Source organism: Medicago sativa, chromosome 8 (genome assembly GCF_051527215.1).
Source record: "Medicago sativa cultivar Bolivia chromosome 8, Bolivia_mono, whole genome shotgun sequence".
NCBI lineage: Eukaryota > Viridiplantae > Streptophyta > Magnoliopsida > Fabales > Fabaceae > Medicago > Medicago sativa.
In genome coordinates this window covers 91,767,543-91,877,634 of record NC_140756.1, presented here as the reverse complement: position 1 = coordinate 91,877,634, position 110,092 = coordinate 91,767,543, and the positions used below count along the sequence as shown (strand labels likewise).

General features: G+C 34.6%; 13 protein-coding genes, 3 long non-coding RNA genes and 2 pseudogenes across 19 annotated transcripts in view; 6 read left to right on the top strand and 12 right to left on the bottom strand.

Annotated features, from left to right (window-relative positions):
• The first annotated feature begins 9,719 nt into the window (after positions 1-9,719).
• On the top strand, positions 9,720-16,525 carry LOC146903285 (autophagy-like protein). 2 transcript variants are annotated; one of them, XM_085733826.1, is made up of 6 exons: positions 9,720-9,991; positions 10,211-11,555; positions 12,310-14,002; positions 14,250-14,470; positions 15,165-15,378; positions 15,921-16,525. In XM_085733826.1, the coding sequence occupies exons 2-6, from the start codon at positions 10,612-10,614 to the stop codon at positions 16,311-16,313; spliced, it is 3,465 nt and encodes a 1,154-aa protein (XP_085589952.1). In that variant the 5' UTR covers positions 9,720-9,991; positions 10,211-10,611; the 3' UTR covers positions 16,314-16,525. The 2 variants fall into 2 exon arrangements, with proteins under 2 accessions (XP_085589952.1, XP_085589951.1); XM_085733825.1 differs by having other exon boundaries at positions 9,720-11,555.
• Positions 16,526-18,789: 2,264 nt separating this feature from the next.
• On the bottom strand, positions 18,790-21,585 carry LOC146903284 (uncharacterized). The gene is made up of 4 exons (XR_015022003.1): positions 21,451-21,585; positions 20,256-20,321; positions 19,069-19,919; positions 18,790-18,973 (listed from the first exon to the last, which is right to left on the bottom strand). It is a non-coding gene; the product is annotated as an uncharacterized LOC146903284 (long non-coding RNA).
• A 2,582-nt stretch (positions 21,586-24,167) lies between these two features.
• LOC146903283 (serine protease SPPA, chloroplastic pseudogene) lies at positions 24,168-25,944 on the bottom strand (annotated as a pseudogene). The gene has a single exon (XR_015022002.1). The product of XR_015022002.1 is annotated as a serine protease SPPA, chloroplastic pseudogene (transcript).
• A 514-nt stretch (positions 25,945-26,458) lies between these two features.
• LOC146903282 (uncharacterized) lies at positions 26,459-26,794 on the bottom strand. The gene has a single exon (XM_085737227.1). The coding sequence runs from the start codon at positions 26,792-26,794 to the stop codon at positions 26,459-26,461; it is 336 nt and encodes a 111-aa protein (XP_085593353.1).
• A 1,135-nt stretch (positions 26,795-27,929) lies between these two features.
• LOC146903281 (uncharacterized) lies at positions 27,930-30,899 on the bottom strand (annotated as a pseudogene). The gene is made up of 5 exons (XR_015023253.1): positions 30,882-30,899; positions 30,492-30,737; positions 30,228-30,401; positions 29,995-30,092; positions 27,930-28,881 (listed from the first exon to the last, which is right to left on the bottom strand). The product of XR_015023253.1 is annotated as an uncharacterized LOC146903281 (transcript).
• Positions 30,900-33,973: 3,074 nt separating this feature from the next.
• Positions 33,974-35,339, top strand: LOC146903280 (F-box/kelch-repeat protein At3g06240-like). Its single transcript, XM_085735604.1, has one exon. The coding sequence runs from the start codon at positions 34,031-34,033 to the stop codon at positions 35,207-35,209; it is 1,179 nt and encodes a 392-aa protein (XP_085591730.1). The 5' UTR covers positions 33,974-34,030; the 3' UTR covers positions 35,210-35,339.
• A 5,297-nt stretch (positions 35,340-40,636) lies between these two features.
• On the bottom strand, positions 40,637-46,267 carry LOC146903279 (uncharacterized). The gene is made up of 2 exons (XR_015022649.1): positions 45,573-46,267; positions 40,637-41,285 (listed from the first exon to the last, which is right to left on the bottom strand). It is a non-coding gene; the product is annotated as an uncharacterized LOC146903279 (long non-coding RNA).
• A 3,501-nt stretch (positions 46,268-49,768) lies between these two features.
• On the bottom strand, positions 49,769-54,851 carry LOC146903278 (uncharacterized). Its single transcript, XM_085733820.1, has 6 exons — positions 54,605-54,851; positions 54,069-54,296; positions 53,804-53,977; positions 53,610-53,716; positions 51,270-51,601; positions 49,769-50,639 (listed from the first exon to the last, which is right to left on the bottom strand). The coding sequence occupies exons 1-6, from the start codon at positions 54,737-54,739 to the stop codon at positions 50,119-50,121; spliced, it is 1,497 nt and encodes a 498-aa protein (XP_085589946.1). The 5' UTR covers positions 54,740-54,851; the 3' UTR covers positions 49,769-50,118.
• A 1,642-nt stretch (positions 54,852-56,493) lies between these two features.
• PRPL35 (Ribosomal protein L35) lies at positions 56,494-59,112 on the bottom strand. The gene is made up of 3 exons (XM_085733823.1): positions 58,785-59,112; positions 58,588-58,704; positions 56,494-56,782 (listed from the first exon to the last, which is right to left on the bottom strand). The coding sequence occupies exons 1-3, from the start codon at positions 59,040-59,042 to the stop codon at positions 56,705-56,707; spliced, it is 453 nt and encodes a 150-aa protein (XP_085589949.1). The 5' UTR covers positions 59,043-59,112; the 3' UTR covers positions 56,494-56,704.
• A 1,147-nt stretch (positions 59,113-60,259) lies between these two features.
• On the bottom strand, positions 60,260-62,107 carry LOC146903276 (ribonuclease H2 subunit C-like protein). The gene is made up of 3 exons (XM_085733824.1): positions 61,809-62,107; positions 61,554-61,708; positions 60,260-60,527 (listed from the first exon to the last, which is right to left on the bottom strand). Exons 1-3 carry the CDS (start codon positions 62,044-62,046, stop codon positions 60,474-60,476), a joined length of 447 nt encoding a protein of 148 aa, XP_085589950.1. The 5' UTR covers positions 62,047-62,107; the 3' UTR covers positions 60,260-60,473.
• Positions 62,108-63,624: 1,517 nt separating this feature from the next.
• On the bottom strand, positions 63,625-80,014 carry LOC146903274 (Transducin/WD40 repeat-like superfamily protein). The gene is made up of 5 exons (XM_085733822.1): positions 79,340-80,014; positions 78,834-78,903; positions 64,433-64,670; positions 64,264-64,337; positions 63,625-64,018 (listed from the first exon to the last, which is right to left on the bottom strand). The coding sequence occupies exons 1-5, from the start codon at positions 79,957-79,959 to the stop codon at positions 63,965-63,967; spliced, it is 1,056 nt and encodes a 351-aa protein (XP_085589948.1). The 5' UTR covers positions 79,960-80,014; the 3' UTR covers positions 63,625-63,964.
• On the top strand, positions 65,268-70,636 carry LOC146903275 (uncharacterized). The gene has a single exon (XM_085733821.1). It carries the CDS (start codon positions 69,253-69,255, stop codon positions 70,330-70,332), a length of 1,080 nt encoding a protein of 359 aa, XP_085589947.1. The 5' UTR covers positions 65,268-69,252; the 3' UTR covers positions 70,333-70,636.
• Positions 80,015-80,766: 752 nt separating the features above from the next.
• LOC146903273 (uncharacterized) lies at positions 80,767-81,906 on the bottom strand. Its single transcript, XM_085737226.1, has one exon. The coding sequence runs from the start codon at positions 81,904-81,906 to the stop codon at positions 80,767-80,769; it is 1,140 nt and encodes a 379-aa protein (XP_085593352.1).
• A 13,466-nt stretch (positions 81,907-95,372) lies between these two features.
• LOC146903272 (uncharacterized) lies at positions 95,373-95,849 on the bottom strand. Its single transcript, XM_085737225.1, has one exon. The coding sequence runs from the start codon at positions 95,847-95,849 to the stop codon at positions 95,373-95,375; it is 477 nt and encodes a 158-aa protein (XP_085593351.1).
• Positions 95,850-96,250: 401 nt separating this feature from the next.
• On the bottom strand, positions 96,251-97,498 carry LOC146903271 (uncharacterized). Its single transcript, XM_085737224.1, has one exon. The coding sequence runs from the start codon at positions 97,496-97,498 to the stop codon at positions 96,251-96,253; it is 1,248 nt and encodes a 415-aa protein (XP_085593350.1).
• A 1,857-nt stretch (positions 97,499-99,355) lies between these two features.
• LOC146903270 (DNA-directed RNA polymerase subunit beta) lies at positions 99,356-100,080 on the top strand. The gene is made up of 2 exons (XM_085733819.1): positions 99,356-99,586; positions 99,669-100,080. Exons 1-2 carry the CDS (start codon positions 99,390-99,392, stop codon positions 99,796-99,798), a joined length of 327 nt encoding a protein of 108 aa, XP_085589945.1. The 5' UTR covers positions 99,356-99,389; the 3' UTR covers positions 99,799-100,080.
• Positions 100,081-100,958: 878 nt separating this feature from the next.
• LOC146903269 (uncharacterized) lies at positions 100,959-102,655 on the top strand. Its single transcript, XR_015022001.1, has 4 exons — positions 100,959-101,093; positions 101,199-101,304; positions 101,544-102,227; positions 102,311-102,655. It is a non-coding gene; the product is annotated as an uncharacterized LOC146903269 (long non-coding RNA).
• A 2,664-nt stretch (positions 102,656-105,319) lies between these two features.
• Positions 105,320-110,092, top strand: part of LOC146903268 (AP2-like ethylene-responsive transcription factor At1g16060) — a 5,286-nt gene continuing 513 nt past the window's right edge. The window contains exons 1-8 of the mRNA XM_085733818.1: positions 105,320-105,777; positions 105,913-105,995; positions 106,128-106,136; positions 106,238-106,326; positions 106,415-106,488; positions 106,585-106,635; positions 107,303-107,379; positions 109,863-110,092. The exon at positions 109,863-110,092 is cut by the window's right edge and continues 513 nt beyond it. Coding sequence (XP_085589944.1) covers positions 105,614-105,777; positions 105,913-105,995; positions 106,128-106,136; positions 106,238-106,326; positions 106,415-106,488; positions 106,585-106,635; positions 107,303-107,379; positions 109,863-110,092 — 777 coding nt within the window. The 5' untranslated portion in view covers positions 105,320-105,613. The remainder of the gene's footprint in view (positions 105,778-105,912; positions 105,996-106,127; positions 106,137-106,237; positions 106,327-106,414; positions 106,489-106,584; positions 106,636-107,302; positions 107,380-109,862) is intronic.

Sequence of the window (110,092 nt, the reverse complement as noted above, 5' to 3'; positions counted from 1 at the left end):
GTTTATACAATTCACTTCCTTCATTCTGATAAAAATAAATAGTGCTCACTATAGAAGCCATAATAATGATCTTCTTCTCTATCAATATTTTATTCCTGGGTTGCATCTTCTGTGTTTATCAGATTCAAGTTGTTCTGTCACCTCTGATATGATTCATATCAGGGAAGAACATGTTGTATCCTGGGAGGATATGCGCTTATGAGGCGTATAAATCCTTAAGGACAGTGACTTTGTCACGCCTCATGTTATTTAACGGTTTACAATTCTACTGCTCATTGTTGTCATCGCCGTTCATGGCACCGTTACCGAGTTCAAATCACCGCAATTTCAAGAACAGATAAGTTTACTTCATATCTCTATTTACCTATATTTTATTGATACTTATACGTATATGTTGATTATTATTTATAGAGATATATTCTTATCCCTAATTTTACAACAAGGAGGAATCTGATTCAGATTCGTATGCACAGATGAACATAGAGACCTTTTTACCTTTGAATCTAAAGCTAGCATGCTTTGTGCGCAGCGAAGTTTCAAGGAGCTCTCCCTCAAGTTCCATCATGAGACTAATGCATGAGTGTTTCCGTGAGTTTAGCTCAGTTGGTAAGGACGATGCATAATATATACAAGGTACGGGGTTCGAACTCCGACCACCACAAAAAAAAATAGACTAATGCATGAGTCACAATATTACAAACAACTTCGATGTACATTGCACCAGTGGCGGCGAAAGAGAAAGGCTTGTATGATCATAAGTATTTAGACTCACCATTTAAACATATTCCCTAAAATGCGTATTATTTATGTAATAGTTTTCTTTCTATAAGTTCTCGTATATGTATGTGTGTTTAAATCAATTGTCCAAATATTTGTGACTGCGATCAATCAAATTTCTCTTTATAGAAAACTAGCAACAGACCCGTGCTAAGCACGGGGCCCGTGCTCCGCACGGGCTGGTCCTTAAATTGTGATTTATGCGTCAAAACGCATTTACAATATTATTTATATTGAAAAATAAGAAAAAAATTAATTATAAAAATTAAGATACAGTAGAAACTCTTTAAATTAATACTCGGTAAATTAATAAACTCTCTAAAATAATAAATTTGTCCGGTCCCGACTTGGGCCAATGTAAAAAATTGAAAAACTCGATAAAATAATAAGATAATAATTTTTTGGGAGATCCCTTTATAATTTTCGGTCCCAAGAAAATCATAAATTAATAATTCATAGAAACTTAAAAAAATATATTACACTCTATTAAAATATGATTCAATAGTTGTCTGTTTTTCTTTAAATTTCAAAAGTCATTATTGATTTCCAATGCATATGAACACAGTAGTTACTAATTTACGTTGAGTCCCAAGGTTCGCTGCAACGTAATTCTAAGAGGCATAGACTAATTTGCCTTTTTGTTTGGTATGTACAATATAATTACTTAAAAACTCTTGAAATTAATAATTATTAATTTATCGATAAATTAATAACTCTCTAAATTAATAAATTTCTCCGGTCCTGACATTATTAATTTATAGAGTTTCTACTGTAATAATAAAAATATTGAAATAGTTGTTATTAAATATTATAAAGTGGTGGGCCAAAAATATGTGAAAATATTATAAATAATAAAATCACAATAATGATAACGGGACCGTTAATAAGCCCCGTGATTTTTATATATCATTGAAAAATATTTATAATTTTTTTAGCATTTTTTTATTTTTATATGAATTTATAAACAATAAATATGTGTATCGTGCAAGATTCTTATATCAAATTATAATTAGTATATTATAATTACTCCCACTATTATTTAGAAGATACAATTAGGCATGGTAATGGGGCGGATGGGGACATGTTTTATCTTCCCCGTCCTCATACCCTACTACCATATACATATCACACGGAGATAAGAAATCAAATCTCATCCACGTCTCTGACGCGTTCGGGTATCCTTGTCCCATCCCTGCAATGGATAATTTTTTTTTATAAAATAGAAATATTTTTCTTTCTCATGCGCAATGTTGCAATGCATTATCCTGCAAAGAAATGATGCCAATAGATCATGGCTATTGCGATGGAGAATAGAGAGAACTCTGAGAAGCGGGGAAAACTCAAACCGAGTCAAAGTGGGGAAAAACCCGTCAAATTGAGTTTGGTTCGGATGGATACTCGCGGGTATGGGTTTTGTTGTCATGCTAATTTAACTAATTAATATTTGACTGATTGTTGTCTCATGTATGATTTGTACAACAATATTAGTTAGTGTCTAATTAATTAGAGAGTAATGTTTGTCTTGTTATTTTTTATAGTCATTCTTTAAAAGGATATAATGATTAATAATGAATAACGATTAAAAATAATAATTTTATAATATGACATTAAGATAATTTATGGATATATGAAAAATTTAAGATAATTTTATAATATGACATTAAGTAAATGTAAATTAAATATATGAAAAATTTATTACGAATTAAAAAAAACGACATTCAATAATTTATGGATTTTTTTATCATGATAAAAACCACCTCTTTGTAAAAAACAATTCAGGACCCGTTTTGTTTTTTTTATCAAGGGCAAAATAAAAAAAAAACTAAGCAAATCGTTGTCTAAATATCCCAGAGGCATCCGCAAGCAAAGAGATATTTAGCTGGGTGGAGGAGACATCCATATCTTCAAGGAATAAACATTTTTAGCACCAAACTTGGCCAACCAGTCAGCACATTCATTGCCTTCTCTCAAAGTATGATTAAAGGAGACCGACTAAGGAAAAGAAGAAAGCTTCCTAGTGAGGGAAAGCAAGTTTGCATGAGGATGAAAGTCATTCTGATCAGTATTCGCAATAAGATCCAAAACTGTCCGAGAGTCAGATTCTATGATGATAAATCGATACCCAAGATCCCATGAGAGTCAGGACCCGTTTTGTTACTAATAAATAAAAGTGATTTTGATATCTATTAATTAAGAGAATTTATAAAAACAAATCACGATTTATTTTGTTTGGTTATCAATAGTATATATATAAAGTAAGGTTTTTCATGCCACGTGTCACTTCCACGTTTATTCTCAATATTTTTATTATTTTTTCTATATTTTATTTGACATAAATATCTCAACAAACTTTTGATTTTATCCACTGAATAATTTATTTAATTTTATATTTAATTTCTAATATTTTATGTAGCCAAAATATCACAACAAACTATATATAATACTTTCAATATTATCCATCAATCAATCAATAGTATATATATAAAGTAAGGTTTTTTATGCCACGTGTCGCTTTCACGTTTATTCTCAATATTTTTATATTTTTTTCTATATTTTATTTGACATCTTATTTGACATAAAAATCTCAGCAAACTTTTGATCTTATCCACTAAATATTTTATTTAATTTTATATTTAATTCCTAATGTTTTGTGTAGCCAAAATATCTCAACAAACTATATATAATACTTTCAATACTATCCATTAAATCTTCCTTTATTTTTTTTCTTTCTTTTTTTTAGGAAAAGAAGTTTCTATTAGTTTTTTTCATTGAGGAAAAAAAACGTTTCGATTTGTTTTTTTAACTATAAATAAAGGAGAATTTTTTAATCGCGTAAACACATATTTTGAGCAGAAACTGAAACTCAAACCTTCTTTTGATCTAAGCTTTTTCTTTCTTCAGGTTCGACAAACACCTATACTATTGTTTCTTTTACTTATGCTTAGATTTTTATTTTTATATACAATATGAGAGGGAACTAACACCTATGAGTGAGTTTACCGATTGTTTTTTTTTCTTTCAGGTCCTTGAACTATTGTTGCTGGCATCCATTACAAACACCTACGAGTTTCAGGTCCTTGAACTAACACCTATACTGTTGTTTCTGTTTAAAGTCCTTGAACTAACACCTATACTATTTTTTTCCTTTTCGTTTCAACAGTAGCGTTTTAATATTATTAATCACCTATACTATTATAACCTATACTATTTTTTCAGGTCCTTTTCGTTTTAATATTATTAATGAGTAGCGTTTTGATTTTAATAATAATATTTCAAGACCTAAAATATTTTTATTTAATTTTATATTTAATTCCTAATATTTTATGTAGCCAAAATGTCTCAACAAACTATATGTAATACTTTCAATACTATCCATTAAATATTTCTTTTTTTTTAGGAAAAGAAGTTTCAGTTAGTTACTATCTCTTTTAGCACCATATTATTCAATTAGTTTTTTTCATTGAGGAAAAAAAGGCTTCGGTTTTTTTTAACTATAAATAAAGGAGAATTTTTTAATCGCGTAATCACATATTTTGAGCAGAAACTGAACCCAAACCTTCTTTTGATCTAAGTTTTTTCTTTCTTCAGGTTTGACAAACACCTATACTATTGTTTCTTTTACTTTTTTTTATGCTTAGATTTTTATTTTTATATATAATATAAGAGTGAACTAACACCTACGAGTGAGTTTACTGATTGTTTTTTTTCAGGTCCTTGAACTATTGTTGTTGGCATCCATTACAAACACCTACGAGTTTTAGGTGCTTGAACTAACGCCTATACTATTGTTTCTGTTTCACGTCCTTGAACTAACACCTATACTATTTTTTTTCTCTTTTCGATTCAACAGTAGCGTTTTAATATTATTAATCACCTATACTATTATCACATATACTATTTTTTTTCAGGTCCTTTTCGTTTCAATATTATTAATCAGTAGCGTTTTGATTTTAATATTAATATTTCAGGTCCTAAAATATTATTATTTCACCAGTAGCGTTTTAATATTATTAATCACCTATACTATCATTTTATGATAACACCTATACTATTATTTCAGGTCCTTATTTCTAAATCAATCAATAGTGTATATATAAAGTAAGTTTTGTTATTCCACGTGTCACTTCCACATTCATTCTCAATATTTTTATTATTTTTTCTATTTTTAAAAACCAATATTGTATTTAACATAAATATCTCAACACACTTTTGATCTTATGCACTCAGTATTTTTATTTTTTTATTTTTTCTATTTTTAAAAACCAATATTGTATTTAACATAAATATCTCAACAAACTTTTGATCTTATGCACTCAGTATTTTTTTTAAATTTTTTTTATTGAATTTCTAATATTTTATGTAGCAGAAATATCTCAACAAACTACACATCAATCAATCAATCAATCAATCAATCAATAGTATCAATCAATCAATCAATCAATAGTATATATATAAAGTAAGATTTTCTTATGCCACATGTCACTTCCATATTCATTCTCAATATTTCTATTATTTTTTCTATTTTGAAAAACCAATATTTTATTTAACATAAATACCTCAACAACATTTTGATCTTATCCACTCAATATTTTCTTTAAATTTTTTTTAAATTTCTAATATTTTATGTAGCAGAAATATCTCAACAAAGTTTACATGTATGATCTTATTTTATGATTAAAAGACTTCAATTTGTTTATGATCTTATTTTATGATTAAAAGACTTCAATTTGTTTATTTGTTTTTAGGAAAAGAAACTTCAATTAGTTATTGCTAATCTTTTAGCACTGTATCATTCAATTAGTTTTTATGTTTGAGGAAAAAAGGGTTCGATTAGTTTTTATTTTTGATAAAAAAAAGGTTCGATTAGTTATTATGTTATCTTTTAGCAGCATATTCTAATGCAACTGTTAATTATAAATAAATAAATTTTTGTTAATCACATATTTACATACTTTGAGCACAAGCAGAAACCCCAAACCTTCTTTTCATCTAACATTTTTCCTTTTTCAGGTTTGCCAAACACCAATTTTATTCCCTTTCAATCGATTTTTTTCTCTCATACGCATGAGCCACGAAACAAACTCATGACCACATGTTTAAAGGGACCCAAAACTCTTACCACTTGGACTAATTCATTATTGATTTTGTTACACTTTTTATTCTTGCATTGGACATTCATCTCATCATTTATATATATTTTTAAGATATTATTATAACTGTAAATTTAAATAAATTCAATCTAATATACTTACATGTGTATTCGTGCACACAAACTTATAAAACTTACTATTTAATATCTAACCCGGGCAACGCCGGGTCTCTAAACTAGTTGTAATTAAAATCACATGTTTTAAATAATTTAATTTGTTTGGATACAACTATAAAAAATAGTTTTTTTGTTACAAAATTACATCTTTAATAATTAGAGAAAGATTAACTTTAATAATTAGAGAAAGATAATAGATTGTAAATTGTTTTTAACTTTTAGATATTTAGAAGTTGAATTATAGAAAAATTTATTTTGATTGGGATTAAAATTAAGTTTGTTTGTTCTTTTAAAAAAGATTAAGTTAGAGTGTTTTATCAAGTGTGTTTGTTTTGATTTGTTTTTAAGAGAGAAAATATAGGAGGAGGTTGAAGCAAAAGACACAAAAGGATATAATTTTGATGACGACTCAAAAAATTAAGAAGGGGTAAGATTGTATTTTTGGTACACATTAAGTTTCATAATTAGAGAATAGATAATTAGAAAATAAAAGATTAAGTTTGTTTGTTATTTAAAAAAAGATTAAGTTAGTGTTTTTTATCGAATGAGTTTGTTTTAATTTATTTTTAAAAGAGAAAAAATAGAGGGAGGTTGAAGCAAAAGACACAAAAGAATATAATTTTGATGACGTGTCAAAAAATAAAAAAGGGGTAAGATTATATTTTTTTGTAGACATTAAGTTTTATAACTAGAGAATTGATGAACTGATGAGTTTGAGAAAAAGGTGACCAAGCCCCCTCTTATAATATTTCTTGTCTCACCCCTTTCTCACCCGGTTAAATGACAACATTCACACATGTATGTCTCTCCTCTCCCTTTTCTCTAACATCAACACAACTTTAGGTCATTATATTCGAACTGATTGAAATTAAAATCACATATTAATTGAAAAATCAAAACATTCAATAAAACATAATGAAACTAAGAACTAGAGGTATTCGTAGTACAATTTAGATTAGTAAAGAACTATTCGATTCAAATATTAAAATAATCCGTGGTTCAATTTAGATGGCTTCTTTACAAAAATTTGATCTGATTTAATCTAATGTATAATTGTCAAAAAAATTATTACTGCCAGTATTATAAAGTTACGGTAAAGTAGCAAATTTGATGCAAAATAAAACATATAATATACTAAAAATTTATATCGCATAATAAAAACCATTGATTATCTTTAAAATATATGAAACAGTAAAAATAAATTAAATTAAACTAATAAGTAGGAGTATTATTAAGAAAAGGTTGCAATACAATACCCAAAGTTTTGTTGGATATTTTTTTTTTAGGAGCCCAAAGTTTTGTTGGATATATACTCATTGACTAATTATTTAATGTCATATCATTTTTTATATTTACTTATTTTAAAGAAAATTTCAATTTTGAACTAATTTTACTTTCATGGTATCGATATCCAACGAAAACTCTAGGATATCAAAGAATTTTTCTTAAAAATATTCAAAACAAACAAATAATAGATTAATACAATATTTCATACTAATAAAAAAATAACCTTTAAATTTTATACACACAATTTGGTTTAGTTTTGAAAAGGAAATTTAAATTATGATATGATCTAAAATATTTTTACTAAAAGTTATAAAAATATATTTAATAATATTCAGTTTTATATTGTTTTTAATAATCTTAGATCAGTTTGCCATTTGATTCTACCAGCATCGTTAATTATTAGCTTAGTTTTTTTACATACATCGAGGGCTAGACAAATACTCCATGTTGAGGGGGCCATATGTGGAAAAGAAAAATTAGAACTCGTCACGCAAAATAAATATTCTTTTCGCTATAAATAATAATACAAATTCAAAGTCGTTAAAAAACAAAAATGATAATACGCGAATAAACTTATAACATCAAGGTTAATAACATAAAACGGCAGAGTACATGTGCCTACAAATATAACTATATGCAAGTATCTGAAATATTCATGTTTCTGAATCTCTAACATCAACGACACCAAAGTCATTGATTGAATTTGAATTTAATCAATATTCATTTTTCAACCTGAATCAAATAAATTTCATACTAAGACCGGAAATAAAAAAACACCCCGCACAAAAACGGAAATGTGATTTATTTTTGTAAAATAAAAAAAAATAAGGTTGAAGGGTCCGCCTCTCCCATGTCCCTGCAACTAAAGCCAGCATGGGAAGATATTATTATCTTCGAGAGTAAAAAGCCACAATGAACCTTCACAAATTTTTAGGGATTCAATTTAGTTTTTGACATTTTGATACGAATATAAATTAGTCTTTTTGTTATTGTTAACTTATACAATAGAGAGTCCTTAAAAAAACTTATACAATAGAGAGTCCTTAAAAAAACTTATACAATAGAGAGTCTTCATATAAAAATTACATGGAATAATTAGGGTTTTAGTTTTTGTGAGTGACTAAATTGTGCCGCTATAAAATTGTGCCGCTATACAAAAAATATTTTTAAATGTGTTAGGTATTGAAAAAAAAAAGCAAAAAGTAAAAGAATACATTCATAACGCAAGAACATAATTTGAAAACTATAAAGTCGGAGAAATAATCACACTCATTGTGTAATGATCGACAACTAGTTACTAAAAAATAACACTATATGAAAATTGTAACAACATATAAGCTATTCTAAAAATTCACCCCATGGCCTTTTCGGGACACCCACATTCTTCAAAGAAAATATATAACTACATCTTAACACCACTCTAACACAAGACACAAGAGTATAGGACAGAGAAAAAGTCATATATAAACCTAAAGTGTTTCTTGTCCTTGTGTTCACGTCGTTATCGTGCCGCAAAGCTCCTCATTGTCGCTAGGCATGACAATGGGGAATGACAAGGACATGTTTTTGTTTTCCATGTCCTTGAATATGTTGGAGTTTAAGTATCTATATCCCTGATTCTAACGAGGTTAAAAAAATAGAGTCCATCTTCGTATCGAGTGAGGTTTGGGAATCCTCACCCCACTCCATCCTTGCATGAACTTGAGCTGCAATTCATTACTTGTTTGTATTAAAGAAAGTATAAACCTCAAAGCCGCATCGTTTCTAACAATTTGATTTTTTATTAAAACAAAATAAAAAGAGGAAACGTCTTGTTTAATGTTCACCTTAAAATTAAAAATAAACTCATGAATGTAATTTAAGAGTTTGTTTAAGGGTTTCTAATTAAAGAAAAGTAAGAAAAAAAAATTGATACAAGTGGGACGGGTTAATGGATGGATTCGTTAGGTGCTTAAATTCAAACTGATCCAAATTAAAATAGTGAACCGATCCAAATATCGAATATCGCACAAACCGAACCGCATACATATATTTTAATACATATTTACATTTTTTTTAATAAATATGACATATTATATTAGGCTATTGTTTTAACTTTTAATTCTTCTAATACTACATACTCCATCCGGTCACATTTATAAGCAAAAAACAAATATATTAGTTATTCAATAAACCTAAAAAATTATTTTTTGCTTGTAAATGTGACAAGAGGGAGTATATCATTTTCTTTAATTTTCTCAAAACAAAAAATCATTTTCTTTAATAAATTAAGTGATTATATCATCACCGTGAAAAATTAAATAGAAATCTAATTAAAAAAATTGATTAAATTATTTAATAAATAGTTATTGATGAGGAATAAATGCATAATAGACTTTGGATTTAAGGTATTGTTGCAATTAGAGAGGAGAGAGAGAGAGGAAGCGGAAGGGTTGCTTCTACTTATTTGCTTTCCATAGAAGCTTCTCTGTGTGCAATTTTCAACAAAAAAAATTTGGGGATAGAAGAAGAAAAAAGAATAATAAAATTTTTTTTTTAAAAAATTGGGTAGGGTATATAGAGAGTGATTCGTAAGAAAGAAAAGATCATCGTTTGGTCTGGTTTCGTTTCGTGACAACGTTATTGTTCTGTTCCGAAATTCATCATCATCGTCGTTCACACGTAATCTTCTCTAACTATCTTCTCCAAGATTTTCGCCTTATCTTTTTCCCCTTAATCTATTTTTAATCATAACTGTTCTATTCTGTTCCTCAATTTCATTGTAAATTATTCGAATCTCACTTTCCGGGTCGGGTTTTCATATTTTCCTCTCTTTTTTTTGGGCATTTTTGGTTTCTTCATTATTTGTTTTTTTTCTGACTTGGGTTTGCTTTTTACTAGGGTTTTTCAGAAGATCTTAGGTTAAAGTTCGTGTTTTTCCACGAATTTCTCTTCTGGGTTTTCTGAAATTTTGAGCTTCAATTCAGAATATTTATTGATCACAAATTTCGTTGCACAAGTTTTTTCTTTCTGGGTTCTGGTTTCACTAATCTGAGAATTTGTTAGGTTCTTAAATAGAAGAAAAAAAAATTATATTGTTTTAGGGTTAAAAAAAAAAAGATCAGGCCTGATTTGGTTTGGTGGGGTTGTGTTTCACTTTCAACTATAGCTGATAGTTTGATTTGTGAAACCCTTTGTTTGGTCTTATTTGATTGATTTCCTTTTCTGGTGGAAGAAAGTTTTATTGTGATTGAGGTGTTGTTGTGTTGATAAGGAATTACGGATTTGGTGGTGTTGATAAGATGAGTTCCAGCATCACCGGAAGTTTGGTCAATGGGAGCCAGCTACTTGTTCATATTGCTGAGAATGGACATTCCTTTGAGTTGGAATGTGATGAGAATGCGCTCGTTGAGGATGTTATGCGGTCTATTGAATCTGTTACCGGGATCAATTTTAATGATCAGCTTGTTCTTTGTTCGGATTTGAAACTTGAGCCGCAGAGGCCGTTGTCTGCATACAAGCTTCCATCTGATGAGAAAGAAGTGTTCATTTTCAATAAAGCCAGGCTTCAAAATAATGCGTCTCCTCCACCACCTGAGCAAGTTGATGTTCCTGAAAATTTAGAGCCTCCATCGCCTTCGTCCTCCCATGATCCACACCCTCTTGATGATGCTTTGGATCCTGCTTTAAAGGCTTTACCTTCTTATGAGAGACAATTTAGGCACCATTATCATCGGGGGCATGCAATTTATACTGGCACATCGATGAAATATGAGCATTGTGAGAGGCTTTTGAGAGAACAGATGGTTCAAGAAAGAGCAGTGGAAGTTGCAAGGTGTAATTTGGATCAGTATTATCGAATTATTAACCAAAACTATGGGGATTTCATGAAACGTTATATGCAACAACACAGAATGCACTCTGATCTTCTGGTAAATTTTGGAAAGGATGTTGAGAAACTAAGATCCATCAAACTTCACCCTGCTTTGCAAACTGTGAATCGTAAATGCTTACTGGATTTGGTGAAGGAAGAAAACTTGAGAAAGTCGGTGGAGAATTGCACCAGCTCCCACAAGCAGTTTGAGAATAAAATGTCACAATTTAAGCAGAGTTTTGGGGAAGTGAAGCATCGTGTCGAAGACTTGTTGACCATTGGGCCTTTCTTGGCCACCAAGAATTTGGAGCAAGCAATTAAAGAACATCACAGATATATAAATGAACAAAAAAGTATCATGCAATCTCTGAGGTTAGTTTTCTCTTATTTTCAGTGTTTATTATGTGCTCTTTAATGCTTGGTTAGGAAGCATCTAATGTTAATGTATCAACTTGACCTTGACGTGTTATCCGGTTTTGTAACTTCGTTACTTGTTTCGTGAATTTAATATTCAAATTTTGGTTTGTGGCTTATATGTGGTTTGTAGCTTTAGCTTATATGTTGTGTTAGTGGGTCCTATCCCTACAAATTTTGAACAATTTCTGCAAAGTTTTTGATCAGTTCCATGACAAATATGAAGCTTTTACAGTTGAGACTTTCATTTTCTAGTTTTTAGGACTGATAGTTATCAATACAGCAGAGAAGTAATAAAATATGAATGTCATTTGATTCCGGATGTCACTTTCTGTAATCTGTACCCATATTGTTTACATAATTCAATTCACACTTATACTTCTCTGTTTTTATTCTTCTTTTGAACCATTTCTGCAAAGTTTTTGATCCATTCCATTACGAATACGAAGCTTTTACAGCTGAGACTTTCACTTTCTAGTTTTTAGGACTGAGTCTGATAGTTTCACAATACAGCAGAGAAGTAATAAAATATGAATTTCATTTGAATTTGATTCTGGATGTCACTTTCTGTAATCTGTACTCATATTGATTACATAATTCAATTCGCTCTTGCAATTCTCTGTTTATATTCTTTTTGTTTTTTGGATACTGTCACTATATTAAATGTTATCGGCACAACTTATAAATTACATTTCTTTGGGGACTTTTGCAGCAAAGATGTTAACACTGTAAAGAAACTGGTGGATGATTGTCTGTCTTCCCAATTGTCATCCTCGCTTCGTCCTCATGATGCAGTTTCAGCCTTGGGTCCTATGTATGATGTTCACGACAAAAATCACTTGCCTAAAATGCAGGCTTGTGATCGTGCTATTTCGAAACTACTTGAGTTTTGCAAAGAAAAGAAGAACGAAATGAACTTTTTTGTGCATGATTACATGCAAAGAATAACCTACGTTTCTTACCTCATCAAAGATCAGAAACTACAGTTCCCTGTATTTAAAGAGGCGATGGTTCGACAGGATGGTTTATTTGGGGATTTAAAATTGTTCCACAGTATTGGTCCTTCGTACCGAGCTTGCCTTGCAGAAATAGTGAGAAGAAAGGCTTCTATGAAGCTGTACATGGGCATGGCTGGCCAATTGGCTGAAAGGCTTGCTACAAAACGGGAGCTTGAGGTCTCGAGACGGGACGACTTTATGAGAGTGCATGGTTCGTGCATTCCCAGGGATGTGTTATCATCTATGGGGTTGTTTGATTCTCCTAACCAATGTGATGTCAACATAGCTCCATTTGATGATGGTTTGCTTAATATTGACATATCTGATGTGGATCGTTATGCTCCTGAGTATATAGCAGGGGCTACTTACAGGCTGGAGAAGCATGGTAGCTTTAAAAGTGCATCTGGTTCGATTAGTGATAGCTCTCACTTGGCTGAGGCTGTAGATATTTCAGGTAACTCATTTGAGAAATATGATTCTGAGGACCTCCTTGATGACAGCGTGTTGGTAGAAATTGCTGGAACCTGCAAGATGGAGGTTGAGAATGCAAAACTGAAAGCTGAGCTTGCTGCTAGAATAGCTTTAATATGCTCTCTATGCCCTCAGATAGAGTACGAGTCATTGGACGATGAAAAGGTGGGGAATATACTGAAGAATGCCACAGATAAGACAGCGGAAGCCTTGCATTTGAAAGATGAATATATCAAACATGTTCAGTCCATGCTCAAGATGAAGCAGATGCAATGTGAGTCATACGAGAAACGTATTCAAGAATTGGAGCAGAAATTGTCTGATCAGTATGTGCAGGGGCAGAAGATGTCCAGTGTAAATGATGCTGCCGACTTTCCTCTTCTTGCTGGTAGCGGGAAGACAGATAATTGCAAGTCAGAATACGTGAGTGGTGAAGCAAATATGCCTTCGATATCTACTACCGAGCCCATGGATGAAGTTTCATGTATTTCAAGTTCCTTTGATGCAAAACTTGGTTTGTTCACAGAACGTGCTGGTAAATCTTTAGATGGTGTGGATGAAAACATGTTGGATTCATCTGGAATGCAGAACCCGCATCTCGATTCATCTATGATGGAGCCTCACCGTGAAGAAATGCAAAGCAGTGATAAAGATAAAAAAGATAAGATAACCGGACAATTGGGTTTGTCACTAACAAACAGTTCCACTGCTGAGAGCATGCCTGTGTCACATGATCTTGTACCTTGTGGCTCAGTGGTTTGTCCAGACTTGGGTTCCAAAGTAAATGATGACAAGTTGTTGGAACTACAAAGTGCACTTGCAGATAAGTCAAATCAATTGAATGAAACTGATATAAAGCTTAAAGCTGTTATGGAGGAGGTTGCTGTGCTCAAAAGGGAGTTGGAAGCAAGTCGGAAGCTACTTGATGAATCTCAGGTAACAATATGTGAAATTGAACAAGATACATATCATTTTAGAGTTGCAAAATTTGATTTTATACAAAATGTTCTCAGAAAGGGCTCATTTTTTTCTATGTTTACTATTTTAATGTTATTTTCCAATCTGTCACTGTTTTCCATCTTTTTTATTACACAAACTAGCATTCTACTGGCAATTCATCTGAAAAACTGTTCATTCTGCGCTTGCTATTTATATCTTAATGTACTTTTCCTCTTTTATATAGATGAACTGCGCTCACTTGGAGAATTGTTTGCACGAGGCGAGAGAGGAAGCTCAAACACAAAAAAGTTCTGCCGACAGGAGGGCCTCAGAGTATAGTTTATTGCGTGCATCTGTTATTAAGATGCGGAGCTTTTTTGAAAGACTCAAGACTTGTGTTTATGCTCCCGGTGGTGTTCCTGATTTTGCAGATTCATTGCGCAATTTGGCACAATCTTTGGCAAAGTAATTTTCTAACATTATTATCACTTACATCATGAGAGAATCTGAAGGCAATTTTTTTTTTAAAAATTACATCTTCCGTCCCCCGGTCGCATCCTTTCTCCATTAGAAAAGAAAACTGTTTTGTCGTGGTAGTCTGGTAGCAATGAAAGTATACCTTCCTCACTCATACAGTTGAATTAAAAACACACATTTTAGTAGTTGAGATATTCATTCTACTTTATTTTATTTTTTTTGGTTTCCATGGGTCCCCTTCACTAGAGGTATTCCTATTCGAGGTCCGTGGATACCTCTCCCAGCTATGATTTGAACTTTGGTTAGCCAAGTTGTGGGAGTCTTGCCCCTTCCGCTAGATCCAACCCCCCTCAGTCATTCTAGTTCTTTTAATACTCTAATTATATCACATGAATTGTGATAATTATGAGGTCATCAATAAGTGCATTGGCTTTCAGATACTTGATCAGTCTGAGAAAGTTCGAATTTTACTTTAAAGGGATGGTTGTTTTCTAAGTGATGCCTAAAAAGTTCCTTGCTTGTTCGTTATCAATCATTTATGATTGTGGCAAGAGGTTCTCTATTTTCAGTTAAAAAAAAGCTCCTTGTTGTTTGTTAAAAATAAAACAGTATTAGACAGCTGTGCTTTCCAGTGATATCATTAATTTATTTATTAATTTTAACAATATTTTTGTTTTTTCAGTTCTGCTAATGACAGAGATGATGATGATATTGTCGAATTCCGAAAATGTATTCGAGTGTTGGCCGATAAAGTTGGCTTCTTATCTACGCACCGCGAAGAATTGCATGATAAATACACCAGAATGGATGCGGCCAACAAACAGCTCCGCAAAGAATTGGAGGAGAAAAGAGATCAGGTCAAAACTTACTACAATAAGCTTCAACTTGAGAAACAGGTAATTTACTGTCCTTATGTCGGTGATGGTTCTGTGCTTGTTTCTAAACAACATATGGCAATAAATTACATATCTGATTGGGACTTGGGTATTATGGGGTGCCTAAGTCCCACATCAAATCTTATGCAATGCTCAGTGGAGTACTTCAGTGACTTGGTTCTTCTCCCTTTAACAGCTAGATTTTAAGGGAGGGTTTCCCAAGCAATGTTGTTATATAGCAGCTATAGTGGCGCTAAAACTTAGCAGAATTTAACTAACTGCTATTGTTTTGCAATAATGCAAAGTATTGTCTAATAGCGGCCATAGTGGACAACATTGCTATAGCACTGTAGCGTAACGACATTTGAACAAATCATTGTTTTCTGTGATTTGCAATTGACAACTCTGTTTGCAAGTGCTGGGGTGCTTATCAATCCTCTCCCTTTAGATATCTTTTCTTGATAGCAGGAATAGGTTTGGTTACAACTGCATGATACGAGTTCCACCTGTTACATATTCTGGACTGAGATACTTACTCCGCTTATGATTTTGTTGCATTACAGGCGAATAAAGAGAAAATTTCTTTTGGTTGTCTGGAAGTTCATGAGATTGCCGCCTTTGTGCTGACTCCATCTGGACATTATGAGGCAATTACAAAGAACAGCTCTAACTACTACTATTTATCTGCTGAATCTGTGGCACTATTTACAGACCATCTTCCAAGCAGACCTAACTTCATTGTTGGACAAATTGTGCATATTGAACACCAAATTGTGAAGTCACTGCCGGAGCACGGTAGGGCAACAACCCCTGACAGAGGGACTACTGACTGGTTGACCTTGAATTCAGGATCAACTCCAAATCCATATGGTCTACCTGTTGGATGTGAATATTTTGTAGTGACAGTAGCCATGTTACCTGATACCGCCATTCGTTCATCCTCTCCTACTTCCTGATCCTGCTTCTTCATCATGGCAGCAGCAGATTAGACGTGATGGAAGAATTTAATTGTACATAAACAACAAAATTCAAAGTCCAAATGCTCATTATGAGTTCTGAACTAGTTAATCATTTGTACAGCTCTCTTTCAGTCCCTTTTGTATATATTTCTTCCTTTTTATGGTATTGTATAAATTGTGAATATTATTTACAACTTTTTTCATTTGGACTTCTGCTTTTCATCTCTTTCAAAGTTATCTTGGTTTAGTGAAATTAGAATCTGCTGTCTCAGTTTAGAGGTTTGAGTGGGAAGATCTGTATTCTATAGTGTTGGTAAATACAGGATTTAGTGGCACAATAATTCTATTATGCAACGGATCAGAAGGTATCAATCTCCACCCATCTAGTCTGCAAATATCCTAGAACTAGTATTTCCACCCGTGCAACGCACGGGCTAGAAAAGATTTATTGTAGTTTAAATCAAATACTTATAGCCTCCCATGCTTTTTGAGGAATATGAAATTGTAGACTTAATTAAATAGAAACTTAAATGAAACACGTGTAACTCGATGTTTTAAAGGAATATGAAACTTTGGACATTTAATAGAAATTTAAATCAAATACTTTATAGCCTCCCATGATGCATAAATTGATAAGTAAAAAGTGGCAAAATATTTACTTAGTTAACGTTATACAATAACATAAGATATGACGGTAGACTCATGTTAGTAGAGAAATTAGAAAGTTGTAGAAGTAAATAATTAATTAACTAATAGAGACCATCTATTATTCATATATTATTTAGCACTGATGAAAGAAATACATATAGTTTCCCTAACTTCCAATTTCCTCCCTCAGTCATCTAAAACCAAATTGCATGATTTTAAAGGAGTACTCGGCCTATGCTGTATATAATGATGGATAAAAACAAATAGAATTTCTCATGCTACTAAAGACTTGTGGCTAAAGATGGTAGCCTTGATGTCTCCTTTGAGTGTTATAGAGAATTCCTCTAAAGGAGCAAGAGTTGGTTGAGCAGGGATTTGAGTAAGTGCATATGGTGATGGAGTTTCAATGTTGTCAACCATCCTAAAAGAAATATATGACAATATTCAAATAACGAATTTAATCCGGCCACAGGCATTAATCTAAATTGGTGAAAAAATACTATATTTGCGGCCAAATCAGCGTAAATTAACATAATAGATCTGACCAAAGGCGTGATAGGTGGTGTATGAAGTACCTGCATGAAGAGGTGTTCAAATCCAAACCGATCCAAAATAAAACCGCAAACCGATCCAAAAAAACCGAAAACCGCAAAAAACCGAATATATTTGGATGCGTTTGGATGTTGTTTTGTAAAAACTGCTAAGATCGGATCGGATTTCGGATCACTTTTTCAAAACCGAACCAAACCGAACCGAACCGCAAAAATAAATATTAATGCTTATTTATTCTTTTATTAGTATTATATATTGCATTATTATAATCATTGTTAAATTGTAATCTTATATATTCCACTAATTTAATCTATATTATTATTACTTCATATGTTTCAAAAATAATTGATAATTTTCATACTCAAATTTTAATTTTTTAATTTATTTTGCATCAAACCTATTATTTTTACCATGTTTGTGTAATATTAATATTAATAAAAAAATAATATATTTAAAAAAAGAGTAAATAAAAAAATATATTTTGCATTTTGGATATCCAAAAACCGATCCAAATTAAACCGCATATATTTGGATCGGTTCGGTTCGGATTTTTTTAGAAAACTCATCCAAACCGAACCGAACCGCATGTGATTTTTATTTTGGATCGGTTGACATTTTGCCTCAAAACCGATCCAAACCGCACCGCGAACACCCCTACCTGCATGCGTCGCCTTCCATGATGAAGTGGTCCCGAAAACTTCGATTGCGCTGAGAACGTGATGTTGTGTGAGGACAGATCGATCGCACGTATGAGAAGGAATAGAGTGAAAGAGATAGTTTGTTTCACTTCTAATGGAAAGTGAAAAAAATCTGGAAGGTTAATAGTTTTAAGTAAATAAGTTTTACTTTGAATTTTCCTTTAGGGAATTAATAATATAAATGGGCTGAACATCCACAACACTTGCTTTTGGCCCAGTAGTAACTTATTTACTTTTACACATGAGAAATTACTGATTTCTTTTATTTGAGTATTAGGATAAACAAAACAATAAGTAATCTGAGTCTTGTATATTCATTTATTCTAACTTATAACCAATTTAAAATTGAATTCATCTAGGATGGTTGAGTCCAAACAATGAATGAAGTTTAGATTGTTATATTAAAATAAAGTACTCCTTGGTAGGCAACAAAGCGTGAAATTTAATTTATGTGAGGACATATTGTAGGAGATTAAATATTACACAATTCTTTTTTTTTTTTTTTGAAGGAATTACACAATTCTTATGTTGTTAACATTAAAAATACTTAAGGTAGTGGGATGGATTATATAAAATAGTACCAAGAAATTAACATTTATTTATTATATAATAAATGAAAATTACAAAGAGATTGGTCACATTACATCAAGATATAAAACCTACTTGACTACAAAACTATAGCCATTAAGGTTGAATAAGTAGACATTAATTAGCCAATGGTCTTTCTTTCTTGTCATAGTCAACACCAACTATAGAAGCCTGTCAGAAAGCAAAATATCTTGTGGTCAGTATGGATTTAAGATAATAACTTTAAACTTATGAACAATCACAAATTTAGTCCAAATCATACATACCATCTGGAGATTCTATGCTTTCCCTATGAAGTTCCAGAAATAATTCATTTAGAATCCTGTAAAAAAAATAATCTATGTTAGTATATGTGTAAAAGTCAAATATCGAAATAAATATGTATGTATTATATATAATTATAATCAATACCTTAGTCAACTGAGATGTAAAAACAACATACCAATAATAAAATGGAACATATAAATCTAATTCAAATAGAAAGGGAAACAATGCAGTTTCCAAATTAAATTAAAATAATGTTTCAAAGCACAAAATAAAATGATAATATATATTCCAATCTCATATAACAACCTAAAATCATTAGCCATGTCAAGAGTATTGCTAACAATAATGGTGGAGTATGCTAATTTCCTACTGTCAACAAAATTAATAGCTAACAACACTTTTAACATGGTAAGCAATGACATATATGTAGCCAGAATTCATGTGCAAAATGGCATATAGAGTAGGATGCTAATCAAAGCAAATTAAAGTAGAGATACACAGATCAACCTTAGATCTACACATATATCATTGCACTAACCAATAGAACAGTAAAATCATGTTATTGCAAAAAAATTCAGTTTACCTATATTAAAGAGTAGGGCAAGTATATCATTGCACTAATTTTCAGTTTACACTAAACAAAGGGATTAACAATCCACATATATTAAAGAGTAGGGGAATAAACCACAATGTTATGTGAATTCAATATCAAGATTAAAGGAGGTTAATCAATCTTTTAATCAACAAAATAAACAAAAATCTATTCATGTGTTACTTATCTTGTCTTGGGTAACATCCATCAAAACATCTTTGTCCATTCCAACTGATTTCAGAGAAGGAACTTGATCACCTACAAACAACCCATGAATCATTTCAATGTAAAATAAATCACGAAAAAAATGCAACTATAATTTAAAAAGTGATACCATAACATTTAAGAGTGATTAAAAGCAGTTAGATATGCATTATAAATCAGATGAATAAGGCTAATTAGATTAAAAACTAATGATATCGGAATTTTTATTGTTAGCGACATTTTGTCAAACACCTAGTGGGTGCTAAATTTGAAAATGCAAAATTAAAATCAAACCCACTAACATAATCATATAAATTCTATCATGAGTTTATCCTACCTTAAATATTAAGGAAACAATACCAAGAATAAGAGTCAAACTTCATATTGTACCTAGATAGTAGAAGAAAGAAATCTATGAGATATTGAATCCATTCCATCCTCCTTTGTCACAATACCCTGCACCCAAAAAAAAAAAAAATCAAAATGTTGCAAGCTCTTGAGCATGTTAGGCTATTAAAGATAGAGCAATGCTTCATATAAACTAAGAAGACCAAACAGATAAAGAGAATTCAGTTTATTACTAATCCCTAAATAGCAAATCAATGAGAAATTAGACAGAAAATATAATATTTGTAGGTAGCCAAACATTTACACCTCATGAATGCAAATAGCATAATCAAGTGAATTAGGCAGTAACCTTGATATTGCTTACAAAACGAAGTCATCTGTAAAGATACAAAACTATCACAGTAAGTTAGAATGAAAACTAATGACCTTGCTTCTAGTCAAAACTTATTTTAAACAACATGGAGATAAAGATATCAAGTCCATGCATTTGATGTTTGCATTTTAGTTATCTTCTTGCTGCATTTTAGGCGCATATTTTTTTTTTTAATCATTTTACACAGCTAATTACCTTGTCCATTAGCTTAGATTTTCTTAGTAGTCATTGTCTCATTGAGCTTCAAGAGCAAGAAAAATAGACATTGTCTACCAAAATACCATTATTAGCAAAGAATGGCATAAAGCCAACACAGCAGCGTTTTGAAACCAACCAACCATATAAATAAAAGCAAGCAGTTCGCATGTTATATATCATGCGGCTCATATATAAAAGCAGTATAAAATACAATGTCAACTTGAATCAGTCAAGAAATTATTATGTGCTACATAAATTATAAATTATTTTAACCAAAAAAAGATATTCATGGGCTTATGAAATACCCACTGATCATTTACACTCAAGAATATTTGGTTAATACTATTGGTTATAAACTTAAACAAATACTATTTCTTTTCAAAAAAGATCAACAATCTGAAGTAACTTGTGAAAAGTCAATAAATTTAGAACATGATATGATATAGGTTAATATTCTAAAAGAGGTGGGAAATCAGTCTCAATACTGCTACAACCATTATGCATAACAAAATACATTTTAAGGTTGTTGAATAACTCATTTTTCAAAAATAATCCACCTTGGTTCAAACAATTATACAGACACCTTATGGATTAAACAACTCATCAGCCTTGCATATACAAAATTAAAAAGGTCAAAACATAGAGCATTTGAATTAAAAATTATACCATAAAGTTGTAGTATTGATAAGAAATCCCTGGTAGCTTAGCAAATGCTTCAATCGCCTTAAAGCCCACCTGATTTGGAGAGAGAGAGAGAGAGAGAGAGAGAGAGAGAGAGAGAGAGAGAGAGAGAGAGAGAGAGTTAACCTCTAGTTCTAAATTAACAAAACACTCAGAATTGTTTGTTTAAATAATTCAAGACTTCAACAAAATCAAATAAACACTTAAAAAGGATGTTGGCTTCTGACATACTCTTACAAATTGCGTTTATCTTTAAATTTATGTGTGTGTGCCTAAGTCATTTTTATTTGTGTTTGTGACCATATTAGACTTTCTCCAATACTAAAACTAACAATATCATTCATTTTCTTATTGAGACATTCTCAAACACTTTGAGTGCTCAATTTCACAACAAAAAAAATCAAATTCAAAACCATGTAAAAATAAAACAAATTCAATAAAATTTAAAATTTTGACTTCTAAGATGGATGAACAAAAGAATAGACCACACCAATTTGAATAACATGAAGAAAAGAAACAGGAACATGTGGCCAAATTCATGAAGAAGTTGGACATATTTAACTTACATTTTCTCTACAAATTCATACAAACAAAAAGATAAAATCTAATAATGTAAATCTGAGTTCTGAATTCTCTTAGCCTTATAGATAGAAGAACTACCAAACTAATGACAACTAAAGCTCTCCTAAAACAAACCTTGAAATTAGAGTAACATCTGGTTTTATTACTCCAAAAAAATCATAAAAGTTACCTTAATAGCATGAAATCATGAAATCCTCATGCAGATTATTGTTGTCCTGGGAAATGGTTCGTAGAAAAAGAACCATAAGAAAAACAGATTAGATATAGAAAGGGTTAAACTCAATCAAACTTGAGAAAAACGAAATCACTCATTCAGAATCAGTAAAACGAAATCAAATCATATAAGAGATGGAGAAGCAAGTTCATACCTTTCAATGTTTGCTTCTGATTCGTGGTGCCTGGTGTTAGAGATGGGAGAAGGAACAGAGAAAGGGGTTGAAGAAACTGAAAGGCGATGGAATTGGAGAGAAAGGCGATGGAAACTGAAAGGCGATGGAAACTGAAAGGCGACGAGGGGTAATCAATATCATTACCTGATGAAGAAGAAGAAGATGATGAGGAGTAAGAAGAAGGCAGAGTGAAGCTATATATCCAAACAGGTAGTGACATTGGGAGTTGATGGTACAAGGCTTCTTCACCATGGCCATGCAATGCAGTTGACAAGCTTCCATTTTGAGGGTAATTGAAAATCAGATAAAATAAAACCCATTTTCAATGTGGTAGCCCAGTAAAGAAAGTGCAAGTTTATGGATAAAAAAAATCTAAAATAATCAACACTCAAGCAAAAATTTGAATCTACAGTGGAAATTATTTTAGCACTTTGTTAAGATCATTGATTATAGATAAGCTTTCATAATAGTAATGGCACAGACAGAGTATGCATCACCACCACCTTGAGAAAATGGTAATAATAACATGTTAACTTACAAGTACAAAAAAAAAACAAGATATTAAGAAGCAGTTACACCGTTGCTTTTTTGGTGTTTGTATTCTTTGGCAACCATTAGTAGACAGTTAAGGTGAAAACCAAAAGAAAAATGACAAGTGCTGGGGGGAGAGAGAGATGAGATTGTGAATATACTCATCAAAATACACATTTGCACCATTAAATTACAATAACATCAATTGCATAAAACTTAAATAAAAATAAAACCCTCCTCTCCCTAATAAATTACAATAACACAACTAATAAAAACATTATATTAGTGTAATATTTCCTCCTAGTTATTTATTATACCAACAAGAAAAAAATATCCCCCCTCTCCCTTTACGAATAATGAACACCAAAATCAACATGCAACCACCTATTAACAAGATATGCCTTAAAATTCAACTTTTCCCCAATTAATACTGCCTTAATCAACATCAACAATTCTTCTATCAAAATCAAATATCACAACTTATATACTTCTTCTCTAACTCTCCACTTGATCAAAATAAGCAGGGAATCAATAAATCCGTATTTAGCAGCCAATCAGGGAATAGGCTTTGCCAACAGTGGTTCCCGATCCAGTTCGTAGATGACAGTGGTGAAATGCCATTTGTTTGGCGGAAACGTCACTTATTGTTGTAGCAGTGCGCAGAGGACGAGAATGTGAGGTGTTCAGCAGAATAGATGTGGTGGATGGCCAATAGCAGACCAAGTGACGGCAAGAGAGGAAATCACGGAAGCATTGACCAGCGCCAGAAATAATAAAAAGTGGAATTATAGAGATGAAAAATGGAATAAGAGGCTGACCTTGCTGGAGATTCGGATTTAAAGTCAGGACCGTTTTGATAAACACTGCCCAACGGTTCCAAATTGTATGCTGTGATGTTTTTTCAATGAGGTGATGACATCGTGTGGATGGTTTTCTTTTTCTTTCTTTGTATCGGTTGTAGTGATGCTTTTTAATGAGAAAGGTAAAATACTCCTGCAATTCCACATTTTAACGCTTTTTTCCGACAAAGTTGGCAGTGCAAGTTGGCACTATCCCAAATTTCAAGGTTTTATTTATTTCCACATTTATTCTCATGAGACTGTAACGTGAACTGATTAGATAAGTAGACAGTTAAGGTGAAAACCAAAAGAAAAATGATAAGTGCTGGGGGAGAGAGAGAGAGAGATGAGAATGTGAATATACTCGTCAAAATAGACATTGCACCATTAAATTACAATAACATCAATTGCATAAAACTTAAATAAAAATTATATATTAGTATAATATTTCCTCCTAGTTATTATACCAACAAGAAAATATCCCCCCTCTCCCTTTACGAATAATGCAGTAACGAGTTGTGACCAAGAAGATTAGGATGCACTAACGGGTACTTCCAAAGAAGATTAAATTCCTCCTCCTCCCAGGGTAAAGTTGGACAGGGTATTGAGAGTTCAACAAGAGTAACCTCACCATTTTGAGGTATATTGGCCTTCAATTTTGCTATAGCAATAGCACGAGACAGCCCACCAATAGCATCAACCAAACCGAGAGATGTTGCGTCCTTACCAGTCCAAACCTTCCCCTTTCCCTGTGGAACCTCTTCCATTGATTTGGAAAAGGATCTATTATTTGGACTAAAAGAACCAACTAAGGTAAGATTTTCTGCAACAATAGCTCCTGCTCCCGTTGCTAAGTAGTATCCTGCACTTGTTGCCACATCAGATATTGAAGCAATGACGGGTATTTCGGCAGCAAGACGTTTCATTTCTCTCCACATATAATTAGATGCCCGAAATTTACCTCCTGAACTGTCAATTCGGACAATAACAGCCTTGAATTCTGTTGATGCTCTGACCCTATATATATTCTCAATAAACTCTGTTGCACTACTGATAGACCCTGAGACTCGAATGATGGCTATTAGTTCTTCTTCAGCCCTTGATATTCCAACAGTCGATTTACTAACGCGAGAGTATTCTTTGAAAGAAACAAAAGGAAGTGATCTCACCCCAAGCCTTTCCTTCAAGTAGGTGATAATATCATCCATATACAGTAAATCCGTTATGAAACCCTCTTCTTTGAGGTCTTCTACTTGATAGACACCTTCAGTTACGAAGTTAACCAAGTTTTCGACATTTTCTCTTTTCTTTCCGGTGGAAGAAGATACTACATCTAGCCAATTTGAGTAAATATTATCCATTAATGCAGTTGTTGTCTCGTGGCTAGAGTCAAAGTTGTGATAAACACCCTTAATAAAACTAAATTTGTCAACAGTGGGTCCATACAAATGAACCTCAACAAAAGGATGGGCATATATTTCTTTACATGCAGTAGCGACGTAATACTCTTTTACTCCAATTTCAGGGACATAAGCAAAGATAAGTTTTCCTGATTTTCTGAAATTTAAGATTTGCCTTCGAATTTCATCTAGTTTACCCCAACCAGTGTTCAAATTTTGGATATTGAGATATACAGCATAAATACGAGGATCATACATGGCTTTCAACAAATTATCGCAAATTTGAGGTAGAGATAATACCTCTGAATCGGTGTGTAGGGTGTCGGATATTATGCCGGACAAATTGATTTGAAGAACACTGCCGTTTTTAACACCCTCTGAGGGGAGTGCTAGTAGAGTCTTAAGTTTAACCAGATACTTCTTCAAGCCAGAGTGTGGAATGAAATCAAAATCTCCGGTTGGATAATCAACATCCTTGCCGGAAGAAGACGAAAATAAGTGGATCGGAGCAGAAGATATCAAGCGATCAATAATAGAAGATGATGGTGGCGGTGATATTGCGCTCGTGCGGTAGAATTTGAGGGGTTTATGAATGGTAGCAGGTGATATACAGCGATCGGCCATGAGAGATGAACGCTGTGACATTTTTCTGTAAATGTTACGGAAGCAGGAAGTGATGATTGTCATTTTTCTGTAACAATTAGGGTTTGTTCGTGAAGGAAAAGATAAAGTGGCGAAAGCTGCTCCATATATACAGGTTTATCTTTTTTTTTTTTTTCCTTTCAAAATTACCCTTTACTTTCTTCAAAATTATATCAAGCTCTAAAGTTGTCGTCGTGTTCAAATAATTAGGGTTTGAAAATTGGAAATAATTTATTTTCTTTGATGATACCTATGACAGATGGATCAATTGATGAATTTTTGGCCATAAGAATTGTGTACACTCTACCTTATATATATGGATTAGTGGTTTGAAAAATTAGGAAGCATAATGTTTTATCATATATTTATATAATTTTGCTAAATTCATATCCTACTCCATTGTATATAGTTCACTGTCCAAAAATTTTGGCACTTTTTATAGTTAAATGCATGTGAATGTGACATGTATATTGAATCAAGAATGTATGTGACACTTCCATAAATATTCTCTTCTGACACTTCCATAAAGAATACTATTGTTTTTTTGGTTACATGAGAAGGGAAAAAAAAAAAAAAGACAAAAAAGAAGAAAGAAAGCTAAAAATAAAGACTAAGCACGAGAGTATGAAACTCGCATGACATCTGCAAGAAGGACTAACTGAAGCTCAATCGGAGGATTGTTGAGAATCACCAAGTTACTAGTAGTTCTAGTACCAAGTTTAGTGAGAACCTCTGCACTCATATTACCTTCTCGAAAAGCATGATAAAGTCGCACTGTCCAATCCTTGGCCAAGAATTGCCGAATTATCTCAATCTCATTCCCATAATGATGATATCTGACATCTTCCGTTTGGACCAAGCGAATGGTTTGGAGGGAATCTGAATAACATATAATGTCTCTAAACCATGCTTCCCTACAAAGCAGAATGCCGTGAAACAAAGCCATGATCTCTGCATGAAGAATGTTAGAGTAACTGATGCTACCATAATAACCCTTGATGAATTTGCAATTATGATCTCTTATTAACTCTCCAAATCCAACTGCACCCGGGTTTGATAAGGCTCTTCCATCCTATTATTTATTATTTACCATAATCTTATTGGTGTATCCTTTGATGCTACCATAATAACCCTTGATGAATTTGCAATTATGATCTCTTATTAACTCTCCAAATCCAACTGCACCCGGGTTTGATAAGGCTCTTCCATCCTATTATTTATTATTTACCATAATCTTATTGGTGTATCCTTTTGACTGTCAAGAAATATGGCTTGATAGTCATTGCCGGCTTACTTTATCTCTATCAAATTTACAAAGAATATTTTTAATACTTAACATTGATTCGCAGATTGGTATTAATCAATATAATTAAGCAAGATAGCGTTGTCCCGCGAGTTTGATTACAGCTGCATGATGCGAGTTGCACCTGTTACATATTCTGGACTGAGATACTTGATCTGCTTATGATTTTGTTGCATTACAGGCAAATAAAAGAGAAAGTTTCTTTTGGTTGTCTAGAAGTTCACGAGATTGCCGCTTTTGTGCTGACTCCATTTGGACATTATGAAGCGATTACAAAGAACAGCTCTAACTACTACTATTTATCTGTTGAATCTGTGGCACTATTTACGGACCATCTCCCAAGCAGACCTAACTACATTGTTAGACAAATTATGCATATTGAACACCAAATTAGGTTGAACAAGTAATCAACTCATGTGGTTAAATGAGCTCTCCTAGAACGAATCGTTCTAAAGAACCATAGTTTGATTTTTGGATAAAACAATTCTTTATTATACTTTACCTATGAAGCAGATACGATACGACACCGATACAAAAAAGAAACGATACAGCGCCGATGTAAAAAAGATACGATACAGCACCGATACAAAAAAAAAAATATTCAAGGACTATTTCGTATATTTTTTTAGTTTATGAAATAAATTGAAGAGAAAATAATACTTTAGAAACTAAATTGATGATTTATTAAAAAAAATCTGAGTTAAATCGAGACATCGTTTAAGAAATAAACCATTAAAGACAAGAAAAGTACCATCCTTAACAAAGCAATATGAGTATTTACATCCAAGTATCCAATGTTCTACTAAGTAAACCATAATTTACATAGATAGCAAAAAACCAATAAAAAAAAGAAGCAAGAATAGAGAGCTAAAGTACCTACAATTTTTTTACAGGGGCTGCACCAACATTCTTAATTAAATCCTAGTGCTTCCCATGACAAAAATCGAACTATACGTACTTTGGATATTCTGAAATGTCAAACATTAGATTAATCTTGTGACATGTTAAACAAGAACTTTGGAAGAGATGCAATTCGAGGAAGATTAAAAAGCAAATCTCCAAATGAGTCCTTCCTGAACATGCCTGATTCCAGATTGCCATGCCCATCATACACATCTCTCCACTCCTCTTCAGCAGCCTGCATATCTATCTGGATTCCATTGCCTTGCATTGACTAAAGATCATGACTAAGTTGAATATGTTTTCCATCATTAGGTCCTTCGACAGAGCTCGTGTTGTCGTGTGAATTTGGTGCTGCTGCATTATCCATTTGTAGAAGACATTCAAGAGAATTGACCGTTGGCATAAGTGATATTTCGCCAAAAGCAACTTGATTGTCATCAAGCAACATATCTTCCAGCATTTTTTCACACTCCAATCCTCCCACAAATAAGGATGGACTCCCTGAGCTCATTTCTTTGCAGGGCACGCTATGTAAGGTAATGGCAGAAGGATCACCTTGCTCAATCCTAAACGATGGTGACATGGATGAATGAGCAGATCCCATGTTTTGAAAACGAGACGTTGTTGATCCTTTGCCATAGACTTTATGCAAATCACAATCTTTTAGATTGTCCGGGTTCTCAGAAGCAGCGGATCGTGTATCAAAATGAGGAGAATCCAACATTATATCTGGCTGTTCACTTAAGAACTTAAGATGTTTGCTACACTGGACGAGCTGTTCAAAATGCTTGATTAAATATCCTTGTTCACATTGCAAAAAATGCCGCCTACAAAATACAAGATCAGAAGATGGAATAGGACATAAATATTCGATACAAATATTGAAAGTGTGTATGCATTCATTCACCTAGAAACTTGATAATCAAAATAAGCAAGCTAATTAATGATACAACCAGCAGTAGGGAAGAATATTTGGTACAACAATTAGATTGATTTGAACAAATATAGCCCAATGAAACTATAAATTAAAAGATCAAAGCTCTTCTATGAATCCAATTTGATATAGCTATTCCACTTTCATGTTATTGTTGACTCTGAAATTAAACATGCGATTATGAACCTTAAAAAGACTAAACTCAACTATTTAGCAACAAATGGTTTGTTTGCTTTTGGGCTAGGGATATCTCCAAACCACTGTATTGCAAAAAGTATTTTGAAGATCTCTAACTCAACCGAATAGGCGAATATGCGAATAATCACATAACACAACCAATTAAGCATAAATTTGAGTAAAATTTTCCTAGTATCTTTCAATTTTATTAGGAACCGTTAGATAATCAAACTTGTCACCACATTCAAACTATTGTCAATTAAATCCACCATCTTGTTGACTTGAAATCAGGGCAGAGTCGACAAATTTATGGAAATAAATGTCATTACTAAAATCAAATCATGCTAATTTCTTTGAAAACAAATTTTCACACGGTTTTTCCTATGAAGGGAAAGCATATAGAAACCAGTATCACTTTCGAAATACGTTTCTCTCTGCTAAACATGAGCCAAACAAGATTGATTCGGACATAAACATACAATACCATGACAATGCAAAGTAAATAAATAACAAGTTTAAGCAAATATATTTTAATACAATAATTAAGAAACACTTATGGACAAAAAGGAGTAATCTAAAGCCCACAAATACTACAAACAACAAGGTATATTGCTCTTATATCAGAGCATTCTCTGAATGTCCCATTTGGAAATCAAGTTTTAATATTTTATAAAGGTGTTAAATGTCGGTTCTCCTACTTAGTTTATGACAAACCAACAAAACCATTGTACTTTTAAATCTATATGAATGAATAAAAGTTGAGCACACATCCACATATCAGTAGACAACAGTAAAAAGAATACAGTAGACAACAGTAAAAAGAATATACATGTGTATGTTGGCCTGTCCACCGGTAAAATCTGTCGTTGATGTGTGCTTTCTAGGTTGAGGATTAGTCTCCCTAAAGAAAAGAGGTTGTCTTGCAACCTGCAATACACAAAATATCATCGATAAATCATTGTACACCGGACAATTGCCCATGCATAATTGCACATGTGTTTTACATGTCCAAGAACCACGGAAGTAGCTAAAAGAGAGGCAAAAAATAGAGGAATAAATTACCACTAAAGACAGTGAGCTAGGTCCATCATTAGGACAATTTGCTTTTAGTTCAATGATATCCGACCATTGAATTTCTATTTTACTTTTCAGCTCACCCACAAGAACTTCCCAAACAATCTTCTTTTGGGCAAAGCAAAACTTTGCCACCAAGTCACCTTCATATTTTGATTCGTACTGCAGAAAGGACAACATTGACATAAGTTAAATTCATTGAAAATTATAAATTTCCAAAACACAAAATCGCATGCAGAATCTTGAATGAACCTTCCATGAACCGATTTTCAAAAGTGTAGCTGGGAAATTTGAAGCCTGCAGCTTTTCGACAGAAACCTGACTCTTCTTTTTCACTTCAGATTCAGAGTTTAAATTACCGGTATTTGCATTAACCGGATTCCTTTGAAAAAGCTCTGTTTCTATCAAATCTAAAAACGAAGGGCTCTTCGTGAGAGTTAAATCGAGAGGGCTAGGTTCATCAAGTATATTACTTAGTAAAGATACATCGTCACTCCGCTGCTAAACGATTCGCAAAAAAACATGAACAATAAGAAAAGATGTCACATAAACAAAAGTGAAGATTAAGCAAAATAAATTCTACGCAAACATATCAAAACCAAATTTTACTACTTTAGAATCAATTGTGACTCCTCAACGAACCAAATATGCAGTAAACATATTCAAGAAAAATTAAAATAGTAAAGCAAGAGTTAACAATAATTATAGAAACGATATTTGTTTTGAGAGATGACATTTGCTACGCTTGTTGGGAGGACCATGTTCCGCTACAGAATTGACGTCCATATTTTCAGTGGTGATAGTGAAAAGAACTCAAAGGAGATATAAAAAATAATAGATGTAAACCCTAGCAGAAAAGAAAATAGATGTTATGAGGAGAGGTAGCTTGTGTGCATGAGAAGGGATTATATAGTGAACAGGTACGCGTAAGAAATTAATTCAATGGATATTTAAGAAAGGAAAGACATTAATGGTGTTTCCATAATAATTTGTATTGATGTGTTGGATGTGTGTTGGCATAGAATTAATATCCAAATTTCTGGAATATGCTTATGTGAAATTCTTGATTTGTTCTATGATGATTATACAGCTTTTCCTATTTAGACTTTCCTTTTTTAGCTCTGCTGAATTCATTAGAATTTTTTTTTCAATTATTCCATATAAACAAAAAATAACCTTCTTCGTGATCGACTACCAACTCGAGATAACATTCTTTGTAGGGGAATTATTCATCAGGATGACACTTCTTGCATTGGGGGGTGCGGATCTTCAGAGACTGCGGCGCATCTCATTCTCCAATGTGACGTCTTCGGTTCAGTGTGGCACTATGTGTATCGGTGGGTAGGCATTTCTTTTATTACTCCAGCTACAGTTGGTGATCACTTTCAGCAAGTTGGTCAGTTGGCAGGTTTATCAAGGTCTACTCATTCTTTTCTGATAGTAATCTGGCATGATGGTGTCTGGGTTATATGGAAGGAAAGAAATAACAGGATTTTTCAACATAAGTTATTGACTTCGGATCGCTTAGCAGAAAGGGTCAAAATTATGTCTTTTAATCAGCTTAAAGCAAATATGCCCAGCTTCACCTTCAGTTATAACGACTGGGGACAACATCCTTTATTGTGCATGGGTGTGCTGGTGTAGCTTTTTGTCTATTTTCTTCTGTTATCCGTTTTAGATTTTGAATTCAGAGTGTACTAAACTTTGTTTGAGTTGGGTGTTCTCTTTTGCACATCTTGTGCGAGATGATTCACCTTTGGTAATTTAATATATTCCATTTTGGCTTGTTAAAAAAAAAACATAAAATAAACTATTCCATTCAAGTATTTCACTTGGAGACTTGCTATTCACGCAACAGTGTCTTGCTCTTCCTTTCCCTTATAATCTTGTTGACTTGCTGTTTTGTTCATAAACAGAGCATTTTGTGAAGATGAAGAAAATACAAAAATGAAAGACATGCAAGATGAGAAATAGGAAAGAGAGAAATGAGAGAAGTTTAATAGAAATTTTGTATTGTTTGGATGAATAGAAATATAGAAGAAGGAAATATTACAAAAATTCTCACTAGTTTGGATAAATAAATAAATAAATAAAAGGGTGCAAAGAAATTAATAAAAATGTCAAAAGATGGTGGAATGAGTTTTTTTTTTTTTTGTGAATGATAAAAATGACAAAAAAAGTCTATGATTTTCTACTTTCATAATCATTAATTCGTGTTTATTTTTATCGTATTTTGTTATAATTTTTTTTGGAATATATCACAACCAAATAAAAATTTGACTTATATTATTTCTATTGTAGTGGAATTGTTTATATTATAACGAAATTTAAATAATATTATTTAAATGATAAAATTGCAATTTGAATAGTTTAAATAAAGGGTATAATTGAAATGTCCTCGTGAGCTTACCTCAGCTGGTTGGGACAATGCATAAGATATGCAAGGCCTGTGGTTCAAACCCCGGCCACTACCAAAAAAAGGGTATAATTGAAATATAAAAACTAACCTAAAATCATGCATCCCCTTTATACATAGTTATAAATTTATATATCCAATAAATGCATGTTAGTTGGTAGCACCATGGACATTGTAAACATGAACCTCATATTTCCCACACATCATAGTGTAGAAGTCTATACACTAGATTACTTGACAAAAAAAAAAAGATAAAATAAAACTCAATGACACAATGTCACAATAAATGACGATTAGATATCAAGGTTCAAAGAGCACTTACAAATATACCTACAGATCATTCAGCAAAGAGTTTCTCACGTCGACGATGAAATTTGAATCCACGATCTTACTATTGAGTCAACTTCTTACCAACTAAGACAACTTTCATTGACAATACAATACATTTCATAAAAGTGGCAAGCAGGAGTTAAAAAAGGGTAACCCCAAGTGTGATAAATAAAAAAGTAAACTCTCATCTTCATTTTCGAAAATAACATTCACAATCTCACACATTCAAATTAGTCTCAAACGTTAAATAAGTGTTAACTCTAAAGATGTGTTATTTATTTTTTTTCCACCTCAGATTAGGTGAGACTTCTATATTGGCTAGAGAACCAAAATGTACGCAATATTATCCTTGTATTTTATGGGAAAAGATGAACAGACTCAAACTTCATCTTCTTCCACTCACAACATCTTATATTATTTAATTATTATTAATCATTTTTCGGAGAAATTAGGATGAATAATACACTATTAAGGTGTAAGTAGTGCATGATGTCCATAATAAACAAAAAAAAATCAAATAAAAATTTATTAAATCAAATTATGTCAAAAGCCAAATTGACGGTAATTAATTCTAGCAAAAAACACATTTAACAGTGTTTAAAATAATAAATGAAATATTTAATAGATAGATCAAAGAAATAGTATAGTTTATTGACATATTTATGCCCAATAATAAAATAGTTTTAAAAACATGAAAAGAAAAACATTGAGAATTTGTTCCTAAAAAAAACAACATTGAGAATTTGAAACATTAATTATTATTTAAAAAAAATGGTTATGATTAAACTATATATGTGTAGTTTGTTGAAACATTTATGCTAACATTAAAAAATCTAATTGAAATATGAGTCATGTCAACTAATGTCCCGAGGCATTAGCATTTGCCCTAAATTACTAATAATGTGTTGGTATACGGGCATAATAAACAAAAACACAATTACGGACACTCTCAAAATTTCCACAAATGATTAGTTGTTAGGGCTTGCATGTTTGTTTGCGCAACAATCTCATTCACTCGCGTCTGCCGAACTTGGGTCTCGTCTCAATGGAGTCAAGTACCTATATACCTGATGATATTTCCTTCTCCATTTTATCAAAATTGCCTCTTAAATCTTTTAAACGATTTGAATGCATTCGTAAATCTTGGTCTCTCTTGCTTCAAAACCAACAGTTTATCGGTATGTTCTTATCTAATTCTCACCGCTTTTCTTATTACAACGGATCTTCTTTACTTCTAAGGGATTTTGAATTCGGTAAAAACGATTTCTATTCCATTTCTGGTGAAAGGTTTCAAAATAAAGTTAAATTAGATTTCCCAAATCCATTTGCAAACCATTGTGATTTTGTTATTCTTGGTTTTGGTAGTGTTAATGGCATAATTTGTCTCCATGAGGATGATTATTATGGCAAAACTGTATTGTGGAATCCATCTACCAACACAATCAAGCTCATTCCTTCCACTCCAAATGAGTTTGTTGAGTCGTCTATCTCAAATGTTGATGATTTTGTTAGAATAATTGATACATATTATAATCATGGATTTGGTTACGACGATTTTATAAATGACTATAAGCTCATTTGTTATGTATGTATTGAGGGTGATTACGCTGAGTCTGACTACGGAGTTATGTCTTTAGATTCCTTTTGGGAGATATATAGCCTGAGAACTAACTCGTGGAGGATACTTGATGTTGACATGCCTTATTCTTTGTCAATCCCATATAGTGAGGGCACCAAAGTCTACATGGATGGTGTGTGTCATTGGTTGTGTGACGAACATGAAGATAATCTGCATGGACAATGTTTGGTATCATTTTACTTGAGCAATGAGATGTTTTTCATAACACCCATACCCTCAAACTTACATGATTGTTTTGATTTTCAAGCATTGTGGATAAACTTGGCGGTGCTAAATGGGTGCATTGCATTGATCTCATATCATGAAGAGTCCGCTAATTTTCACATATCAATTTTGGGCAAATTCGGTGTGATGGAATCGTGGACCAAACTTTTCATTGTTGGACCGTTGTCTTGCGTTGAGCATCCTATCGGAGTGGGGGTGAAGGGGGAAATATTCTTCATAAGAAAAGATAAAGAAGTAGCTTTGTTTGATTTGTGTAGCCAAAAGATTGAGGAGCTTGGTCATAAAGTGATGTTTCCTCAATGTCATCGGATCATAATTTACAAGGAAAGTATCAGTCCTATTGGAGGAATAAGTTGTTAATTGTTTTTCTTGTTTACACAAAGAATTATATGATTGTGGTTATTTGGGGTATTACCTTGTAGACAAAGTGACTCGTCAACTGTGTTTATCACAATTAATTTCAATTGAACTAAGAAACTACTTGATCTTGCTTTTGCATTTTTATTTTGAATTGTTACTCTCATTTTATTTGCAAACTTACGTGGTTTCTATATCAAAAGAATTTAACTTTTGCCTTGTGAGCAACAAATTTCTACGTCAACTTTCTTTACATTCTGCCAGTGATATCTTTATTACTGCTAAATGGAATGTATTTTCAGCAACTTCTATTATGGTCGATATAATATAACCTTGTAGCCGAATTTCTGTTACTAACAAATGGTTTGTTATTGTATAGGTTAAAGAGAACTATTTGTGCTTGGCTGAAATCACAAAAACTTGAACTTAATTAATACAAGCCTTTGATGAAATATGATAATGCATGCATCTCCAAAATGCACATCCAATTACACAGTTATTACGGAATGAAATATAAGCAAAAGTGGTATGTGAAAAGTTGATGTATGTGATTTAAAATTAAGACCAGATACTTTTTAGGTACCATGTTTGCTTGTATTTCATTTCGGAGGGAGGAGAGTATTTTCCTACTTAATAATACAAATTTCCATGTGTCAATTGGAGCTTTTTTTTCCCCAAATTATATTATGCCTCAAACGTGGTTTAGGTTTTGAGAATGACTGGTTTTATACATTGAGAGGATAGTTTTGACTTTTGATTGATGAACTGGAAGGAATGACACAATCTTGTTCATTGAGAGGATAGTTTGAGTGATGAATTGGGATCAATGATTGCCTTGTAGTTTGACTAGTTTCTGATTCATAGGAGCAATATGTTCTGATCTTTGATTTAATTTGCTTAAGGTATAAGTTGTTAGATTTGAAATGTGTGTTTAGATTCTCTGCAGTTACTATAGAATTCAAACTGTTTTTCATTTAAATCCAATGGCTCTGCAGTGGTTGCTTCAAATAATTTTCATTGGGTGATATTACAAATACAAAGCATGGAATGAACATTATTCTGTTTTAGTGTAGTACAGATAAATATTTATCTCCACTCAACCTTGTCATATGAAAATCTAACTTGATTCATTCTTGGTGTGTGACTTACCAGTTGTGAGATGTAAGAAACAACTCATGAGCTTGATTTCTACATATGCATTCAGTAATCAGTGGTAAATGATACACTACTCGCATGATATTTTACTTTCGTTCTGGATAAAAGAATGATAGAAACATTTAAAGTTTGTTGGTTACTTTGAATGAAGTTATTATAGATAAATTGATATTGCTTTTTTTTTTAAGGAAGATAAATTGATATTGCTTGTTTTGTTTTGTTTCCTATTAGAATATGCCTGTATCATGGAAGTCGTATGATATTGTTTGTTTGAATCAAAGTTTGTTGGTTTCTTTGAAACTCGTTGCGTCTGCCCTTCAATTTCTGCTGTATGAGAGTTTACGTGCAGGATTTTTTCTCTTTTTTGGTGTGGTTGGAGCTGCTGAGTCGGTTCAGCGCTGTGGCTGTGTTTTCAGTCGGCAGCGGCAGTTTCTTGTGTCTTGTTCTTTGTGTTTTGGGGCTGTTTGTAGCTGTGTTTTAGCAGATTTTGCTCTTGGTCTGTTACCTTTTTATTGGGGCTGTCTGTTTGCCCAAATCTTCCAATACACCCTACAACACCGCAACATAAGCACTTAACATCCCCAACGGCTTTCCAAAGCCACCAAGCCACTCATCGTTACTCACTCTCAACAAACCACCACAACCAGCTCGATCACCATCCTTACTCGCACCATCTGTATTAAACCTTACCGAACCCATAGTAGGTGGAATCCACATTATCTCAACTGTATCTTTATTCTACAACACACTCCTGCCTTTAGTCTTAGCAACATTCTAATATTACTTAATGAAATTAATCGCCTGAATCCATGAAAACAAAGGGTTTGAAAATTTTCCACATGATGTTTTTTATTTTTCCATTTCCAAATAGCATTGAAAGCCGTACCCCATGTTGTAGGCGAACCATAAGCAATATGAATTCCAATTTGACTAACTCATTAATTCCTCTTTTTTTTTCTTTTTTTTTTTTGAGGCCATTAACTTCTCTTATTGGTTAGTAGTAATCTGCCATGTTTAGTTAACCAAATGAAATGTCTAATTCTCACAGGCACCTCAATCTTCCAAAACCTTCTAACATTCTCACAAGTAAAATTGCAAAGAAGCCTATAGGATGAGGAAACTGTGAAAGCCATGTATATTCTAATAAACAAGAACTCCATGAATGTTTAAGCTGCATAACTTAGAAACCGGGAACACAACATTGCTCTAAGTATTGTCATGTACACTTAGTGGGATAAGGCATGGTTGGTGTTGTTGTATCGTGTTCATGGCATGACAACTTGGTGTGGAAAGAGGTTACTGCAGAAAGTGAATATTAGTAGCAGAGTTTGTGGTTCTAAATGAGTTTTATCTTCTTAAAACAAATTGGTGCAATTTTGACTTTCTATCCTTAGCATTTCTTATGCTATGGTTAGGTGTTAATACCGTATACTTTGCCTCTTCAAAACGAAACAAAATAGAAAAAAAGAATTGTAATGAAACATAGAATCTCCATTCATTATGTCCAAAAAGAGTTACAAACTTGAATCAAACGGAATCTTTTACAATGAAAATACGGTTCAGTATGTACCTCAATTTTACAGTGTCCAAATAGTACTACTATACAAATTTTCTATAAATCTCAAATTCTGCAGAGTAGTGTCTGTGCTGTCAAATCCTGCAAGTCATACAATGACTTTTGCAGCTCATTTTCCCTTATCCCCTAATTCATTGATTCTTCCTCTTCACCTTTGATCTTCAAAATCTTCTTCTTAGACAAACGGATCTGCGCCGTTGATTTCTTCAAATGAACAATCTTCATAAAACTTCCGTGTCTAATAAGTCAACACAAGCAGCCTCCATTGGCAACATGTTTTAGATTTCACCATAAAGAGATTCTTGCTCTTTCATCTTCCAGAGAAGCAAGGCTGTGACAACTCTTCACGTTTATGCTTCAGCTGGGATGTTTTCAGGTGACTTGGCTTTCATTTGTTGATAAAGAAGATTGGTTTAGATAGGCTTTTTTTTTGCCATGACCGAAGCAAGGATGAATCATGAAACCAGCTAAAGTAACTGCCATAGGAAGATCAGTTTTGAGGATTATTGGCTTTAAAAGCAAAGGCTTTGATGTTGTGCTTTTCCAACCTGCAGAGAGCACAAATTACAACAATTTGAGGAGAAATAGACAATTTTCACTGAAGTTATGAATTACAACAATTTGAGCACAAAAAAGTATTTTGATTGTTACCAACATATTGACCTATTTGATTGTTTTTTTTCTACAATCTTGGCTCAGATTGTAGGCTTTTGTAACACCAAAAAAAATAATTTGTTAGCTTTTGCCCCAAATATACATTAGATGCAGCATCCATGTTATGCAAATTTGTGTCTTTAGAATTTGTCAATACCCAAGTAAAATAACAAATGGCTTGTTATTGTATAGGTTTGAGTAAAATTAAGCATTCCAATTCTGATCTTGAAACCAGGTTTCAGGGTCTCCACAGTTTTGATAATAGCTTGCCAAAGACAAGAGACAGAGATATATGAAGAATATGTTCCTGCCTTAAATATTTATCAGAATGTAGCTTAACCCAAAGCTTATCTTGGTTGTGCAACAGCTCCCGCAAATGTTCTCCAAGGTGAGCTATATTATTTTCTCTACCAAGCAGAATGCCTTGAGGAATCCAAAGATTTTGCATAGAATAAGAAGACATAGCAGTGCTAGTAACTACAGATTGAGCTCCACCTTGCCATCTAACCTGTTGTTAATCCTCTCCATGATAAATGCAAAGTTTCTTGTGTCTTGTTCTTTGTGTTTTGGGGCTGTTTGTAGCTGTGTTTCAGCAGATTTTGCTCTTGGTCTGTTACCTTTTTACTAAGCACATCGGTTAGTTTTTTTGGTGTGGGGTAGCAGTGTCCAAGAATCTAATGTAATATTTTGCTTAGACTGAAATTATGTATTTCGATGCTTCGACAAGCAAAGGCAACTTTATACTTATTAACTAGCAAAAATAGTGTAACTCTGCCGTTGCTATAATTTCCTTATCATGGTTTACCAATGTCGTATATAATATTGGCCTATACGCTAATTTTAAGGTTCTCAAGGATAGTCCTACACATTTATAACCTTCATGAATATTGGACAACCGTCATGAAAATTTTAAGAACCTAGAGATGAATATTTGAATGTTACAGGAAACCTATGGAAAACCAAAAATAATAGAGATCCTCTACTGAATACTTCAAAATCTCATTTCCTTTCAGGTTTTTTGGCACACATGATGTTGGACCTTCGACTCGCAATCTTTCGCCATTCCCAAATCTTCCAATACACCCTACAACACCGCAACATAAGCACTTAACATCCCCAACGGCTTTCCAAAGCCACCAAGCCACTCATCGTTACTCACTCTCAACAAACCACCACAACCAACTCGATCACCATCCTTACTCGCACCATCTGTATTAAACCTTACCGAACCCATAGTAGGTGGAATCCACATTATCTCAACTGTATTTTTATTCTACAACACACTCCTGCCTTTAGTCTTAGCAACATTCTAATATTACTTAATGAAATTAATCGCCTGAATCCATGAAAACAAAGGGTTTTGAAAATTTTCCACATGATGCTTTTTATTTTTCCATTTCCAAATAGCATTGAAAGCCGTACCCCATGTTGTAGGCGAACCATAAGCAATATGAATTCCAATTTGACTAACTCATTAATTCCTCTTTTTTTTTTTTTTTTTTTTTTTTTGAGGCCATTAACTTCTCTTATTGGTTAGTAGTAATCTGCCATGTGTAGTTAACCAAATGAAATGTCTAATTCTCACAGGCACCTCAATCTTCCAAAACCTTCTAACATTCTCACAAGTAAAATTGCAAAGAAGCTTATAGGATGAGGAAACTGTGAAAGCCATGTATATTCTAATAAACAAGAACTCCATGAATGTTTAAGCTGCATAACTTAGAAACCGGGAACACAACATTGCTCTAAGTATTGTCATGTACAGTTACTACGTGCAGTGTTTAGCCGACCCCACTTAGTGGGATAAGGCATGGTTGGTGTTGTTGTATCGTGTTCATGGCATGACAACTTGGTGTGGAAAGAGGTTACTGCAGAAAGTGAATATTAGTAGCAGAGTTTGTGGTTCTAAATGAGTTTTATCTTCTTAAAACAAATTGGTGCAATTTTGACTTTCTATCCTTAACATTTCTTATGCTATGGTTAGGTGTTAATACCGTATACTTTGCCTCTTCAAAACGAAACAAAATAGAAAAAAAGAATTGTAATGAAACATAGAATCTCCATTCATTATGTCCAAACAGAGTTACAAACTTGAATCAAAAGGAATCTTTTACAATGAAAATACGGTTCAGTATGTACCTCAATTTTACAGCGTCGAAATAGTACTACTATACAAATTTTCTATAAATCTCAAATTCTGCAGAGTAGTGTATGTGCTGTCAAATCCTGCAAGTCATACAATGAATTTTGCAGCTCATTTTCCCTTATCCCCTAATTCATTGATTCTTCCTCTTCACCTTTGATCTTCAAAATCTTCTTCTTAGACAAACGGATCTGCGCCGTTGATTTCTTCAAATGAACAATCTTCATAAAACTTCCGTGTCCAATAAGTCAACACAAGCAGCCTCCATTGGCAACATGTTTTAGATTTCACCATAAAGAGATTCTTGCTCTATCATCTTCCATAGAAGCAAGGCTGTGACAACTCTTCACGTTTATGCTTCAGCTGGGATGTTTTCAGGTGACTTGGCTTTCATTTGTTGATAAAGAAGATTGGTTTAGATAGGCTTTTTTTTTTGCCATGACCGAAGCAAGGATGAATCATGAAACCAGCTAAAGTAACTGCCATAGGAAGATCAGTTTTGAGGATTATTGGCTTTAAAAGCCAAGGCTTTGATGTTGTGCTTTTCCAACCTGCAAAGAGCACAAATTACAACAATTTGAGGAGAAATAGACAATTTTCACTGAAGTTATGAATTACAACAATTTGAGCACAAAAAAGTATTTTGATTGTTACCAACATATTGACCTATTTGATTGTTTTTTTCCTACAATCTTGGCTCAGATTGTTGGCTTTTGTAACACCAAAAAAAATAATTTGTTAGCTTTTGCCCCAAATATACATTAGATGCAGCATCCATGTTATGCAAATTTGTGTCTTTAGAATTTGTCAATACCCAAGTAAAATAACAAATGGCTTGTTATTGTATAGGTTTGAGTAAAATTAAGCATTCCAATTCTGATCTTGAAACCAGGTTTCAGGGTCTCCACAGTTTTGATAATAGCTTGCCAAAGACAAGAGACAGAGATATATGAAGAATATGTTCCTGCCTTAAATATTTATCAGAATGTAGCTTAACCCAAAGCTTATCTTGGTTGTGCAACAGCTCCCGCAAATGTTCTCCAAGGTGAGCTATATTATTTTCTCTACCAAGCAGAATGCCTTGAGGAATCCAAAGATTTTGCATAGAATAAGAAGACATAGCAGTGCTAGTAACTACAGATTGAGCTCCACCTTGCCATCTAACCTGTTGTTAATCCTCTCCATGAGGCTTTTTTTCACTGTTACACCTGTTTTGAAAAATAAGTACCAAACATAGTCACATAATTCGCAATTCGCTCGGTACGCGGTACGGGTACGGGTTCGCAGTACGTGACATTAGAAGAATTCGGTACGTGTAGGGGTATAGAGCTTCGGTACGCTTCGGTTCGTAATACTAATATTACCTAATTAAATATAGTAAGCCATCAATAAATTTTTAAGAAAAATATTTACTTTTACTAGAATTTTTATACAAAAAATAAATAAAATATTTTACTTTAAAAAATTGGTTTACGTTTAAATTTTTTTTCACAAAAGCCATACTTATTATATTGTTTACTTCTGAGTAGCAAATAGCAATTCTCAATTCATTGGGCCAAATTTAGAAAAGCCCAATATAAAGAATGTTCAGTCCAGCAAGGGCCCAACCAACACACTAACCCTAATTTCCTTATCTTCTTCCTCCTTTCAGACAGCAGCAGCCGCTACCAGTCCAGTTTTTCTTCAACTGGCTTTCTTCACTCCTGCTCGCGTTCTTCTCACATTCAAGCTACAACATCGTTCTTCAACTTACAGCTATCGCCCTTACTCTCACGACGCTGGCTTCTACGGGTACTCTTGGTTCGCGAGTTTTGACGAATTTCTCCACGAATCTGAGCGAACCAATACGCGAAAGAACCGCGAATCGGTTCGCGCGAACCAATTCGCGGTTCGCCACTCGGCCAGCGAATTATGTGACTATGGTACCAAAATACCACTCTTTTCTAATTAAGTACCAATGTACCACTCTTTTTGTAATTGAGAAGTGGTGGGACACGTGATTGGCTTGAAAGAAGGAAAAAAAGTGAGGAAAATTAGTTGGTTTTGTCTTTTTGTGTAAAATTTTTTTTTGTTTTTGTTTACATTTAGTTTTTTAGTTTTTCTTCCTTCTTTGTTTTTTTGTTTATTACGTCTAATTTCTTTCTTTTTTCTTCATTTAATTTAAGTATAAATAAATGATTGATTAATTAAACTAAATATTAATTAAATTGTTCTTATATAGTTGGTCAGTATTTTTCTTATATATTGTCGAGCATATATAATTTATTTTATGAAGTCCTAAACAACGTTAATTTTTGTGCCTTTAGGATACTCAATGACTCAACCAAGCATCGCACACTACAGGAATCAAATCAGGGATTGGTCTGATGATGCTGTGAAATGGGTCGACGGTATTCCAAAGAAACAATGGCTACAAGCACATGATGAAGGGAGACGTTGGGGGCACATGACAACTAACATTTCTGAGTGTGTGAACAATGTACTAAGAGGGGTGCGCAATCTTCCAATTAGTCCAATTGTTCAGGCAACCTATTACAGGTCTACTGAACTTTTCGTAAAGAGAAGGAGTGAGGCCCGAGCAATGATGGCATCTGGTAAAATTTACTCGGATAAAGTCATGGATAATCTTGCCAAAGAACGAGCAATATCAAACACTCATCAAGTCTACATTCACAATCGGGGACAAAGTATTTTTAGTGTTCAAGAGTTAGTTCGTCCACCAAGCGGCCGACCAACAGGCACATTCATGGTAGACCTTGACAAAAAATGGTGTGATTGTGGTGAATTTCAGGCATTACATTATCCTTGCTCACATGTTATAGCTGCTTGTTCGAAAATTCACCATGACTTCATGATGTATGTGTCTCCCTGTTACACATTACAATATGTTTACAACGTTTACCAAGTGGAGTTTCAACCAGTTCCTCATCAATCCTACTGGCCAGAGTATGATGGAATTGAATTGTGCCACAATCCAATCATGCGGAGGGATCCGAAAGGTCGTCCACAGTCGGCTCGAATTCATACTGAAATGGATCAAAGGGAGAGTAGTAGACACCCAAAGAGATGTAGTATCTGCCGAAATGAGGGACACAGCAAGAAAAAATGTCCTAACAATACTAATGTTCCTCAAAGAAATTGATCTGTTGTTATATACCAATTTCTTCTTTTGATAAGTAGTGTATTGGAAGGTCAAATTATTGTAATCTATAATATATTTTATGTGTCAAATTATTGTAATCTATAATATATTTTATGTGTCAAATTTTATTTTCCATTTTTCTTTAATATCACTAATTAAATAACTAATTATTTAATTAAAATTTAGTTTAATTAATTAATCAATTAAAAAACTTCAATTAATGATTACATAAAATAGGAACTTTAATTACATTTTTTATTATAACAAAACAATTAATAAAATTTAAAAAAAAACAACGTATAATGAAAATGGAACAAAGAAGAAATAAAAAAACTATTTGAAAACCAAATGAAATAGCTACACAAAAGACAAAACAGAATTATTCTCCCACTTGCCAAGTACACATGTCATGCATTTAGTGGAAGGATTGTCAAAGTCACAAAAAAGAGTGGCATTTTGGTACTTAATTTGAAAACAATGGTACTTTGGTACTTAATATTCAAAACAAGTGTAACAGTGTAAAAAAGCCTCTCCATGATAAATGCAAAGTTTGAATATTTTACTCTTCTTGATAACATACCACATTCATTTATAAATACCGCATTAATTTATATTATTTGTACACCTACCTATAGTAGTAACTTGCAGTATATCAGTATATTATATACGACATTGGTCAACCATGATAAGGAAATTATAGCATGGCAGCTACATTGTCTTTGCTAGTTAATAATTATATAAAGCTACCCTGCTTGTAGAAGCAATGAAATACATAATTTCAGTAAAAGCAGAGCATAACATTAGATTTTTGGACATAGCATCCACTTGGTACAACAATTGGAAACAAACCAAAACATAGTGATAAATATCAATCAATCAAACCCCTACATTAAATGGAATCCCTAAAAACTCTTCCTCCATAATCTACAACCATATCAGGCACCATCTCAGATCAAAACAAACCCGCAAGTGATTTTACAGTTCAAATCTCTTTAGCCTTAAGAGTTGAGACATCACAATCCTCAAATCATAGGAGTCTGAGATCTGTTTTAGTGTGCTTGAGCATGATGCAACCATATTTCTTCTATTCCCAACAGACCGTTATAATAGAAACTGGTGCCAAACATAGAGATTTAATAGTAATACTCCCTCCGTCCCAGAATATCTGGTCCAATTTGGTTTTTCACACATATTAAGAAAAATGTATAAATAAAGTGGAAAGTGGAATATATTGTATTGAGAATGATGAAAGTAGTATTAATTAGAGTTATATTGTATTGGGAATGATGAAAATTGTATTGAAAATTGAAATGGGTCAGTTATTTTGGGACACTTTTTTTTAGAAAATGGGTCAGATATTTCGGGACAGATGGAGTAATTGACTTTTATTGTTGATAGAACTGAATTACACGAGAAATTCGAGTCATGGTTCTCTCCCCTCCAAGAATTCGAGAGCTTGGTCTCTCCCTCCCAAATAACCATTTTCTAATTTTCAGAATAACCCTCAACAGCCCATGGTTTCCCTTTTATTCACACACAATACACAACTAACTTAGTAACTACTTATTACATAATAACTTACACAATAACTGTCATAACTGCTATCATAAAATACAGTATTTACTTAATAATAATAATAATAATAATAATAATAATAAATAGTCTAACACATTATTTTATAGTTTAATGCTCTCACCATCACGTCTCCAGTCTCCGTCAATGCAGCTTGCAGCAAAGCACTATTTTCGCCTCATCCTGCAAGGATGTGAATACTGTGTCTTCTATCAATACCTGTAACAAATATGTTCCTGCAACCGAACCATATCCCACGTATCCACCATATATATTCACAATCATTCAGCAACCCTTGTCTTTCCCACAAAAACAATAAGCACAGTTATGTTCTTATTTCTATTCACCCCTTTACATTTTCCATACCCCCATAACCATGATTTTTGCTTGAGACATCACAATCCTTGAATCATAAAAATCTGAGATCTGCTAAAGTGTGCTTGAGGGTGATACCACTTTCATAAATCCGATTCTTTTCATTGATATAGAAATCAGACTAGTTTGCAAATGGAAAGAGACTAAACATTCAAAATTTAATTGATAAAGCGAGATCAAATGATTTCTTAATATACTTACAATAATAGTGATATGCACAATTGATAATCCACCTTGTATGTATACAAGGTAATATCCCAAAATCATGTACCTCTTGAGACAACAAGGAAGACAATTAATTGCATTTCTCCAATGGGAAGAATGTTTTCCTTGTATATTATTATCCGAGTAGTAGGACCCCCTCCTTTATAACCAAGTTCCTCAATCATCTGGGGTACTTAAATCAAGCCAAACTAGTTCTTCATCTTTCCGAATGAAGAATAATTCTCCGAACATTGCTTTTCGGACATAGAATACTTCCAATTGACACATGGAAATGACCATTTTACCCCCAGCGGCAGTTAACAGCCGCTGGTTAATGCGCCGGCAGTTAACAGCCGCTACGTGCGTTCTAGGATGCACCGTCCTTTTCACCATTCAACCTCTTTTCCTTCATTCAGTCAACACATATTTTCCACATTTTTTCCACATTCAACCTATTTTCTTTCAACATTCAACCTATTTTTTCTACATTCAATCTATTTTTTCTACATTCAACCTCTTTTTCCATCATTCATTCAACCTATTTTTTCTACATTTTTCCCCTATAAAAACTCTCACATTTCCTCACATTCTCTCCTCCTTACTCTCATTTCCTCTTTACTTCTTTACTCTTTCTTCAACAAAATGTTTGTTTGTCATAGTCTAGTACTCAAAGAAACTCAACCAGAACTTGTTCATTGGTTATATATTCAAGTGAGGAACAACATGAATTGCAGCATGAACCTTCTTGTAAAGCTCCTCAAGGCCATCTGCCTCGATTCCTTTCTTAATGTACTCACTAAAGTGAGTCTGGTATTTCTCAGGCTCATCCTCAGTCAATAAATTGAGTCTGGTATTTCTCAGGCTCATCCTCAGTCAGTCAATAAATTGAGTCTGGTATTTCTCAGGCTCATCCTCAGTCAATAAATGTACGACGAAGATGACTTCACCTATTAAGGAATAAATGTACGACGAAGATGTTATTTTTAATGTTATTGGTACGACGAAGCAGATTTAGTTTTACCCCATTGTAAATGTATTATTATATTAATAAAATGTGATTTTATATATATTACTTGTGTTTCCTTTATTTTAGTTTTTATTTTCATTTATTTATATAAAATCCGAATAAAATTCGAATAAAATCTAAGGTGAATTCAAATAATTAAAATTCGAATAAAATCTAACGTGAATTCGAATAAATATTGCGTATCGAATAAGTAAATTATAATAAGTACACAACATTAATTCAAATAAAAATGGCATATTGAATAAATAAATTCGATAAGTACACAACATTAATTCTTAGACAATTTTATTTACATATAATTACATTACGTAAAAGACATGTACGTCAACTATCATTACATTACATTCGGAAATGTACCTTCCAACTACAACAATTATCTTACCTCTGAATGGGGTCAATTCAAACTAGCTAAACAGCAGGACTCTAGCATTCGTCCAGAAGTATTATTGTTCCATTCCAAATGTTAAATTCTAGTTGGTCTTGGTTTTAAATGATAGTATCTAAGAGCCAACGGAATGAGGTCCAGACCTTGACACTTCGATACCATCATTTAAACGAAGCCAACCAGAAATTAACATTTAGAATGGAACAAAAACACTCCCGGACGAATGTCGGTGTCCTGCCATTTAACTAGTTTGAATGACCCCATCCAAAGGAAGACAATTGTTGTAGTTGGAATGTGCATTCCAACTACAACAATTGTCTTACCTCTGAAATGGGGTAAATTCAAACTTGCCAAATGGCGAGGACTCAAGCATTTCGCTCAGCCTTCATGCTTTCCTTTGAAAAGAATAAATTTTTGTCAGGCTTGATTTAGATGATGGTATTCAAGTGCCACTAAAATGAGGTCCATTCCTTGACACTTAATACCATCATCTAAGCAAGCCTAACAAAAATTTAATATTTTCAAAGGAAAAACATGAAGGCTGAGCGAAATGTTTGAGTCCTCGCCGTTTGACAAGTTTGAATTACCCCATTTCAGAGGTGAGACAAATGTTGTAGTTTGAATGCACCTTACCCTAACTAATGACGATCTTCTGGCGGAATCAAGCTGTTGATGATATCTTCAATTGATCTCAGCAACGTCACCCGCATATCGATCCACTGGAACTTGGTGTGCTCCCAAAACATACTTGTCACGTTTTCGTCGTTCTTTAACTCCACCCAAGTGAATGATACGCTCCCCTCGTCGAGCTTTGGACGTTTATACCGAACATTTTGCACCCTCCTTGTGTCTCTTGGGTTGACTCCTTGGTTGAATTCATTCAGTTGATCCTTGAGATCTCTTAACGTTACATCAAGGCATCGAACCTTCAACCTCTGAGGTTCTCCGCCGTTGAATGTTGCATGAACGTCGATCCACCCGGCCATTGCTTCAAATCTACACACATAGAAATTAAAAATAATCAATGAAAAACTCATTCAAACACTTGTAGTGAAAATTTGACATAAACCCTAAAAATCCTAAACAAACCCTAAAAAATTTATAAAATTCGAAAAAAAATTATAAATTCAATCAATATAACTTCATTATAACATGTATTTATAATATATGTTAATAGCATTTCAGATCTACAACATAACTATATTAAAAACAAATATTCAAACCCTAAAAAATTTATAAAATTCGAAAAAAAATTATACACTTAAGCAATATAACTTCATTATAACAATTATTCATAATATATGTTAATAGCATTTCAGATCTACAACATAACTATATTAAAAACAAATATTCAAAATTTAATAATTAAACAACAACTAAAATTATAAACATATAAACACATATACTAACTAAAATGTATGACAATAGCATAAGCGATAACTTACTTGTGATTTAGTGGAAGAAATTTTGGATGATTTGGTAGAGTTTTTTTAGAGAGAGTGTGAAAATTTGAGAGAAAGATGGTGATGGTGATGGTGATGATGGCTGAGTGTCTGGATTGTGCTACTGACTTGGAGTTATCACGAACACCAGCGGTAGTTAACAACCGCTGGGCACTAGCGGCAGTTAACAGCCGGCGTGTTTACCAGCGGTAGTTAACTACCTCCAGGGGCAATATGGTCATTTCCATGTGTCAATTGGAAGTATTCTTTGTCAAAAAAGCAATTTTTTAATTCTCCTTTCATCCCCACTCCAATAGGATGTGCAACACAAGGCAACGATCCAACAATGAAGAGTTTGGTCCATGATTCCTACCCAAAATTGATATGTGAAAAATAGCCCTCTCTTCGTGAAATGAGATCAAGGCAATGGACCCATTCAACACAACCAAGTTTACGCACCATTCAACACAACCAAAGAATAAGGCATGTCAATTATTTTTTGTAAATTTGTAATGTCTTTTTTATACTACCAATTATAAATTGACTTAATAAATAAGAATTCTAAAGGGTGTGAATCAGAATTTTAATAAAACCAACAAAACTAAGTATATTATTTTTTGTCCATAAACGAATATGGTAAACATCGACTCACACATGAGATTCTATATTCAAATCCGAATGAAGGTGCTCATCCTATTAATTCCTCAAACTAAGTATATATTTAAAACCTATCAATTCCTCAAACTAAGTATATTTTTAACTCGCGCTATTCACTAAAATTAGATTGTGGGACAAAGAGAATAGTATTTTACTCATTGTTAACATTACGTAGAACAACTGGAAGAGAAAAAAGAAAAAAAAAACAGTCAAATCGAAGCTCCCATATCTAACTTTAAAACATCCCATTGCACTCAAGAAAAGTGCCATCCTTAACATTACCAATAAAAAAAAGTTAAAAAACAATGCCATCCTAAACAAAGCAATACGAGTATCGAAATCCACATACCCGGATGTTTAACAAGGTAAACATAGTTTACTTGAAGGTAGACAACTATCAACGAGACTCAAAATGGAAAAGCAAAAAAATAGAGAACTAAAGCACCTAGAAATGTTTTTACACGGGCTGCACCAAGATTCTTCATTAAAATAATTTCCAAATGCTAGTGCCTCCTATGAAGAAGAAAAAAATTAAGCTTTTTATACACTACTTGAACATTCTGAAATTCCCAAATCGGGACTAATCTTCTGATATGTCAAACAAGAATTTTGGAAGAGATGCAATTCGAGGAAGACTAAGAAGCAAATCTCCAAATGAGTCTTTCCTCGACATGCCTGGTGCCGGATTGCCACCATAAACATCTCTCGAGTCCTCTTCAGTAGCCTTGATATCTATGTTGACTTTTGCATCATTAGGTCCTTCAATAGAGCCCGTGTTGTCATGTGAATTGGGCACTGCTGGGGGATCCATTTGTAAGAGACAGCGTAGAGAATTGACCCTTGACATAAGTGATTTTTCATCGGAGTCTGTTGCAACCTGATTGTCGTTAAGCAGATGTTGTGTAATGCCATCCATCATTTCTTGGTACTCCAATCTTTCAGCAGAAAAGGAAGGATCCCCTGAAGCCATTTCTTTGGAAATGTGATGCTCAATGTGGCCAAGAAAATCGCTCATTGACATAGAAGGACGGAGCCCAGGCAGTTTTATTTGATCCCAGTGTCTTGATCCCTTTGAATCAGCTTCGGAATTATACATCGCTTCTGTTGCATGTGGAAATAAAAGTCAACTTAAGAAACCAAAACACGTTAATAAATAAGGCAAAAAAAAAAAATGAACAGTTGATTTACGTTCATTATTATGAAGCCATGTAGATGCTGCACAGACAACTTCTACTGATGAAAAACAATATTCAACAAGTTAAGCATATTGAATTATTGATGAAATTAACATGTCAATGCAACAGTGACAGATTTGTAGAGTCATCATAGTTTTTATAATTATACCCATTTGACAAATTTTAGAAGAGAATTTCATAATCTATGCTTCTTGGAACACAAATCATGTTGTTTTATATTTTACTGATATTTTACTTGGAATTAACAAATTGATAATATTAGTTCAGTTGAAGTTTATGGCTTTCAACATTAAACATGATGATCCTAAGAGGCAGATCTATAACAAGAAATAGTATAGCATCTAGCCATCTACTACTTGATTTTCAAAGTAATGCCTCATCTTTCCATTGATAAGTTTTCAATCATTAACCAACAAGCAAAGAAGAAATGTTCAAAAGAAAGTGCATTAAAATTTAAAATTTAAGCATGAAACACAAGTGAATACAATACCCCTTATGTAACACAATCAAAATCAGAGCCAAGTTCTTATATTACCTGAACTGGAGGAAGGTGCTTCGCAGGGCACACTATCTAAGGTAATAGCAGAAGGATCACTGTGCTCGGTCGTAAATGATGGAGACAGGGATGAATGAGGAGATCCCATGTTCTGAAAACGAGAGGCAGCTGATCCATTGCCCTTGCCTTGATGCAAATCACAATCTTTTAGATTGTGAGGGTTCTCAATAGCAGCGGATCGTGGATCAAAATGAAGTGAATCAACCATTATCTCTGGCTGTTGGCTTAAGAACTTAAGACGGTCGTTACACTGGACAAGCTTTTCATAATGCTTGATCAACAGTCCTTGTTCACATTGCAAAACATGCTGCCTAGAAGTTATAAAATCACAAGATGGAGTTCCCAAACAAGATGGAACAGGACATAAAACATAGAAATATTAGAAGTGTGTCTGCTTTCAATCACTAAAAAAATTGATAATCACAATACGCAGGCTAATTAATGATAAAACCAGCAGCAGGGAAGAATGTATCGTACAACAATATGACTCATCTGAACGACCATAGCATTATTGAAAATATGATTCATTTGAACGACCATAACCCTATTAAACTAAAAATAAAAAGATCAAATCTCTTCTATGAATCTAAAAAAACTAAACTGAGATAGCTATTTCGTTTTAATGTTACTGATGACTCTAAAATTAAACATGCAATTAATGAACCTTAAAAAGACTAAACTCAACTAGTTAGCAACAAATAGTTTGTTTGCTTTTGAGTTAGGGATCTCTCCAAATCATTGTATTGCAAAAACTATTTTGAAGATTTCTACCAAATACGCAAATAATCATGTGACAAACAAACATTTAAACATAAATGAGTAAATTTTGCCTAGTACCGTTGAATTTTATTAGGAACTCTTTGATAATCATGCTTGCACCGCATTAAAATTATTATCAATTAAATCCAGCAGCTATTTTACTTCAAATCAGGGAAGAAGCAAAAAAAACATGGAAAGAAATGACACTGCTAAAATCAAATCATGATAATTTCTTCGAAAACAAATATTGACCCAATTTTTTCTAATGATAATTTCTTCGAAAACAAATTTTGACCCGATTTTTTCTAGGAAGAGCAAAGCAGATAGCAGTGATATGTTTCTCTACACTAAATAAATGGAATCGGACATAAATATAACTAAACAAGAGCCAAACAAGATGGAATAGGACATAAACATACAATACCAAACAATGCAAAGTAAAAAATAATAAACTTGACCAAATAAATAAGGGAGCCCCTAATATGGACCTCAAAAATAAAGGTCCACCAATGGACCCATGCATATTACCTGCTATAGCAGGTTACCCTAAGTTTAGTATAAATTGAATTTTATTATCTTCATCACAAAATCACCCAACCACTTCACTCTTCTCCAAGCACTAGCTAGCATGACATTGATTTGCAGTAAAGTCATTTGAGATTTGATAAGCAAGCTTATGGATACAGGTGACATTGGGTTGCTATTTTATGTTGTTAATTCTCCCTGGGGAATCCTTTTTTTACATTTAAATGAAATTAAAATTAAAATAACAGAAATTAGTTGGGTTTTTGTTTCTGTTATGCAGGAAGAGATTACACAAGGCAGGATAATAAAAGGATTGACATATGTGAATTAAAATTAATGTTCAGGGAAAAAAATTGAGCTACCGAAAAACAAGAAGAAATAAGTTCCAAGTTCTCAACTTCCAGAGAAAATTTATGTGCAAAATGCAATGGTGATGATGAAAGTTCAAAATCCAACATCATAGATCTATGTAGAAAATTTTCGATGGTTATTTTCTTGTAAGATCCAACCAAATATTCCTTTCCAACCCTCTTTCAATTCCTTCCACCTTCCAATGCCTTCTGTGAAACTACCAAACTGTCCCTCTCATTCCTTGCTCTAACCTTTTGTAATTTTTTTTAAGGTAACCTGTTGTAGTAGGTAATATGTACAGGTCCATGGGTGGACCTTTATTTTTAGGGTCCATATTAGGGACTCCCAATAACCCAATAAATAAATCTTAATAGAATAATTCAGAAATGCTTGTGTACAAAAAAGGAGTCACCTAAATTCCACAGATACTATAAGCAAATTAAAACCTGACCACTCCTCCTCAACGATTTCAACAAGTTATATTGCTGTTTTTTTACAACATTCTCTCAATATCCCATTTGAAAATCAATCTCTAGTATTTTACATAGGGGTCAAATGCTGATTCTCCTACACAGTTTATGACAAACCAACAAAATTAATGTACTTTTAAATCTATATGATTATGAATGGATGACAGTCGAGCAAACATCCACATATCAAAGGACAGCTGTAAAAAGAATATACCTATGTGTGCTGGCCTGTCCACCGGTAAAATCTGTCGTTGATTGCCACAATGTGTGCTTTCTAGGTTGAGGATTAGTCTCCCTAAAGAAAAGAGGCTGTCTGGCAACCTGCAATTCACAATATCATTCATAAATCATTGAACACAGGACAATTATCCACACGTAATTACATGTGTGTTTAGAGAATTAAATTACCACTAAGGTCAATGTGCTAGGTCCATCATCAGGACAATTGGCTTTAAGTTGACTGATGTCGGACCATTGAATTTCTATTTTACTTTTCAGCTCACCCTCAAGAACTTCCCAAACAAGCTTCTGTTTGGCAAAGTAACACTTTGCCACCAAGTCACCTTCATATTTCGATTTATACTGCAATAAAGACAACATTGACATGACTTAAATTCATAGAAAAACATACATTTCCCAAAACGAAAAACCACATGCAGAGTCTCGAATGTACCTCCCATGAACCAATTTTTAAATGTGTAGCTGGGAAATTTGAAGCCTTCAGCTTTTCAACTGAAGCACGAGCGTCCTTGTTTGCTTTAGAGTTTAAATTATCATTTGCAGTATTTGCATTAACCGAATTCTCTTGACAAAGTGTCATTTGTATCAAATCTAACAGCGAAGGGCTCTTCCTGAGACTTAAACCCAAAGGGCTAGGCTCATTAAGTATATCATTTGTAGCCTAAACAAAACGCAAAACCATAATTAATGAGAAAAAGGAAGTCCCAAAACAAAAGTAAACATTATTAAGTTTGTGTTTAGCTTAAAAATATGATTTTGAATGAATTGATTCTACAAAATTTATGTGTTGAATAAAAAATCAAAAATTTTAAATTGCAAAGTAAATTGAACTCGAAGATTCAAACATATCAAAATTCAAAAGCAATTTTAGAACTCTAGAATCAATTACGACTGATAAAAAGCAGAAATCAAACTAGAATAATAATAATAATTGAAACAAAATTATTAGTTTAGAGAGAAAGAACAAACTTTGTGACGCTTGTTGAGAGGAGCATGTTGATCTTGAATGGGATCCTCGATCTCAAATTTGGGGGAAATGGAGGATGAAGCAGAAGACGATTCCCATTGAGAACGGGGATTCTTAGAACCCATAAACCGAACCATCAAAATTTAGAGTCAACGGAGAAGAAATCGAAGGAATAACAGAATGCAAAACCCTAACGGAAAAGGACGTAAAGAGAAGAAGGAGGGCGAAGGAGAAGGGTTGTTGTATTATGAAAGCGAACGCGTAAGAGAAATTAATTGAAAGGAAAAGCGTGAATGGAATGGGTCCCTTCACGAAATATTTTACTGCTGTGTTGTGCGTGTGTTGGCAGACACCTGTATATTCAATGGATATTTGTGGGATCATTCCTTCTTTTTCTTTCTGCAAGGAATCACCTTTTATTCTTGTTCTTAACATTGTTTTTATTTTTTTAAGGATTATAAATATAAAAATTATTCTTAAAAATATTAAATATTTTAAATTTTAAAGCATTGAAAGCACATATTTTAATAAAAATTTATCATAAGATAATATAGGATAACAATATTATGTATTTTTTCGGTCTAATATGTTTTTTTTGGTGGTCGGGATTTGACCCTCGGATCTTACATGCATTGTCCTTAACAATAGAGCTAAACTCACGGGAACTTTCATTAAGCAAAATATACTAAATTATTTTTAAAATTTACTTTATCTTGACTTATTACTTCAAATGCTTATCTAAATTATGAGTTGTGTAGAAATCAGCATGATGTGATAAGAAAATAAATAATTTACTACTCTTATAAATTATAATTTGAAACAAAAAATTTAAAATCTTTTAAAATATAAAAAATATATAATTTGATATTAAATTATAAAAAATTTAATAGTTAATAGCTTAATTTTAAAAATATGTATGATTTTAGTCAAAAAAAACACGTATGAAATTTAAACCTATTAAAATTAGAATAATTGTATATAAAATAATTCATAAAATTTACAAAAACATGAATATTAATTTTTTTAAAATTAAATATGATATTCTTGCGAGGGTAATTTGTTATTGGCGAATTACAAATTATATCATAAATTTATTTAATTTTTTATTGGCAAATTTTTTTTTTGAAGACATAAAAATGGAATATATATTAACACAGGCGATGCAAGCTTCTCAGTACAAGATGTACCAAAAAGAGCATCCCAAACAACAAAGTGTCATACAAAGTATATACATGAAAAACAGGTCAGTCGATACCCAAACAAATCAAAGGGTCCGACCACCATCTCTGTACACCATAAACAAACTTGGCATTATTAGCCTTCATCCACCATAATGAGTGGAATTTTATTGGCAAATGTTAGTAGTTAGTTTTAAAAAATTATTTAGTTTTTTTTTTACCGAAAGCAACGTAAGTGGTATCATTAATTAAGAAAAGTCTACCTTATGTGGAGCATTTATTTTCTTTAGGCTATTCCAGTCACCTGACGGATGAGATTTGAATCGATGGAATAATGTCTCTCATAGCTATAAGGTATCCAGACTTCACTGTGTGAGTGTTTCTTCCTGCCATAACAATTTGTCCTCTTGGACTGAATCAAACAGAGGAGTAGCTAGGATTATTTAGTTTATGTAACATATATAATAGAATTATTTAGTTACTCATGATTTTATTTAAACAAAATTATTTATTTAGCAGTGTCAATGATTATTTAATAAAATCACCTAACGAAATAGATTATGACGACCAAATGATTCACCACAAAAAGTTCATACGAAAAAATGAAGTTCATAAGATTATGATGACCACATGATTTACAACAAAAAGTCCATAAGGAAAAAAATTGATTTACCACAAGACATATGTAATGCTAAACAGGAAGATGGTAAATGTGAATAGTAGAAATGGAAATGAAGTAAATATAATTGTTATTACATAATACAAGGACAACATTTTCACGAGTCACTGATATTTGGCAAAAACTACCTCAATTCATTTGTAAAATAAAACAACTTTCAAATGGTGTAAAAGCATATTGGAGACTTCACAAATCCTTAGACAGGACCATGCTAAATTCATAATTCAGATTTGCAAACACAACATTTACGTAGCTTTTCTGTTTACTTTCAGATACGGCAAAGCTCCAATTACATTGTCATAGTCACTTCTGTTGACTTGAATCTGTGTACGACAATAAACAAAAGTTAGAGATGAAAAAATTGATTCCATAATTAACTTAATTGTTCGTGTGTATTTCAAAACAGAATCAGAAAATTCCCAAGAAAAAGTTCGGTAAAAATAACTTCAACCAAAATGCCACATTTCGGGTGAATCCAAGCCAGACACTTGAGCTTCTCCACAGTATATCAAATATCATTCTAGTTCTAGAAATCCAAGTGTTGTTAGGATGGATGTGGGTTTGGTAAAAGTACAAAAGTCAAGATGAGATGAAATTCCTTCCAAGTGATGAAATTCTATACTGTGAGTAATATTCAATTTGTGTCTCGCAAAACAATCAACTTAAACACCACTACAGTTCAGTTCAATTGATAATTTCAATCAATTTATCAAGTACCAATGACTTTATTTTAGTCCTCACATTTTCCATAGAAGGTTGTAATTTATCACTTCACATAAATTTGCAGATAAATCTCAGCAATAAATATTTGCGGACAGTAGAACAGAAAATTGTGGATGTTTTTCTTAAGATTGTTAAATAAAATTTGAAAAGTGCAACTTGGAATACACCCATCAAGGCATTTTGTTAAGATTTGTGGATAGTAGACAAGTCCTAATTCACAAATTTTTTATTTAAATGATATGATCAGAATACAAGTGTCATAATATGACTGCTTTTTACGCATATCCAGTTCAAACCCATGATTTCATAGCTAATTTAAAGTATTTACAATATAGATCATTCAAAGACAACGATACAACTGAAATGTTAACATAGAAAATAAGTAACAATTCCCTTGAATACAAACAATCAGCAGAGATTTGAGGCCACCCTCCTAAATTCATTAAGCCCCCTACTCCTTCCATTTGACAAGATAGGTCACTCTCTAAGGCTCCCCTCTTATTAACAAATAACATGACTTATGTCCTAGTTAGCCAACTTACTAATTAACAATATCCTCTATTGAGTGATAAAAACTTGGTATTTGGTTTAATTTTAATAGTAGAATCACACAAAATAAGAAATCATTGAGAGAGAGAAAAAGATTAAGGACCACACTCAATTGTGTGATAAGTTGATGATTGATAATTCATAAGATAGGCAAGGTAAAGGCAAACTCTTTTCGAGTTTGTTGTAAGACATTTCTACTCATACTTGATGCGTGATGTCAAAACGGCTTAAAGGGCATCATCCTATATGAACATGGAAATCGGAAAGCAATATATGTTACCTACTTGAGCTACATGATATATATTAACTACACTAGACATTGTAGATATTTTGTTTGGTGCACAATGAAGTGTTTTAGTTTCATAATCTTCACTTCATGACACATGAAAAATAGAGAGAAGGCAGGGAAACAAAATGTATGTTCCAAGTCCAACTTTTCCATCCATTCCCATTTCCTAAAAGCCACCCTCTTCTAGTAATCTCACAACCCAACCCCAAGAAAAAGTCACCCACTTTCATGTAGTAAAACTTCATGAAATTGTTGAGAGAAAAAGAAAAAAGAAACGATAAACTTTTTTGACAAATAAAACCGCGCATAACAATTGCACAAAACAATCTAACTAACCAGTTCCATACCCTAGCTTGTATCTAACTCCTAAGGTACTCTTGGGCAAGAAAGGTATGAGACTAATATAATTCGCTGAGAAAGTAGTTCATTTTTCAAATAACGCACCAAAAAGTAAACAAATACCAAATACAGTTGTAAGCAATGAATAGATTTAAATTAACAATCCAAAGAAGAATGATGATAATAATCTAATATAATTTAAGAGCATGTTAACAAGATTGAACAAACCATTTTGGAGAGTCTCAATTTCCTCTTCTTATTCTTTTTGTAGAGCAAATGTTGCTTTCCTGCTCTCCTACGCACGATTTTTCCAGCACCGGTAACCCTAAATCGCTTTGCTGATGCCTGAAAAATGAAATTCAATTAAAATAATGAATGATACATAGTTAAACTTGAAGTGGGTTTGAAAGAGGATAGAATAGAACCTTGTGGGTTTTCAATTTGTAGCCTTTAGCGGATACGATAGTGAGAGAGCGAGGAGAAGTAGTAACCATGGAATGGTTTTGGTTAAGAATTGGAGCGGAAATACTACTAGACCAATTGAGTTTGAGGGAATTGACATTGTTTGAGAAAGGTGATTTAACTGAACTGAAAGAGACGCGAGTAGAGGAAGAAGAAGATGGCGGTGAAAGTCTGAAGGCGGCAAAGGAGGAGACTGTGGCCGTTGCAGAAGCCAACGCCATGTTAAGAGTGTGTTTGTGGTTCTTGTAAATTGTGTGTGAGGTTCGATATCGTTATTTGTTAAGATAGATTGAGTAAGATTTCTACGCGGTTGTGGATAAAGAAGATACATAGATTGATTGCGTTTCAATCAAGTGGTCGTCATCAACTCATCATGTTTTCTGGATACTGACGGTTTCTTATGTTTTTGTTTTGGGCCTTCCCTTTTTGTTTGGGCCTTGAAATCGTTATGGTTGCTGCTTCTGCTAAAAACATGACCCCAAAACCTGCTATTTTTCTTTTGTCTCTTTTAAATATTTTTTGATTTTATAATTTTTAATTCTTCGTCTTCAATTTTCCAGAAAACTCAAAAATATGAACAAAAAATAGTTTCGGAAAACTCAAATCCAGAATTTCAATAACACTCAAATGTGAACTTTCCATAATGAATTATTTACAATGTCGTTATGTTTCATCAGCAAAGGGGAAGTAGAGAGAGTGTTTGGCGAGGATGAATCATGTTGACTAGGATGATGCAAGAGGGAATACACATGGAGAAGTAGAAATTAAAAAAGTCACCTCAATAAGTAAGAACCTGATAAATCAAAATTGACCCTTCTGAATGAGCATTGCTACTTGTTGCGAACGGTAATTCCATGAAGGCATTTCTACCGTTCGATGTTCCTTTCACATAATACATGAGTGGTTGTGGCTGGATTTAAATTAGTGTCTTTGCTACAATACATGATGTCGTGTCGTGGTATCATCATGAGAAAGAATTCACTACATACAACATTTCCCTTTTGAAATATTCAAATTTAAGTTTCCTGGAGTGTTTCTTCAAAAAACAAAGTTTCCCAAAATGTCTTCTTTTTATTTAGAAAATCACAATACTCTACGTGCATTCTGGAAAACTAGAAAAATGAAAATAAATATTTGTAGAATGATAAAAGTTAAGACGGTAGTAATATAGTATTAGTACTAACATAGCAAGCAACTTCGCATGTGTATTTCAAACTAAAACAGGAAAATTAAGTTAATAAGAGCCACTAATAATTAAACGGAGAAAACAATAAATAATAAAGGAACTGGCTCCTCAGACTTGAACACTCTTAAAGAAACTGATCGTCATCCATAAAATATATTAGGTCTTCAAGCTCATCTAAACTGTGCCTCCACAATTATGATTCTGATAGGCATACATACTGCAAGATATCCTCCTCCTTCGGTAGAGATAGACTACACATAATGTGCTATTAAAGATAGCAAGCTTTCCATCCATGAATATGATACATATTGTATTTACTAAGTGAAAAACAAACAGGATCTATATAAATTAAAAGGGGAAGTACATAAGGATCGTTGGAGACAACATACAACAAAAGCATAAAAATTACAGGAATAAATTAACTGGAATTAAGCTACGGCATTCTGTAGGGAGAGTGATTGGGACTCTAGAGTGCAGTAGATGATGACTCTAATTCCTCAGGTGTCACAGGAGTATGCAGCTGCAAAAAAAAAAAAAAAAAAAAGCAAATATCTAGTTAGGTAACCTCGATGATGCAAACACAAGTCTCATTGTCCTCGTCAACACTTGTTCCATTTTATTTTAAAACTTTGAATGGATTAATCGGAACCAGAGGAAAATACATCAGGAACAGATAGATTTCTTGCTTCTGACAACACATCCCCTACTCAACAAGAATATCCATGACCCTGCCTAAACCCTAACCGAAGAGAACAAGCAGGCAATACACAGGCTACCTTGTTCCCCCGATTCCTAATATGAAAGCAATTGAAATGTCTAATCAAAGAAAGACGATATAATTGAAAATTAGTATGGTAATCATCAGCCAAGCATATTCTCCAATACAGAATATGATTTACTGAGAAAAGAGAATAGAGAAATTGCTTCTTACTTACAGTATGACATCCTCCAAGATGCATACCTCGTCAACATTAACATAATGCGAACAAACATTACACTCGACAAGATTTGGGCAAATACCAACGCCCTATTTAGGTAAACCACTCAATTAAGCGCTTATAGCATTAACATACACGCTTATCAGATAAGTATTTGTGTATAAACTATTTCTATACCAAAAGTAAAAACAAAGTCAACTATTTACATACAAGTTAATAAGTTGTTTTCATAAGCTATCCTAAAGAGCTAAGCTGAAAATAACTTACGAACATGTCATAAGCTGTTTCTGTAAGTTCTCGCTAACAGTCTCGTAAGTGTTTATGTCACTAGATAAGTTCAAATAAGTCAATCTAAATAGACCCTGAACATAATTCTAGTCCACAACCTAATTCATCTTTGAGTAGCAGCAGAAGTAACAATGTGGGAGACAGATACATACGCAATGAATAAGGTAACACTGAGAAATTAATCTGTTTATCTGAGTAATAAGCATTATAAAACTCAATTATAATCAACATGTCTAGTAAATAACTCAAAATCATAATATAGTAAATCCCATTCACAAACAAATTACTAATAATAATTCAGAAAGTAAAAAACAACATACAGCTTGTGCAACAGTGATCCAATGAAAAGCACGGGAAAAATCATCATTGTTTGAAGGAACACTATCGTGGTTCCAATACGTAATACCATTAAACGTAGCACTTGTCTTCCACGAATTAGAACTTTCATCGGATTTTTTCTTTCCTAAAACAAAACCTAGAGAGAATAGCAATCGTCACAATCTCATTCAGAAAGAAAGAAAAAAAAACTCAAAAAAATTAATAGAAAGAAAAAAGAGAGAAGAAGATATACGAACCAGAGTAGTTACGAGGAAGAGGAAGAGTAGTTCCTTCGAGTAACCTTCCTCTAAAATGCGATTGTTGTAATGGTAACCCGTCTTCTCCGACGACGCCGGTGGGTTTAGGTTTGAAATAGTGAGAAACTTCGGTGGGACCGTCGTGCTTGATGCAGCAGGGAAGTAGATGAACGCGGCCGCTCAGATCCTCGACACCGTCTCGCTTTAGATCTATCCTTGCTTCCCCGCCCTTTTCCATCTTTCTCCGCCCCCGCTTCTTCTTTCTTCACTCCAAATTTCCCTCCCAAATTATTTCCAATCTCACTTTCAATTTTAGCCTACCTCCTCTTATATGGCGTTCAAGTTACTTTTCTTTTTACTTTTTTACAGGAGAAATGATATTTTGACAACTTTTGAACAAATTTCTCTCTCATACTCACATGATGTTGTTATCCTCTCTCTTCCTTTTTCTCTCTCCATTGTTTTTGACCAATAAAAAGTGAGAAAAACAAGGTTGTCAACAAAGTTGTCATCAAATGGATGTCAAAATATCATTACTCTTTTTACAATAATGCAAGACAAAACTTGATGAAGCATTAAATTACTCTTTGACTTTGAAGAATATTCATGACTTGATGAATATTTTTAAAATGTCTCTCACTTTTTTAAATTTAAATTATATTAATTCTTCAAAGATTATGTTAGCAGCTAAATTGATGCTCCCTCCGTTTTAAAATGAGTGCCGCTTTAGCCAAAACAATTGTTTCAAAATGAGTGTCGCTTTCAGTTTCCAATGCAATAATAACTTTTTCTTTTCAATTGTACCCTCCAATTAATACTGTGCACACTACTTCCAAAGTATTATTTTTAAAACTAACCAATAGTTAATAAGGATAATTTGGTAAAATAACAATTCTCTTTCTTTTAATCATTGCATTTCTTAATATGTGTGTAAACACCTAAAACGACACTCATTTTGAAACGGAGGGAGCAATAAGTAGATAAACTTAAAGACTAAATTGTTAAAATATGAGGACTAAATTGAAAGTAAGTGATTAAATATAGGGATTAATTTAAGGTTAAATAAAGTAAGAAAACTTTTTGAAATATTCATAAAATTTAAAGACCTATTTAAAAACTGAACAAACATTTGTGCTCATTTTAGATTCTAAGATGTTCAATTTATCAATATAAGCATTGTCAGATGAGCTATGTCTTTCAGATGAGCTATGTCTTCCATAAATCATCTTAAAAATAAAATGTTTTTTTTAACTTAGTTTTTTATTTAACTTAGTTTTTTAAAGATATCAATCATTCAAATTGTTATACTACTTTTTCTCTTTAACAATATGGCTCTCTAAGGACTGGGAAGTAAACTAATCATATTTTCGGAAAGAGTAATCATAATTTTGCTCATTCTCGGGCATTATTATGTTATACACACACAGCTCTCTCTTGTGGAAATAAAACCTCTCCATTTCTTATTCTCCCTATTTTATCCCCCAATCATGGTTTTGGCAGTATAAATTGATAATGTGACACAAACATTGATCAAATATGTTCTTCTATACACCACAAAACATTAAACGATATTATTAAATATGAGAACCCGAGAAAGAAAATGGAGAGGATTAACTCCCCATTTGTAGCCTTGCAATGAATATTAACTCTTCGTGGGTTTCTCACATGGAACTAGAAGAATGCGTGAGTTGTCTTGTTTTGTGGGTTTCTCACCCTAGAACTAGTAAATAAAAATCACTTATGCTAAGGATCAATTTCAATTTTTTTAACTTCTACAGAATAGATACTCTATGAGACTTAAGGGTACAATATCAACTATGTCACAATCGTGATCACGTTAAATCAACATGGAAATCAAGCAGTTGAGATGAAGATACAATGACAATCAGGATATAGATCCCACCCAAATTTGCAAATAAATGCAATTGTAGTTTAAACGCCTCCTTTCATACATGCTGCTAATGCTGCATATTTTGCAATCCGCCAATGCCAAAATCCATTTTCATACTAATGGCTTTACAAAAGAACAATACATTTGGTCATAGAGAAGTACACATAACAAGTTAAAAGCTCCAGTTCTTCCATCAGCTACAAAATGCTACCCCTTTCAAAATTCTCAATTTCAAGCAAATACAGTACAAACAAGACTGCTAATGTTATTGTCTTGTCAATATGGCTACTGATTCCCACTCTAAACTACATATCACATCCTGCATGGAACAATAACATCATCAGAAAGGAAATTTCCACATTCATCTAGTTACCACTTTTTTCTCTCTATCATTTTCATTTTGTTAATTTGTAATAAATTAGCAACAATGTAAAAACACCGGAACAGAAGAATCGTCCTAAGATAACATGTTTTCCATAAAATCATTCTTTTACTAGTATTTAATAGATAAACCATTTGGTGATTATAATGTATATTTTAAAAGCTATTGATGGCCCCACTTACCAATGGATTATGTCGATCAATATCAAAGCTATTGATGGCACAAGGTTCTGCCAGCAGCTCAATAGGTTCCTCACCTAGGCGATGTAAGAACACACCATCAGATTCACCAAATATATTCCTGATGAATTGGCATTTTTAACATGTTATAAATTGCAATGAACATATATACCTTGCTCAATCACGCCAAGAATTCCATCCTCCGAACATATCATGGCAGGTAAAATCCGGGTAGATGAAGTGTTTGATTTTATGCAACGATCATACTGAACCTCCCAAACCTCACTTTCAGATATTGACCGAATGGCAGTGTTGCCAGCCCCATCACCTGCTCCTGTTCCTGAAAGTATAATCGGTTGTTGTTGCATCCTAAGATCCCAAGCCAAAACAGTACCTAAGGAGCCAGCAGCCTGAGAGGGAACATCAATAACTAAGAAACGGCAGAAGCATACAAGTAAACATAAACTGTAAAAGGACCATGCAGCCACTCAGCTCTCTAAACCATTAATCTGATAAATTCTTATCAAAGAAATCAAGAATCATTCAAATTCAAGTTATACCTATGATAAAACAGTTATTTTTGCAGAGATGAAAAACAGTTCCCTTCTGGTCTTAATTTTTGTTGTAGGATAAATAAAGAACATTGGCAATACATTACAAAGACACAAACGAGCTTCTTTACTTGTCTTGGCTAATGTCCCTCGTATTCTTAATTCTAGCGAGCTGTTGCACCCTGTCATACCCCAAATTTTGACCACTTTTCTCTGTTTTTATCCTTTTTATTCGTACCTTTAATGCCGAGTAATTTCGTTGTCTCAGGCAGAATTTTCGGCAGATAGTTATTTTAAAAGAGCTCATTTGGTTACTAAAGGGGACAATGTTATTTAGCTTTAATTTTGGAAGTTATTGTTATCACTATTTTATTTTAATGTTGCTTTTCATCTTATTCTTTTTTTATTTTAATCTTTTCTTTTTATAAAAAGGTCACGTGAGTGACCATGTTTTTCTTTCTAATTTTCTTTTTATTCCCATTGTTATTTTAAGCCATAGTTATAGTCTTTAGGTCTACTTGTTACATTGTTATTGGTCCAAAGAGCATCCAAAGCATTTTCTTTCTCTCCAAGTTTCATTAAGGGTAGTTTAGTATTTAGTCCATTCATCCTTTTTAACCTAGTTAGTCACTATATATAGTATCATTCCAATCATTGGCAGGGGGCTGCACAGAATTTTTTTTTAGGCACTGAATTTCACACAAACACAGCCCAATGTCGGCAGCTCCCAAATGAAAATCAAACCCCCTCTTCTTCTCATTTTTTATCAAGAACATTCAAAAATTCCAGCAACTTCCCTTGCATTTCCTTTCCTCAAATTCCAATATATCACTTAACAGTAACAATCGATCAAAACACACACAACCAACTCAACCAATTTCATCACCACCATTCAAATCACACATTCCACTTTTCAATCACAGCAAGAAACCCATTGTGCAGTATCATTATCACATGCTTCAACACATACCAAGTCATTGGCATAACACAAGACACAAATCGTTTACACAAACGTCAAATCCAAATCGTCCAACAACAAACAAAAATAACAATCAGCTCAAACGCTTCAAAGTATCAAAGCAAGTTTCAACCGAATTCAATTTGATAACAACAACGCAGCAAGCCAAGCTTACACACACTGGATCGAGCGAAGAAGGAGTAGAACGGAGAAGCCGAATCGAGAAGAAACGCGGAAGCAAGGCAGGAGGAATTGCACTTTGAACCTTCAAACACATTCGCGAAGCAGATCCAGAAAAGAAGTGAACCGGTCCGAATGAAAGTAAGTTCCAACACATCAAACCGAACCAGAATCACGCGAGGAGGAAAGGAGGGAACAAAAACGGAACCGGCACAACAGTAGCTAAAGTAAGTCGATCCAGAACAGAGGTAATAGCCTTCTTCCTTTCCTTTATTCTCTGTTTCTCTTCTTGATTTCTCTTTAGACTGTTGTCGTAGATCTAGGCCCTTTGGTACAACGTTGTAAAAAAATAACTTCGGATCTGTGTAGAGGATAGGGAGACGAGTGTGTCAAAGTAAAGATTTTGAAAAAAAGGCTCCGACGCGGCGGCTCTCCGGCCGACCACCGCGTCGGAGCAACTTCGACCACCGTCACTCTTCTTCTCCGTTCAACCTGTTTTTTTTCAGAGAGAGGGAAGAGTTTAAATGTTAGAGAGATAATGGAGGGTTTAAATTGAAGGAAAAACCAGTAAGTTCCTTTTATATCACAACCCTAACTGAACTGGGTTTTTTGACCCATAACCCATGAGTGAACCAATCCAGATCCGGCCCTTTACCCAGCTGAGGGCCCAACAATTCTCTTGTTTGTTGCTTTGTTTACTGGTTTGTTGTTTGTACCCCATATTACTTACTGTGCCTCTGTCTCTTTACATATTAACCGATAGTTAGGCTAGCATGCATTTTAATTCTTTCTTTAAAAATAAATCTAGCAATTTTAGTTACACTTCACATACATTTTAATCCAATTTTTTTTTCCATATCATACATTGTCTTATCGTATAAGCTTGTTCAAATTTTAGCTATGTCCTTCGTGCGTTTTAATTCAAATCTTTTCTTGTATTATGCATTGTTTTACTTTGTAGTTGGTGTAGATTTTAAGCCATGCTTCCATGCGTGTTTGTTCAAATCATTTTCTATATCATACTTTATTTTACTATATAATTCTGCCTAATTTTTTTTCAATTATACTTTCATGCATCGTAAATCAAATTATCTTTTCATATCATGCATAGATTTGTTATATGGTTGGTTGTTTAAATTTTCATCATATGCATTATAGCCTATATAGGCTTCTAAACACAAAAATTATCTCATGCATTTTTAAACTCATTTTGTGGTTTTCTTTCATGCATCTTTTAAAATACCTTAAACTCTATGGCTTTTTCCATTTTGCTTTAATGTTTTAAAAAGCTTTATTTCATGCATTTTAAGTGTTTTTATTCCATAATACCCTTTGTTAATTTGGCTTTAATATTTCAATTTCTACTTCACGCTTTACTTTAATACTTTGACATCATGCTTTCTTTTGATAATTCATGCAATGCTTTTAAATTTCTTATTATGATTGCTTTAATTTTAGTATAATCTCATGCATTCTTTATCATTCTTGCAATTTATTTATTTTCCCATATCTTAGTGTGTATTTTAGGCGTTGATGTAATTTATCTTTGAGCTTTTATTTCTTGCTTTAGAATGCCCCTAGGATGGTATGTAATAGCTTAGTAATTGCACACACCGACACAAGCACGGACACTACACCATTTTATTCATGCTTGCTTTACTTTTCGCACCGTTACGCTAATTTACCGTTAGTTTAGTAAAACATTTTTACCCCAAAAATCAAATAAGCAAAAGTCAAATTATTTTCTTAATAAACCTTGGATCCAAATCCAAGTGATTTTCCCTTTATTTTCTTAATCAAATTCCTAATTGAACCTTAACTAAACTTAGACTAAATTTCTCAAATAAAATGAAACAACCTCACTCTAATTTTATCCTTCTATACCTTGAGGTCTCGCAATCCTTCTCAAAAATCATTTTCAAAATAATTAAAATCAACCCAACCCACAAAAAAATATATTTTTAAGAGTGAACTACGGTGGTTTTGATCCCTTTTAAGGGTACGTAGGCAGAGGCTTTAATCCTTTCAAATCAATCAAATAAAAATAACCAAAACTCCTACTTCTTCTCCCTCCATTCTTTCACTCATACTTTAATCAATAATTTTTCAAATAAAATAAAGTTAGAAAGAGGTTCTCACGGAGTACCGTGAACGACGCGGGTGCCTAACACCTTCCCGAATCGTAACCAACCCCCGGATCCAAAAAGGGTTTTTCAATCTCTTTTTCCCTTCCCAAGAATAAAATCGAGCAAGTCCGGTAGATTGAAGGTTCAAGTCCAATTAATGACTTGACACCCGAAAATCTTGGTCTACAAAAATGGCGACTTCACTGGGGATCCTACGCGGGTTTAGCCCACCTTTCTTTCTTTATTATTTTTGCTTTATCATTTGTATATACTTTGTAAATACTTTTACGTGAGTGGTGAGACAAAGTCCTACTCCCGGACTTGAGTGAAACCTAAGATAGGACGGAGTACGATCATAGTGCCATACCAGGAGTAGTCCTGCCTATGTGTGCATGTGATATAACTCCACTCAACGTGGGTTCAAGAGTACATATACGTCACCATGAGTAGTCGTGATTGGCGTTATTATTTTTGAAATCCATCAAGCGTTGAGGACCTTTAGATCACCCTTAACCCATCTTGGCCATTTATTAGGACGTAGTGCGGAGACTAAACCAGGAGTAGTCCTGACTTTGGTCGTCACGCGATACTACACTCAAACTAGACTTCCTTACGAATTATTGGTCTAGGAGTTAATCCTACGCACCGAGATATTCATGAGGGTAGTTGTAAGTTGGGAACTTGGTAGAACCCTTGTTACAAGTGCAACTTGAAACCATAGTCCTTACCAAATGGCGTTACCTTCAGCTCCAACATTGTATACTTTCCATGCATAATCATGCATACATGCATTCATCCATAAATTTTTTTTCATCCAAAAAAAAATATTGAAGGATTTAGCCAAGCTTTTTGTAAACATCAAAGGAATGGGCCTTGTAAGAATGAACACCAAGCAATACAATTTCAAAAATCTCAACTAAGCTTTTGCTTTTGTTAAGAACTTCTTCCTTGGGTTCGTTCTTACCTTTTGAAAAGGAAACCTATTGCAATATCTTTACAAATCTTCAAATGCAACCATGTTCATATGTCATGTTTATAATTTACCTTGATAAATCCTTCGATAACAAAAATATTGTACATTTTTGCATAAACATATCATGTTGCATTCATAGTTCTAGTCCGTGTCTCATACTTTGTCTCTATGTACAAAAGGTCAATCCATCAGTAAAGTGGTCCGATGTCTTCATTCAAGTTCGGCTCGCATATGCAAACACTCGTGCAAACACAAAAGATTGATCAGCTTGAGCAAGAGGTCCATGAGCTTCATGGAGAGGTAACAACACTTCGGTTTGAGGTAGAGAAGTTAACTAGCCTAGTATCTTCGTTGATGGCTGCAAAGGATCCACCACTTGTTCAGAAAAGGTCTCAGCCATTATGTCAGCCAATGTGCATGAAACGACCTCGACAACAGGTTCCTCAACAGCCTCAATCATTTACTACTCAGAATCAGGCTCCTCAGCAGCTTATCCCTCAAAGTCTGGTTCCTCAACAACTTATTCTTCAAAATCAGACTCGGAAAACATCACAGTTTGACCCATTTCCTATCAAATATGCAACTTTGCTGCCCATCTTGCTTAAGAAGAAACTTGTTCAAACCAGGCCACTTCATCAGGTGCCGAATTCGCTGCCATCTTGGTATCACCCTGATCTCAAATGTGATTTCCATCAAGGGGCACCAGGTCATGACACCGAGCAGTGTTACTCTTTGAAGGAAGAAGTTCATAAGTTGATTGAAAATAATACTGGTTTCTTCGAAGACCCAGATATAAAAGTGCTACTTCAACAACAGCATCTGGTTTCTCACTCTGCTGCTGCTATCAGGCCCATCAATGCTGTTCAAAATCCGGGTTATCATCCCCAGTTTCAACAAAGTCAACAACACCTGGCTTCTCACCATGTTGCCGCTGCTATGCCCACTACGAGTGCTGGTCAAAATTCGGTTTGTCAACCCCAGTTTCAGCAATATCAACAACAGGCTCGACAACGGATTTCAAGGAAACAGATTGACCCTATTCCCATGACGTATGCAGAGTTGTTTCCAAAGTTGCTTGAAAGGAATTTGGTCTCTCCCAAGGCACCTCTGCCAATGCCAGCAAAATTGTCAGCCCGGCATAGGCCCGACCTCTTTTGTGCTTTCCATCAAGGGGCACCAGGTCATGATATTGAGCACTGTTGTGCGTTGCAGAAGATAATTCAGAAGTTGATCCAGAAAAATCTCATACCTTTTGAAGAGTTTGAATTGGAATATGCAAGTTAATCCGCTATCGGATCTTGGAACCTGATGTTGATGCATTGAATGTTTAGCTGCAATTGGGTCTTTGCTGATGTTTCTTTCTACTACTCATCTGTTTAATTAATATGTTTGTTTGTTGCTTTATGTTTTTCAAAAAAAAAATCCTTTCGTCCTACCCGAGACGAAAGTGAACTTGTGTAGGGCTTTTTGCTTTATGTATTTTCATCATTAATTAAAAAGTCGCTTTGATCACGACTTTGTTTTCATTTTGTGCTTTTTCTGGAAAAATGGTAATATAAAAAAACCAAAAAGTTTATTTTCCTTTAAATCATTTTCATACCTGCATAATCATAATGTTTATATCAATAATCAAATCATGCATTTATAAACCCGTTGAACACTTTAGCCCCGTACTCTCTCTCAACTTTGAGTTCCTTGTATCCGAGACTGAAGAAGAGTATAAAGAAGAAGTTTCCAATGTGATTTCTCGCCTACTGGGGCATCTTGGCCATCGAAGCTGTGAATCTCAAGAAAGATTGTCCAGAAGAGGACTTTCATGTACAAAGACTGGCACGAGATGCTACCATCTGCCTTGCAGGGATGTTATACTTCAAGTGCACACTTCAACAGGGGCAACCCCCCCCACCATCCCTCAGTATGCAATATAAAGGCAATGCTTCACATGGAGGTCAAAGTCCCGGCAACGGAAGTTCCAATGAAAGCCAAACTTGATTGAATTTAAAAGTGTTACTGCCGTGTGCCATGGACAGTTATATCGAAAGGTTATATCAAGTATTCGACAAAGAAGGGTCGTCCCCGTGAATGTCAAGAAAGTGGCTTTGTGCTCAAAAATATGTTACCTGATTCCAGGAGCAAGGGAATGCCTAATCACAAAAGCATGGTGACAAACTTGTATGTCCTGTGAATGCCAATGCAGTCAAGAAATACTTTGTTAAAATGAAAAGCTCGATAAGTCGCAAACTTGAAAAAGCGGCTTAGGCAAAAAAGAGCGTCTCGATGGATTGAAAACCCGAAAGGGCGGTCCATGCAAAAATTAGAGACATGAAGAAAGAAAATCAAAAATCAGCTCGATAAGTCGCAAACTTGAAAAAACGGCTTAGGCAAAAAAGAGCGTCTCGATGGACTGAAAACCTAAAAGGGCGGTCCATGCAAAAGTTAGAGACAAAAAAAAAAAAAATTATGTTTATCCTGATAGGTTGAAACCCGCAAGGGCAACCTATGCAAAAGTTAAGGATTATGACAAAGTAACTGCATCTGGTCGGACATGACTCACTTGGGGCATTCCAGTCGTCAAAAGACTTCCGACTTATGGCAAGGCATCTTCATCAAATCAAGTATGTTTCATCTGGGGCATCTCAACTGTCAAAAGGCCTCCGATATAAAGCATCTGCAGGTCAATGACTCGGAACAGTGGAATTCAAAGTTGTTAGAGAGCATAGCGGTTATTGTGTTCAATGTACCTTTTCCATATAATTACCATTTTCCAAAACTTTTAAAATCTGTGGAGCCACGCCTTTGGCATGCCACCACTCCATTTACATCTAATTTGAGCTTGTGCCCATTTATTTGAAATTCTCAGTTATTCTGTTTGCATAATTTTCTTCTATTTTTGATGTGAATACTCAAAGCAAAAATTTAAAACTTTTTTTTAATTGTCTTTTGAAAAGCATAAACAACAGGTACATCTTCTTTGAACTTATGAGTAGTAGAAACATACATCAACATTCGTCTCAAAGACAGTTAAACTCTGCAAGGTAAACATGACCAAAAGCTGTGAGATGACCTCTGTCAAAAAAAAAAGAAAAGAAACAAAAAAGGAAAAATACAAAAAAAAGAGCTCGCTAAGTCGAAAACCTGAAAAGGCGGCTTAAGCAAAAATGAGCGTCCCGGTGGATTGAAAACCCGAAAGGGCAGTCCAGGCAAAAATTAGGGGCAAACAAAAAAAAAGAAGCATATTCCCGGTGGATTGAAAACCTGAAAGGGCGGTCCAGGCAAAAGTTAGGGATTTTTTTCAAAAAAAATATACAAAAAATGAAAAAAACAAACAAAAAATGAAAAACAAAGACAGAGGTATCACATTTCAAGTGGGTTAAATGGAAGAATGCACTTTGTGCTAGCTTACAAATGGCGACTTCTGCCAGACTTTGATTGATGGGTTTTATCCCGAGAAATGGCAACTTCTGTCTGTGGTTTGAGAAATGGCGTCATCTGCCAGTGCTTTGATTGATAGTGACCGTTGCATGTGGTTTGATCAATGACATCTTTTACCTGTGGTTCGATTGATTGGTTTTTATCTCAAGAAAAGGCGACTTCTGTCAGGTTTCTGATTGGCGGGCTTTACCCCAAGGAAGGATTCCTTCACCATCAACTGAGACGTCATATTGGGTCATATTCCCATCAGCAGTGTTGTTTGTTGGGTTGTATCCCATCAGCGGTATAATTAATGTGTCATTACCCCCTTTTGCAGTATAATCAATGGGTTGTTACCCCTCCAGTGGTTGAATTGATGATATGTTACATCTTCAGTGGCCTGATTTAAAAAGTTTGTTACCTCTTCAGTGTTTCAATTAATGGGTTGGTATTTGGTATCTCCTCAGTGGCATAATTAATGGGTTGTTACCCTGTGCAGCGGTATGATCAATGTGTCATTCTCTCTTCAAGTGATTTGATTATGGGGCATTCTCCCCTCAGCAGTATGATCAATGGGTTGTTATCCCTTCAAGCGGTTTGGTTATGGGGCATTCTCCTTTCAGTAATTGGTTATTGGGCCCTTCCCCCTTTCAGTAGTTGATTATGGGTTTTTACCCCATCATTTGGTTCGAATGCGGGCTTTACCTCATCATTTTGGTTTGAATATGGGTTTTACCCCATCAATGGTTAAGAATGCGGGCTTTACCCCATCAGCAGTTTGAAGGGCTTTACCCCGTCAGCAGTTTGAAGGGCTTTACCCCGTCAGTGGTTTGAAGGGCTTTACCCCGTCAGTGTTTGGTTCATCCCCAGTGATGTTATCCCCAATGAAGGGTGTCGGATGCTTGCAACATGATGTCGGGCCACATTCTTCGGACCTGCCCAATCTTGTCTCAATAGTCTCACCATTATACTGTCAAATAAGTCTCATATGCATTCATTCATCCATGCATACATAGCACGCATACAAATATCATTCATGCATACTTGCATTATTTTCCTATGTCTCACTCCAATACACAAGATGTTAATCTCAAAGTGTCTAATCCATAAATGTCACCAATCAGTATGTGTTCAAGTGGCAGGTCCCATCAAGTAATCACTTTACCGATACCAATCAGTATATTCGTCTTTACCACGGTAGTTGGTAATAGACAAGCTTTATCTTCCATTCTTTCGTCGTTACCACGGGCAGTTGGTAATAGACAAGCTTTATCTTCTGTATTTTCGTCGTTACCACGGGCAGTTGGTAATAGACAAGCTTTATCTTCTGTATTTTCGTCGTTACCACGGGCAGTTGGTAATAGACAAGCTTTATCTTCTGTATTTTCGTCGTTACCACGGGCAGTTGGTAATAGACAAGCTTTATCTTCTGTATTTTCGTCGTTACCACGGGCAGTTGGTAATAGACAAGCTTTAAGCAGTATTTTCGTCTTTACCACGGCAGTTGGTAGTAGACAAGCTTTATCTTCCGCATTTTCATCATTTACCACGGGCTGTTGGTAATTGATAAGCTTTATTTTCCACCTCAAGCTTTACTTTTGTCTCAAGCTTTATGTTCAGTCTCAAGCTTTATCTCCCGTCTGAGCTTTATCTTCAGTCCAAGCTTTATCTTCCGCATTGTCATTGATAAGCTTTACTTTCCATCTCAAGCTTTACTCTCCGTCATAAGCTTTATTTTCCGTCTTAAGCTTTATTTTCCGTCTCAAGCTTTACTTCCCGTCTTAAGCTTTATTTGCTGTCTGAGCTTTATCTTCCAAGCTTTACCGTCTGTTCAAGCTTTATATTCCGACAAGCTTTATCATCTGTATTTTCGTCTTTACCGCGTTAGTTGGTAATAGACAAGCTTTATCATCTGTATTTTCGTCTTTACCGCGTCAGTTGGTAATAGACAAGCTTTATCTTCTGTATCTCCGTCTTTACCACGGGCTGTTGGTAATAGACAAGCTTTACTTCCCGTCTCAAGCTTTATTTTTCGTCTTAAGCTTTATTGCCCGTTCCAAGCTTTATCTTCTGTATCTCCGTCTTTACCACGGGCTGTTGGTAATAGACAAACTTTACTTCCCGTCTCAAGCTTTATTTTCCGTCTTAAGCTTTATTGCCCGTTCCAAGCTTTATCTTCTGTATTTTCGTCTTTACCACGGCAGTTGATAAAATTCAAGCTTTATCTTCCGTATGTTCGTCTTTATCACGGCAGTTGGTAATAGACAGGCTTTATCTCCCCAGTGATACCTATCAGTTTGTTCCCCGGTCAGTTTATTTCCACCGTCTTTGCATTCATACTCGCATCGCATGCATTCATATCATCGTATTCATCGCATTCTCAGGTTTTCAACTGGTCAAAATCCGGTGTACTTAGTATTTAAGTCTCTTCGACCCATCGATTTAAAAGTCTTCTTTCAAATCTTCGTGACGAAGAAACTTAAATAGGGGCATCTGTCATACCCCAAATTTTGACCACTTTTCTCTGTTTTTATCCTTTTTATTCGTACCTTTAATGCCGAGTAATTTCGTTGTCTCAGGCAGAATTTTCGGCAGATAGTTATTTTAAAAGAGCTCATTTGGTTACTAAAGGGGACAATGTTATTTAGCTTTAATTTTGGAAGTTATTGTTATCACTATTTTATTTTAATGTTGCTTTTCATCTTATTCTTTTTTTATTTTAATCTTTTCTTTTTATAAAAAGGTCACGTGAGTGACCATGTTTTTCTTTCTAATTTTCTTTTTATTCCCATTGTTATTTTAAGCCATAGTTATAGTCTTTAGGTCTACTTGTTACATTGTTATTGGTCCAAAGAGCATCCAAAGCATTTTCTTTCTCTCCAAGTTTCATTAAGGGTAGTTTAGTATTTAGTCCATTCATCCTTTTTAACCTAGTTAGTCACTATATATAGTATCATTCCAATCATTGGCAGGGGGCTGCACAGAATTTTTTTTTAGGCACTGAATTTCACACAAACACAGCCCAATGTCGGCAGCTCCCAAATGAAAATCAAACCCCCTCTTCTTCTCATTTTTTATCAAGAACATTCAAAAATTCCAGCAACTTCCCTTGCATTTCCTTTCCTCAAATTCCAATATATCACTTAACAGTAACAATCGATCAAAACACACACAACCAACTCAACCAATTTCATCACCACCATTCAAATCACACATTCCACTTTTCAATCACAGCAAGAAACCCATTGTGCAGTATCATTATCACATGCTTCAACACATACCAAGTCATTGGCATAACACAAGACACAAATCGTTTACACAAACGTCAAATCCAAATCGTCCAACAACAAACAAAAATAACAATCAGCTCAAACGCTTCAAAGTATCAAAGCAAGTTTCAACCGAATTCAATTTGATAACAACAACGCAGCAAGCCAAGCTTACACACACTGGATCGAGCGAAGAAGGAGTAGAACGGAGAAGCCGAATCGAGAAGAAACGCGGAAGCAAGGCAGGAGGAATTGCACTTTGAACCTTCAAACACATTCGCGAAGCAGATCCAGAAAAGAAGTGAACCGGTCCGAATGAAAGTAAGTTCCAACACATCAAACCGAACCAGAATCACGCGAGGAGGAAAGGAGGGAACAAAAACGGAACCGGCACAACAGTAGCTAAAGTAAGTCGATCCAGAACAGAGGTAATAGCCTTCTTCCTTTCCTTTATTCTCTGTTTCTCTTCTTGATTTCTCTTTAGACTGTTGTCGTAGATCTAGGCCCTTTGGTACAACGTTGTAAAAAAATAACTTCGGATCTGTGTAGAGGATAGGGAGACGAGTGTGTCAAAGTAAAGATTTTGAAAAAAAGGCTCCGACGCGGCGGCTCTCCGGCCGACCACCGCGTCGGAGCAACTTCGACCACCGTCACTCTTCTTCTCCGTTCAACCTGTTTTTTTTCAGAGAGAGGGAAGAGTTTAAATGTTAGAGAGATAATGGAGGGTTTAAATTGAAGGAAAAACCAGTAAGTTCCTTTTATATCACAACCCTAACTGAACTGGGTTTTTTGACCCATAACCCATGAGTGAACCAATCCAGATCCGGCCCTTTACCCAGCTGAGGGCCCAACAATTCTCTTGTTTGTTGCTTTGTTTACTGGTTTGTTGTTTGTACCCCATATTACTTACTGTGCCTCTGTCTCTTTACATATTAACCGATAGTTAGGCTAGCATGCATTTTAATTCTTTCTTTAAAAATAAATCTAGCAATTTTAGTTACACTTCACATACATTTTAATCCAATTTTTTTTTCCATATCATACATTGTCTTATCGTATAAGCTTGTTCAAATTTTAGCTATGTCCTTCGTGCGTTTTAATTCAAATCTTTTCTTGTATTATGCATTGTTTTACTTTGTAGTTGGTGTAGATTTTAAGCCATGCTTCCATGCGTGTTTGTTCAAATCATTTTCTATATCATACTTTATTTTACTATATAATTCTGCCTAATTTTTTTTCAATTATACTTTCATGCATCGTAAATCAAATTATCTTTTCATATCATGCATAGATTTGTTATATGGTTGGTTGTTTAAATTTTCATCATATGCATTATAGCCTATATAGGCTTCTAAACACAAAAATTATCTCATGCATTTTTAAACTCATTTTGTGGTTTTCTTTCATGCATCTTTTAAAATACCTTAAACTCTATGGCTTTTTCCATTTTGCTTTAATGTTTTAAAAAGCTTTATTTCATGCATTTTAAGTGTTTTTATTCCATAATACCCTTTGTTAATTTGGCTTTAATATTTCAATTTCTACTTCACGCTTTACTTTAATACTTTGACATCATGCTTTCTTTTGATAATTCATGCAATGCTTTTAAATTTCTTATTATGATTGCTTTAATTTTAGTATAATCTCATGCATTCTTTATCATTCTTGCAATTTATTTATTTTCCCATATCTTAGTGTGTATTTTAGGCGTTGATGTAATTTATCTTTGAGCTTTTATTTCTTGCTTTAGAATGCCCCTAGGATGGTATGTAATAGCTTAGTAATTGCACACACCGACACAAGCACGGACACTACACCATTTTATTCATGCTTGCTTTACTTTTCGCACCGTTACGCTAATTTACCGTTAGTTTAGTAAAACATTTTTACCCCAAAAATCAAATAAGCAAAAGTCAAATTATTTTCTTAATAAACCTTGGATCCAAATCCAAGTGATTTTCCCTTTATTTTCTTAATCAAATTCCTAATTGAACCTTAACTAAACTTAGACTAAATTTCTCAAATAAAATGAAACAACCTCACTCTAATTTTATCCTTCTATACCTTGAGGTCTCGCAATCCTTCTCAAAAATCATTTTCAAAATAATTAAAATCAACCCAACCCACAAAAAAATATATTTTTAAGAGTGAACTACGGTGGTTTTGATCCCTTTTAAGGGTACGTAGGCAGAGGCTTTAATCCTTTCAAATCAATCAAATAAAAATAACCAAAACTCCTACTTCTTCTCCCTCCATTCTTTCACTCATACTTTAATCAATAATTTTTCAAATAAAATAAAGTTAGAAAGAGGTTCTCACGGAGTACCGTGAACGACGCGGGTGCCTAACACCTTCCCGAATCGTAACCAACCCCCGGATCCAAAAAGGGTTTTTCAATCTCTTTTTCCCTTCCCAAGAATAAAATCGAGCAAGTCCGGTAGATTGAAGGTTCAAGTCCAATTAATGACTTGACACCCGAAAATCTTGGTCTACACACCCTTAAGGGATTTGCCGATTCCATGTGTATTTAAAGAGTTCCCATAGTGGGACAGTTCTTATGCCAAAAGGTGGTGAATTGTGGGACCCAATAATGTAAGTTGAGAACAAAAATATGATTCTGGGATTACAGTAAAAATGGGCATGTGTTCTTAGTATCTTATATGGCATCTTTAGGTCCATCAAAATAATATTAAAACCAATTTTGGTTCTAGCATTGCAGACGCTTTAACAAAGTAAAAAGTCTTCTAATGAATGTAACGAAGCAACAACGAGCACCAATCACACATGCAGACACAGTGGCAAAGTTTCAGTATAGACCAATAAGGGGTTGAAAGTTGAAACTATCCAAAACAACTAGTTGGATAGATTTCTTAAAAACTCATGAGCTGCATAACTTGAAATCAGCTTCTCTATCTCAACTGTTATAATATAACTCATCATTTAACTTCTCTACCAACATTTTTAAGCTTAAAAAACTTTTATTGTAACCACAGACTTATTTTAGTTCAGAAATTCAGACCACAATGGCCAAAATCCACAATCACTGAAAAAAGTATAAGTAAATCATATAAAAGGAATTGAGGAGTGGGGGCGTAGCAATGTTACCAGACAAGTATGCTTTCTTGATGGATGAATGTCTATAGAATGCACTATCCCAGAATTCAAATTTTTATCCCTGCAAAAAAACCAACCACACACTAAGTATAACTCTAATATTTGAACAATCCTAGGCTCCTATTCGGTTAAACAACTTAATTAACCGTGTATAGCATAAATGGTTGTCATATAAATACTTATAATGCAATTGTGTATTATATAGTATAAGTGCTTGTGCATAAGCTATTCCCAAGACAAGATAAAATAAATGTCAATTTTTTTCAAATAATCCAGAAGTTATTTTCATAAGCTATCCTAGAGAGTGTACAGAAGTAAGCTAAAAACAGCTTATGGAATATCACAAGTTGTTTTCATAAGCTCTTCTACATGATATCGCAAGTGTTTATACAGGTAAATAAGTTCAAATAAGTCAATCCAAGTCTCAACACAAGTCAAGGCTCCACATTTAAATAGTTACTCTCAAGTCTCAACTAAAGGCTCAAAATTTTTCTTACCAATTACCCTTAAACTGAGAAACAGGTCCACCGGGTTTTCTCTGATCCCACCAATGAAGACCAAATCCATACCCACCAGTAGCAAACTCCACAGGAGAAGCCCATTTCACTGACGTATAAGAAACCAACCCACCACTATCAAACAATTTACGATAATTCAAATTAGAGTCTCCAACAGTAACCAAATTCACCTTCCCATCATCCCCAACAGTAACACACTCAACCCCACCATCCATCAAATCAATGCAACACTTCCCCTCCAAGTGAAGCTCATTCTCCGGAACAGATACCTCAGATACAAGCCTCGCATCGGTGGAATCAGCGAACAAGAAGTGAAGTGAACCGGAGGAAGTTGAAGCGGCGATGATTGATTTCTGAAGGAACTGGGAGGATTTGAGAGATGAGATTGGTGAAGGAGAAGTCCATGAAGATTGGAATTCGAAAGAGAGTGGATTTGGTTTGAAAGAGTGGATTTCGATGGAAGAGAGATTGGAATCGAAATCGGAAGTAGCGAGAACGGCGAAGCGGTTGAATGCGGATAGAACTGGAAGCCAACGAACGGCGTCGATGTATTTGTATTGTGGGAATCTGTGGATTTCTGAATTTGCCGTCACTGCCATTGCAAAAGGGTTTATGCTTCAATAACATAAACCTGCAATTCGCGCATAGTCTAGTGAGTAAAATGGGACTTGTTTGACTAAAATACCTTTCAACATTCCACATATTTTCTTAGGTGTATATATTTTATAAAGTTTAGGTGTGTGATACTAATTGATGTTAATTGAATTTGATTGAATTGATTTTGATTTAAAGCAAGTTGTTAACTGTGATTTAATTTTATGTTTTGGATATGATGATGTAAAAATGATTCTCAATATATGATGTTCTTTGAATGATTTATATCAAAATTGATTTTTTTGTTCTCTAAAAACAAATGTATTTTCATATAACATATAACAAAATTACTAACAAAATTGAATTATTTGAAATCAGCATCCATTTCTACATTTAATCCGATAAAGTTGTATATTGTCATCAATGATACAGCTATTTGAACTTATGTCTTAGTATTGAACTTAGACATGTACTCCCTCCGTTTCAAAATGAGTGTAGTTTTAGATGTTTACACACATATTAAGAAATGCAATGATTAAAAGAAAGATAATGGTTATTTTACCAAATTATCCTTATTAACTATTGGTTAGTTTTAAAAGTAATATTTTGGAAGTAGTGTGCAGAGTATTAATTGGAGGGTTCAATTGAAAAGAAAAAGTTATTATTGCATTGGAAACTGAAAGCGACACTCATTTTGAAACAAATTTTTTTGGCTAAAGCGACACTCATTTTGAAACGGAGGGAGTAGTATATAATTGCAAAATCTAAAAGTCAATATGTTGTTTTTTTTTTTTGACATAAACCAAGGCATTTCATTGATAATGAGGGAAATCCTTACATAAGGATGGATAGATTTGTTGAGGGACAGACCCCACCCAACATCTATTTCCTACAGTTTTTGCCAATCCCACAAGACTATGGGCTACTTGATTACAATTTCTACTAGCAAAATTAACAGAACAATTGCTAAAACGTGACAGATAATCTAAACAGTCTAGGATTAGAAACTCAATAGATGCAATTTTCTTCCTACGGCGCAGGCAATGAACAACCTGTTCAGCATCAGTCTCTATACACAGACTTGTGAATTGCTCCCCTTCCGCCCAGCTTAAACACCATCTAAGAGCAAGCGTCTCAGCCACGAGCGGGGTCACCACCATCTCTTCCTTACGGGTAGCAGAGAACAGAACAGCACCATGGTGATCCCTAGCAACAAAACCCCAACCTGTGCTGCCATCAGTGAAAACTCCTGCATCTACATTGATCTTGACAGTACCGGTCTGAGGAGGGCACCACCGTGTGGGAACGCGGGATATTGGCTGACAAGCTGCTTTCCTATTAGCCAAATTGAACTCTTCCACTAGCAGCACTGCTGACTGCGCTATTGAGGCAGGATCAAACGGTGAATTTTTAAAAATCAATTGGTTCCTTCCCTGCCATAACCGCCAAAGGGTAATACCAAAAAACTGGACAGCTAAAGGGTCATCCTTCTTCAACCAAAGTTCCATCCACTCTCTACACATACTGTTGGGAGGAATATGAATTCCAAGTGGAGATGAAAACCAAACAGCCTTCGCTGTCGGACAGTGCAAAAAGAGATGGTTCAAATCTTCCAGTCCAGAGTTACAAAGAGGGCAGGTTTGGTCCAGAGTTATACCTTTTTTGCTGAGATTACATCTGGTAGGGAGAATGTTGCTAGCAAGCCGCCAAAGGAAGTTTTGCGCGCTCGTGGGACCATTGAAATTCCATATCTGCTTCCAAATATCAGATCCTCTCACTGAAGAGGGTTCAGCCACTTCTTTAGATTTGTTCTCACACAGTAAGTGGTGGCCTGACCTAACTGAGTATTCACCTGATTTCTCCCACTGCCACGTAACTTTGTCATCAGGAAGTCTAAACGAGATTGGGATGCTGAGGATTTTCTTCGCAATGAAGCTGTTGAATGAAGCCATAATTCTTTCTCTATCCCACGAACGAGATTCGTGAACGATAAGATCAGCTACGACTGCATCCTCATCAATTGTGCCTTCTGCTCTCTGAATCGGAGTACACTGTGTTCCAGGAATCCAGTTGTCTTTGAAAATCCGAACAGTTCTGCCGTTGCCAATCACCCATTGAGCGCCGTTTTCCACCAACTCTCTGGCTTTTATGAGACTTCTCCAAGCATAGCTCGGTTGGAAACCCACCTTGGCCTTAGAAATACTTGTCCGGGGAAAATACCTGCTTTTGAAAATACTAGACATAAGAGAATTATTATCAGCCATAAGTCTCCAGTATTGCTTTCCAAGAAGAGCTTTGTTAAAATCACTGAAAGACCGAAAGCCCAAACCCCCTCTCTTCTTAGTTACTCCGAGCCTGCCCCATCTCATCCAGTGAATTTTCCTCTTGTATTCATCAGAACCCCACCAAAATTTGGCCAACATTCCTTCCACCGCATCACCACAACCTTCTGGCAGCTTGTAACAACTCATGATGTAATTTGGGATAGCCTGAGCAACCGCTTTGATTAATGTTTCTTTCCCAGCACGGGAGAGACATTTCTCTTTCCAACCTTTGATCTTCTTCCACACTCTCTCTTGGACAAAGGAGAAAACCTCCTTCTTAGACCTACCAAAAATCACCGGCAAGCCTAGGTATCTAGAATGGGAATTCACAGTCTTTATATTAATCCTTTGACAGATGATTTCTTTCTCATGATTAAGCACATTTCGACTATATGAAACCTCAGACTTGTCCAAATTCACAATTTGACCCGAAGCCTCCTGGTAGGTATTGAGAACAGAGATGATACATTGAGCTTCCTCCATAGTTGCCCTGGCAAACAACAGGCTATCATCTGCAAAGAGTAGATGGGTGATCTTTGGCGCACTCCTAGCTATCCGGATTCCATGAATTCTGTTGTCCTTTTCTTCTTTCTTAAGGAGACCCGAGAGCACATTAGCACACAAGATGAAAAGATATGGGGACAATGGGTCACCCTGGCGCAATCCCCTTTCAGGAAAGAATCTACGACTTGGTTGGCCATTGATGAGGATTTGATACGACACTGTGGAGATACACTGCAAAATAGTGTTAATGATATTCTCAGGGAAGTTCATAGAGTGGAGCATGGATTTAATAAAAGACCACTCTATCCGGTCATACGCCTTGGCCATATCAAGTTTCATTGCCATCACCCCTTTCTTGCCTTTTGTTTTCTTTTTCATCCAATGGAAGCACTCCATGGCAATTAGAGCATTATCAGTAATAAGCCTCCCTTGAACAAAGGCGCTTTGCTCCTCATCCACAATTTCCGGAAGGATTGGCTTTAACCGGTTGGCTATTGTTTTAGTAACAATTTTCATGACCACATTACAGAGGCTTATGGGACGGAATTGGTTAGGAGAGGATGGGTTCTTGCATTTAGGAATCAGAGCTATGAAGGTTTTGTTGATGCATTCTGGTGATTTTCCTTCATTAAGAATACCCAAGGCTAGAGAAACAACCTCACTTCCAACTATGTGCCAGTACTTTTGAAAGAAAAGAGCGGGTAAACCATCCGGGCCAGGAGCTTTAAGAGGGTGCATTTGATCAATCGCTTCCTTGATATCAGCCGGGGAGAAACTATGGTTACACCACTCCACATGCTCAGGAGAGAGCCTATCTTTAACCACTAAACAAGTCTGCTCCACTCTTGTTGGATTTGAAGAAGTGAATAATCCAGCAAAGTAATCAACAAGCACCTTCTCCACTTTATCTCTACCATTCCACCAGACACCCCTATCATCCTTGAGCTTTTTAATTGAGTTAATCTTGCCTCTCTGCTTCGCTTTTGCATGGAAGAATGATAGATCTCTGGCAAGTGCACCAAATACTATCGAAGTAGTAAAAATATCGATCCCACGAGGACTGTTTTTAATCTCAATAATTCAACTACGTTGTATTTTAGGATGTATAAAGGTTATTTTGATTTGCCACTAGGCAGTAGATTGGTTTGATTGCATAAAAGTAACTGCTAAAAATAAATTGGTTTTCAAGAATAAGAGAGAGATGAGTTTAGGTCTTTCGAATCATCTATGTTCCCCTAATTGTTATGTTGCACCTATTCGTATGAATGATCTTCTAATCCCACGATAGTTAACAAAATAGTCCTAATCAATCCCTTGAGTTAGGACCCTCTTCTTAAACTACAGCCCCTAATCCCTTAGGTGGTCTAATAATCTTTGAAGGTTTAAAGCACGTTAACCTAATATCACTAATAAACGATTATCCATTCCTAGACTAACCATGTTTATTAGAACAATTCAATAGGTCAAAGTAGAAAGCTATGGTCAGTAGTCATTCATTCTCACAAAATCATATTTATATTTGATCAGGATATAAAAAGCATTAAGAACAATTGAATTGAATAAAGACTAAAATATCATTCACAATAAATAGAGTTTCACAACATAATATCTCAATTAGGGTTACAACGAATCATCTCAGACCTAACCTCTAATGAATTTAGCTACTCATAATAGTGTTTACAAATAACATAATCATTAGAGGTAATAAAACATACACAAAGTGGTTGGAAGATGAAGAAATCGTCCTCCTGGTCTTCCTTGCAGTTGCAAAATCGCACTTGGCTCTCTAGAATTCGTAACCCTTATTTTTGGAATAGACTTCAGCATAAATAGGCACAGAAAATCGCCCAAATCGTGTCACGTTTTAAGTGAATCGTGACACGTTTTTACCTTCTGGAGCAAGAAACTGAATTAGGGTTTCACTAAATCGTGTCACGTTTTACCAATCGTGACACGTTTTCATAATGTCGAACCAAACCTTTCTGAAGCTCTTAAATCGTGTCGCGTTTCTGATAAATCGTGACACGTTTTCTTTCTTTGTATTTTCTTCAGTTTTTCTGCTCTTTTGTTGCATAAGTCTCCTTGTGAACTCCATTTTTGTGCTAAAATACATATAAAATTACGTAATGACAAGATGTCATCACAACCCCAAACTTAAACCATTCCTTGTCCTCAAGGAATTTGCTTGCAAAGCTGACAATCGACAGTGAAATAACAATTACCTGATCAAGCGATAGTACCCAAAAGTTCAACTCCTTACTAGCTAAAGATGAGCTAGTTTGACTTGTTCGCATCCACCAATTCACAACTCCGCGCATCAATATGAAATAGGGTTCTACCAGTCGACATGCAGGTCTACATATTACCATACGCTTGAAAAGTTTCTAAATATCAATCAAAGTCAATATCATTACACACTTTTGAGGTCTTTAGGGTTATAACGGGGCTTAGGTGAAAGGTGGGACATATTTGGATAAGTAGGCTACACAAAATTTGAGTTAGGCATTCCTACGGAAGTTAAAGAACAAATTCAATCCTACGATCATTCACCTTGTGGAACAACAATCAATGCAAAGGTACTAGAGAATAATTATAACTTTTAGGGACAATCGAGTTTGAAGTTACTCGCATGTTTCAAAGTTTGGTCCCTTTTTCATCATTCATTTCATATTTTTTTTTTTTCATACATCAATTTTTGAATGTATTTTTGCATTTTGCATGACAATTCTTTTTCTTTTTGTTCTCTTATTCTCTAGTACCCCCACCCCAAACTTAATTGGTTGCAAATTCCAATAGCAACCCCAAACTTAATTTTAAGCAACATTCTACAATGCCTAACTCAGAAAAACAATAAGGGACAAGTCCTAAAAGTCTCTAAGTTTGTAATGTAGTTTGTCACCGAACAAAAAGTTCTAATCCTACCGGCTCAAAGTGGCTAAGAAAAGGATAAAGTTTAACAATTATAATCAGGGTAGGCTTCAAAAGGCTTACAGGACCAAGCACTTTTGCCTCAGTGTGTAATTAACAAAGACCAATCAATAATAGAGAAACAATGCAAGTTCTAGAAATGTAGTTGCATGGAAAACTAAGCTAAATATAAGTAAATTGAAAAACAAAATATGGCAATGAACCTTATGGCTGAGATTTCTGGGAGTATGTGACTACCTAGCAACGCCGTACACTTCGCCTTTGAAAACCATTTCACTCCTCCTTTTGAACTTTTGGAATACCACTTGAACAACTATTTGTTATCAAACTGTAAAAAGTCAACTAAACAAACAAATTCATCAATAATAAACAAGTGCAGGAATAATTACATAAACGGGGAGTAAAACCGAGTTAAACTTAATGAAAGCAAATAAAATTGTTCGAACATAAAATTAAAGTTACATAACCAAAGTGCTGAAACAAAAACAGAAAAAGAATAAAAGGTGGGCCATCAGTAGCCCACTCAATCCTGCATCTGGTCCGTCGGAATCCAAGTGTTGGGGTCCTCCTCTGCATAGGTATCCTCCCCAAAGTGCTGCCTAGACTGAGCTCCACCAGCAGCAAAGTCAGCTCGGATCTCCTGCTCTCTATCCTGAGCTCGACCTCTGGTGACATCAAAGTAGTGGTCCATAGCCTCCTCGGACCCATCAAAGCGCTCGAAAGACCCAGTCATCTTCCTCCTGTTGAGGCAGACCGCCTCAGTGAACTCCTGACCAAACCTCGGACGGTTCCAATACTCCTGATCTGACACCTCATTCATCCAGTTGGCATGGCCGAACATGTAGTCCAGCATCATCGGATGAATGGGTGCATAGGTACCCTGCTGACTGCTCCCCTCTCCAGCAAAAGTCTGACTCTGAGGTGGTGGCTGTGGCTGTTGTGGTGGTGGCGGCTGTGGCTGTCCTGCTGTTGCTGCCTCGGCACCCATGATAGTCTGCATGCGGTCATGATAATCCTTGACAAAGCCATCCATGTAAGTGTCGGTGATGGGCTTCATCATTGCTGCACTCAAATCATTAGCAAACAAATCGCACTCCTCCTCCTCACAAAGCCAATTGATAAGGCTCAAATGAGGGAGTGCTTTCTTGGTACCTGAAGCAAACATATAGATATTGTCGGCAATTAACTCACCAACATTGATGGGTGCACCATCAAGAATAGCAGACAGCGTCAACAAGCGGGGCAGCGGAATCTCTGAAGTACAAGAGGTGCCCTCAATAGTTTGCACCACAAAAGATGCCCACGCCTTTGCATGGGGCTTGAAGTCAGCCCTCAACAGCATATGTGACCCTCCATGCCACTTAGCACCTTCAACACAAATCTGCAATAACAACTCCTCCCACCTTTCATCATCCCAATTCTTGCACTCCTCCATCCTCCTCTTCACATCACAAATCTCCGGTGGCACAATCTCCAGCAACTGATTAATCCTCTCCGGGCTATAGTCTATCTCCTTCCCCCTCACATAGGACACATACTTCCTCCCCATATACCTAGCATTGGAATAAAATTCTATCCCAATCGTTTTGTTGGCCTGCTCAAATATCATACTCACAAGAGACTCCCACCCTCTCTCAGTGATCACTTGATGGAATTCGGGGTTGGAGATGAGTTTGGTGAAATCAAAACCTCTCTCCGGGATCACCCTATAGCCTCGGATGTCCTTGAAACGGTCACGGGCAGCAGTATTATAAAACCGGTGGTTGATGGACGGTGGGGGTGCGGTGTTAGGGCTAGGTTTGACAGGTTGTTTGCGTTTGGGGGCTATTTTGGCCTTTTTGGCTGGTTGGGATGTGGCTTGGGACTTGCCTTTGTTGCGGGTCTCAACCATGGTTAGGGTTAGGGTTTGGAGAAAAATGGATATTAGGGTTAGGGTTAAGATGGAGATAATGGGTTTGGTTGTTTGTTGGTGATGATGAAGGTGTATGGTAATGGTTTGGTGATTAGAAGATGAAAAGATGAAGATTTTTGGTAGAAAAGGGTTAGAAAATCGTAGGTTAGGGTTCTGGGAAAATTTTGGCAGAGTTTGGCTACTTTTGGAATTGAATGGAATGAAAATCGTGTTGGATATATTTATAGGCTGGGAAAATCGTGCCACGTTTGGCCAAAAACGTGTCACGATTTTGTTTTGTAACGGTTAAATTTTTGAAACTGTTAAAATCGTGTCACGTTTGGGCTAAACGTGTCACGATTGCTCTTTTTGAAAATTTTTCTTGCCCAGAAATCGTGTCACGTTTTGGCCAACGTGTCACGATTTCCAATTGTCGAATTGCACCAGTTTGAGACTTAGAAAAATTTTTAGGTGCCAAAAATCGTGTCACGATTTCAGTATCGTGCCACGTTTTTGAAAATGTCGAATGGCACCTTTTTTAACTTAGAAAAATTTCTGAGAGGAGCTTCAGAGGGGGGGCAAATCGTGTCACGTTTGACCCAAAACGTGTCACGATTTGCATAGTATTGGAAAACAAAAATTTTCTTTCCTCTGTCTGTTTCAGCAAAAATCTTTTTGTATTTTTGAATATTTGAAAGCAATAAAAAGGAAATAAGAAATACTACCTGAAATCTAAATGTGGGTTGCCTCCCACCAAGCGCTTCTTTACCGTCACTAGCTTGACTCATGACGACCCCTAAGGATCATTCAAAATAAGTCCTACCCTTGCCTTCGGTAGGTCGCCACCCAGATATGGCTTAACTCTTTGCCCATTTACCTTGAAACTTCGGTCACCTTCAGGTGTCATCAACTCGACAGCTCCATGAGGTGACACACTTTTCACCAAGAACGGTCCAGACCACTTTGACTTGAGCTTTCCAGGAAACAGTTTCAACCTGGAATTATACAACAAAACTAATTGCCCACAGTTAATATCCCTAGACACTAAGTTTTTGTCATGATACCTTTTAGTCCTGGCTTTATAAATGAGCGCATTTTCATATGCTCTAAGCCTCATCTCCTCCAGTTCATTAAGTTTCAAGAGTCTTTTCTTACCAGCGGCTTCTTGATCAAAGTTTAAGGTCTTAATGGCCCAGTATGCCTTATGTTCTAGCTCAACTGGTAGATGACATGCCTTTCCATAGACTAACTGATAGGGTGAGAGCCCGAGGTGAGTCTTAAAGGCAGTCCTATATGCCCATAGTGCATCATCTAATTTTTTAGACCAGTCCTTCCTATTTGACGCAACTGTTTTCTCTAAGATTTGTTTCAGCTGACGGTTTGAAACCTCTGCTTGACCACTTGTTTGTGGGTGGTAGGGAGTTGCAACTTTGTGCCTTATGTTATACTTTTTGAGCAAATTTTCAAGAAAATTATTGCAAAAGTGCTTCCCCCCATCACTGATCAAGACTCTAGGTGTTCCAAACCTAGTGAAAATGTTTTTATGCAGGAAGTTAACAACTGTCTTAGCATCATTAGCAACACAAGGTATCGCTTCAACCCATTTAGTGACATAATCAACACAGACAAGAATATGAAGAAAAGAGTAAGAGGAAGGGAAAGGTCCCATAAAGTCGATGCCCCAACAATCAAATGGTTCAACTTCGATGATTCCTGATAGGGGCATCTCATTCCTCTTAGAGATGTTACCTGTCCTTTGGCATTTGTCACAATGTGCAAAAAGTCGTGGCAATCTTTGAAAAGGGTGGGCCACCAGAATCCACTTTGCAAAATTTTTGCCGCGGTTCTTTCTCCACTATGGTGGCCCCCATAAGCGGAGCTATGGCAGTGCCACATGATACTATGAGCTTCCCTACCTGCAACACAACGTCTTATCAAACCGTCAGTTCCTATCTTAAACAGATACGGGTCATCCCACAAGTAGTGGTTTGCATCCTTGAAGAATTTTTTTCTCTGAGGATAGGTCATATCATCAGGAACTATGTTACCGGCCTTAAAGTTCGCAATGTCAGCAAACCAAGGCCTTTCTTCAATAGCAAACAGTTGTTCATCAGGAAATTCGGCCTTGATGGCCTTCTCTTTGTTTGTCACCTCATCATTTTCCAGCCTTGATAGATGATCAGCTACTACGTTCTCTACTCCTTTCTTGTCACGAATCTCAAGATCGAATTCTTGTAGCAAAAGGATCCACCTCAACAGCCGAGGCTTTGAATCCCCTTTGGTCAAGAGATATTTAAGAGCTGCATGATCTGTAAAAACAATGACTTTGGAGCCTATTAGATAAGAACGAAACTTTTCCAATGCAAAAATTACCGCAAGCAACTCTTTTTCAGTTGTGGAATAGTTAATTTGATTCTCATTTAAAACCTTGCTTGCATAGTAAATTGCATGGAAAAACTTGTTCTTGCGTTGGCCTAGAACTGCACCAACAGCATAATCACTTGCATCACACATAAATTCAAATGGTACATCCCAATCGGGTGCAATGATTATTGGTGCAGTTACCAACTTGTTTTTAATCAAAGAAAAAGCATTCAAACATTCATCATCAAAATTAAATTCAGTTTCTTTGACCAAGAGGTTACAGAGGGGCTTGGAAATTTTTGAAAAATCTTTTATAAAACGCCGATAGAAACCAGCATGCCCCAAGAAACTTCTTATTCCCTTAACATTAACAGGTGGAGGGAGCTTCTCTATAACCTCTATTTTAGCTTGGTCCACCTCTATGCCCTTCGCACTTATTTTATGCCCCAAAACTATACCTTCGGTCACCATAAAGTGACATTTTTCCCAGTTTAAAACAAGGTTAGTTTCGGTGCATCGTTTAAGGACAGCATCTAGGTGAAATAAGCATTGATCAAAAGACTTACCAAACACAGAAAAGTCGTCCATAAATACCTCAATATTCTTCTCTATCATGTCAGAGAAGATGGAGAGCATACACCTTTGAAAGGTCGCCGGCGCATTACACAGCCCAAAGGGCATCCTCCTATAAGCAAATATACCAAATGGACAAGTGAAGGCTGTCTTCTCTTGATCTTCTGGAGCTACCGCAATCTGATTGTACCCCGAATACCCATCCAAAAAGCAATAAAAGGCTTGGCCAGCCAACCTCTCAATCATTTGGTCCATGAATGGTAAAGGGAAATGATCCTTCCTTGTTGCGGTGTTCAACCTCCGGTAGTCTATACACATCCTCCAACCAGTAACGGTACGGGTGGGTATTAATTCATTTTTTTCATTAGCCACCACCGTCATTCCACCTTTCTTTGGTACCACGTGGACCGGACTTACCCATGAGCTATCAGGGTAGATCATACCTGCATCTAGTAACTTCAGCACCTCTTTCTTTACCACTTCCTTCATTGTTGGGTTAAGTCTCCTTTGAGGTTGAACCACCGGTTTGTATTCAGCCTCCATGTGTATTTTATGCATGCAATAAGCTGGACTAATACCCTTCAAATCAGAAATGTTCCACCCCAAAGCTCCTTGATTGTCTCTTAACACCCTCATTAATTTTTCTTCTTCCAAAGGTGTCAAGGTATTGCTGATGATTACTGGTTTAGAGGCATCCTTAGTGAGAAAAACATATTTCAAGTGAGAAGGGAGTTCTTTTAATTCTGGATTTTTCTCTCCTTCTCCACTCAAAATAGGAGCATCCATAGAGTGCTTACCCATTAATTCTTCTATTTTTACCGGACCCAACTCTTGCTTGCTTGCTGCTAGTTGCTTCACACAATCACTTACTTCAAGATCTTCATCATGCTCACAACTCTCTATAGAATTTACAATTGCTCTTTCAAGAGGTTGTGGTGGTTGAGGTTCACGAGAGTTGTCTTCCACTATTTCTTCAACAACATCAAACCGGTAACACTTGGGGTTTTCCTCTCGGTGTTTCATTGCTTCAAAGATATTGAACACCACTTGCTCATTATGGAACCTCAACATTAGCTCTCCCATCTCAACATCAATCAAAGCACGACCAGTTGCAAGGAAAGGTCTTCCTAAAATGAGTGCCATATCTTCATCTTCAGCCATGTCTAAGATCACAAAGTCTGCTGGAAACACAAGATCATTAACTTTGACTAGCACATCTTCAAGTATACCGAAAGGATAAGAGATTGACCGATCAGCTAAAGTAATGGTCATTCTTGTTGGTTTTGGCTCCCCACACTTAAGCTTCTTCATCATTGAAAGAGGCATCAAGTTGATACTTGCTCCTAGATCACATAAAGCTCTTCCAATGTCTACCGGTCCAATGGAACAAGGGATAGTAAAAGCACCAGGATCTTTCAGCTTAGGTGGTAGCTTCTTTTGAAGAATAGCGCTACAATTCTCGGAAAGAGAAATATTTTCATCATCTTTAGGCTTTCTTCTTCCCGTTAGCAAATCTTTCATGAACTTGGCATACAAAGGCATTTGATCAAGAGCCTCACTGAAAGGAATATTCACTTGAAGTTGTGAGACAAGTTGCATGAACTTCTTGAATTGTCCTTCCTCCTTCTTTTTCTTCTTCTCTAGATGAGGGTAAGGAAGCTTCACATATGATGGAATAATTTGTGGCTTGTCTCCATCTTTCAAGATTTGACTCTTTGACTTCCTCAAGATTGAGTCTTCATCTATCAATTTCTCACTTTTATCTCCCTCTATTTTTTTCTTCTTTTCATTTTCAACTACATCGTTCTCCTCCACCTCAACTACTTCATCAACCTTCTTTGGAGCTTTTGGAACTAAAGGTGTCAAAACCTTTTTGCTCCTCAATTCAATAGCATTACAAGACTCATTCTTAGGGTTATCTTTAGTGTTACCTGAGAATCCACATTTACTTTGTTCAGCCAATTGCTTAGCTAATTGCCCCAGTTGAGTTTCAAGCATCTTCCTAGAAGCTTCATTGTTCTTTCTTTCAGCTTCTTGACTCTTCTTCATCTCTTCAAAGTTGCCTTGAGTCATCTTCATGAAGTTCATCATAGTTTCTTCAAGAGCTGATGGCTTCCTTTGTTGTTGTTGAGGAGGAGTAAGCATCTGAGAGTTCAAAGCATTGTTATTTGAGTAGCTTAGATTTGGATGCTTATTAATGCCTGAATTGTAGTATTGATTCTGCCTTTGATAGCCTCCCATGAAGTTAGCTTCTTCACTTGATCCTTCCGGAACGCATTCACCGTTGGGATGTTCTTCACCACATAAGTCACATTTGATTGCAGCCACTTGTTGTTGCTTATGAGCCAAAGTGAAACCTTGAAACTCCTTAGTTAGAGCTTCGATTTGTTTATTCATAGCTGCTTGGTTAGCAAGAATAGCAGTTTGTTCACTCACCCCAAACACTCCTCTTTCTTTCTTTTTAGCTTGATCACGATACTCATTTCCAGCCATGTTTTCTATCAAAGCTTGCACTTCATGATCAGTTTTGCTCTTGAGACTACCTCCCGCGGAAGCATCTAAGAACATTCTAGTGTTTGGTGTTACCCCCTCAGTGAAGATTTGGAGGTATTGCTTCTCGGTGAACTCATGATTAGGGCATCTCTTAAGAAGCAAATTGAATCGCTCCCAAGCATCATACAATGATTCACTTTCTCCTTGCTTGAAGTTAGAGATCTCCATCTTCTTTTCCCAATATTTAGACATAGGGAAATATTTCTCCAAGAACTTCAGCTCTAACTCTTCCCATGTTTGGACAGTCCCGTTCGGTATTGTTAGCAACCAATCTTTTGCTCTTCCCGTCAAGGTGAAAGGAAACAGCCTTAGCTTCTTTTGTGCTTCAGTTACGGTGGCTGGTTGCACACAAAACTCGCAGGTTTCAGCAAAGCGGCTCAAGTGTTCATGAGGACTCATAACTTCAGTCCCATCGAATTGCTTGTCCCTCAAACCGTTGAGGACAGTTGTCTTGATGTCGAAAGCTACGGGGTTAGCTGGTTGAAAAGTGTGGGTCAGTTGACCGCGATGAGTGGCTAACCCGTAGTCTCCTAGCTTAGGTCTTGGTGGTACAACACCTTCTCCTTCCATAGTTGCAGATTTAGGAGAAGAGATCGTTTCAGATTCAGTTGAGAGTGGCTCGGGTATTTGTTCTCGAACACCCGGTGGAACGGACTGAGCTAACCTTTGCGATCGGACAGCTTTCCGAAGTGCTCTAGCAGTCCTTTCAATTTCCGGATCGTACTCTAAGTCGTCTGAGCTCTGTTTACCTCGCATAAACAGCAAAATACCTTAGTAGCACTGCACAACGCAAAGTAATCAAGTGAATATGAAAACAGAAAAAAAATAAAAATTAAAAACAGAAAAGTAAATTGCAAAAACCCTAAAATTATAACGTAATTGCCTTGTTGAAATAATTCAACAGTCCCCGGCAACGGCGCCAAAAACTTGATAGATCTCTGGCAAGTGCACCAAATACTATCGAAGTAGTAAAAATATCGATCCCACGAGGACTGTTTTTAATCTCAATAATTCAACTACGTTGTATTTTAGGATGTATAAAGGTTATTTTGATTTGCCACTAGGCAGTAGATTGGTTTGATTGCATAAAAGTAACTGCTAAAAATAAATTGGTTTTCAAGAATAAGAGAGAGATGAGTTTAGGTCTTTCGAATCATCTATGTTCCCCTAATTGTTATGTTGCACCTATTCGTATGAATGATCTTCTAATCCCACGATAGTTAACAAAATAGTCCTAATCAATCCCTTGAGTTAGGACCCTCTTCTTAAACTACAGCCCCTAATCCCTTAGGTGGTCTAATAATCTTTGAAGGTTTAAAACACGTTAACCTAATATCACTAATAAACGATTATCCATTCCTAGACTAACCATGTTTATTAGAACAATTCAATAGGTCAAAGTAGAAAGCTATGGTCAGTAGTCATTCATTCTCACAAAATCATATTTATATTTGATCAGGATATAAAAAGCATTAAGAACAATTGAATTGAATAAAGACTAAAATATCATTCACAATAAATAGAGTTTCACAACATAATATCTCAATTAGGGTTACAACGAATCATCTCAGACCTAACCTCTAATGAATTTAGCTACTCATAATAGTGTTTACAAATAACATAATCATTAGAGGTAATAAAACATACACAAAGTGGTTGGAAGATGAAGAAATCGTCCTCCTGGTCTTCCTTGCAGTTGCAAAATCGCACTTGGCTCTCTAGAATTCGTAACCCTTGTTTTTGGAATAGACTTCAGCATAAATAGGCACAGAAAATCGCCCAAATCGTGTCACGTTTTAAGTGAATCGTGACACGTTTTTACCTTCTGGAGCAAGAAACTGAATTAGGGTTTCACTAAATCGTGTCACGTTTTACCAATCGTGACACGTTTTCATAATGTCGAACCAAACCTTTCTGAAGCTCTTAAATCGTGTCGCGTTTCTGATAAATCGTGATACGTTTTCTTTCTTTGTATTTTCTTCAGTTTTTCTGCTCTTTTGCTGCATAAGTCTCCTTGTGAACTCCATTTTTGTGCTAAAATACATATAAAATTACGTAATGACAAGATGTCATCAAAGAACTTAGAATTCTTATCCCCTTCCTTCAGCCACGTTGCCCGACTCCTCTGCCGCCACATAGTCTCCTCTGTTTGGAGCAGCTCTGAATGTTTAGCTTCCAACTCTCTGAACTTTGTAATGTTATCAAGAGAACCATCCCACAGGCCGTGGTTATTGAGTTGGGTTTCAATTTCTAGCAGCTCCTTTCTGATTTCAGATGTTCTTTACTCTTTAAACTCAGAATCAAGGGATTGCATGGCTTCAATCTTGCTAACAAAACATGTTGCATTATTCCAGGAGCCTCTAACCATTGCTTCACATCTGTCATCATCAGCCCAACACTTTTCAAACCGGAACACATGAGGCTTTTTCGTATGCGCATCCTCCAAACACACATCCAGCTCAATAGAAATAGCAGCATGATCAGACCCAAATCTTGACAAATGATTTATCTCAATGGGGGAAAACCGTTTGATAAATTCATCAGAAGCAAAAACCCGATCCAATCTACATTGAATTCTGCCACTTCCCTGTCTGCCATTTGACCATGTAAAAGGATAACCATTAAAGCCCAAATCAAGAAGATTGCAATCTTCCACCGCATTTCTACTCAAGGACAGCTGCGTAAAACTTCTAGAATTACCACCAGCCTTCTCTTCATTTGAAAGGATATCATTAAAATCCCCGCAACAAAACCACATATCCTCATCAACCGGAATAAGGCTTCTCAACAAATCTCACGTTTTCTTTTTATTTGTTTCATCCGGGTACCCGTAAATTCCAGTAATACTCCAATTTTTGCCACTTTCTACATCTTCAATCCTCCCCATAATATGGTTTAGAGAGTAAGACATAATTGACAGGTTAACACTATCCATCCACATAAGCGCTATACCACCTGCCCTTTCTTTGCCAAATCCATCACAAGGAACAAACAACCCAGAAGAGAATCCACAATTGATTCTGACTCTCTCCATTTCATCAGACTTTAACCTAGTTTCCATTAAGAAAACCACTTGAGGATTTTGGATACGGTTGAGCCTTAACAAGGCTCGAATTGCCCGAGGGTTCCCCAACCCCCTGCAATTCCAACTTAAGAGTTTCATTGGGGTAGGAGGTGTTGGTCATCCAACACCCCCTCTGGTTTATTGATATCAATCTCCATATCTACAAGATGTCTCTTTTTCTCAACACCACCCATCACCTCCACAACACTATCAGTGACATTAGCTACACATAACTGCCTCTTCCCACCTTCTTTCTTCCCTTTATCTTGGGCTTTTGGCTTTTGAATTTTGGGACCCTTTTGGCGACTCCACTTCTTTCTCATCTTAGTTTGCTCCTTTTTATCCTTCGCACCAGCTGCAGACTTTTGAGATAAGGAAACCGAGCCTAGAGTTTCAGCCACACCTTCAATAGCCTTGCTTGTTTCTTCAGACCCCGCATCCAGCACAACATTTTGTTTTTCCACCACAGGGGTCTCTGCTTCGATAACATCTGGCGCTTTTGAGGTTTTCTCCTCTCCTGCTTCGGAACACTTACTTGAACTAGTTGAGGAGAAAAGTGACTTACTGCACGTACCTGTGTTGGGTTCCTTCTTGAATTCGGGCTGAACCTTTGGTAATGGAGAAGCTCTCATCCAAGAACCATAGGCTTGATCTTGTTCTTCCACATCTGTATACCCTTCACTATCTTGTCTCGTTTCCTCTTCACATTCCTTCATCTGATGGCCAATCCTCCCACATTTGTAGCAGAAGTTGGGTAGCCTTTCGTACTTGAAGAAAATCCATAGGTTTCTTTTCTGGAATTTCAGCACAGTACCTCGCTTCAACGGGTTCCTCAGGTCTATCGCCACTTTGATTCGGATGGATTTCCCCATTCTGTTGTTGTCCCTTGGATTCACTTCAAGGAATTTTCCTACCAGATCTCCAATTTTTTTCGCCATTAAATCAGACCTCAGCTTGAGGGGAAGATCATAAATTCTTACCCAGAACTGAACAGTGTGTAAATCCAGCTCTGAAGGTTGCTCATCACCTGAAATCGTATCAAGAATCAGCAAGTTACGGTCGAAGCTCCACGGACCTGATTGAAGGATGTTTTCAGCATCTCTGCGTGAGGAAAACTTGAACAGGAAGAGATTTTTATTCAGATCTTGAATCTCAACCGTATTCTTCAGCCTCCAAGCTTGGATCATTGTCTGCTTAAAAGCTCTCACATTGTATGGAACATCGGTCCAGATCTTTCCTACTAGTGTGCGACCGAAAGCTTCACCCTCTGTAATGACATCTTCCTCCACCGTGATTCCTTCACCCTCTTCCTCCATTAACCGCGCGACCCTTTCTTTGTCCATCGCAAAACACAAACGACACCCAGCACAAACCACACAAAGAACAACCCACACTAAGGAAAGGGGCACAACCAGTAATCAAGACTAGAGAAGAGCCACCAAGGAGATGGGTGTAGCCAGAATGGATCTGGGGAGGTTCCACCACATAACCCTAGCAGAGCAAGAGTTGGGGGAGTTAAGTGTATATCACAACATGAAAAAAGTTGTAGTTAAAGTCAATATGTTGTTGAATCTAATGCAAACATACAACTTTTCATTTCTTTAACAAGTGTCATTGTCCTAAGGGCACTTGTTAGCATAACCTTTTTTTTAATAAAAATAAAAGTATTTTTTAGCATCGAGTACAATATTGTAATGTATTATCCAGTAAAGAGATGATAACGATTGATGACTATTGTGATGGAGAAGAAAAATGCCGAGAGTGTGAGATATGGGAGGAGAAAAGAGAGAACTACGATAAGTGAGTGTCATGTGAAAGACCGATATTCTAACTGTGTGAGTAAAATGATTTAGAATTTGAATTTCTATTTATATAAAAGAGATAATAAATTGATTTTCTACATACGGGACATGTTTGAGTATGAGTTCGGGGTGGATACATATATCTTCGTTACCCGTGTTTTGAAATCGAGAAAAACTCAAACCTAGTCAAAATGGAGAAAACTCGTCAAATTGGATTTGGTTCGAGCGGATACCCACAGATATGAGTTTTGTTGTCATACCTAAAACACATAGTCCAACTTATACCACTTCTTTTCACATCTAAACTAGATCTTCCATCAAATTTTATTATGTGCCATCTAGACCAAATATAACCCATCAACTTCTTTTTTATCGTTATAACTTTCTCTCTCCTGTTCTTCCATTTTCTTTTTTTCATCAACCTTTTTCTAATCTAAGTATTAATAGAACATTCTTATCTTCAGAGCTAAAGTAAAAAAAATAATAGATCATGCTAACTTGTGTTCTAAGAACACATGTTAAAATTTCTATAAAAAACAAGTATTTACTGAGAAACATCAAATTTCAATTTGTGAGAAATAATTTACACATTAAAATAGTAGACTTGAAAAAGAAAAAAAAAACTTAGGAGGGTGTATTGGATTATGATTTTAAAGGACAATTTTTGTTTAAAAAAGTCTTGAGGATATTAAAAGACTTTGCAGGATTTTGATGACTTTGATGATTTTATAAGACTATTATGGATTTCAATGGATTTAATTCATAAGATTTTAAAAGATTTGAAATGATTTTATGTATTTCAAGAGATTTCATCAGATTTTATGAATTTTAAGAAATAATTGAAAAAAATATCATAACAAACTCTCTTTCACAAAATCTCAATAAAAACTCTTTTATTTATTTTACTTTATTTTTTACGGGAGAGCTAGAGAGAGAGAGGAGAGGAAAAGAGAGAAGGGAGGAGAGAGAGGAAAAGAGAGTAAAATCTTAAAAGAAATCCTAAGAAATCTCTTGTTTTTTCATGCTAGAATTTCACTAGAAAATCCCACAAAATCCATCAAAATCTGATTTATTAGACAATCTTTCAAAATTTAAATGATTTTAAATATCATTAGACTTTTTTTAAGTGATTAAGAGTTTTGATTGAATACATACATTATACCACAAGACTTTTTTAAATGACAAAGAATCTTACTTCTGCCTAGTTTAAACTTTGGCCAAATACCTACCTGAGTCCTTTAAGTTTCACGTTTGTAACAGATAGGTTTTTAAGTTTCAAAGGTTACAAATAGGTCCTTTAAGTTTCAAGCTGAACCATACGATACTGAACAAAATGACGAGGTTGCCCCCCTTTCTCCTTCTTCTTCTTCTTCCGGGTTGTGGAACACTTGAACTAGTAAGTAGTGTGTGGACAGGGATCAAGAGGTAGCCAATGGAAGTCATAGGAAGGAGCTTTAGCGTTTTATGTCCCACTCCTTCTCTTTCAGCAAGAAGAAGGTTTTGTACAACATTGGCTAAAAAGAAAGATGTCCAAGACAACAACGACTCTCAACTACCATTGACAGTTTCAAAATCAAATCTTGCTCGTGCTGCCATTGGAGTCTTTGGCCTGGGATTCATTGATGCAGGGTAGGTAACGCTTCTTGTTAATTTTGTTTTATTTCAGTTTATAATAACAATTTTGATTCTTCATGTGAATGGTTTAATTCAGGTATAGCGGAGACTGGTCAAGGATTGGAGTGATAACACAGCAGAATGAGGAATTCCTAAAGCTTGCAGCTTTTCTAGTGGTTCCCATTTGTGTTCTTTTCATTTTTTTCCTGCCCAAAGAATCAAATTAGTCAGATTTTCAAAATACAATATGTAAAAAAATTGTGAGTTTGGACGTCAATAGTGTTATATAATGAGTCAGTTTGGATTGACTTATTTAAAAGTATTTACTTGTTAGACTGTTTGAGAGAACTTATGAAAACAATTTATGACTTGTTCATAAGCTGTTTTTTAACTTATTTTCATAAGCTTTCCAAGACAGCTTATGAAAATAGGTTATATCGAAAACAATTTAATTCTATCTTTTGTTATGAAAATAGCTAATGCATAAGCGTATATGCTATAATTGCAAATTAAGTTGTTTATCCACATAGGGCGTATATCTTGTGTTCTCAGTATTCAAAGTTCAATTGTTTACTAATTTATAAGAGCAAAGGAAATCAGCAAACGTTTGAAGGATCAAACTCTTAATTACTTGGTTCGCTCTATGTGATTCAATCAATAAAGGGGTTTATCATTTGCATTAAGAATTCAGTTCATGTTCTGAAATGTATAAATGACTAATGCTATAGTAGCATCAATTCTCAGCTAGTACCACATCAAACAATTATCTGATTCTGTTATTTTTACTTCAAAAGAAGAAAAAGTATAATTTTTGTACTCATCTGCATGCCAAAGTCTGTTTTTCCATTAACCCTTTCTTGATCTTTCCATCAATGACAAAAGCAACTTTGAGAAGGGTATCTACATTTTTTTTTTTTTCCAAAAAGAGAAGGGTTAGATATAAGTCAAACCTGGAGGAATGACTTCAGCCGAGTTTATGCAGAGTAACACGTGGTATACTGTCTTTTGGCACCCCTTTTAATTTAGTAATTTAATTTTTAATCTTTGCTTTTACTTTCTGAACATGGATCAACTGCAGCAAGGTGAGGATATTTCTATTGAAAGCAATACTGTAATTATTGACAAGTGACCGTTTTATTAAGACCATAAATCTGCAGACAGGTTTATTAATATGCTCCTGTTAAATTATACCCTTAAATTAACGACGGATAGTTGTTTTGTCTTGCTTAAGGAAGTATGACTAGACTTTATTCCAGCAAGATGATATGGGAAAGATTATGCTCGAAAGAGAATTACTTTTGAGAGGAATATTTAGTTATTTACTGAGTGAGCCAATCAATTTGTTTTAGTCACCTATTGTTTTGCTCTGTATAACTGACATCACATTATTCAACAAGACGATATCATGTATGAGGTTCAACATCCACCCCTTCTTCCAGATGTTCCAAATCATGTAAGAGCTTCAACTTTTCCCTCCTTCCAGATCACATTATTCTCTCAGATTAGTCACCAAAATAATAGTGTATGTATTAAATAATGTTTTTTATTTAAAAAATACCTTTTACCATTTTAAGCTTTTTAGTTACTAACCCAAATTGAATTCATTCTGATGCTTCACTTGTCTCAGCTCACATGGATCATCAGTTTCAGAAACGAACATGCTGTCAATTGGAGACTGATATGAACATGAAGCATTGAAGAATGTCATTCATCGAAGCATTGAAGAATTGCAGGTATGCACGCACCTAGTTTTCTACTACAACTAATAAGGCGATGTATCGGTAATTATAAGCTACAATAGAGTATCAATTGCAAGGCAAACCGAATGTACTATGCTTGCATGTTACACCTACAATGTTGCTGCTTCATTTAGATGTGAAGCTTAGGATGATTTTTATACATAAGCGAAGAACTATAAATTGTATTTCTCAATTAATTACTGTTAGTTAAAGGATTATTTGTCCATCTGTAGTTACTAGCAGAACATGATACTGACCAGAGACAAATGGATAGCATCCTGTCAAGTTTTAGGTGAGGAACCATCTAGAATCTAAATACTTTTGATTGTGCGTAGATGCTGACAAATAAGTATAAGAAAGAATCATTTGTGAATTATATTTGTTACATTACAATAGTTACAAGTTTGTAAGGATAAAAAAATGGGGGTGAGTGGGTGAGGTGTAAAAAATTGTGGAAAGAAGGGGGATGGGTAATAATCATAATTGTTTGTAGGGTTGCGTTAGTAAAATGATGGGGGACGGAGAGGATACTTTATTTTGGAGTGATCATTGGGTGAGAGGGGGGTCATTAAAAATGAGGTTTGAGCTACTATTTTACTTATCTTTGAACTAAGAGGCTAAGGTGATGGTGTTGAAGAGGGAGGGGAATTGGTGGGAACCGGGTGTGGGATTTTAGGTGGAGAAGAGACTTATTCTAGTGGTAAGCGGAATTGCTTCATCACATGATTGTGGGATTAGAACAGGTTACCGTCATGGAGGGTAGTAAAGATTGTATAGTTTGGGTGGAGGACTTGTCAAATTTCTATTCTGTTAGGTCGGCTTACAATGTCTTAATGGAAGATAGCAATCCTGGATCAACCACTCAACAATAAGGCGTAGCATAAATTCATTCTGTTGAAGCGGTGTTTGTATGGCAAGTATTTCAATACCGTATTCCGATCAAAGTTAATTTATCTAGAAGAGGAATCCTAAACGGAGATTATCTAAATTGTGTAGGCAGCTGTGGTGATAGAGTCAACATCCCATTTATTTTTTGAATGCCGTGCTTTTTCTAAAGTGTGGATGGATATGGCTAAATGGCTAGGAGTGAGTGTGGTGTATCATAATAATTGCAATTCTCGTCTCAATTATTTCTCTGGAGTAAGTATTGGAGGAAAAGGAGCGGAGTTGGGTTTAAGAACAATTTGGTTTGCTTGCTAGTGGAGGAGTATTTGGAAGTCTAGAAATGAGAAAAAAAAATCAGGATAAAAATGTGTCGTTGGACGCGATTGCAGAAGAGGTGAAGTTGCTTTCGTGGAACTGGTTAAGGATTAAACATACATGATTTAAATATGCAATATCAATGGTGGTTGAATCCTTTCACTTGTTTGGGTGTTTGCGGGTGATTAGAAAAATTGACGCATTTGACCATTACAGAATTTAATTTTGTGCAGGTGGTGCTGTTGTTTGGATTGGTTCTGTGTTATCTTAGCCGGAAAGCTATGATACAGGGGGTGTTTGATTGGGTTGTGTTGGGGAGTCCTCAATATTATGTGGTTATCTCAGGATTGGGAGGGGTTTCAACTTTCAAGTGTCTATTGGATGCTGAGACGAGGCATCTGGTAGGAGTATGACTGCATTATGGTTCTTTTCAATCTGCTACGGGGTTCTGTTATGCAGAATTCCTGTGTTTTGTCTGCGCATCACACTCGCTCGGACAACTTTGGTTGTTTTGTGTTGGAATTCTCCTCTACAGATGTGGTAGGCTGAGTTTTCTAGCAATGTGTGGGAGTCTGGCTTGCAAAGGTGTGATCCGTGTTTCCTGCGGAGTTGGGTTGCTTGCATGCGGAGTGGAAGTGGTGGCTAAAGGGATATCGGTCTGATTGCTTATTGGTTTTCATTTTGTGGAGGGTTGTGTAGTAGTTTGTGAGGGGGTGGCTTTTGGTCCTTTGCTAAGGTGTATCCTTATGTATGTTATTACTCGGATCACAGTTTTTTTTTACATTTTCTGTCCTATTCTTTGCACACTTGTGCTTGGCATAGTGCGTGTAATAATTTTTTTTTCCCTAAAAAATAATAACTGTAAAAAGGATGAAAATATTGGCTAATTTTTATCAGGTAAAAATGAGGAAAACCTTAGTTATAACTCTGCTTTTTAGTTATCAATGAAACTTTAAGTTGACATCACAGAACTGAGGAAAACATTATTACTAATTCTTATCAGGTAAAAATGAGGTAAAAACTCTGCTTGATCCAATCCCATTGGTTGCACTTACTTTACTTAAATGATCATTTTATTTAAAATCACACAATTTATTTGAGCAATAGTGCATATTACATATGTTATGATAGATTTAAAAAAACTAATCAATGAAAGGGGATCTTGCTCAAGAGATAAAGAGTAGGACCTAGTTTTTTTTTTCTTAGAGTATCTAGCATTTTATTTTGCGTCATCAAAAATATCCTGCAATTGTTATTTGTTAAATGGTTTTTTCGCTATTAGGTAATCTAGTAGGTAGGTAACCTACTGCAGTGAGTCAAAGAAAGGTAACCAACTGCAACTATTAGGATTCTGTTTACAAAGGAGCCATTGTTTGCTTGCCAAAATAGTGAAGACTGAAGAATGACTAATTAATGGATGTTATTTTTGGGTGATAATTAAATGCATATGTTGTTTAAAATGAATATTTATGTGTATATTGTGTCTATCATCTATGTAAGGCCATCAGGTCTAGCGCAAGTAGTTATTGAGTGGTGTGTGAGGGTTATAAACTCCAAGATACCAAATTCTATCCTTACTCGTTAAAATTACAAACAAACCATCATTTTGATCCCTCAAATGTATAATTCGCTTGACTATACCCTCTTTGCATAAACAATTATTTCAAAATTAAAAACAAACCACAATTATGATCCCTAAAACTTTGAATGTATCAAATTGCAAACACATCCACGTATATCTTTTATTAGTCATTTTGATCATAAACTTGTTTTTGTGTAATCAATTTATAAAATTACAAACAGAAAGACGTTAAAGATACATTTGCAATTTCAATACATTTATAAATTACACTCATAAGGCCTCACATTTAAACTTTGCCCTTAACATTACGTGCATATGTACGACCACATACATCTAGAATTCTATACCCCTCCACCGTAAGAGGTAGTAAATGTGATTACTGAGAGCATGATATAAATCTGAGGCCCTACCAGCATTTAAGATTTTAGATTGCTCACAAATATAGAAATGGCAGAAGAGCACCTATGGACCCTAAAACTAAAACAACATATCCTCTTTAATCGTCGACATGAGGTAGTTACACCTACATACGGGGCGCTACTGTTGAGCGTTGACACTTCAAATTGTCTTTTTCTTTTTTTTTGGTATTGTTTAACACATTATATATTTCATTTCAAAATTCTCCAAATATTCAATGGAAAAAATTGTTTGTCAGAAAACTAAAAAGGAAAACATGTTTCATTCATTTTATGTATAATGCACTTTCTATGTACTCTTTTTTTTCTTTTAAGATTAATCAAAGTACAAGATATATTAAGATTAATCCAAAACACGTAGAGCAGAACACACTCCACTAAAACGAGTTACATGTAAAATTAACAATAAACGCATCTAAACCTCACATTTTATAAACAAAAATGATTGTTTAACTCATTTATTTATTTTTTTGTTCAAAATATTTTACTTATTTATGCAATATACTATTAGAATTGCAATATATATTATATACTTGTAAAAAAGAAAACATGAGTATTATATAGTCACCAATTTTAGTGGCCATTGAATTATTACAAATTTGTTGAACAACTTTATACTTACGTACACAATTTAAAAATGATTAGAGAGGTGATAGAAAGGTAGGATCCATCTATTTATTATGGAATATAATTATAAAATGGTTAAAAGTAAAAGACACTTGTTTATATTGAGGTAGAAAACAGAGAATAAACACATTAAGCTTACAAATAAAAAGGCATATAAAACAGATTCAGAAACTTATTGACAGCTACATCACAGAATTTTCAAGAGAAGACAAGAGAGAAAGAATTTAACATAGAGCCGATTTTACAGACGGCCACAAACAACCATCTTTCAGCCGGCTATCACAATTCTGCCAGCACAAATTTTTCTAACCCCATTCCTTAGCCCATCCCTTTAAATTCTTCTTCACCCAAACACTATACTATAATTCATAAACATTTTAATTTTTTTTTACCTTTCAAATTAATGCACCATTAATACTATATATAAATATACATCTTTGCTAGCTTGTTTCTTCAGTATACACTTCTTTTTATTCCAATGGCCAAAAAATCGCAGAAGCAAACAGAGAAAGATAATGCAAGCAATGATAATAATAATCTGAATGCAAGTAACACTGTCACCACCAAAGCAAAACGGACGAGGAAAAGTGTCCCTAGAACTTCTCCACCTCAACGCAGCTCAATATACAGAGGAGTCACTAGGTAATTTGGTCGATCATATCACCTTGATAGTTTATTTCCTCTATTGTATATGTTTATCTATCTCTCGTGCCGGATCAACAATCGACATACTAATATTTTATAATTTCAAAAATAAAAAATGTTACCATCGATCAGGCACCGTTGGACAGGTCGATATGAAGCTCATTTGTGGGACAAGAATTGTTGGAATGAGTCTCAGAACAAGAAAGGGAGACAAGGTAAATTCATACTCTTTTTCTTTAGTTTTCTTTTTTCAACATTAATTGATGATGAAGTTAGCTAATGTTTTAACTTCTTTTCATGTGGCATTTCAATTCTATGGTGGTGATCTTCGTAACTGATTGTTGCAGTCTACCTTGGTACGTAGTTTATATATATTATTTATCATCATTACAATTAAATGAAACCAAAAGAATCATTTAAGTACTTAGTATTATTGAGCTTGATGTTAAAATTTCAGGTGCTTATGATAATGAGGAGACGGCAGCACATGCTTATGATCTAGCAGCATTGAAATATTGGGGTCAAGATACCATTATTAATTTTCCGGTAATTTCTAACCACTTTTTTTAATATGCATCCAGGATTTATTAATTAGTTCAGAAAGTAAAAATAAAAAATTGTCTTCAAATCACAGCTATCAAACTATCAAAAAGAACTAATTGAAATGGAGAGTCAATCAAGGGAGGAGTATATTGGATCCTTAAGAAGGTGAGTATTAATCAAGCATAATTTCTTTCATTATATATATCAGCAAGAATAATTTTGCAAATATTAATCATAGCTTATTTTTAATAAAAATTGCAGAAAAAGCAGTGGTTTTTCACGGGGAGTATCTAAATACAGAGGTGTAGCAAGGTATATATTAGCTAGTTTTTCTTATAGACCTTATACAGTTAAAACTCTATAAATTAATAATGTCAGGACCGGAGAAATTTATTAATTTAGAGAGTTATTAATTTATCGATAAATTAATAATTATTAATTTAAAGAGTTTTTAAGTAATTATACTGTACATACCAAACAAAAAGGCAAATTAGTCTATGCCTCTTAGAATTACGTTGCAGTGAACCTTGGGACTCAACGTAAATTAGTAACTACTGTGTTCATATGCATTGGAAATCAATAATGACTTTTGAAGTACAGTAAATGTAAATAAGAGGAACAAATGTGTTCAATGTATTCTTAATATATATTTTTTCAGTTTCTATGAATTATTAATTTATGATTTTCTTGGGACCGAAAATTATAAAGGGATCTCCCGAAAAATTATTATCTTATTATTTTATCGAGTTTTTCAATTTTTTACATTGGCCCAAGTCGGGACCGGACAAATTTATTATTTTAGAGAGTTTATTAATTTACAGAGTATTAATTCAAAGAGTTTCTACTGTACATCAAACTACTTTGATCAAGTACTTTTACTTATATTTTAGAGAAAATGAAGTTTTGCTTATAATAGTGACCAGAGGGAGTAAAAATCAATTTAAGGTTTATTGAATTTGCTTTTCCATTAATGTTCTAGACATCATCATAACGGAAGGTGGGAGGCACGGATTGGCAAAGTTTTTGGCAATAAGTATCTTTATCTCGGAACATATGGTAAGTTCAAAATCTTTGTCTCTAATTATTTTAGCAAACAATGAAATACACACCTTTTCTTTTACTACAAAATGAAATACGTACGTACATATGAACACTAGTGATGTACGTATAAATGATCGTATGGTGTGTAAAATGTTCTTTACTATTATAATTATTAGTACAACCTCTCAAAAAAATTATTAGTACAAGTAGTTAAGTAGCTAGCCAGGTACAACAATCTAAATTTAGGTAGGCGTAGACATAATTCGTTTCAAAGTTCAAATGAAAATGATTTTATACTTATTGTAAACGAAGACCTTAGAAAAGTGCCATTCAATTCATTGCTTCTATTCATTGACCAATTCAGTTATTACTCCATAGTGTGGCTTTGCATGGGTTATGTATGGCAAATAATATCAATCACATGTACTCACATTCAATGGGACATGAATCACATGACATGAAGTCCAATAAACTACTCCCTCCGTCCCGTTTTATCTGAGCCAGTTTGGTTTTTCACACAGATTAAGAAAAATGTATAAATAAAGGGGAAAGTGGAATATATTGTATTGGGAATGATAAAAGTAGTATTAATTAGAGTTATATTGTATTGTGAATGATGAAAGTTGTATTGAAAATTGAAATGACTCAGTTATTTTGGGACACTTTTTTTTAGAAAATGGGTCAGATATTCCGGGACGGAAGAAGTAATGTTTATGCTGACTCCACGAAAAAAATAGCAAGAGAATAAGAAATAAATTATTACTCCTCCGTCTCAAATTATAAGGAAAAAAACTCTTTTTTTTTGTCCCAAATTATAAACAAAAAGACCAACTTTTATCGTATTTAATTATGTTGTTTTAAAAATTTATCTTTTCCAAAGGAAAATTAAATGCATTCAATTTGCTCTCTTTCATTTTCTCAATAACCCATAACCAATGAAAATTGTTTTTACATCTTCCTATAAAACTTATTTTAAGAATAACACAAGAAACTATGTTGCAAACTACTAGTATGTTTTACCTTTCTTAATAAGTGTGATTTTTTTCCCTTTCTTATAATATGGGACGGAGGGAGTAAGTGTTATATATATATATATATATATATATATATATATATATATATATATATATATATATATATATATATATATATATGAACACACCCACTAATTTTTATGTGGGAGTGTTTTAGCAAGCTACACCTTAGGGTGTATTTAACTACTTTTTAGTTATAACTTGCTAAAACACACCTTCTAAAAAATAAGTGGGCGTATTATAGCAAATGCCTATAGGAGTTGCTAACGTACACCCACTTATTTTTTAGAATGAGTGTTTTAGCAACATTCACCTTAAGATGTATTTAACAACTTTTTAGTTATATCTTTGCTAAAACACACCTTAATAAAAACTAGTAGGTGTATCCTAGCAAACCCATATATATATATATATATATATATATATATATATATATATATATATATATATATATATATAAGGGTTAATTATGTTTCTAGTCCCTATAAAATAGCGACCTTGAAAGTTTAGTCCCTACTTAATTTTAATAGCATTTTTAGTCCTTAATTTTGTTTTTCTGCATTGAGTATTAGTCCCTAGTCAATTCAAATTTGTTTAATTTATGCTTAAACTCTTAAATTTTTGAACAATTTTTTGTAGACATGTTTAGAACATTACTAAAAGTTCGTCCGCAAAAAATTATTGCAAAATTTGATTTCTACATCCAGATTTTATTACTTTTTATCTTTAACTTTTGTCGTTTTAAAAAATTCATATTTAATTCATTTCATGTCAGAAAATTCTAAATTTTAGTAAACGAACCTTTCATAGTGTTCTAATCTTGTCTCAAAAAAATCGTTCAAAAATTTAAGAGTTTAAGGATAATTAATCAAACTTTGTTTTAGCAGGGACTAAAATTATAAGTAATTTTTTTTTATAGGGACTAAAAATGCTATTAAAATTAAGTAGGGACTAAACTTACAAGGTCTCTATTTTATAAGGACTAGAAACATAATTAACCCTATATATAAAGGAGAGGATTCTTTGGTATCTATGAAATCGGTGAGTGAGTTGTGTCAAAAACAAAATAAAAAATAATAGTTTGATAATATGCATATAAAAACAAGTTAACAACTTAACTTCAAATAATTAAAGATGAAATTTTTAATTTAATAAAAATGAAAAATTTGATAATATGCATGGGTGTATATTGGATCCTTAAGTGAGTTGTGTTTAAATTTTTATTAATATGCATCCGTGTTATATAAAAATTTAATTTCACTTAAAAATAATAATTAAGCATAAAACAAGTCCAATATTAATATATATAGCTAATTAATATATACTTCTCTTTTCTTAATTTTTCATCTTCCAATTTTTCTCAACAACAAACAGCTAAATCTGGTTTGCCGACTAATCAATATCTTATCTGACATTAAAATTGGTTTTATACTCATGCAATGTTCAATTAATCAATCTTTGCAGCTACCCAAGAAGAAGCAGCTACAGCTTATGACATGGCAGCTATTGAATACCGTGGACTTAATGCTGTTACCAATTTCGATCTCAGCCGTTATATTAAGTGGCTTAAACCCAACAATAATAGCAACGATGACAATAACAAGTCCAATATTAATCTTTGTGACATTAACTCTAACAGTAGTGCCAACGACTCAAACTCTAATGAAGAACTGGAATTTAGCCTCGTGGACAAT

Bases quoted from the DNA above. Each gene is read 5' to 3' on its own strand.
- LOC146903276 (XM_085733824.1), bottom strand. From the start codon at position 62,046: ATGGAAAAGGGCGGGGAAGCAAGGATAGATCTAAAGCGAGACGGTGTC. The intron at 61,709-61,808 runs GTTCGTATATCT...TATTCTCTCTAG, and splicing joins TCTTCCTCGTAACTACTCTG to GTTTTGTTTTAGGAAAGAAA. The intron at 60,528-61,553 runs GTATGTTGTTTT...TTTTTTTTGCAG, and splicing joins GGATCACTGTTGCACAAGCT to CTGCATACTCCTGTGACACC.
- LOC146903280 (XM_085735604.1), top strand. From the start codon at position 34,031: ATGGAGTCAAGTACCTATATACCTGATGATATTTCCTTCTCCATTTTA.
- LOC146903275 (XM_085733821.1), top strand. From the start codon at position 69,253: ATGTCTTCATTCAAGTTCGGCTCGCATATGCAAACACTCGTGCAAACA.
- LOC146903274 (XM_085733822.1), bottom strand. From the start codon at position 79,959: ATGGCAGTGACGGCAAATTCAGAAATCCACAGATTCCCACAATACAAA. The intron at 64,338-64,432 runs GTATATATGTTC...TACATCGCCTAG, and splicing joins TCTTGGCGTGATTGAGCAAG to GTGAGGAACCTATTGAGCTG. The intron at 64,019-64,263 runs GTAAGTGGGGCC...TGTTCCATGCAG, and splicing joins TTGATCGACATAATCCATTG to GATGTGATATGTAGTTTAGA.
- LOC146903282 (XM_085737227.1), bottom strand. From the start codon at position 26,794: ATGGCTTTGTTTCACGGCATTCTGCTTTGTAGGGAAGCATGGTTTAGA.
- LOC146903273 (XM_085737226.1), bottom strand. From the start codon at position 81,906: ATGGCTTCATTCAACAGCTTCATTGCGAAGAAAATCCTCAGCATCCCA.
- LOC146903271 (XM_085737224.1), bottom strand. From the start codon at position 97,498: ATGGACAAAGAAAGGGTCGCGCGGTTAATGGAGGAAGAGGGTGAAGGA.
- LOC146903272 (XM_085737225.1), bottom strand. From the start codon at position 95,849: ATGTGGTTTTGTTGCGGGGATTTTAATGATATCCTTTCAAATGAAGAG.
- LOC146903270 (XM_085733819.1), top strand. From the start codon at position 99,390: ATGGAAGTCATAGGAAGGAGCTTTAGCGTTTTATGTCCCACTCCTTCT. The intron at 99,587-99,668 runs GTAGGTAACGCT...GGTTTAATTCAG, and splicing joins CTGGGATTCATTGATGCAGG to GTATAGCGGAGACTGGTCAA.
- LOC146903285 (XM_085733826.1), top strand. From the start codon at position 10,612: ATGAGTTCCAGCATCACCGGAAGTTTGGTCAATGGGAGCCAGCTACTT. The intron at 11,556-12,309 runs GTTAGTTTTCTC...GGACTTTTGCAG, and splicing joins AGTATCATGCAATCTCTGAG to CAAAGATGTTAACACTGTAA. The intron at 14,471-15,164 runs GTAATTTTCTAA...TTGTTTTTTCAG, and splicing joins TTGGCACAATCTTTGGCAAA to TTCTGCTAATGACAGAGATG.
- LOC146903278 (XM_085733820.1), bottom strand. From the start codon at position 54,739: ATGGTTCGGTTTATGGGTTCTAAGAATCCCCGTTCTCAATGGGAATCG. The intron at 51,602-53,609 runs GTATATTCTTTT...TATAACTTCTAG, and splicing joins GGACAGGCCAGCACACATAG to GCAGCATGTTTTGCAATGTG. The intron at 50,640-51,269 runs GTAATATAAGAA...CACATGCAACAG, and splicing joins AGCACCTTCCTCCAGTTCAG to AAGCGATGTATAATTCCGAA.
- PRPL35 (XM_085733823.1), bottom strand. From the start codon at position 59,042: ATGGCGTTGGCTTCTGCAACGGCCACAGTCTCCTCCTTTGCCGCCTTC. The intron at 58,705-58,784 runs GTTCTATTCTAT...TTCATTTTTCAG, and splicing joins ACAAATTGAAAACCCACAAG to GCATCAGCAAAGCGATTTAG. The intron at 56,783-58,587 runs GTTTGTTCAATC...TGTCGTACACAG, and splicing joins AATTGAGACTCTCCAAAATG to ATTCAAGTCAACAGAAGTGA.